At 39.5% G+C, this 123,963-nt stretch overlaps 12 protein-coding genes, 2 long non-coding RNA genes and 1 other non-coding gene across 29 annotated transcripts; 13 read left to right on the forward strand and 2 right to left on the reverse strand.

Moving 5' to 3' along the window:
- The first annotated feature begins 13,397 nt into the window (after window positions 1-13,397).
- Window positions 13,398-15,152, forward strand: LOC145233294 (mitochondrial coenzyme A transporter SLC25A16-like). The gene has a single exon (XM_080098000.1). The coding sequence runs from the start codon at window positions 13,714-13,716 to the stop codon at window positions 14,602-14,604; it is 891 nt and encodes a 296-aa protein (XP_079954126.1). The 5' UTR covers window positions 13,398-13,713; the 3' UTR covers window positions 14,605-15,152.
- A 4,201-nt stretch (window positions 15,153-19,353) lies between these two features.
- Window positions 19,354-26,115, forward strand: LOC145233290 (lamin-B1-like). 3 transcript variants are annotated; one of them, XM_080097992.1, is made up of 11 exons: window positions 19,355-19,443; window positions 19,576-19,753; window positions 20,143-20,279; window positions 21,587-21,717; window positions 21,942-22,093; window positions 22,406-22,576; window positions 23,110-23,235; window positions 24,289-24,509; window positions 24,745-24,865; window positions 24,993-25,091; window positions 25,428-26,115. In XM_080097992.1, the coding sequence occupies exons 1-11, from the start codon at window positions 19,415-19,417 to the stop codon at window positions 25,470-25,472; spliced, it is 1,410 nt and encodes a 469-aa protein (XP_079954118.1). In that variant the 5' UTR covers window positions 19,355-19,414; the 3' UTR covers window positions 25,473-26,115. The 3 variants fall into 3 exon arrangements, with proteins under 3 accessions (XP_079954120.1, XP_079954118.1, XP_079954119.1); XM_080097993.1 differs by having other exon boundaries at window positions 24,993-25,061; XM_080097994.1 differs by lacking the exon at window positions 24,993-25,091 and having other exon boundaries at window positions 19,354-19,443.
- A 92-nt stretch (window positions 26,116-26,207) lies between these two features.
- Trnaw-cca (transfer RNA tryptophan (anticodon CCA)) lies at window positions 26,208-26,279 on the forward strand. Its single transcript has one exon. It is a non-coding gene; the product is annotated as a tRNA-Trp (tRNA).
- A 1,098-nt stretch (window positions 26,280-27,377) lies between these two features.
- On the reverse strand, window positions 27,378-31,279 carry LOC145233288 (uncharacterized). 2 transcript variants are annotated; one of them, XM_080097988.1, is made up of 13 exons: window positions 30,988-31,279; window positions 30,532-30,725; window positions 29,833-29,971; window positions 29,470-29,644; window positions 29,345-29,398; window positions 29,132-29,277; window positions 28,767-28,956; window positions 28,464-28,639; window positions 28,228-28,401; window positions 28,033-28,169; window positions 27,869-27,975; window positions 27,553-27,689; window positions 27,378-27,493 (listed from the first exon to the last, which is right to left on the reverse strand). In XM_080097988.1, the coding sequence occupies exons 1-13, from the start codon at window positions 31,083-31,085 to the stop codon at window positions 27,469-27,471; spliced, it is 1,752 nt and encodes a 583-aa protein (XP_079954114.1). In that variant the 5' UTR covers window positions 31,086-31,279; the 3' UTR covers window positions 27,378-27,468. The 2 variants fall into 2 exon arrangements, with proteins under 2 accessions (XP_079954114.1, XP_079954115.1); XM_080097989.1 differs by lacking the exons at window positions 30,532-30,725; window positions 30,988-31,279 and adding an exon at window positions 30,200-30,399.
- A 1,354-nt stretch (window positions 31,280-32,633) lies between these two features.
- LOC145233295 (uncharacterized) lies at window positions 32,634-35,077 on the forward strand. Its single transcript, XM_080098001.1, has 5 exons — window positions 32,634-32,884; window positions 32,942-33,095; window positions 33,334-33,498; window positions 33,562-33,751; window positions 34,205-35,077. Exons 1-5 carry the CDS (start codon window positions 32,753-32,755, stop codon window positions 34,380-34,382), a joined length of 819 nt encoding a protein of 272 aa, XP_079954127.1. The 5' UTR covers window positions 32,634-32,752; the 3' UTR covers window positions 34,383-35,077.
- Window positions 35,078-35,318: 241 nt separating this feature from the next.
- LOC145233281 (uncharacterized) lies at window positions 35,319-57,133 on the forward strand. 6 transcript variants are annotated; one of them, XM_080097975.1, is made up of 31 exons: window positions 35,420-35,483; window positions 41,075-41,226; window positions 45,158-45,230; window positions 45,299-45,417; window positions 45,477-45,573; window positions 45,638-45,696; window positions 45,767-45,994; window positions 46,352-46,502; window positions 46,562-46,689; window positions 46,749-47,013; window positions 47,334-47,427; window positions 50,733-50,834; window positions 51,083-51,159; window positions 51,267-51,377; window positions 51,464-51,632; window positions 51,693-51,812; window positions 52,075-52,186; window positions 52,248-52,357; window positions 52,448-52,593; window positions 52,667-52,769; window positions 52,953-53,044; window positions 53,143-53,217; window positions 53,333-53,395; window positions 53,599-53,714; window positions 53,784-53,836; window positions 54,050-54,206; window positions 54,491-54,794; window positions 55,192-55,317; window positions 55,655-55,738; window positions 55,801-55,969; window positions 56,607-57,133. In XM_080097975.1, the coding sequence occupies exons 2-31, from the start codon at window positions 41,112-41,114 to the stop codon at window positions 56,772-56,774; spliced, it is 3,786 nt and encodes a 1,261-aa protein (XP_079954101.1). In that variant the 5' UTR covers window positions 35,420-35,483; window positions 41,075-41,111; the 3' UTR covers window positions 56,775-57,133. The 6 variants fall into 6 exon arrangements, with proteins under 6 accessions (XP_079954102.1, XP_079954107.1, XP_079954101.1 ...); XM_080097976.1 differs by lacking the exon at window positions 41,075-41,226 and having other exon boundaries at window positions 35,319-35,483; XM_080097979.1 differs by lacking the exon at window positions 53,333-53,395.
- A 300-nt stretch (window positions 57,134-57,433) lies between these two features.
- LOC145233305 (NADH dehydrogenase [ubiquinone] 1 alpha subcomplex assembly factor 4-like) lies at window positions 57,434-58,695 on the forward strand. 2 transcript variants are annotated; one of them, XM_080098015.1, is made up of 3 exons: window positions 57,441-57,888; window positions 57,990-58,091; window positions 58,183-58,695. In XM_080098015.1, exons 1-3 carry the CDS (start codon window positions 57,708-57,710, stop codon window positions 58,437-58,439), a joined length of 540 nt encoding a protein of 179 aa, XP_079954141.1. In that variant the 5' UTR covers window positions 57,441-57,707; the 3' UTR covers window positions 58,440-58,695. The 2 variants fall into 2 exon arrangements, with proteins under 2 accessions (XP_079954143.1, XP_079954141.1); XM_080098017.1 differs by lacking the exon at window positions 57,990-58,091 and having other exon boundaries at window positions 57,434-57,888.
- LOC145233282 (vacuolar protein sorting-associated protein 54-like) lies at window positions 58,696-68,524 on the forward strand. 2 transcript variants are annotated; one of them, XM_080097983.1, is made up of 19 exons: window positions 58,696-58,945; window positions 59,035-59,209; window positions 59,554-59,733; window positions 59,793-59,961; window positions 61,744-61,833; window positions 61,961-62,154; window positions 62,435-62,629; window positions 62,696-62,908; window positions 63,571-64,057; window positions 64,389-64,507; window positions 64,736-64,884; window positions 64,943-65,088; window positions 65,169-65,266; window positions 65,475-65,561; window positions 65,736-65,910; window positions 66,002-66,160; window positions 67,410-67,577; window positions 67,640-67,789; window positions 68,167-68,524. In XM_080097983.1, the coding sequence occupies exons 1-19, from the start codon at window positions 58,768-58,770 to the stop codon at window positions 68,218-68,220; spliced, it is 3,186 nt and encodes a 1,061-aa protein (XP_079954109.1). In that variant the 5' UTR covers window positions 58,696-58,767; the 3' UTR covers window positions 68,221-68,524. The 2 variants fall into 2 exon arrangements, with proteins under 2 accessions (XP_079954109.1, XP_079954108.1); XM_080097982.1 differs by having other exon boundaries at window positions 58,697-58,945; window positions 65,472-65,561.
- Window positions 68,525-68,990: 466 nt separating this feature from the next.
- On the forward strand, window positions 68,991-78,114 carry LOC145233285 (uncharacterized). Its single transcript, XM_080097986.1, has 17 exons — window positions 68,991-69,145; window positions 69,278-69,316; window positions 69,375-69,542; window positions 69,607-69,767; window positions 70,949-71,114; window positions 71,255-71,412; window positions 71,476-71,530; window positions 71,768-71,884; window positions 72,378-72,428; window positions 72,662-72,829; window positions 74,163-74,326; window positions 74,623-74,794; window positions 74,973-75,130; window positions 75,854-75,947; window positions 76,781-76,873; window positions 77,202-77,336; window positions 77,762-78,114. The coding sequence occupies exons 1-17, from the start codon at window positions 69,103-69,105 to the stop codon at window positions 77,788-77,790; spliced, it is 1,971 nt and encodes a 656-aa protein (XP_079954112.1). The 5' UTR covers window positions 68,991-69,102; the 3' UTR covers window positions 77,791-78,114.
- Window positions 78,115-78,201: 87 nt separating this feature from the next.
- On the reverse strand, window positions 78,202-81,902 carry LOC145233308 (astacin-like metalloendopeptidase). Its single transcript, XM_080098020.1, has 14 exons — window positions 81,749-81,902; window positions 81,656-81,683; window positions 81,487-81,598; window positions 81,270-81,428; window positions 80,738-80,863; window positions 80,583-80,670; window positions 80,207-80,384; window positions 80,003-80,149; window positions 79,321-79,520; window positions 79,105-79,261; window positions 78,891-79,052; window positions 78,494-78,676; window positions 78,363-78,442; window positions 78,202-78,309 (listed from the first exon to the last, which is right to left on the reverse strand). The coding sequence occupies exons 1-14, from the start codon at window positions 81,824-81,826 to the stop codon at window positions 78,202-78,204; spliced, it is 1,806 nt and encodes a 601-aa protein (XP_079954146.1). The 5' UTR covers window positions 81,827-81,902.
- Window positions 81,903-82,907: 1,005 nt separating this feature from the next.
- LOC145233284 (ATP-dependent clpX-like chaperone, mitochondrial) lies at window positions 82,908-88,878 on the forward strand. The gene is made up of 12 exons (XM_080097985.1): window positions 82,908-83,140; window positions 83,268-83,672; window positions 83,735-83,871; window positions 83,927-84,098; window positions 85,370-85,546; window positions 85,605-85,769; window positions 86,113-86,201; window positions 86,932-87,096; window positions 87,166-87,317; window positions 87,377-87,512; window positions 87,861-87,974; window positions 88,504-88,878. The coding sequence occupies exons 1-12, from the start codon at window positions 83,059-83,061 to the stop codon at window positions 88,693-88,695; spliced, it is 1,986 nt and encodes a 661-aa protein (XP_079954111.1). The 5' UTR covers window positions 82,908-83,058; the 3' UTR covers window positions 88,696-88,878.
- Window positions 88,879-91,700: 2,822 nt separating this feature from the next.
- Window positions 91,701-94,983, forward strand: LOC145233291 (galactosylceramide sulfotransferase-like). 2 transcript variants are annotated; one of them, XM_080097996.1, is made up of 7 exons: window positions 91,701-92,153; window positions 92,855-93,043; window positions 93,302-93,453; window positions 93,582-93,776; window positions 93,949-94,096; window positions 94,270-94,392; window positions 94,606-94,983. In XM_080097996.1, the coding sequence occupies exons 1-7, from the start codon at window positions 92,004-92,006 to the stop codon at window positions 94,858-94,860; spliced, it is 1,212 nt and encodes a 403-aa protein (XP_079954122.1). In that variant the 5' UTR covers window positions 91,701-92,003; the 3' UTR covers window positions 94,861-94,983. The 2 variants fall into 2 exon arrangements, with proteins under 2 accessions (XP_079954122.1, XP_079954121.1); XM_080097995.1 differs by having other exon boundaries at window positions 91,702-92,153; window positions 92,852-93,043.
- Window positions 94,984-96,957: 1,974 nt separating this feature from the next.
- On the forward strand, window positions 96,958-99,148 carry LOC145233307 (uncharacterized). 3 transcript variants are annotated; one of them, XR_013861060.1, is made up of 4 exons: window positions 96,958-97,022; window positions 97,793-97,909; window positions 98,670-98,811; window positions 98,891-99,148. It is a non-coding gene; the product is annotated as an uncharacterized LOC145233307 (long non-coding RNA). The 3 variants fall into 3 exon arrangements; XR_013861059.1 differs by having other exon boundaries at window positions 96,962-97,676; XR_013861061.1 differs by lacking the exon at window positions 98,670-98,811 and having other exon boundaries at window positions 96,962-97,676.
- A 3,260-nt stretch (window positions 99,149-102,408) lies between these two features.
- Window positions 102,409-117,233, forward strand: LOC145234579 (uncharacterized). Its single transcript, XM_080099291.1, has 16 exons — window positions 102,409-102,431; window positions 102,550-102,620; window positions 102,804-102,939; window positions 103,420-103,761; window positions 103,985-104,173; window positions 104,328-104,714; window positions 104,783-104,959; window positions 106,520-106,592; window positions 114,532-114,879; window positions 114,974-115,105; window positions 115,169-115,333; window positions 115,433-115,729; window positions 115,791-115,971; window positions 116,032-116,212; window positions 116,274-116,485; window positions 116,542-117,233. The coding sequence occupies exons 1-16, from the start codon at window positions 102,409-102,411 to the stop codon at window positions 116,832-116,834; spliced, it is 3,207 nt and encodes a 1,068-aa protein (XP_079955417.1). The 3' UTR covers window positions 116,835-117,233.
- Window positions 117,234-117,621: 388 nt separating this feature from the next.
- Window positions 117,622-121,673, forward strand: LOC145233309 (uncharacterized). Of its 2 annotated transcripts, XR_013861063.1 has the most exons (7): window positions 117,622-117,824; window positions 118,216-118,454; window positions 118,688-118,852; window positions 119,275-119,343; window positions 119,770-119,936; window positions 120,354-120,510; window positions 121,060-121,673. It is a non-coding gene; the product is annotated as an uncharacterized LOC145233309 (long non-coding RNA). The 2 variants fall into 2 exon arrangements; XR_013861062.1 differs by lacking the exon at window positions 117,622-117,824 and having other exon boundaries at window positions 118,139-118,454.
- The last annotated feature ends 2,290 nt before the right edge of the window (window positions 121,674-123,963 follow it).

A 123,963-nucleotide genomic window follows, 5' to 3' on the forward strand; every position in this document is an offset into this window, starting at 1 on the left:
GCTCACGTCCTTGGGAGGGCAAAGTGAGGGGGTGCAAGGTCGAGAGGAGGGATAGACCTTTCCAACGGTACCCGGATTGTCGCTCTGCGCGTTCTACTTTTTGCGTAGTGGGCTCGCGAATTCTGGTCAAGAAAGTACACTTGGTGCAAGCATAGGCCTTTTACGTTGTTGAAGTCCGCGATTGCGTCACTTCGAGGTGCCCCCCTTGGGGCAGTTTTAACGACACACCTTTTGAGGTATCAATTCGAAATTTTGTACGAACTATCAAGAAGTATTACTCTTTCCATCGAGCGCGGTCCCATAATTTTACCATAATCCGTTGTGACGTCACAATGCGACGAAAATCACCTTTGTTTAAACAATCGCTGGGTGGCTCACGTCCTTGGGAGGGCAAAGTGAGGGGGTGCAAGGTCGAGAGGAGGGATAGACCTTTCCAACGGTACCCGGATTGTCGCTCTGCGCGTTCTACTTTTTGCGTAGTGGGCTCGCGAATTCTGGTCAAGAAAGTACACTTGGTGCAAGCATAGGCCTTTTACGTTGTTGAAGTCCGCGATTGCGTCACTTCGAGGTGCCCCCCTTGGGGCAGTTTTAACGACACACCTTTTGAGGTATCAATTCGAAATTTTGTACGAACTATCAAGAAGTATTACTCTTTCCATCGAGCGCGGTCCCATAATTTTACCATAATCCGTTGTGACGTCACAATGCGACGAAAATCACCTTTGTTTAAACAATCGCTGGGTGGCTCACGTCCTTGGGAGGGCAAAGTGAGGGGGTGCAAGGTCGAGAGGAGGGATAGACCTTTCCAACGGTACCCGGATTGTCGCTCTGCGCGTTCTACTTTTTGCGTAGTGGGCTCGCGAATTCTGGTCAAGAAAGTACACTTGGTGCAAGCATAGGCCTTTTACGTTGTTGAAGTCCGCGATTGCGTCACTTCGAGGTGCCCCCCTTGGGGCAGTTTTAACGACACACCTTTTGAGGTATCAATTCGAAATTTTGTACGAACTATCAAGAAGTATTACTCTTTCCATCGAGCGCGGTCCCATAATTTTACCATAATCCGTTGTGACGTCACAATGCGACGAAAATCACCTTTGTTTAAACAATCGCTGGGTGGCTCACGTCCTTGGGAGGGCAAAGTGAGGGGGTGCAAGGTCGAGAGGAGGGATAGACCTTTCCAACGGTACCCGGATTGTCGCTCTGCGCGTTCTACTTTTTGCGTAGTGGGCTCGCGAATTCTGGTCAAGAAAGTACACTTGGTGCAAGCATAGGCCTTTTACGTTGTTGAAGTCCGCGATTGCGTCACTTCGAGGTGCCCCCCTTGGGGCAGTTTTAACGACACACCTTTTGAGGTATCAATTCGAAATTTTGTACGAACTATCAAGAAGTATTACTCTTTCCATCGAGCGCGGTCCCATAATTTTACCATAATCCGTTGTGACGTCACAATGCGACGAAAATCACCTTTGTTTAAACAATCGCTGGGTGGCTCACGTCCTTGGGAGGGCAAAGTGAGGGGGTGCAAGGTCGAGAGGAGGGATAGACCTTTCCAACGGTACCCGGATTGTCGCTCTGCGCGTTCTACTTTTTGCGTAGTGGGCTCGCGAATTCTGGTCAAGAAAGTACACTTGGTGCAAGCATAGGCCTTTTACGTTGTTGAAGTCCGCGATTGCGTCACTTCGAGGTGCCCCCCTTGGGGCAGTTTTAACGACACACCTTTTGAGGTATCAATTCGAAATTTTGTACGAACTATCAAGAAGTATTACTCTTTCCATCGAGCGCGGTCCCATAATTTTACCATAATCCGTTGTGACGTCACAATGCGACGAAAATCACCTTTGTTTAAACAATCGCTGGGTGGCTCACGTCCTTGGGAGGGCAAAGTGAGGGGGTGCAAGGTCGAGAGGAGGGATAGACCTTTCCAACGGTACCCGGATTGTCGCTCTGCGCGTTCTACTTTTTGCGTAGTGGGCTCGCGAATTCTGGTCAAGAAAGTACACTTGGTGCAAGCATAGGCCTTTTACGTTGTTGAAGTCCGCGATTGCGTCACTTCGAGGTGCCCCCCTTGGGGCAGTTTTAACGACACACCTTTTGAGGTATCAATTCGAAATTTTGTACGAACTATCAAGAAGTATTACTCTTTCCATCGAGCGCGGTCCCATAATTTTACCATAATCCGTTGTGACGTCACAATGCGACGAAAATCACCTTTGTTTAAACAATCGCTGGGTGGCTCACGTCCTTGGGAGGGCAAAGTGAGGGGGTGCAAGGTCGAGAGGAGGGATAGACCTTTCCAACGGTACCCGGATTGTCGCTCTGCGCGTTCTACTTTTTGCGTAGTGGGCTCGCGAATTCTGGTCAAGAAAGTACACTTGGTGCAAGCATAGGCCTTTTACGTTGTTGAAGTCCGCGATTGCGTCACTTCGAGGTGCCCCCCTTGGGGCAGTTTTAACGACACACCTTTTGAGGTATCAATTCGAAATTTTGTACGAACTATCAAGAAGTATTACTCTTTCCATCGAGCGCGGTCCCATAATTTTACCATAATCCGTTGTGACGTCACAATGCGACGAAAATCACCTTTGTTTAAACAATCGCTGGGTGGCTCACGTCCTTGGGAGGGCAAAGTGAGGGGGTGCAAGGTCGAGAGGAGGGATAGACCTTTCCAACGGTACCCGGATTGTCGCTCTGCGCGTTCTACTTTTTGCGTAGTGGGCTCGCGAATTCTGGTCAAGAAAGTACACTTGGTGCAAGCATAGGCCTTTTACGTTGTTGAAGTCCGCGATTGCGTCACTTCGAGGTGCCCCCCTTGGGGCAGTTTTAACGACACACCTTTTGAGGTATCAATTCGAAATTTTGTACGAACTATCAAGAAGTATTACTCTTTCCATCGAGCGCGGTCCCATAATTTTACCATAATCCGTTGTGACGTCACAATGCGACGAAAATCACCTTTGTTTAAACAATCGCTGGGTGGCTCACGTCCTTGGGAGGGCAAAGTGAGGGGGTGCAAGGTCGAGAGGAGGGATAGACCTTTCCAACGGTACCCGGATTGTCGCTCTGCGCGTTCTACTTTTTGCGTAGTGGGCTCGCGAATTCTGGTCAAGAAAGTACACTTGGTGCAAGCATAGGCCTTTTACGTTGTTGAAGTCCGCGATTGCGTCACTTCGAGGTGCCCCCCTTGGGGCAGTTTTAACGACACACCTTTTGAGGTATCAATTCGAAATTTTGTACGAACTATCAAGAAGTATTACTCTTTCCATCGAGCGCGGTCCCATAATTTTACCATAATCCGTTGTGACGTCACAATGCGACGAAAATCACCTTTGTTTAAACAATCGCTGGGTGGCTCACGTCCTTGGGAGGGCAAAGTGAGGGGGTGCAAGGTCGAGAGGAGGGATAGACCTTTCCAACGGTACCCGGATTGTCGCTCTGCGCGTTCTACTTTTTGCGTAGTGGGCTCGCGAATTCTGGTCAAGAAAGTACACTTGGTGCAAGCATAGGCCTTTTACGTTGTTGAAGTCCGCGATTGCGTCACTTCGAGGTGCCCCCCTTGGGGCAGTTTTAACGACACACCTTTTGAGGTATCAATTCGAAATTTTGTACGAACTATCAAGAAGTATTACTCTTTCCATCGAGCGCGGTCCCATAATTTTACCATAATCCGTTGTGACGTCACAATGCGACGAAAATCACCTTTGTTTAAACAATCGCTGGGTGGCTCACGTCCTTGGGAGGGCAAAGTGAGGGGGTGCAAGGTCGAGAGGAGGGATAGACCTTTCCAACGGTACCCGGATTGTCGCTCTGCGCGTTCTACTTTTTGCGTAGTGGGCTCGCGAATTCTGGTCAAGAAAGTACACTTGGTGCAAGCATAGGCCTTTTACGTTGTTGAAGTCCGCGATTGCGTCACTTCGAGGTGCCCCCCTTGGGGCAGTTTTAACGACACACCTTTTGAGGTATCAATTCGAAATTTTGTACGAACTATCAAGAAGTATTACTCTTTCCATCGAGCGCGGTCCCATAATTTTACCATAATCCGTTGTGACGTCACAATGCGACGAAAATCACCTTTGTTTAAACAATCGCTGGGTGGCTCACGTCCTTGGGAGGGCAAAGTGAGGGGGTGCAAGGTCGAGAGGAGGGATAGACCTTTCCAACGGTACCCGGATTGTCGCTCTGCGCGTTCTACTTTTTGCGTAGTGGGCTCGCGAATTCTGGTCAAGAAAGTACACTTGGTGCAAGCATAGGCCTTTTACGTTGTTGAAGTCCGCGATTGCGTCACTTCGAGGTGCCCCCCTTGGGGCAGTTTTAACGACACACCTTTTGAGGTATCAATTCGAAATTTTGTACGAACTATCAAGAAGTATTACTCTTTCCATCGAGCGCGGTCCCATAATTTTACCATAATCCGTTGTGACGTCACAATGCGACGAAAATCACCTTTGTTTAAACAATCGCTGGGTGGCTCACGTCCTTGGGAGGGCAAAGTGAGGGGGTGCAAGGTCGAGAGGAGGGATAGACCTTTCCAACGGTACCCGGATTGTCGCTCTGCGCGTTCTACTTTTTGCGTAGTGGGCTCGCGAATTCTGGTCAAGAAAGTACACTTGGTGCAAGCATAGGCCTTTTACGTTGTTGAAGTCCGCGATTGCGTCACTTCGAGGTGCCCCCCTTGGGGCAGTTTTAACGACACACCTTTTGAGGTATCAATTCGAAATTTTGTACGAACTATCAAGAAGTATTACTCTTTCCATCGAGCGCGGTCCCATAATTTTACCATAATCCGTTGTGACGTCACAATGCGACGAAAATCACCTTTGTTTAAACAATCGCTGGGTGGCTCACGTCCTTGGGAGGGCAAAGTGAGGGGGTGCAAGGTCGAGAGGAGGGATAGACCTTTCCAACGGTACCCGGATTGTCGCTCTGCGCGTTCTACTTTTTGCGTAGTGGGCTCGCGAATTCTGGTCAAGAAAGTACACTTGGTGCAAGCATAGGCCTTTTACGTTGTTGAAGTCCGCGATTGCGTCACTTCGAGGTGCCCCCCTTGGGGCAGTTTTAACGACACACCTTTTGAGGTATCAATTCGAAATTTTGTACGAACTATCAAGAAGTATTACTCTTTCCATCGAGCGCGGTCCCATAATTTTACCATAATCCGTTGTGACGTCACAATGCGACGAAAATCACCTTTGTTTAAACAATCGCTGGGTGGCTCACGTCCTTGGGAGGGCAAAGTGAGGGGGTGCAAGGTCGAGAGGAGGGATAGACCTTTCCAACGGTACCCGGATTGTCGCTCTGCGCGTTCTACTTTTTGCGTAGTGGGCTCGCGAATTCTGGTCAAGAAAGTACACTTGGTGCAAGCATAGGCCTTTTACGTTGTTGAAGTCCGCGATTGCGTCACTTCGAGGTGCCCCCCTTGGGGCAGTTTTAACGACACACCTTTTGAGGTATCAATTCGAAATTTTGTACGAACTATCAAGAAGTATTACTCTTTCCATCGAGCGCGGTCCCATAATTTTACCATAATCCGTTGTGACGTCACAATGCGACGAAAATCACCTTTGTTTAAACAATCGCTGGGTGGCTCACGTCCTTGGGAGGGCAAAGTGAGGGGGTGCAAGGTCGAGAGGAGGGATAGACCTTTCCAACGGTACCCGGATTGTCGCTCTGCGCGTTCTACTTTTTGCGTAGTGGGCTCGCGAATTCTGGTCAAGAAAGTACACTTGGTGCAAGCATAGGCCTTTTACGTTGTTGAAGTCCGCGATTGCGTCACTTCGAGGTGCCCCCCTTGGGGCAGTTTTAACGACACACCTTTTGAGGTATCAATTCGAAATTTTGTACGAACTATCAAGAAGTATTACTCTTTCCATCGAGCGCGGTCCCATAATTTTACCATAATCCGTTGTGACGTCACAATGCGACGAAAATCACCTTTGTTTAAACAATCGCTGGGTGGCTCACGTCCTTGGGAGGGCAAAGTGAGGGGGTGCAAGGTCGAGAGGAGGGATAGACCTTTCCAACGGTACCCGGATTGTCGCTCTGCGCGTTCTACTTTTTGCGTAGTGGGCTCGCGAATTCTGGTCAAGAAAGTACACTTGGTGCAAGCATAGGCCTTTTACGTTGTTGAAGTCCGCGATTGCGTCACTTCGAGGTGCCCCCCTTGGGGCAGTTTTAACGACACACCTTTTGAGGTATCAATTCGAAATTTTGTACGAACTATCAAGAAGTATTACTCTTTCCATCGAGCGCGGTCCCATAATTTTACCATAATCCGTTGTGACGTCACAATGCGACGAAAATCACCTTTGTTTAAACAATCGCTGGGTGGCTCACGTCCTTGGGAGGGCAAAGTGAGGGGGTGCAAGGTCGAGAGGAGGGATAGACCTTTCCAACGGTACCCGGATTGTCGCTCTGCGCGTTCTACTTTTTGCGTAGTGGGCTCGCGAATTCTGGTCAAGAAAGTACACTTGGTGCAAGCATAGGCCTTTTACGTTGTTGAAGTCCGCGATTGCGTCACTTCGAGGTGCCCCCCTTGGGGCAGTTTTAACGACACACCTTTTGAGGTATCAATTCGAAATTTTGTACGAACTATCAAGAAGTATTACTCTTTCCATCGAGCGCGGTCCCATAATTTTACCATAATCCGTTGTGACGTCACAATGCGACGAAAATCACCTTTGTTTAAACAATCGCTGGGTGGCTCACGTCCTTGGGAGGGCAAAGTGAGGGGGTGCAAGGTCGAGAGGAGGGATAGACCTTTCCAACGGTACCCGGATTGTCGCTCTGCGCGTTCTACTTTTTGCGTAGTGGGCTCGCGAATTCTGGTCAAGAAAGTACACTTGGTGCAAGCATAGGCCTTTTACGTTGTTGAAGTCCGCGATTGCGTCACTTCGAGGTGCCCCCCTTGGGGCAGTTTTAACGACACACCTTTTGAGGTATCAATTCGAAATTTTGTACGAACTATCAAGAAGTATTACTCTTTCCATCGAGCGCGGTCCCATAATTTTACCATAATCCGTTGTGACGTCACAATGCGACGAAAATCACCTTTGTTTAAACAATCGCTGGGTGGCTCACGTCCTTGGGAGGGCAAAGTGAGGGGGTGCAAGGTCGAGAGGAGGGATAGACCTTTCCAACGGTACCCGGATTGTCGCTCTGCGCGTTCTACTTTTTGCGTAGTGGGCTCGCGAATTCTGGTCAAGAAAGTACACTTGGTGCAAGCATAGGCCTTTTACGTTGTTGAAGTCCGCGATTGCGTCACTTCGAGGTGCCCCCCTTGGGGCAGTTTTAACGACACACCTTTTGAGGTATCAATTCGAAATTTTGTACGAACTATCAAGAAGTATTACTCTTTCCATCGAGCGCGGTCCCATAATTTTACCATAATCCGTTGTGACGTCACAATGCGACGAAAATCACCTTTGTTTAAACAATCGCTGGGTGGCTCACGTCCTTGGGAGGGCAAAGTGAGGGGGTGCAAGGTCGAGAGGAGGGATAGACCTTTCCAACGGTACCCGGATTGTCGCTCTGCGCGTTCTACTTTTTGCGTAGTGGGCTCGCGAATTCTGGTCAAGAAAGTACACTTGGTGCAAGCATAGGCCTTTTACGTTGTTGAAGTCCGCGATTGCGTCACTTCGAGGTGCCCCCCTTGGGGCAGTTTTAACGACACACCTTTTGAGGTATCAATTCGAAATTTTGTACGAACTATCAAGAAGTATTACTCTTTCCATCGAGCGCGGTCCCATAATTTTACCATAATCCGTTGTGACGTCACAATGCGACGAAAATCACCTTTGTTTAAACAATCGCTGGGTGGCTCACGTCCTTGGGAGGGCAAAGTGAGGGGGTGCAAGGTCGAGAGGAGGGATAGACCTTTCCAACGGTACCCGGATTGTCGCTCTGCGCGTTCTACTTTTTGCGTAGTGGGCTCGCGAATTCTGGTCAAGAAAGTACACTTGGTGCAAGCATAGGCCTTTTACGTTGTTGAAGTCCGCGATTGCGTCACTTCGAGGTGCCCCCCTTGGGGCAGTTTTAACGACACACCTTTTGAGGTATCAATTCGAAATTTTGTACGAACTATCAAGAAGTATTACTCTTTCCATCGAGCGCGGTCCCATAATTTTACCATAATCCGTTGTGACGTCACAATGCGACGAAAATCACCTTTGTTTAAACAATCGCTGGGTGGCTCACGTCCTTGGGAGGGCAAAGTGAGGGGGTGCAAGGTCGAGAGGAGGGATAGACCTTTCCAACGGTACCCGGATTGTCGCTCTGCGCGTTCTACTTTTTGCGTAGTGGGCTCGCGAATTCTGGTCAAGAAAGTACACTTGGTGCAAGCATAGGCCTTTTACGTTGTTGAAGTCCGCGATTGCGTCACTTCGAGGTGCCCCCCTTGGGGCAGTTTTAACGACACACCTTTTGAGGTATCAATTCGAAATTTTGTACGAACTATCAAGAAGTATTACTCTTTCCATCGAGCGCGGTCCCATAATTTTACCATAATCCGTTGTGACGTCACAATGCGACGAAAATCACCTTTGTTTAAACAATCGCTGGGTGGCTCACGTCCTTGGGAGGGCAAAGTGAGGGGGTGCAAGGTCGAGAGGAGGGATAGACCTTTCCAACGGTACCCGGATTGTCGCTCTGCGCGTTCTACTTTTTGCGTAGTGGGCTCGCGAATTCTGGTCAAGAAAGTACACTTGGTGCAAGCATAGGCCTTTTACGTTGTTGAAGTCCGCGATTGCGTCACTTCGAGGTGCCCCCCTTGGGGCAGTTTTAACGACACACCTTTTGAGGTATCAATTCGAAATTTTGTACGAACTATCAAGAAGTATTACTCTTTCCATCGAGCGCGGTCCCATAATTTTACCATAATCCGTTGTGACGTCACAATGCGACGAAAATCACCTTTGTTTAAACAATCGCTGGGTGGCTCACGTCCTTGGGAGGGCAAAGTGAGGGGGTGCAAGGTCGAGAGGAGGGATAGACCTTTCCAACGGTACCCGGATTGTCGCTCTGCGCGTTCTACTTTTTGCGTAGTGGGCTCGCGAATTCTGGTCAAGAAAGTACACTTGGTGCAAGCATAGGCCTTTTACGTTGTTGAAGTCCGCGATTGCGTCACTTCGAGGTGCCCCCCTTGGGGCAGTTTTAACGACACACCTTTTGAGGTATCAATTCGAAATTTTGTACGAACTATCAAGAAGTATTACTCTTTCCATCGAGCGCGGTCCCATAATTTTACCATAATCCGTTGTGACGTCACAATGCGACGAAAATCACCTTTGTTTAAACAATCGCTGGGTGGCTCACGTCCTTGGGAGGGCAAAGTGAGGGGGTGCAAGGTCGAGAGGAGGGATAGACCTTTCCAACGGTACCCGGATTGTCGCTCTGCGCGTTCTACTTTTTGCGTAGTGGGCTCGCGAATTCTGGTCAAGAAAGTACACTTGGTGCAAGCATAGGCCTTTTACGTTGTTGAAGTCCGCGATTGCGTCACTTCGAGGTGCCCCCCTTGGGGCAGTTTTAACGACACACCTTTTGAGGTATCAATTCGAAATTTTGTACGAACTATCAAGAAGTATTACTCTTTCCATCGAGCGCGGTCCCATAATTTTACCATAATCCGTTGTGACGTCACAATGCGACGAAAATCACCTTTGTTTAAACAATCGCTGGGTGGCTCACGTCCTTGGGAGGGCAAAGTGAGGGGGTGCAAGGTCGAGAGGAGGGATAGACCTTTCCAACGGTACCCGGATTGTCGCTCTGCGCGTTCTACTTTTTGCGTAGTGGGCTCGCGAATTCTGGTCAAGAAAGTACACTTGGTGCAAGCATAGGCCTTTTACGTTGTTGAAGTCCGCGATTGCGTCACTTCGAGGTGCCCCCCTTGGGGCAGTTTTAACGACACACCTTTTGAGGTATCAATTCGAAATTTTGTACGAACTATCAAGAAGTATTACTCTTTCCATCGAGCGCGGTCCCATAATTTTACCATAATCCGTTGTGACGTCACAATGCGACGAAAATCACCTTTGTTTAAACAATCGCTGGGTGGCTCACGTCCTTGGGAGGGCAAAGTGAGGGGGTGCAAGGTCGAGAGGAGGGATAGACCTTTCCAACGGTACCCGGATTGTCGCTCTGCGCGTTCTACTTTTTGCGTAGTGGGCTCGCGAATTCTGGTCAAGAAAGTACACTTGGTGCAAGCATAGGCCTTTTACGTTGTTGAAGTCCGCGATTGCGTCACTTCGAGGTGCCCCCCTTGGGGCAGTTTTAACGACACACCTTTTGAGGTATCAATTCGAAATTTTGTACGAACTATCAAGAAGTATTACTCTTTCCATCGAGCGCGGTCCCATAATTTTACCATAATCCGTTGTGACGTCACAATGCGACGAAAATCACCTTTGTTTAAACAATCGCTGGGTGGCTCACGTCCTTGGGAGGGCAAAGTGAGGGGGTGCAAGGTCGAGAGGAGGGATAGACCTTTCCAACGGTACCCGGATTGTCGCTCTGCGCGTTCTACTTTTTGCGTAGTGGGCTCGCGAATTCTGGTCAAGAAAGTACACTTGGTGCAAGCATAGGCCTTTTACGTTGTTGAAGTCCGCGATTGCGTCACTTCGAGGTGCCCCCCTTGGGGCAGTTTTAACGACACACCTTTTGAGGTATCAATTCGAAATTTTGTACGAACTATCAAGAAGTATTACTCTTTCCATCGAGCGCGGTCCCATAATTTTACCATAATCCGTTGTGACGTCACAATGCGACGAAAATCACCTTTGTTTAAACAATCGCTGGGTGGCTCACGTCCTTGGGAGGGCAAAGTGAGGGGGTGCAAGGTCGAGAGGAGGGATAGACCTTTCCAACGGTACCCGGATTGTCGCTCTGCGCGTTCTACTTTTTGCGTAGTGGGCTCGCGAATTCTGGTCAAGAAAGTACACTTGGTGCAAGCATAGGCCTTTTACGTTGTTGAAGTCCGCGATTGCGTCACTTCGAGGTGCCCCCCTTGGGGCAGTTTTAACGACACACCTTTTGAGGTATCAATTCGAAATTTTGTACGAACTATCAAGAAGTATTACTCTTTCCATCGAGCGCGGTCCCATAATTTTACCATAATCCGTTGTGACGTCACAATGCGACGAAAATCACCTTTGTTTAAACAATCGCTGGGTGGCTCACGTCCTTGGGAGGGCAAAGTGAGGGGGTGCAAGGTCGAGAGGAGGGATAGACCTTTCCAACGGTACCCGGATTGTCGCTCTGCGCGTTCTACTTTTTGCGTAGTGGGCTCGCGAATTCTGGTCAAGAAAGTACACTTGGTGCAAGCATAGGCCTTTTACGTTGTTGAAGTCCGCGATTGCGTCACTTCGAGGTGCCCCCCTTGGGGCAGTTTTAACGACACACCTTTTGAGGTATCAATTCGAAATTTTGTACGAACTATCAAGAAGTATTACTCTTTCCATCGAGCGCGGTCCCATAATTTTACCATAATCCGTTGTGACGTCACAATGCGACGAAAATCACCTTTGTTTAAACAATCGCTGGGTGGCTCACGTCCTTGGGAGGGCAAAGTGAGGGGGTGCAAGGTCGAGAGGAGGGATAGACCTTTCCAACGGTACCCGGATTGTCGCTCTGCGCGTTCTACTTTTTGCGTAGTGGGCTCGCGAATTCTGGTCAAGAAAGTACACTTGGTGCAAGCATAGGCCTTTTACGTTGTTGAAGTCCGCGATTGCGTCACTTCGAGGTGCCCCCCTTGGGGCAGTTTTAACGACACACCTTTTGAGGTATCAATTCGAAATTTTGTACGAACTATCAAGAAGTATTACTCTTTCCATCGAGCGCGGTCCCATAATTTTACCATAATCCGTTGTGACGTCACAATGCGACGAAAATCACCTTTGTTTAAACAATCGCTGGGTGGCTCACGTCCTTGGGAGGGCAAAGTGAGGGGGTGCAAGGTCGAGAGGAGGGATAGACCTTTCCAACGGTACCCGGATTGTCGCTCTGCGCGTTCTACTTTTTGCGTAGTGGGCTCGCGAATTCTGGTCAAGAAAGTACACTTGGTGCAAGCATAGGCCTTTTACGTTGTTGAAGTCCGCGATTGCGTCACTTCGAGGTGCCCCCCTTGGGGCAGTTTTAACGACACACCTTTTGAGGTATCAATTCGAAATTTTGTACGAACTATCAAGAAGTATTACTCTTTCCATCGAGCGCGGTCCCATAATTTTACCATAATCCGTTGTGACGTCACAATGCGACGAAAATCACCTTTGTTTAAACAATCGCTGGGTGGCTCACGTCCTTGGGAGGGCAAAGTGAGGGGGTGCAAGGTCGAGAGGAGGGATAGACCTTTCCAACGGTACCCGGATTGTCGCTCTGCGCGTTCTACTTTTTGCGTAGTGGGCTCGCGAATTCTGGTCAAGAAAGTACACTTGGTGCAAGCATAGGCCTTTTACGTTGTTGAAGTCCGCGATTGCGTCACTTCGAGGTGCCCCCCTTGGGGCAGTTTTAACGACACACCTTTTGAGGTATCAATTCGAAATTTTGTACGAACTATCAAGAAGTATTACTCTTTCCATCGAGCGCGGTCCCATAATTTTACCATAATCCGTTGTGACGTCACAATGCGACGAAAATCACCTTTGTTTAAACAATCGCTGGGTGGCTCACGTCCTTGGGAGGGCAAAGTGAGGGGGTGCAAGGTCGAGAGGAGGGATAGACCTTTCCAACGGTACCCGGATTGTCGCTCTGCGCGCTCTACCTTTTGCCCAGTAGGCTCATATACTGCGGTGTTGGATTCAGTGTATACCTCTTTCGTACTTTGCTCGTATGGGATATAAGAGATAAAAGGAACCCAATATCGTCATAATTCGCGGATTCATGGAAATCATATACCTAATTGCAAAATGAAGCGTTTTTGATGATTTATTTTGTATTAATAATATTTGTCAATGTCAGAAGAAGAAGAAAGGGCGAGAAAACTGCTTTTGTTGTGACGCTTTTGGGCAAAAGGATGCTGTTTTGTCGTAAAATTTGTGTTGAATGGTACCTTACTCCTATTTTACGGCATAGACGCGACTGTTGTGCTTGCGCTGGTCGCGTCACAGGGTTAACTTAGTTTAAGGTGTAAAAAATTGTGTTAATGATGAGCGATTGACGTCATTTTTTGCATGACGTCATTAGAAGGTGTGATGACGTCATGTATAAAGTTTGGGCTCGCTACGATCAGTATTTCACAAAAAGGTGTTTTTTAGAAGGCCTGTAAAATTTTATGATGACGTCATAGTGACGTCATTATGTGTGTGACGTATCCGGGTTATGACGTAGTTCATTATATATCAATATCGTAAGGTTACGTCATAGGGTTCGGAAGTTATTGCGTTTGGTCAAGAAAGTACACCAGACCCGTAACGTTGTTCCTGTACGTACATATGCTGAATATGCTCGTGTTTTGATGAGCTAGCAAGTACGTATTGGTTTAAATCTTGGTGCCAAGGCATAAAACAGAATGTATTAGATTTGTTTATCAAAACCCGGCAGACGTATACTGCCAGTAACAGGATAGCAAATGTAGAGTGGAGAAATAACTATATGGTTTGTGATACTTGCTGTTTTTATATAACGTTCCTTTTTGTTGTACTTTTTTTAATTTTAAAGTGTTGTAAGCTGTACAAAAGTTTAAGTTGTGCATGGAAACAATAATTTGGCACCATAAACTTGTGAGGTGTGATGGGAGAAGATATAAAGAAACTTTTGGCTGGAGGGGTATCAGGTTGTTGTGCAAAAACCTGCATCGCACCTCTTGACAGAACAAAAATCCTGCTTCAAGCCAAAAATCCCTACTACAAAGATTTTGGTGTGTTTTCGTGTATGCGAGAAATATGTCGGAGAGAAGGAATAGTTTCACTGTGGAAAGGAAACACGATGATGATGATTAGAATATTTCCTTACTCAGCTATTCAATTTTATTCATTTGAAAAGTATTTAGGATTTTTTAACAAAGTTTTTGGAAATAACCAGTTAAACAAAGGTTTGGCTGGCTCATGTGCTGGTGTGTCATCGGTGCTAGCAACTTACCCATTAGACATGGTACGAGCAAGGTTGGCTTTCCAAATAACTGGAGAGCACAGATATAATGGAATTTATTCAGCATTTTCCCAAATATTTCGACATGAAGGAGGAATTGTTGCATTTTATCGAGGCATTTCTCCAACTGTTGCAGGGATGATTCCTTATGCTGGATCATCGTGGCTTGTCTACAAAACACTGGAGGAAATAACATCTTCAATGATGCCAACAAAAACTGATGAAAATAATGTGCAATTACTTGTCATAAAAATGACAACCTCGTTTCTCAGTGGTGGAGTGGCTGGTGCCATTTCACAAACTGCTTCATATCCATTGGATGTTGCTCGACGACGAATGCAACTCGCAAATGTTCTACCCAACTCACACCATTATAAAGGAATGTGGTCTACACTCTCTGCTGTGTATAGACATGATGGAATAGTTAAAGGACTTTATCGCGGGCTTTCAATCAATTACATAAGAGTGATTCCACAACAAGCTATAGCTTATACAACATTTAAAGCAATGAAAGAAATTTTAGACTTAAATTGATATGCAACATGCTTTATAACAGTTCCAGTGTTCTATTGTTTGTTTAACTTATTGCCTCTGTTTAATCAGCATATAATTTTGTGTACAACTGCAGCGATCAATTTCAACATGTATTATGTTTTGTTAGCTTTTCGCTGCAGTTCATACATTGCTGTGTAACATGCTAAGGAGTGTTTATTTTTGTAACCATCAGTAATAAAACCATCTTTGCTAATATTTTACATGTTTTTGTTCGTTACATGGCCCGTTTGTGTTGCAACCAAATATCAGTCCACATGTAAAAGTCAGAACTTGACTGGATATTGCAAACTTATTGGATATTTTATTATTATTTTAATTTATATGTTACAAAATAATCCATTAATTTGTTGCTTGCATGATGCTGCGGACAATAATTTGTCATAGAATCATTTGCTTCAAGTGGTGTGTACACAGACCATTATGGGCATTGTACTTTGCCCTGTGTGCCCTAATTTGTTTGTTTGCTGGTCGCTTTTGGTACAAAGCTGTGATTAAACCAATCCTCAGGATATAAAACAATTACAAAACTCGTGTGACTTTGTTCAGTCGATTGCGGCATTGATACCAAAGAATATCATTTGTCATCATCGGTAAGAAATATTACGTCATTGGTTATTACAAACAGCGCCAGAGCCACAGACAGCTGTGACAGTTTGTTGTGTCACAATTGTAAACAATGCAAATTATTCTGCATCACAATGTTTTTATGTCCCAATAAACAAGTGATCGAAATAACATCACTTAACAGATCGCAGTGGATCGGTTATAGTTTCTGTCAACATGAAGTTTAACACGATGGAAAGTTTCCAGTCTGAAATATCTTGGGCTATTGTGGCATCTGAGGTTAAAATCTGGCAGTCGAAACGCTTGTCATGTGGGTTTCGGTTCGACTCCCTGGTTTAAAAGTTTAAACAACATTGCAAGTTTAAATAATAGTTAACAAAAACAACACACGTACGGTTCTCAATCAGGAAAACAAAATTCAGGACGCGTTTGAAAGATGAATAACCGCTTATATATTTGGATTTAATCAGTTTGTCGAAAGAAAACCGGCTTTTTTGCGTGACTTGTAGACTGCGTCGTTGTCTGTAACACAATTCCAATCTTCAAAATTTGGCCTCGTCGAACGCTTCACAGATATCATCTTGTGAAATAATTTGGTATTTCGTGCCCATGATGCGATAGTTGGGAAATTAGTACCAAGAGAATACGTAGATGACATTCATAGATTTTTTGGAAACCAAATAACGTACCTTAGCCCACCCATTGGGCTTTTACCTCCATCGTATTGGTGTGCGTTGGAACCGACCTCTTAATAGATCGTGTTTTTGAGAACTATGTTTGTGCACGAATACGTCCGTAGTTTGTTTGTAAGTTGGTTTGAATTGTGTGAAGGTGTGTGTAAAGACTATGGTTAGATATCGTATACGCATCAACATGTAGGCTATATATACGCACGTACAACTGTCAACGACAAATAATCAACAAAAGGTGACAACAATACGGTAACCTTTACAGCTGTGATGAATTAAATGCTCGAGGTGTTGATTGGTTCACTTGTTAATACGTTTATACGAATTAAAATTGCAACCCCACCCTGGTAAGATGATCATCAAACATTAAACGGGTAACCTCGTTTTTTAGGGGGGCGGCACACAATGAGTAGATATTGTTGTACATGCAGCGGACAGAGCCATATGACCATTTGCCTGATTTTACAACAGTTTCTTTGCAAAAATATATTTATTTAGACCAGTGGTTCTCAACCTTTTTTCTTTCGTGGCCCATTTTCATTGCTCAAAAATACTGTGGCCCAGTAAATTTGTATGACAGAAAAAAACAACTATAAAATAGGTTCAGAAAAAAAAGCAGAACATATTTCAAACAGATTATAAGTTCAAAATAACTTAATGCAAAAAAATCATAAAACAGCACTTTCCCTTCTTTATTCAAGCACTTTCAGTTATGACCGCGTAATTGGACAATGGATATGCTGCTATCTGGCTTTATTGTAATCCCAAATTAGTTTATTACATCATAAAAATAAAGTGTTGCAGAAACTCAAAGTAACTTTATACCGTAAATAGTTTAATTCAAATTAATTTACATCCCTTCTCAATTTCTCCCCAAGCCATTATTTTTGTAAAACTGAGTGTAGCGACACAAATGAAAGTAAATTCTTAAAAACAGCTTTGTATTGGATTGGTCTGTGGCCCAATCAAAATTCTTCCATGGCCCACCAATGGACCACGGCCCACTGGCTGAGAACCGCTGATTAGACTGATCATTACATTGAAATTACAACAGCGCTTATAAAAACTTAGCAACCCTTTTTGTTGACATTTTTGTTGACTTAGCAACCTTTTTTATTTTGGCAATTCCAATTGAATTTTACACTATTTTACATTTTTGCAAGAAACGATTATTTCGCAACTTTAAATACGGTATTGTTCTGAATTTCATCGGCGGCGAACCGAAGTCAGTCATGCGAATCGCGGGTCGCCGAAAATTTTGGTTTTGCAGAAAGACGAAGTTATGAAGTCGCGCAGTTTGTGCCGCTACAAGTTGTAATAAGGTTTTTGTAACACTGCAGAAAAATGCATTTCGTTAATAAAATACATAATGTCACTTTGGTACAAAATATAGAAAGATTTCTACGCAGTTACGAGTAAATATGTGCAAGTTTTGTGAAAAGACTGCTTTCGGTCGCCTTGCTTGATGTGCGGTTTGCGTATTTAAAGAATTTACAAACGTGTATTATTTTAGGATAGATATATTACTTGTTTTTATTTTTTCGTTTTGTAGAAAAACCTCAAACTGCAACAATACTTGTTTGATTGAATTTTCAAAACTTGGTAATTTAGTATTTTAAGTGTTCACTTCAAATGTTGTTAATGGTATGTTATTTTCACTTTATGTTTTGTCATAAATACATATCTAGCTTAATAATTTTGTTTTTGCTGAAAGTTGCAGCTGTCTGTTGATGCAATTTTTAGTTAAATTTGTGGAAAAAATGATTTGTTTTAATTAAAACAAGTCAATGTTGTTCAGATCTAATTTTTGTTTTAAATTGTGTCACAGTTGACTGCCAGTCTGCGGAGTGTGGCAGCTGCACGCACAAGTTTTTTTTGAGAAAAAAAATTTTGCACGCCAATTTTGGTGGGTTACCCGCGAAAATTTCGCACGAAAGTCATTTAATTGTACTGCCTTGACCTCTTTTACTTGTTTTGCGCCTGCTGAAATTGGCCTTGCTTGCGAACTTATGGGCCATACACGCACGCACGCGGGACATGTAGGTCTTGCATGCGCGAGATCTCATCGCAAACTGCCATGTTTTGCAGACTGGGTTGACTGATTTGTTTGGAATGATCCTTGTTTGCACTAGGGATCCCTTTTCAAATCTTAAAGTTTGGTAATAAGAAATTATGTGAATCCAAACTAAGGTTTATCTGTTTTCTGGAATCTTTTGTTCTGCTTTCCAGAATTTGGAAAATAAAAATATTATTATCTGTGAATCCATGCGAAATAATTCGATTTTTGGGGGCTTGATTAGGTCATTGAGACAAATAAAAATTTTAGTTTTCTGCTTGAAGCTTTTAATTAAGTACAGTTTTGTTGATTAGGAGTTTTGCTAGCCCACAAAGTTTTGTAAATTTTAAAAAATAAATTACTTTTTTCCAGTAAGACAGTGGTTCCCAACCTGTGGTACGGGTACCACTAGTGGTACGCGAAGGTTTTTTAGGTGGTACGCAAGTAGCTCCTGTTTTTTCACAAAAATCTGGATTCACAACTTATATTTTGTTTATCTGGTTTTGTTTACATTTTTTTCCTGAAGCCTATTGTTATTGTTATGTAACTATTCCTGTTGTTTCGTATCATTACGATCTTCAAATTGCAGTTCATGTCAATTGTCAACAAGAAGCAGAGTTGCTTTGAAAAGCCGTGCAACGCTGTGGGACAGTGGGCATTAATTATGTCAAATGATTGCTCTTGATAGATATCATCTACTGTTTTATAGCTTAAGCTACAAATAGCGTTTGATTCGATCAAATTAGTTGTTCTGCAATAAGTGGTACGCGTGACAGTACAGAGCGTCCACATTGTACGAGATCGTAAAAAGGTTGGGAACCCTGCAGTAAGGTAACACATTTCTGACAAAAACGATTTTGTCTGTCCTTTAAAGATGCAGACTTACTTGATTTAACTTAATTGTGTTTTATCACAAAATTGAAAAACATAAACATGAATTTCTTGGTTGCTTTTTTTCCCCAGAAATTTAAAACAAATTTCTTGGGGGGATTGGAGATCCCGGGAATTTCCTGTGGAAATGTTTGTGATAGGGAATCCCAACCAAATATTTTTTGTGTTACTGTGTCATTACAATGACTAGATTAGTTACAAACATCTAATTCAGGAAATTGTAGTCAACTAACATTATATACTTATTTAATTTAATCGACAAAACTTTTCATTAAAGTGAGAAAATAATTTCAAATTTAGCACTACATACTTCATTGAATCTGTTAGATTAAACAGGTCATTTACCATTCGACATTTCCTACTACTAGATTTAATGGATGTATGTGTTTTTAATAACATCACTTTTTTTATGACAAGTTAGTGCACAAACATCTTGTTTTAATGAAACAAATCTATGTTGTGGAATATACGGATCCTTTCATAAGTTTGTAAAAAGCGACATGCTGTTTGATCTGTTATTTTCACCTTTAAATCTATGTTTTAATTTTAGAATATAGCTTTAGAAATAGAACTAGCTGACTGAATAAAAATGGCAACTCCAAAACAACAGCAAAAGACGTAAGTTTCATGTTATAAGTTTACATACTTTTCATTTCTAACGATAAACACTGGACAAAGCATGCAACAAAACTTTTGTTTTCCTGTTCGTTATATGTTCGACATATTACACAATTTATGCTTTTTATTTAGTTCTGAGCCTTCGACTCCGCTGAGTCCAGCTCTGGCGAACCGCCGAGATGAGAAAGCTCAGATGGTGAACCTCAATAATCGGCTTGCTGTTTATGTGGAAAAAGTTCGATCACTGGAAACAGAAAACTCGAGATTGCACATCCAGATTTCAAGCTATGAGAGTTCCTCATCTAGTGAGGTAAATAAATATTTAGTTAAAATTGTTAAGATGTACATGGTTTAAAGTTGTAGCACATTTACATTTGTTATATATGTATAATCTCAGTTGTTGGAATTGAACAACCACATAGTTTTGGTTCGCATTGTTCCATGTTGGACGCTGGTTGTTGAATAGTTAGAAACGCACGCGTTGATATTAAATTACAAACGCTATAATGCTGCACAAACTCATTCCTTCCTTTTATTCTTCGAGTTCTGACAAAAGTAGTTAATATTGACGCCAGCAAAGTTTTGTTTAGGTATAATTTGGACCCACATAAAACTAGGGATTTCAACATAATCAGTTATATTATTATGTGTTGTATAAAATCTTCATTTAAGTTGGTGCAACGTGAGACTTTTATTCAGGTCAGCAACATGAAGGCAATTTATGAGAGTGAATTGAATGAGGCCCGAAGACTGCTCGATGAATTGTCGAAAGAAAAAGCTCAACTTCAACTTGAAGCTGGTTCGTACAAGGAAAAAGCAGAGAGTGAGAAAAACAGGTAAAGTTGTGCTGTGTTACAAACTTAACAACCACGTGCTTGAGCAAATGTCCATCTGCTCAGTATAAGCACCTGTTGTCTGCCTAGGGGAATAACTTACAGTCAGCGTTGTGTCTAGTGTTTTAACGTAGCCTCTTGGGGGTTTTTGTACAATCACATAAAGCACAAAGTGGGACAACAGGTTTGGTTGATAAAAATATTTTTGTAATGCTAATCTGAATGGAAACATTTTGTGGAAAAAAATGTACAAGAATGTAAAAGTAAACAAGGGTTTTGTATTTCAAACAGATGATTTGAGGACAGGACTGAAATTTAAGCCTAAAATTACAAAAACAATTTGTCACAAATTAAAGTCGTTTACTTTACATTTACCTGAACACCTCTGGGTAGAGTGTAGATCTTTTCAATTGTAAAACCGCTTCAACTTTGCGTGTGTGGGTTTTGGCGGGAAGCCTGTCACGTGTTTAGTCGTCATAAGGTTGGAATGTGATGCGTGGTTGGTACAGAGTTTATCTGTCACACGGAAACGCAAGTTATTCTGCCGTTTGTGATGAAACAACACCCTATGTTTAGTCATAAACGCGAATCGCTTATATGTTAATTGTGACGATCGCGTAGCCCATTGTTCATCATAATTACCCGTAAATTGACCGGAACTGCAAAAATAACAATTGCCATGCGCATAACCAGTTAATTAAGTCACCGTTTTGTGATGAAACAGTTGAAACCGGTCAGTTTGTGTGTGACATAACAATCTAACAATCTGCGTCATGTGGTTGTAGTTTTCAGGTTAAAATTTTGAACGTAGAAATTGACGATCTGCTAACTCGTCGTTTTAAACCGCGGGTGAGTGAGACAGATATTATAGTTGTGGGATTTGTTCACCGACAAGCAGCAGTGCATAAAAAGCCGGCGCCCAAAATAATTCACATCGCACGAATGAAAATGTCAAACACCACCCGCCGTTTCCACGCTTCGCCACATCTCCACTTAACCTCTCCAGCTTTGTTTCTTTCTTTCTCCTCACAATTGTATGCAGAGCAATAGTAGTTCTATGATGTAGCAGTGAGCCTTTGTTGCGTTTCCCGCCATTATTTTTTGCCGGCTTGATTCCGCCATTGTTGGTATTAATGCACACTATATAATTACACGCAGTATTGTTGACAGTTCTTGCCATTGTTTCCATTTTATTGTGCATCAATAAGGAATTTCCAAATACCTGCCACTTAACCTATTTTTTTTAACTCAAATTTATATTGTGAGCTCAAAAACTACATGTCCATATCATTTGCTAATTTGACTTTCAGGGCTAATGGTTTGGAACATGACAATTCGGTTTTGGAAGGAAAATTGAAGGAGGTTTCTGCAAGGTTGTCTCACAAAGACAGCCAACTTTCGATTGTTCTTAGGGAGAGAGATTCCTACAAGGATGAATTGGGTAAATATTAAAATCTGTTTGTAAAAACTCATTGTTTGATCACCAAGTTTTTTGTTTGATCATTCCAGTCTAATGTTATCATTAAATATTTCAGCTCCATTGAATTTTCTGAAATGTGTGAAGTGTCCTAATTGTGTAAAAATTTCTGACCATGATTGTACTAGCGATGAATTATTTGAATCTCAAAGGTGAATTTTAATATTTTTAAAATCATCTGTTCCCAGAGAGTTTAAAATCAAAACTGGCCGACTTGCAAAATGAATTGGAAAATACTCAACGGCTTTTGGAAGCTGAAACTTTGCAGAGAGTTGATTTTGAAAACAAACTTCAATCTGTTAGGGAGGAGCTTTTGTTCAAAGAAAGACTTTATCAAGAGGTTTGGAGATAGTTTCACTTACACTAAATGATTTCCAAGTAAAAACATAAATAATGGTGTTTTGTAAAACTAAGTGTCATGCATGATTGTACTTCACCTAAGTCACCAGTGGTGTCAGCCGGTTCGCACCGGTTCTATAGACCCGTCTTACGAAATTTTATGCGATCAGTGAACCGGTTAGCATTACTGGTAACTGTCAATGGACTTTTTGTAACAGAACCGGCTGAAAAACATGACTAGTAATAGAACCGGATGATAAAAATTGGAATCCCACCACTGACCTTCGCATAATATTATGTTTTTTACAATTAGGAGGTGAGTGAGGTTCGCAAGCGACACACAGTCAGCTTGACGGAGATCGATGCTCGTGCAAAAGGTGAATATGAAAGCAAACTTGAATACGTTATGTTGGATCTACGTGAGCAACAAGCTGCAGATCTCGAGCAGATGAAGGAGGATTTGGAAATGCAGTATTGTGCAAAGGTGATGATGGGTGCTAATAAAAACTGGAGGGGCTTCAGTATTTTGGGAAATTCATTTTATTTTTTTATACCTTAAACTAAGTATCTGTTATCTGTGCCAGAGATTTTTAATAATAAAATCTGAATAATATATGCTGGTAAAAAACACCAATCTTTTTTGCACATTCAAGCAACACTGTAACACTATATACTGACGTATAAGCTATTGCTGCCAGGCATAATATCAAGTTTGTAGAGCTCTTCTGGCAAATGTAATTTTATTCCGACGTTTCGACGTCCTATACAGCGCCTTCATCAGGGTAAATAACACTGAATGCGACTAGAACAGTGCATGATAAACAAAGGAAAAAAAAGAATGAAACGCACATTTGCCAGAAGAGCTCTACAAACTTACTATATACTGACCTGTGCATAAGTTTAATGGTAAAAATGACGGCCCAAATAGACGTAAAAAGCAACACTGTCTTTTAAAACTTGCTATATGACAATATCGAAAAGTTTTTGTTCAGTTGAACTTATGTGTTTTTGTTACAGATTGAGAAATTGCAAAGCCAACTGGATTACACTCGAAAGTCTCAACTGAAATCCGGCGAATCGAGCAAGTCGTATGAGATGAAAGTTGAACGACTTCAATCCACAATTAAAACTCTGCAAAACCAGGTAATGAAATCATTGAGTTTGTCTGTGTAAGGTGGCAATAGCACACAGTGCCTTGCATATGTTGAATTCATGATAATTATGTTGTTGCTGTATGTTGATACAAAGTTCTTCCATAGTCTTGTTGTGTAGTTGCGGCAGTTTTTCCACTCATCCTTTAATGTAGACCTGTTTTACATGAGCTTGTGACAGTGTTTAGTTCAGGATATTATATCTTGTACAACATACAATAATAATGTCACAACAACTCCACTATAATTTATCCCCCATAATTGTCTGCCACAATAAGTTCAATTTTTGTAATAGTTAGGGAGTGAATGTTTTTTTTTTTTATTGTATTTTTCGACAATCAGGTGGCAGTCCGAGAACTGAAAATTGCCCTTTGTCGTTCACGGGATTCGAACCCAGGATACTCCAGGGGACGAAACCCGATCAGGTGTTGTATATGGGTCAGGCGCGCCAGGCCATTCGGCCAAGTTCCTGAGTGAATGTGTTTGTGGCCCATTAAGTTAATGTTTATTTTAGCAAATAGTTTTTGCAACACATTTATTTCCTCACCATCCACAGTTCAGACAATTTAAAAATTACCAGTTCAGGCAAATAAATTGCAAACTTGTCACTTAATCATTGTGACCCTTATTAAAAACACAAACCGTGACAAAGTATCAGGAAAGATGTTGATGATATTGTGTGTGTAATGGCAGGTTTTAGAAGATGAAAAGAAACAGATTGAAAAAGTGCAACAGCTTTTGGAGGAGGTTTGAAAAGTTTAGATTATTTAAAGTCAGTTAAAGGAAACACGAGAAATATATTTAAGTGCCAGTGTAGATTCACCAAGTACAATCAGATTGTCAGTCATTTTGTGAGATATTTCAGTTTTTGGTTGTTTTAAACTTGTCATAAATCCGTTTGGAAACCTTTGATTAAACTGTATGCAGAAAATAACTTTCTTTCCACTTATGACCATTAAACTTATGAACATATCTGCACATAGTGTCTCAAGACCCTATTTACTTGTTGAAACAAACTGATAACATTCTTGTTTTCCTATTTTAGAACAACAGTTTCAGCAACAAGCTGCAAGATCTTGAAGGTCAAATTGAGACGGAGCGTGAACTCCGCATTACTGCAGTTATTGCTGTTGAAAAACAACGGGATGAAATTCGAGGACAGTTGGCAATCATGGAGAAGGAGTACACTGACTTGCTGGAAATGAAAATTAAACTCGATCATGAAATTGCTGTTTACCGAAAGTTACTTGAGGAAGAGGAACAAAGGTCAGTTTTATTTGGTAACTTTTTTATCGTCTTAGCTTGTTTTTGTGATCCAAACTTCCCCCAAAAAATAAATTAATTTGATATCCTGATGCTTGTCTAGCAAGATATGCATTATCCTGATAAATGCATCCTGTATGGGACGTCGAAACAGCGATTATTTATAATAAAACTGCTGGAAGAGCAATACTCATTTATACATTATGCCTGGCAGCAATAACTTATTCAAAAATTTCAGGTTGAATCTGAGTCCAAGCCCAATGGTGGAAGGGTCAAGCTCCAAGACACGAACTCGTCAGCGCAGAAAACGCAAGCGTGTCATCGTTCACCAGGAAATTGAGTCAAAAACTCGACGACAGGTCAGTCCATGTGAAAATGTTGGTTTATACGAATTTGAGTTTAAGTTTGTTTAAGTTTGTTTCCCAATCAAATGAACTTGTTGATTTGAGTGATTTTTGTGTGTTTGCATGTTGATGTTTGCTGTAGGATGCGAGCAGCTGTGAAACTGTGGAGAAACAAGCAAGCAGCAGCAGTGCAGGTGGAAGTTCTATGAAGGTAGGGATGCAGGATTTATTACATGAGCAGGTATAACTTGCCTTGATTGTCCACGAGCATATCGGTGCCAATATGTGGCTGCTTGCTTTTTTCGGTGTTTACTTGACAAGATAGAAATTTCCTTGGCAAAGCAAAGTTTTGTTGTAAAGCTGTTTCAGAAATGTTTATCATTTCAGTTATGATGTAAACATATTTATTTTTGGAACATTTTTTGGTTTGTTTTAACTGTTCCTGAGTTTTTTTATTCTGCATGACCTTTTTTGTTGTCAGAAATAGCAGGCGTATGACTTCTGTAATGAGGATTAAGTTTAATTTGTTGGCTGAAGTTTAAACTTTCAAACAAGTAAACAAATTCCAAAATTGCAGGAGGGCCAACGTCAAGATGGAGATAATACATGTTTGATTATGTAAACACTTGGAGGCAGCAGAGAGATTTATTGATGTTTTGACCAAAGATTGTCAATTGATGAAAAAATTGTAAAGATCTGGCCACTGTCTGCACAACATTATGAATTGTAGCATTGTTATGCAACATACTGCATTGTCATCATGCAGTGACGGAATTGTGTAGGTTATCGAAACATGGTTTTGCTGTCTATGCTTTTGTAATTGTGTAAAATTTAGGTTTTTTACTCGACTGCCTAGGTGTGTTTTTTGTGGTACGACCAACCAAGCAATTGTGGCATATTTTGCCGATATTTTTCTGGTGCAGAGTGTTGAAGCAAATTGGCATTACAGCAAATCTGGTTGACCAGTGAAAATGACTTTGAGTTACCTTTTTTTTATGTGTTGGTCGAATACACTGTATATATGCCATCGCTGTCGCACTGCAATTGTACATAAACATTTGATACGCTTCATTGCACACGTTCTTTCAACATAAACTTTGCGAAACAACATTCGAATTTTTCGGCAAATTCCAATTAATCCATTTTTTACCCAGTTAATTTTGTACAGTTATGTTATCCGACATATCGTAGCACCACGTGTATTTTGGTGCCTTTTACTCACAATGCCTCGAATAAACCATCACCGATGTGATGTCATAATATCAGTGGTGACGTCAGTTAATGCTTCCAGCCGTGAGGAGAGTTAGCTGCCTATCAAGTTGCGATTATAAGCACGATTACGCGAAGTTCTAACGTAGACTCCGTGGCGCAACGGTAGCGCGTCTGACTCCAGATCAGAAGGTTGCGTGTTCAAATCACGTCGGGGTCATTTCTCTTTTGCAAATTACTTGATTGTTAAATATATTTTTTTACTTAAAGATTCGAAAGACTCATCCAGGGAACAGCCCGTTCAGCTGAAAATAATCGTCTTTTCATTTGTGTCAATGAAATTTCCAATATTTTCGTCGAACACTTCACTGCCGCGTTTTAGGATTTGAAAGCTCTTCGCCTTACCTCTATCCAATACATGATGTACTTGAAATTACAGTTACACTTATCACTTCACTTGGGTTGTTCAAAAAATATGTCACAATAACAGACACATTCGGACAATATTAACAGTCACACCAAAAGTTTGATAACCATTTGCTGTCCACAAACACAATTTGTAACGTTTCCAAATGTTGCATAAAGCCACGCAGTGTTTTTTTTTACCGAAACGGTCCCCCAAATTTCTTCAGCGGTTTCCCAAAATTTGGACTTGCAACTAGCCTACTGTAGAAAAGTAATGGTTGTTTCTCGCTATGTCTTAATTGTATTTAAATGAAACACTTGCGGTCTCTTAAAACTACTTAGCGGTCACCCAAACCAAACCTTAAAAAAAAAACCTGAAGCCACGTACCATTAATCGTAGAACTGGTTACATAGAAATCTGCTTCATTCGTATTTATGTTTTTGGAGCCAAAACGTAATTGGAATAACAAGGAAAAATCCTCTGCTTCAGAACAGTCATATAATCATAATTACAATTAACTTTATTCCGGTTGCAATCCAACCAACTCTGTCCCTTGGCCAGTATCCCTCACAGCTAAACGATCAAGAACGCACTCCAATTTAGTTTTGTGACGTTAATGAGTTTACTTAGGACCAAAACCTCTAATAAGCCTGTATTGGTCAAAACCCCAGGAAAACAATGTGCTAATGCGAGACTTTATCTGATTTTCTTTGAACATTAGCCAAATCTAAATTCCCACTTTCGTTAAGAAATGCTGTACTCGACAATCAACTACAATGTGTATTTCAGCTACAAAGCAACAACAAGAATGCAAGCGTGACTTAAACTTTGACTGACAGAGTTTTGTTGCTGCAACCCCCTATCGTGGGACCTGGTTAACCTAACTAAATAACAACTCCACTTTTAGTCCAGGATATCAACAAAACTCACAAACTGTTCATGCTAACTTTTATTTCATCTAAATCACCGACAATAGATCGGGTCGTCGACTTCAATCATTTCATTACCGTGTTGCTACCTCGGGAAGTCTGCAACAAAACACACGAGCTGTTGGCTGTTACTCACTGCAAACAAACGAATTTTCTACCGATTGTCGTCAGTGGAAGAAGATCCAGAAACACTGCAACTCGCGGCCCGGTTCGACTTTTTGTTCTTTGCTGACACCTTGTGGGTTTTGTCATTTGAAATCGCAAGATGGCGTCGTTGAAGTGTCGGAAGAGCAATCTACAAAAATATATTGTTAAAGGGCAGGAACTTGGCCGAATGGTCTAGCGCGCCTGACCCACATACAGACATAAAAAACTGATCGAGATTCGTCCCCGGGTGTGTCCTGGGTTTGAACCCCGTGAAAAAAAAAATCTCGTTCAAACTTCTGAATATTAGCCTCATTTTTTGTTCCCCACCTTTCTGTTGATTACACAAAGCACATCTTGTAAAGGGAGAAACAATCCGTGCTTTTCTGCGCAGAAAAAATATCTCTTCCCGTATAAATACCCATCATGTCTGCCCTCTGCGAAACACCTGGGATAGTGAAGTGTTATTTTGCAAACACACATAGAAATCTTACCTGAAGAATCCAGTTCAACTCCCACATACACGACACTGGGTGTCCCCACCGAGTCGAGGTGTCCAACATACCTCACTGTACCGACCTTGTTATTTCGCACAAGCACCTGATCATGCGGCTGCAGTTGAAGCTTTGAACTACAACACATACGTCATTAGTGATTACGTCACGACCGGTGTAACCATGGAGACTTACTTTTGCAGGGAGATTAGTTTACGGAGGTCGCGAAGCACAGGGTTTCTGCCAGAACTGTCAGTGACGTAGGGGCTAGATGCAAATCCAAGGAGACCGCTGCTTTTGAAGAACGCTTTGCACATCTGACATTTACATCCAAGGATCGGACCGGGGAAAATGGATGACCGGAACGCCCTGTGCACGGAAACGTTTTGTTGGTTGTACACCACTTTATGTCGGGCAAACACACACTCTACCTGTCGCTATTGGCCGCTTGCAACAAAACTGCGTTGTCATGGCTTCTGGACAAGATGACGTCAGCTATATGACGTGTTTCGTCATTACTTACATCATCGTCGGTTTGAACTTCGACACTGAACTTGTCTTCGGCTTTCAACCTTTCCTCCTCCTGAATTCGATCGTATTCTTTCGCCTGGAACAATCGGGTGATTATAGGTTCGGCCAAATTTAATTGTTTTCAGGGAAGCGATTAACTTGTGATGAACATTTATAATCTTCCCTGGGCAAATTGCTCAGTTTGAAATTTATTATCCACAAACCTGAATATCCTGGATCGATTTTTGAAGCGAAATTATTTCAACTTTTGCCGCCTCAAGATTACAACTGAGTGTTTCGTTACGCTTGATTGCTTCTTCAGTTTTATTCTTTAGCTCTTTGTGGTTGTTTTGCAGCACTTTGTGGCAATGTTCCAACTTTTGATGATCAAAATATCCCAAATCTGAAACCCACCTGAAACAAAACACAAAATTACAAACTTGAAATTAATGGTCGATGATTTGGCAGAACACCATGACAAAATATTTGAACTTTTCCACATTTTTGCATTTAATCTTTATTGAAATTGTTACATGTATAGTTTAAGCGGCATCGAGCAACGGCAAATAACACCGACATCAGAACTAACCTGTTTTCGTCAGCGGTATTGCTGGCAGTCGAAGACTTTTGCGGGTTTTGTGTGGAAACTGTTGAACTCCTTGGACACGAACAAGCAATTTTGTATTTACTTCCACAATCGAACTTAACCCCGGGAAGCGAGATTTCGAAAAATCCCTGAAATGTTTGAAATATCGTTAAACTGCGACGGTGGCTGCAGCAATCACTTTGACGTATCACTTACAAGTTCGTCGTCACCGGTAGGGTTTGACCTCCGGTTGCAAGGAAGGATTACCGGCTACAAAAACGAAAAAACAAACAATTTGATCAAATCCTGTTCGTTTACACCAACTTTAAATGAAGCCTTACTTCTGTTTGAATTTCCCGATCGTCAGTTGAGGTCGTTTGCGAAAACATTTCCTGAACAGTTTGCAGGGAAAAATCCCTCGTTTCCCGGGGAGGAGGGCTAGGACTTCGCGGGAGAGCTTGGTTCTTCCGCAATTCGACAATTTGTTCCCGTTGTTCCTCAATCAATGTTTCCAAACTACACAAAACATCGTCAGGAAACAAATCTTAATGCAAAAAAGGTTGAAGCCTCGTAAAACAAATACAAAAAATACCAGTGGCCAAAATTGTAAAAATACCTACAATAAAAAGTAAAGAAACAAATTTCAAAAATTCGAAGCATCGTCGAAACTTTTTGTTGTGCTGAAACGCCCAACTTCATCTCACCTGTTTTTCTCTTTCAACAAATCCGCAACCTCAGCGCATAGGGGAACCACCCCCCGACGTGACGCTCTGATGACGAAAGCAACCGCTTGTGACGCAGTAGACTTGTCCATGTTGACGTCAGACATCGGAAATTCCCCATCTGTTAAAAAATGGCAATTTTGTTTCTATTGCATTGCGCCTCTTTGCAACAAAACCCCAAACGAGGTGGGGTTAAAACACCCCTCAATGGGTTAAACGGGGTAAACCGGTGGTTTGATTTAAACCCAAGGCATAGCGTGGGTGTGTCGGTCCCAGTGGTTATCACAGGGAATCTGAAAATCCTGTAATTTCACATAAATACCCCCCTCCCCATCAAATGAGCGCTTACTTTCTGCGCTCCACTCAAAGTTGAGAGCTTCATCTATCGCTTCTTGAAACGGTTCAAGGATTTCTACTGTGTCCTCATCCGACTTTTGTCGTCCCAATTTACCCGACTTTCTGTGCTTTGAAAACTTCCCACTAAACATTTTTATGCTGTCGCTTGAGTTTAACTTTGCAAATGAATTGCTGCCCTGAAACTGCTGCTCCCAACTGTGAGAAACTGCACTGAAATATTTATGATCTATTCGTCGTTTTTTATTTATTAATGATATCATTATTTATTAATGATATCTCTATGACAACCGTTCATACGCAAATTCCGTTTAACTGTTACGTCACCTTTCAGTTTTCGTCTTATACTGCGTCCGATGTTTGATGTATTATGACGTCGGTCATCGAATCGAACAATTCTTTGTCCATTATCCGCCACGTCCAAATCTACATTGTGACGTAATAATCCATGTTTTGTAGAAACAGTTGTTTCTAGTGACGTAAGTGATGACGTAGACGACGAACGGCATTGTGACGAAATTCTTGTAATAAAAACAAAGATTAATGATGAAATATCGGCCCAAATAGACGTAAATAGCGACATGCTTTATTGTTCAAACGTTTCGGCAAATGCTTAAGTCATCATCAGTGACATGAAGGCCACGATCAGTTATAGCATTTGCCGAAACGTTTGAAAAATAAATTATCTCACTTTTTTACGTCTATATACATAGGCCACTATTTTTATCATTGAAAGAAAGTAGACATCGCTTTTACAAAACTTCGATCACAATTTTGTCGTACTTAGGAAACCTGCATGACGTAACGCTTTCGTCATCACTTCCCCTGCAGCTGTCAGTCGATTTTATGCTGAAAATACTTCTTCTGTGGTTTCTGTGCATTGTTTTGTTGAACTAACTTCTCAGCAGCACAGGTTTCCACATGCACTGATGGGAATCACAACACATAAGCCTTCAAATTTCAAGTAGTTATCATTGCACCGCTATTACACCCACTTATATACTAGGTGTGTCATTTACACGTCATAATTGACTTTATTGGCTCACTATCACACGGCTACCAGTTATCTCGCCACAATGGTTTTTAACCCAGCATTTTTTCAATATATGGCGGTCTCAGGTACACCCGTATATGTTACTATAGTGTGGTCCAACTATATTTTGTTCCGGGCCATTCAAAATCGTTAACTTACTGCGCGGGCCAACAAAATTATCTCGCGGGACACAATTGGCCCGCGTGCCTGCAGTCGGACCACGCTGTGTTACTACTTGCATGTTTCTTATCACCGCTTTGTTACCGGTATTTACAACTTGTGTCGCCCTTATTCTGTTGTGTTACCAAGTTACATCCCATTTTTGCTGATTCTATTTCTCTGAAACGTTGACATGTTTTAAACACAAATATTGGTTGATATTTAATTGCTGAGAGTTTTATTTTTTTACAAGTTATAATTGGTTTTGAAATCGCACACTTTTAAAATAAGCATCTGCGCATGGACAAAAGCGGGATGGTTTCATATTTCTGTCGTTTTCTCACGAGCAAGAGTGTATGAAGGTTTGTATTCGCGTCGTGAGCTTCTATTTCGTGGTAAAAACACATTTGGTAAAAGCCGATAATTAGTGAGTGAATTTGCAGAACATTCTTTTCCAGTCCACCAGCTGTTTCCTGTTTCCACCTAAATGCTCGTAACGCCAGAATAACCAACGCATTGCACAAGTTGCAGATATTAAGCTTGGTTTGTGTGTTGTTGAAGCCACTTCGATTTGCTCCAAGTCAGTGTAAATTTACTTTGTCCCATAGATATTAGCGCTTGCAAATAAACTGAGGAGAAACGATTCTGGTCAAACTGTTTGAATTATCAACTTTACTTCGATATTTTTGTTAGCGCAATGTATTTCGCCTTCTGTGGGCATCAACTGCAAGATACAGTGTACAGACTAGAACGTTGTGATCAGCCTTACATTAATTAGGTCATAGTTCACCTGTGTTTGGATATCACAAACACCAACAGAGGCAGACTTGCACCTGAGCAGTTTCCTGAGGCAGTCGGCAATGCTGAAGCGTCACTTTGTTAAAGTTTGTGTGCTTTTATGTTGACTCGCTGTGTCATGAAACCTTGTTTGACCACAAAACATATTTATCGCTACCACGTTGTACAGCACAGTAGGTTTTCCATACATTGCTAGGGTGGCTGCAGGTAGATTACTTGACATGTGTTACTCATGTATCCAGTGGTGGGATCCAGCCGGTTCGCGCCGGTTCTATAAAACCATCTCACGAAATTTTATGAGATTAGCGAACCGGTTAGCATTACTGGTTACTGTCAATGGACTTTTTGCAACAGAACCGGCTGAAAAACTATGACTTCTGTGACAGAACCGGCTGACAAAAAAATTTAAATCACACCACTGCATATATCAAAGTGCTAAGTTGCAATTTACAGGGCAAGGATATCAAGTTTATTCTGTTGAATTTTGACGCAGTATTTTAGTCAAACTGATTGGACTTTCAGTTTCCCTGGTAACTTAACCACTTGTGACATCACAAAATGTGGAAAGTTTCCCGCCAAATCGGAAAACCCGGCAGTGACGTGGGAGAGTTTGATTACGCAAGAGGACTGAGAGTATCACGTGACACAGGTAACGTCATCATTGCTGACGTCAACAATAAACGCGTCCAGGTAATAAAAGCATTTATGACGTCATATTGCGGATATTTATTGAAATGTTGTTGGTAGATTTTTGATGGAAATGAAAAATATTTGTATCATTGGTCGGTTGAGGTGAAAGGGATGAAACTTTGTCCACTAGATGTCCACAGGATGACCTCTGACCTCGTAATAGGGGCGATTGAAGGTCAAGCGGTTATTTGGAGTTGTCCTGACGTCACAGGTTGGTTATGTTGTGTTTCTATGTTGTTGTTAATTTAAAGTGGGTTTTGTGTATTGTTACACACGTATGTGGGTTTTGTGTATTGTTACACACGTATGCTTTAACATCAAAATGTGCAAGATCTGACTCTCCAAGAAAGATTTCTGTTTTATTTAAAAGAAAATAGCTAAATATTTACACGAAACAAAATCGGCCGAATTTAAAACAAAATACATTATTGAAACAAATTTTCCTGCAGATTACAGCGGAGTCGAGACGCGGATTCTTAAGACTTTCGGGAACGAATATTTCGTTTTTCCTCGGAGTGTTGTATCCAATGAGCGCAAGCAACTATTCGTCAGTGACGTCGGAAAACACGTGGTTGTGTCACATGACTGGGAAGGAAACGTCATCAGATCGATCGGTGACGTCGTAATGCATGTATGTGATACAGTGCAGCATTGTGACGTTGTTGTTATGTGTGTAGGAGGTCTCGGTAGCGGGGACAGTCAGTTTAATTGGCCTTACTACATGTGCCAGGATGACAAGGGTCGGTTGGTTGTGTCTGATTCCCACAACAGATGCGTGAAGTTGTTTGACCGGGATCTCAAGTTCATCTCATCGTTCGGGCATGGCTACTTTGCATGTGCCTGTGGAGTTGCACAAGAAGACGGAGGGTAGGTGTGACCGCTGGGTGGCAGCAGTGAGTATGTCGCTAGGTGACAGCAATGAGTGTGTCGCTGGGTGGCAGCAGTTGGTGTGTCGCTAGGTGGCAGCATCAACAAATCAATGATTCCGAGTTGTAAGTCGGGCCGGACTTTTCGGGCAGGGTTCGGGCTTAGGTTCTTCAATGAAACGGGCTTGATTCCGGTCTAACTTTCAGAATTATTTTGAATAAATTTAACTAGCTAAGTAGCCAGTTGCTGGATCTGACCTAAAGTCAAACAGCCCTAAAACACCTTTTTCAAGACAAATTGTCTATTGTGCTTGTTGTCTTTGTCTTTCCTGGGGCTTTAATCTATAGGCATGTCAATCAAACTTTCGGGCCTAAAAGGGCTTCTCAAAAACGATTCGGGTTCGGGCTCCAATTTCAGGCCCGTTTACAACTCTGAAATGATTTATTTTGGTAGGAACTTCGTGGTTGGAGATTATGACAAGCAATCCATTCTGAGATTTTCAGCAGACGGGAAATTCATGGAATATCTCGACCAAGACATGGAACTTCCCAGTTCGTCGGTTGCTACGGGCAACAACAACGAAATATTCGCGGCGTTTCAGGACGGCGTTAAAGTTTACACCAGATCTTAACTCACTCTCACTAACCTTGCAATTATGCGCAGCTGTTGTGTTAACGTGAATTGTTGGTTGTTCATTCCAGCTTACATCTTGTTCTGAGATTCCTGAAAACATCAACAACATGTTTGTTGAAATAAACATGAGAGTTTCTCGTAAGAAGGCTCCACGACTATGGATGCCATTTTTATGCAGGTTAAAAACATAGTTCTGTAGCGCCAATTAGTGTTTGACATTTATTAGGTGTGCGCAACCACATGGTGGCGTCGTTTGTATGATTTAGGTTTTCCGGTTAAACGGCCACAACTTCTAGGTAATGACGTCACTCAGTTACATAAAAAGTTCTTCTAAAGATTTTCTTTCATTAACTTAAGGTTCAATATTTTTCTTTCGTTCAAAAATACATTTTTATCCACCATGCACCAAGCACTTACAGAATCAGATCCGGTTTCTCGATATAATCTGGGATGTAATTGAAACTCAGCAGTTAGTTTGAATAAATGTTCACGTTGCGGAGTTGTGGTTCGCTTCCAAAGTTGTGTGACGCATAAAGCCGATGTTTTGCGATGACCAGCGAAGCAGTTTGCCCCAGGCGGAATACAGAGCAGGGAAGGTCTACAATTAAAAGCGCTCAGCACAAGTCAGGCGCCACTCTGTACTTCATGCATTGCAGCCTTTGTTTCCACGATCACATTCAAGGCGGAAAATTATCTGAGGTTCGCGTTTTGTTCGTTTGTTTGTTTGATTGTTTGTTTAGGGTAGATTAAGAAAGATTCAGGCTAGTGTTGAGACTGTGGGAAATATAAACATTATGTTAGTTAGAAACGGTTTTATGAACAAGACTTTGGTAGCATTGTTACATTGTTTAATTCAGATTGTGAGATAAATAAACCAAGTTAGATTCAGAGAAAGATTGAGTTTTGTTGTAAACAGTTTTGTGTTTCACTACAAGCTATTAATGTGGTTTCGTTTTACAGGATTTACGTTTGTTTCCTCGAAATGATTGTTTACCAGTAAAAGTAGTAGATGTGAAGAAGTGAAAAATGGCGACCCACGAAATTTCTGTGCCTGGAAGTTTCAACTTCACCAACTCAAGCAGAGATCTATTCTTCGGTGGTAAGTTGAAATGTTAAAGTTCTTGTGTTGGTGTTTTTCACAGTAACGTGGCAGTCAATAAGTTGGGCTTGGTGTAAAAACAAAACGATAATCAACACATCGGTTATTAGGCCCACTTAGTGGCGGAATTAATTTTTTTTTTGTTAGCCGGTTCTATCACAAAACTCATATTTTTCAGCCGGTTTTGTTACTAAAACTCCATTGACAGTAACCAGTAATGCTAACCGGTTCGCTGATCTCATAAAATTTCGTGAGACGGTTCTAAAGCACCGGTGCAAACCGGCTGAATCCCACCACTGGACCCACTGTATGGTGCTTGCTGTGAAACAGTTTGTTGTTTGTGACCTAGGCATTATGCTATCAGAATTTTTCGTGTGTTTGGTTATAATTTTGAATCATGTTTAATTTTCGGGTTTGTTGCGTTATTAAAAAGAAATCATAAAGTAAAAATGGGAAAGAAAAAAATCGGAAGGTGGAACTTTTTTGTGCTTGTTTGCATTTCAGTTGTGTTTATAAACTTTACCTTTGAAAAATATGCATCGGAAATTTACCATAATATGACAAATACCAAAAACCCAGATATATGTGGCTCAGTGGTGCAGTTATGATGTTAAACAAATGAATCAGCTCAAAATTGTTACGGTCACTTTATTTGCATCTTAACTTTAAACCGGTCTTCACGCAGATTGAAAGTTTGTCAAAAAAGATAAATTCATATTTACAAGTTTTTGAAAATGCTGTTTTCCATCAAACACAATTCCACGTGTTTGTATTTTTTGTTTCGTTGATTTTTTCATTTATTATTCGATGCAAGTTATTTTTTGCGGAGACGATTGTAGCGCAGTAAATTGATAAGTGAAGTGAATTAAGTTGGAGCTCGTCTGCTGCATTCTGATCTTATCATCACTTCATCCCCACAATCCCTGCTTCTTGTTTAATGTTCCCGAGCCGAAAACCCTCGAGCTATTACCAACGCACAAACTCGCAAGGCTTAATACCTTGCTGTTGTATTTGGTGATGGCGTTTTTAGATACTTCAACAGTTTCATCCAATGTTTGACTAGTTGAAAGTGTGAAGAAAATATGGTAGAAACCGATGAATAAATTCATACCCTAGTTGTCCGTGTGTAACGTTTCATCGAGTTAAGTTTGTCCAGCATTTCGACACAAAACTTGTCATTATAATGAATGTGCGTGGCCCGAGGGCTTGATTCCGCCCAGTCATTTCGACTCTTTCATTTTGATAACAATAGCCTTGGCCGCCGAACGCGCATTAATCCACCAACACTTCTCGCCACAAAACCAACTTATGATGTTTTACAGCAAGTGGGCAACCAACTTTATGCGACGGTTGTAAATATTTAACACATGTTTCTTAAAACCAACTAGTATTTTGTTTAGCATTACATCAGTTGAACGACAAATTTGTTAAATATGCAACCTGGTGGAAGAAACGCCTGTTTGGTATTTTACATGTTTCGGTGTTGTTGTTTATTCTTGTACTTCAGAAAGTACAAATTCTTGTATTTTTCCTTGCCTGGGTAAAAAACACGAGGAAATTTCTGACTAGGTGGTTTGTTTATTTTTGTAATACGATGATGATATTATTTTCGGTTCTTTTTTTACAAAATTTTGTCGGAAATCCCGTTTTCATGACAACAGACAAAATGATGACAATCTTTCCGATATTGACACGTGGCACGATTTCCTTGGTTAATCGCTTGATCAGAATCGACATGGGAAACTGGCATTCTAGAACGTGAAATGTTTTCGTGGTAATGCCGTATATTTAGATTTCGCGCGCCCTTATTCGGCAACAAAGAACACATGTGTGACGTAACAAACGCAACCTTCCCAAATAATCCCATTGGGCTTAAATTATTTCTTTGTCTTGAATCCCTTTTGTTGAAAATCGCAAACGGGATTTATTTAGCAATGTCTATTTCAGCTATCAACAGAAACAAAATCACCATCAACTTTATTTGCGTTTGTTACTTTAGGTGTTTTCGTTGTGTTGTGACGTGCTTGCGTTCCATTCTTTTTCCTTTGTTTATCGTGCACTGTACTACGCGCATTCAATGTTATTTACCCTGATGAAGGCGACCTGTATAGGACGTCGAAACGTCGGAATAAACTTACATTTGCCATAAGAGCTCTATAAACTTGATACTATGCCTGGCAGCAACAGCTTATATATATGTTGCTTTAAGTCCGTAATGATAAACCTGTTTATGACGTAATAGTTTTTTTGTGGTCATGAAGTAATGAACTTTAAACAATGTACATTGTCGTGTTAATTAACATTTGAAAAAATCGTTCCACTAACTACATTGTGACACAACAATCTACAACTGTTGGGTTTCGCGAATCGTGTCAACACGATTGTCTTGTAACAACAGAACAGCGCGATTGTTGTAATGTGCACTGAAGCTCGACGATCGGTCGACCGAATCTACTTTGTAACCAAACTGCACAAAAGTAAAACACCAAATATCTCCTGGAACAAAATTTCTTGGACACTTGAATATGTTTTCATGTCTTAAAGATTATTTTCAAAACCTCCGGTAGATGTCGCAGTGGCGCAGCACGTCACAATATCGCGTTTCCACGTCACGACGCGATTTTGGTGTTTTCCGTGCAATTAACATTTTGTTGTTTTTGAACATCTGTTGAGAATTTCTCTTGTGTCGTATTTTTAGCTGACGTTTGTGATGGTACGGATTGGAACAAAATCCAAAATCCAAGGTCAAGTTAAGGTTGCGGTCCAGGGTTGGGAATAAACACCTGCGCGAAAAAATCTTTATTAAGCTCAGGTTATAAGTGGGAACGTTTATATTTTGGGTTGCGAAATCGCCCGAAACAATCATTTCGAAACTTTTGCATTCATTATATCATTCATTGCTCTGAAGAAGCCATACCGTTCTGGTGGGCGAAACGTTAGCAGAAATGCGAGTTCTTGAAACAACAACTAGTATTTTGTTTAGCATTACACCAGTTGAACGACAAATTTGCATTCATTGTTATCCCCAACATTGTTGTCGGTTGTTTGAAGTGGAGCCATAAATTTTGCTGGTTGTTGACGCGCAGCAAAGTTTGAAGTTGAAACTTTGAACTGCAGCAGCAGCTTCAGGTTGTGCAGGTTATGCAGTAAACAAACACAAGTTCGGCGACGTCCCGGCCCGGCACGGACACGTTGCCCTCCAGCAGCCTCCCTGTCTTTCCCCACAGACTGTTACGCGATTACTCCGAATCTTAATTGGAGCTTATTATCACACTTTCGCGCACTACCATGCACGTGGTTTTGTGGGCGAATAGAAATGTCGATTTTTCCCGCGAAATTCCAGTGCTAAATATGCGTCATCGTGAAAGGCTATATAAGTGGAATGTATATTTCCCGCCAAAACACAGAACCTGTCATTTCAGCCCGAAGAGTTTCTTAACCAACAAGTTTTTTCGCGCCACAAATTCCGTATTTGTCGAATTGAATAATCCTATCGGAATTTGAGTGCATGAAAAAATGTGGCCAAGTTTCAAAGTTGCTTAAATTGAGGGTGTGTCTGTGGCGAGCACTCATATCCAATTGAGCAACTGATCAATTACAAGGCGAAGCACTGACCAATCCCAATCACTTTACTTCGAATTTACAACCGGGAGGGGTGCATTACGTCACTACCTGTCCCCGCTAGAGGGAGGGGGAATTTCATGTAACCCACAATGTAATGCTTAACTCCCACAATGCAACGGTTACTTCAGCGCGTTTTGACTGTCTGCTGTTACAAAGTACTTGCAATCGACACATCGAGTGTTTCGGCGCCAACATTGTTGATAAAATTCGAAAACTTCTTGAAGCGGCGCGATCCTGACATTACTTTGCTTTATGACATCATAAATGGATTGATTGTCACGTGATATGGTGACAATGGGGCTTGTCGCGTCGTAATCTATTAACTTTGTTGTGCCAGTAGCCGATTGTGTTTCGAATGTCGCATTATGACAAACAAACTATTGCGCGAGACCCTGATATAAATGCACGGGACGTTTCCTCTTCAACTAGTTCGCATTTCGTTGTTTAAAGTTGAAGTTTTTCGCTTAAACTTGACAAAATATTTCAGCCTTGATTTATGATTCAAGATTTTTTTTAGTTTGAAAACTGAACGTGAGTTATTTTGACATTATTACGGTTTTTACTTATTGTTGTAGTTTTGTCAGTTTGTTATTTGAAATAGATTAGTATTTCTGTTACCATAAGTTGGCGAAGACGTATCCACGTGATCCAATAATAATTACCGCAATTAACGCTCGGAGGAAATCGAACCTCACATTAGCTTGGGCAGGGTTTAAGGGTCGGCAAATCAAAACGCGATTAAACTTGTTCAAATCGATTCAAATTGTTCTTAGTTGCAGTGCAAGAAAATACATAGGGTGGAAAATTGAGATGAAGTGGAAAGTTTAGGTAAATCTGCGGTCTGTTCAGTCTTTTTCCTAATTTTTTGTTTCAATTTTATCCTCTTAAATGACTTTTGATCTCGGAAAGGATGTGTTCCACCATCTGCGGTAAAAGTAGAAATAATTTTGCTCTAACTCAATTGCTCGTTTGGCCGATCGCGATTCGTTTGTGACGTCACAAACAAACGTTCTAGTACCGGAGGCAATGCCGTTTCGGTTGGAGACGCGCGCGGGAGGTGATTTATAGAAATCTGATTCGATAATGCGAAAACATTTACTCGCTCTGGTTGCTGGCTTGGTGGGTTAGTGTCGTTGAGGGTGAAACGGGAAAGTTGAAAGTTTTTGACGAACAGATGATGCAGTGAAGGAAAGTTGGTTAATTGTCAGCCGATGATTGGATAAATATTTGTCGTAGCTGCAGAATTTAAATTAAAGAGATCGCCTGAAAATATTGTTGTTTTGCTCGCGAAGTGCCAAAGGTCAAACTAATACATTCATGACAACACAATGACGAAAGTGATCTGACAATTAAATAATTCGACTTTTATTGTCTCGCATTGTCATCGATTGTGGTGATTGGCACGCAACAATATTTTCTGCTTCTCTCGTTGAAAGTTCCCGTAACTTACTTTGGGCGGAAGTAATCCAACTCATTACCGTCGTGAGCCAATCACAACTCGCCATGTACATCACGTGATGTTTGTGGCATGTGATTTCCGGAACTCAGATTTCAGGCAAATTTTTGTTGCTTTGTTCAAAGTAGGGAAAGCAGTCTAATTCAGCTGCAGGGGGTTTGACGGAAATTTTCAGATAAATATAGACAACTTGGTGCACGCTGTGCCTATAACAGGGTCCTGTACGTTATTTCAAGCTCGTTAGGGAAGTATTAGTTATCTGAAACATCCTTTGCAGAACTTGCTGGGATTTTTTGCGAAGTTTCTGGAATGTACATTACAAACAAATCGGAGATAAGCAGAGCAATAAACAATCGACGCGCGAGCTGCAGACTTCCAAATATTTGTGTAAACTAAGCTGATTATATTTGCCTTTTTTCTTTGCTTGAAACAATGAAAATCCATTTTCGCAAAACAATCTCCGCATTCGTCGGAATGAACTCTTTTGTAAAACTTGTCATTTTATTCAAAGATATTTCTATATTGTTGTGTCATAACTGCTGTTAGTTATGACGGAGTACCTACGTAACAAACCTAGGGTTGATACGTTCAATTCCCTGCATGCCGAAACTGAAGGAATATTATTTCCCAAAGAAGAGATCGACCACCACATGCTGAACAACGGTAAGCGAACGGTTGTGGTTTCGAACCCGGGGTGTGACGGGGAAGGGCGGTATTTTTATTTCCTGTGGTTTTGAGCCGAAACTCTGTATTTTAAACTTTCAACGTTGAGAGCTTAGCGTATGTTAATATTTATCTCACTATTATTTGTGTAACCCTCCCTGTGTATACTTTCAAACAGTTTTCTTTTATGTTTAAACAACGAACAATTTGATTGGGTCAATGTTGAGAGCGCAAAACCATGTGATGACGTCACACATTCCTAGGGGCGGTTTGCCGAGTGACGTCACTACGGTATTCGGAAAACCCAAATTCATTTTCATGCAGAAAATTTGTCTGCGCCTTTTTGCCTTTAAGTCGCCCTCAACTTTGTAAATATGCGAGACGCGTAGAAATTTGACTTCAAACTTGGGAAGTTATTATCATAAATTTATAACTGGTGCATTCCTAGTCTCGTCTGACTGTTTAATTAAAATTTATTGATTTGAATAAAATTGACTAAAAGTTTAAAAAACGACTTGCGCATTCCCACTGGCATGATAGCTTCAAGTTTTAATTCTGCGAAACATTTAAGTCTCTTGTCGAATTCTTTGTGTGATATCAGCACCCTGAGGGCAAGACAAGGAGGTTTGGATAAGATTTCATTCCTTGATCGCATCACAGGTCCAGAGTTCCTCGGTAAAAGTTTTAAAGTTCCCCAAAAACCCTGGAGGTAAACACAACCACCAGAGAGCGTCGTTGACACACCTTCCGGAAAAAAAAGATTGTGACCTAATAATAATGTAACCCTTAGATGAACTTTAACCGAACAATGCCCATTGTTGCGCAATCGATGAACAATGCAACTTCATTAAATTCGAAACAAAATCGTTCGAGCGTGAAGCGTCTCGTGTTCTGGTCACGTGGTCTCGATTATTTTTGTGCAAACAAATTTCGAGATCACCCGGTTATCACGGGAATAACTCGTCTGTGACGTATGGCTCATTGTACGTCATAGAAGCGCGACGCGTGGCAACAATCCAAGTTTATTAATTTATTGACAAAGAAATCGAACGAGTTCGCGCGAATTCATGCGAAAGAAACAAAAATAAACAAAATAAATTTTACCTTTCACCTCATTCGAGTTTCGCTTCGTCATTGTTGCATTGTTACATCACGATCCTACAGCTGGAAGTTCGAGCTTAATAGAAAATGACGTCAGTATACTGTTGTAGCCCGGGGGTGAAGGGTTTAAACATTTTTGCACCAGCAGACGCATTTGCCTGTATGTTTGCTTCGTGCGAAGTTTATTCCGACCGTTGCTAGGCAAGAACTGTTGCGCGCATTACAAAGGGCGGTTGTGACGTTGCAGGGTTGCTAAGCAACAGTGAGCCGGTGTTTCCCGGCCAAATTCGCGTTTGGAAGGAAGTAGTTGGGAGGTTGTTACATCACAAAGCAGTTTCCACGTGATTCCCAAGGCATTATGACGCGACAAGCAGTTTCCCGCACTTTTGCGGTTAGTTTGAGAAATAAAATTCGGTGATTCTATTGTGTTGTGCAAGCATGGAACAAATGTAAAGGTTCGACGGCCCCTGCATGAAAAACCGCTATTAAACACATTAAATGTTAACAGCGGCGGTGCAGGCTATTACTGCAAACATTCGCGATAATTGCATTTTACGATTGCTATTGTAACGAGGTGACTTGCAAAGATGAAAAACTGCCGGAGCGTTTTCTCCACAAATCCTCAACTTTACGGTTCCGCGTTGCAGGATCGTTAAATTGACGACCTCTTTTCATTGATCAATTAGTGCTGTAGTTAAAATGCATAGATATGCACAATTCGCCGAATAGGAATGCTTTGAATGCACCCCAGCAAATTTGATCAATTCCTACCGAAGAACAAACAGGTTTTACAGCCCAACGCCGGCTTTTGTGACGCAACAAAGTTTTTTTGCGAAAAAATAATTCGCTAAAGTTTGTCATGTTGGTGGCTGGCTGTAAATTATCCTCGCTGTTATTGGCCCAATCAAATATTTGTTCATCTGCATAAGGTTGGATGCTTGCAATGCGTTAAGTTGACGAGGCCAGCAGTGGCAGGGGATCCATGCAGGGCGCGCTGCCTGGGCTTGTTTGTTAATGCTTGGCTTGATTAAGTGCCTGACCAAAGTTCGCGAAAACTTTGAGTCGATCCGAAACTTTGGCGATTTTTCAGCCGAATTTACTCGACTAAATGAATTGAAAATCAGTCGCCAGATTAAATAGCCAGGAAGCTAAGAGAAATATTCAACTAGTGCCGCATTTACTTTGCCGTTCTTGAATCGATTTGTTGGTATACCTAACAAATTAGATATAAGGTCACATTTGATTTCGATTTAAAGAGAGAATTTTCTGCGAGGAAACAAATACTTTTGTTACGTGATAAACGTTTTGTGACGTGATACATGCAACGTAACAATATTGACACAATGTAATCGTTCGTTTTGTCGCTAAAGCGCTTTATGTGCAAACAATGAATTATGATAATCGCATTGTTTGTTCGTCGCATTATTATCTGATAAGAGTTTCTCCCTGAAGGACTGACCAAAAAATTACGAAACTATGCTAATTATTTTATCCTAGTTGCTATTTTTAGACGCGGATTTGTTAAAATTGGAAAAGAAATTTCAAAATTGTCAAACATGAATTTAAAAACTAACGAGAAGTTGCTAAAGTGACGTTGCCATGGTGACAAAATAAAACCTGTGACGCAGTTGATTACGTAGTGTCCATCCGGTTAGTTGTCATAGTAACATGTGAAGAAGTTTCATCGGACATTTGAATTTATTGCATTTAGAGGTTGTGTGTTGTATCCAGCCCCCCACGCTGATAACTGATGGTGTTTACTTAACGCTGCAGGCCGAACCCATGCAGTCAACTGTTTGTGGTGGCAAGTCGCAGCCGGTTGAGCTGTTCAGCTGCTTGTCGTGTTGTCCCGAAGCTCAATACATCGCAAGAAATGTTTTTTTTTTTTTAATTTTAAGCCATCATCGCATAGGCGCTATATAGTTATCTGGAATTGTTAAGGATGGATGACTTGATGTTTTAATAAATTTGAATCAATAAGCATAAGGTTCATTGTAGTCTTATCCACCAAGCAAAGAACTGAGAGATTTTAGTTTAAAGTTTATCAGTACAAATGTTTTAAGTGATGTAGGCAGTTTATGTCAGTGGAAGTTTCGAATTTTATTCTGACGCGATTCAACAATTGCCATGTTTAGTTTATAACGTCAGCGCAGTTCTGAAACAGAGCTCCTTAAATTTCCGAACAACTCATCTGGGAATCGAAGCCGGAATTAGTTTGCAACATAAATAACCGTTGCACGTTTCGTTGAGTTTAGAACTAGGAAGGGTTGTTGGTTACTTTGTTATGGAAGACCAACAAGTTGATTCAAAGGATCTCGAAAGTTTATCGCAAGAACAACTCTTTCCGTTTGGTGAGTGGTACTTTGTGGCAGTTTGTGGCTGTTTTGATTCAATGTAGAGAACCTTGGATTTTGATTTTCTAAATCTTATGTGGCCTGCTTCAGTCTGTCTTATATCTTTGTATTATTTGTCGTAAATTTTGTTTAAAATGTGGTAGATTTTGTTGTTTGTTTTCTGTTTCCTTTTGGGGGAGTAACTTCGAGGACTCCTCCCCCTTTTTGGGGGAGTAACTTCGATTCCGGGGCTGTCCGCCCTTCAGTAGGTGTCAATCACCCGATAAAGCGTGTTCTAGTGTTTGTCCAAGACAGATATGTGATTATGAGCAAACAATCTTATCACGTGTTTCGCACAATCATCCACCGCTGTTGTGTAACAAAGACCCATTATGGCTTCCGAACAATCTGATTCACGACTTTATTTTTGCAAAATATTTTTCGGACCTTGGACTGTAAATAATTTGTCAATCAAGTAACAACAATTTCATGTTTAGATGGAGAAAACATCCACTTCGAATCTGAAATTGCTGACCTTGCAGAATTGATCACAAAAGGCGACACCGACCTGTAAGTCGTGTGTGATGTCATTTTAACGTCACAATTGTTGCTTATGTGACGTAACAAATATATTACAGGCCGGTTGATATCACGAACATTCACCCCCTTGAAAGCTCGTCCCAAAATATCTGCGACATCTACCAACTTCACGGCGATCAGCAACAAGAGCAACACCAGAAACGCGTCAAAGTGACAGGTGGGTCACGCTAGTCACGTGCGACAAGCAGTGGTTGTCATAGCAACTTGTATTTGCAGGTAACTACCAGCAACAGAGGCTGCCTCACGAACAGAACGCGATCCACATTCGAAAGTTCGGCGGAATTCAGCAAGAAGATCCCAGGTTTCAAACAAGGTTAGAGTTTGAAAAAACTTCGACTGCAACAATCAGGCTATAACTTGTTTTGTTTTGTGTTTAGCTGTTTGCCGGATTCGCCTCCAGATTCGGGATCAGAACCGTATTCACCTCCCCAGGAAGGTTAGTGTGCACTCATCCATTCTACATTCATCATTCGTATAAATTACTTACCAATCATCTTACATCGCAGCTCACAACAGCAAGTTCAATCTCTCACATCGCGTCTTTCAAACAACCAATCAGATTCAACCATCCCCGTCACGTGATTATCGGCACGACCAATACCGTGGCAGTGGGACGATCAGCTCGCCGACTGGAAGCAACAGCAGTTACGAGCATTCACCAACTCACCAGTTCGACAGCAGGTCGAGTATGGAGGGAGTACACCACGGAGCACCGATGATCGAGTACAACGCGGGTATGTGACGTAACAATAAAAGTGATTGTAAGATCACTAAGACAAGGCGACATCGTGCATTTTTGGGCTCGAACGACTTTGCAAACTCCGTCAACCACGTTTTGAAGGTTTATTGCAACCTTTCCCTTAGTGGGATCAGTCCATAAATTATCTGCGACAATACGAGAGTAAAAACAAGTTTTACGAACGTTTTTGCAGCTCTCTCGTGAAACTAGTTAATGATTAATCCCAAAAACGCATTAAGTTGCATTAAACCCACACGTGATGCGTGCATTGATCCCTCCCTCAGTTAAATGTTTGTTGTTTGCCTGAAACGGCATTGTCAATCTTTTACCAAATTCCATCTCTTGTTTTCAGGAACGAACGAGTCCCAATACATTTCAGGTGGACAGCGCGGTTTGTACGCGGACGATGGCATGAAAAGTATGACCAGCAGTTTGAGTCCGGGTTCGTCCAGCTCTGACGGTTCAGTGCATAGCGGAATACAAGTGGTCGGATACACACAAGGGTATGTTGCTTGATTCGACTAATCACAGAGCGACACGTCATTGCCTTTTATCCAATCAGAGCCCCGGCAACAAAGAAACGCAAGCATTCATCGTCACCTCCGTCTTCTTCGATGGAACCACTCAACGCGACACTTCTGAACCAGCAGTACCAGCACATGATTCAGCACCAGATAAAACAAGAACCAGGTTTGTTACGTCATAGTGCTGTTTGTGGACCGAATTTCCTCAACGACTATTCCGCGCAGACTTGCTTCCGTCACCTGGCAACGAGAACGACAGGCGCGGTTATTATAACAACGCGTACGAAATGACCGAGACCCAACCGGCCCCGGCCCCAGTCAGGGGAAACCACCCTTTGACGATACCCCATCCCTCCCCGGAAATTCACAATGAACGACCCCTCGCACAATCGCAATTCAGCGACAACAATGGGACTTATCAGGTCATAAAGTGGTCGCCCTTCATCCGGGACACTTGGAGTCCGGTTTTCGACGGAAGCGGGAACGAACTGTGAGCTTACGATTTCTATGTTTGTTGACATTTAGTGTTTACTACAGGATCTTTCCCGCAAATAGTAGGCATCTTATGTCGGCGATCACTGATTATATGTGGAATTATCTGTAAGAATAATTGACTGAGCAAAGTGCTTCCTAATCAGAATCAGGAATTGCTTTTATTGCTTGGTTTGTTTTACTCGTTGTTTCGCAGAACGACTGATGATGTCCTCATGGGTGAAATATATATCGTTAAACAATATTTGTTGACTGATTCTGATTGGAAAGCGATTATTCTATGTTTGTTGCAATTTTTTAACGTCCACATTTTTTCAGGCAAACAATGTCATATCGCGTCGACGCCGATAAAGGCTTCAACTTCGCAGTTTCCGATGACACCTTTGTCTGTCAGAAGAAAAACCACTTCCAGGTAAGAATTGCTTCGACGAACAACAATCGCCCGCCCGCGCTTATCCATTGTGACATCAACAAACGAAACACGAGACGCTGTAGTCGTTTAATTAAAGTCGCCCATATTAGGAAGTAATCCGTGAACATGGCAGTGAGATTAGATTTGAACTCCAACTATTTACAATCTGATATCGATAATGACTTATTGCTGCTCGATGTTAGAGCTATTAACACAGGAACTCACAGCACACACGGTTTGCTAAATACCGATGGAGGGCGTAAAGAGCGCGGTTATTTAAAAAACATTAAAACTGGGATAGGGTTTGGGATTAAATTTAACACAAAAAACAGTTTTTTTAGGTTGATTTGATTGTTATTATTATTATTATGAAACCTCAGACTAATCCTAATAGCCCTAACCGTCAGCATATTTCCAAAATGTTTCCGAATTCGAACCACAGGGCTTTTTCAGCCAATCACAGCAGCGGAAATCTGCGGGTTGTCGATACGTCACGTCCAGGTTGCTAAGCGGTTACTTTGACTTCAGTATTGTCGACGTTGCAAGTTTTATGTCAGTTTTGAATGAAAAAAACATTTTTACAAGTCGGAACATAGTAAAGACTGATGCATTTTGGATGTTTAAACTGAAGGTAATGTTTATTAGGTTAAGTATAGCAGTAAATTATACACACATAATTTTTATTGGGTGTAAAATCACTTTTGTGCAATATATGCTCCATTAATGTTAGATTATACACTGATACTTTTTATTAAGTCAGAAATAGCTTTTGTGCAAAATATTTTCTATTATTAATGCTATGTGTTTGTTTAGGATAGCAACGCAACCCCTTCAATCCATCAATGTCAAAATTTTACTTTGTATATGATGAGCACTGCATGCAGGAAAGTTTGCATGGCATAAAAACAGTGTATTATGCCTCATTGTCTCTAGTGCAAGCACCTATGATCAACGCAATTTAACACATGCATAGCATGCCATACCTTGGGATCAACAAACTGTTCCTAACCTACGGAGATGAATGGTTTATAATTGTACACAGTGCAGTTCTAACATAAGTGTACACTAGGCATGCCATTTGCATAGTTGTTCCAATTACTCCCCGTATTTTCAGTTTTGAATGTTGTTCTGTGCCACCAATGTATATGTTATTTTGATTGTGCATGCTAATTTTGTCATAAGTTTACAATAAAACAGAAGCGATTTTAAATAGCAAATTGAAGTAGTGTGCTTGAGAACAAATGCAGGATTAAGAAAAACTACTACAGTATAAAGTAAGTTATGAGAAGATTTACTTGTGCTAGCAAATTTATTGTTTTTCTTGTGACATTGAAATGATAATAGTCCCAAAAAATGTTGTACAGAATAGCTGCCATCTAAAACTATGCAGCAGTGTCAGAAATTTATTTTCCTTATCTCACCTCATGTGAGCAGCTTTTTCTCAGATATTTTATTTTTCTTGTTTACACCAGTTTTTTTTTATTCATTTATAATCACATGTATAATACAAAACACCATTTTACTTACAATACTCTAAATTAGGGTAAGCAAGCTTGGGTAGTATTGACAGCACTCTATATTACCAGTCATATTTGTCAGCAAGTTAAATTAGTTTGTCTTGACCTTGCTACACAGGCTATTTATTTTCCTTCATGGTTTACATTAGTTTATTTAATTGCAACTCTTTTTTGGAACAAAACAGTTGTACCTAAATTAAAACACTATATCACTCATTTCAACAGTCATCCAAAAGTTTGTTTATTATTCATGCAGTAACCACAGTCAAAAATAATCAGTCAACAGTTCTATAAAGTAGATCCAATGATAATCTATTGGTATAATGCAGGTTCTGGAATAGCAAATAGGTAATAACACAAAAATACACGGAAAAGCTGCAGGAAAAGAGTAAAACACAAAAGGAAATGAATTTTTGTACCAACCATACCAAAAAAAAAGAAAATATATCATTTTAATGTCAATACCAGAAATACAATGTATTTTGCTATTAAGCATTGCGGTTGCCAATTGAGTTTCTTCCAAATGAATGAAGTGCTGATCTTATTTGTGCAACAAAATGAGCAGAAGAGATAAAGTTCTTAAACCTTTCTACTGCTTCATTAGTTTTCTTTTAATGAAAGTCACTAGAGTGCTTGTAAGCTCAGAACGCTATCAAATTTAAGAAAAGTTCTCTGCAGTGTAGTCTGGACATTCAGTCACTGGTTTATGTTTATGAGGGTCCCGCAATGCCATCAGACAATGAAGTGGGTGGATTGATTTCCATGGCATTTGAACAGCCACCATGATCTTGTGTAGATGTGTGGTGGCCAAATCACTAATGAATTCCACAGATGGTGCCTGCTACTGACCAAAAGCAACTACTACATACATATGCTTCTGAGGTGCTGATCCCTGATACATCCCCAATTGGACTACCACATAACAGGACTGTAAGTGAGGCATTAGTCCGGTCCAGATTGGTTGTAGAAGCCACAAACACCATCTCAGAAGATTGTAACATCATTTTGTCGATTCTTTCCATGATCGGACTTACAATGGCACGAACATAAAATCCTTTAAACTGCTAAAGGCAGATCCTAGCCTCAGATTTATCGGCATACTTCTGTATAGCACAAAACAAATTTATACCACTTGATGCCCCAAAGTTATATTTACGCCACTGATCCCAGAGATAGTACATAGAGCAGGGTTTTGGATTATGGCAGTTGTTAGTGACTGCTGCACTTATTCCATCTGTAACAAGCAACTTGGTCTCATGGGTTTGAACTTTTTCATGCTTGAGACACTAACAATCATTGCCAAAAATTTTTTGTAGATTCACTGATCTTTAGCTAACCAAGGTTTCCGGCAGCTTTAAGCAAGTGATTGTCGTTAACTGGCATACACGGATGAGTAGAAACCAACTTATCTGATGTTTAGTTGACTTGGTGTAAAGTTTGATTTTAACATCCATAGACACAGGACACAAAGTGTTGAATTTGATGCACCAATTTTATGTTGGCAAAACTGATTAAGATGGCATTTAAAGGTTTCCCCAAAATACTTTAGGGTTGAAAAATATTATAAAACCACGCACAACCTTAACTTTCAAATATAGTAACTCAAGGCAGATTGACTGGTTACTACGCAAGCTGTCTTCTGATTGGTTCAATGAGTCGACTACGCTGATTTGTTAAAAAGTCACATGACCCGGGAAAACCCGCCTTTGTGATTGGCTTAAAAAGCCCTGTGGTTCGAATTCGGAAACATTTTGGAAATATGCTAACCGTCAGCATTTTTACTTTCAGGTGACGGTTCACATCGGAGTCGTAGGTCATCCTTGCTTCATTAAAACTGACGGGAGACTTCAGCAGATCGAGGCTTTCTACATCAACTTGTACGGCGTGAAGGTTGGTTTGAAACGTGTTTGAATCACTGACGCATTTCATGGCCCGCCCTATTCGCGTTGTTAGTTGATCATTAAATCGCGTCCAAACCAAATAACGCGATGCGAATGTTTATATCGCTTATTTCCCCCTACACCACAAAACAACACACTACACATGACTCACATACTTGTTTCCCCCTACACCACAAAACAACACACTACACATGACTCACATACTTGTAGAACTAACACGGGAGGTTTTTTGTTTAGTATGAAAGTCAAAACCAGACAATAGCAATCGAACAATCGCAATCGGATAGAAGCAAGAAAGCATTTCACCCAGTCAAGTAAGTTGTACAAATTCTTTGTGTGTGAAAAGTATACAAACATATCTTATTGTTTCACATTTTAATGCTTTGAACTGAACTTAGTGAAAAACGTTGTTGCTTTGCAGAGTTGATCTTCCTGGAGATCAGGTTACCAAGGTAACGATCGGGAGGTTGCACTTCAGTGAGACGACGACAAATAACATGAGGAAGAAGGGAAGACCCAATCCCGATCAGAGGTAAGCAAACTTGCTGCTTTATTCCCATAGAAGGCAGTAACAATGAATGTCAAGCAAACAGAAAAGTAATTCGGTTTCCTACCCAGGTACTTCATGTGCATCGTGGCTTTGTACGCTCAATGTGGAAACAAGAGTTACACAGTGGCAGCCGCAGGGACGGAAAAGATCATTGTGAGAGCTTCCAACCCAGGCCAGTTCGATCAGGACGACATCCAGTGGCAGAGAGCTCAACTACCGGATGCTATCTATCATCACGTGAGTTACACTTTGTTTTAAAGTTTGATTGACGTTTAAACGACCGAAACATGATTGCAGGGGCGAGTTGGCATCAACTATGATCACCCGGATGAGGCTCTGGTTGTCCATGGCAACATAAAACTCACCGGTCATCTTATGCAGCCTTCAGACAAACGAGCAAAGGAAGGAATTCAAGAGGTTTGTGTCTTCTGATACACTAAAATCAATGGATTATAAAAAACCTTGGTAAAACAGAATCAGTCGGTTTTAAATAAAGGAAAATGTATTTCGCCTATGTGGCATCATCAGTTCCTGGAAATCGAAATACAAATCGATATAAAAATAAGTGCTAAAACAAACACACTAAAATAAATAAAAAATAAAAATAAAAGCGGTAAAATAGTTTCTTGTGATGAGATTCGCTTCTATTTCACGATTTAAACTTTAAACAACTTTTCAGGTTGACACGGAGACTCAGCTCAAAAACGTTTCCAACATCAGAATTTGCAAATATCAATATTCCCCGGAATATGCAATGCACGCCGGGATCGACAGTAACCGGGTAGAAACAGGTACGACGTCACAATATAGTTGAAGACATTAATGGTGTAACTGTGACGTAACATTGCGCAGGCGTAATCGCACAGGAGTTGGCTTGTGTCATGCCGGAAGCTGTCCGCGAGACTGGGGATGTTCAGCTCGAAAACGGGGAAACTATCCCGAACTTTCTTGTCGTGGACAAGGTATGATGAAATAATGATCAGTTTCGCGTTGTGTTGCAAACCTTCGATAAAAGGGTTTAAACAATATTGATGAACTTGTTTGTTGCAAAGGATCGCCTCTACATGGAAAATGTTGGCGCTGTGAAACAAATTTACAAACTGACGACAAACTTTGAAGAGAGAATTGATGAACTTGAGAGATGGAATAAAAAGTTGAAACGCACACGAAAATACGACAGCTTTAGATCCAACATTAGGTTGGTTGCGGGGAAATGTTCTGGTATGAAACATGTCTGACTCGATCTTAACTTCAATGTTGAAATGTTGCAGTGGTTTAACGACACCTAGTGTCAGCCGCGAGGGAAGTGTTCGGGAGCCAAGCAAGGCTCGGAGCAGCCGTACGAGCTCAAACAGCAGCAGCAGAGCAAGAAAGGTGAGTTTTGTTCATTTCCACTGTTTGTAGTTTTATTTATTGATGTTTCTTTTTTGACTTTTTTTAGTTAGTTTTTAACATTTTTTTCACTTTTTTAAATTTAGTAATGTTTCATTTTAACTTTTTTTAAGTGCTATTAAATTTTTCACTTTTTCTTTTTTTTACTTTATTGATTATTCGCAGCCTCCATCATCGAGACAGAGTGGAACTGGATGCATGAGCAACAGATTCGTGCAGGCCATGGTCATCGCGTTGGTTGTTATCATGGCTTTCAGGTGAGGACTACAAGGCAATAAGCCACAACAGATGAAGTTTACAAACAACTAAAACCAATGGGAGAATAGTTAAAGCATTATGTTTTTAATATTGTTAGTGTGGTTGCCATGTCAACGCTCTACATCGTTTCAATGTCACACAAGGACAAATGCACCGACAACTGTTCGAATGGGTAAATAACGGGGGCATCGAAAAAAATAATCCCGCCTGTGTTTTTGTTTTAACCCGACTAACCAAGTTTTATTTTTTTTGCATGTTTTTGCACGATCTTGTTACTAACCATACAGTGTCATTGCTATGGCAACACTGTATATTCTCGAATTGAAGTCAGAACAATCGGATAGCGGCAGGTGACAATGCATGATTGTTGCATGTTTATTGTTTTTGTTTTATATATTTTTTGATAATCAGGCGACTGTCCGAAAACTGAAAATTGCCCTTTGTGTTTTCGTTTTTCGGACTGTCTGATTATCGAAAAAATGTTGCATGTTTATTGCATGATTGTATATTGCGCCATGAGTGATTTGTAGTGACCTATATGTGACCTTTACAGTAAGGACACTGTGAGCAGTGACTCCTCAACAAATACGTCATACAAACCAGTGAACAGTACGTCATCAGTGATGATGTCATCGACAACTTTAGCACCGTCACCGAACAACAAATCTCGTAGGTTGACCGGGAATCGAACCCAGAACCCTCTGTTTGATATTTTATCTTGTTGTTTTTCAATTTCAGCTCCACCCATCAAGTTTTGCCCAATCACGTTCGATCCTTGCACCGAACAACTGGTACGTTGTATGACATCATTATATAAGCTATTGCTGTCAGGCATATCCTTTGTTTATCGTGCACTGTACTAATCGCATTCAGTGTCGTTTACCCTGATAAAGGCGACCTGTATAGGACGTCGAAACGTCGGTTTAAAAAATACATTTGCCAGAAGAGCTTTATAAACTTGGTGACATCACTATGTTGATTGTTTGCTTTTGTTTTGTTTGCAGAAGTTTTGTTGCACGGACGCTCCGGCCGGTCAACCGATGTCAGCTATCTGCCTCAGAGCTTTACCAGTTGCACGAAGCGAACTGAAATATCTCATCCCGAACACGAACGCTCCAAGGACCACTGTGACCACGGAAAGGAGGCGACCACAGCCACGAGGTTCGCAACCAAACAATGGCTATTGCAGTGGTTCCCAACCTTTTTTTGTCCTTTGCACCCTTTTAGTCGATATTCAAATCTAATTCCCCCTACAAATTTAGTTGGCTAAAATATCGTGCAGCAATGACACAAAGCACAGACCACCAGTAAGAGTTTAATATTGTGACACAAATTCCCCCCTACAAATCACAAAATTCCCCCTAGTGGGGAATTCCCCACTGGTTGGGAACCACTCGGCTATTGTGATGTGTTTATGACGTCACTAACAAGTGATTGCGTTGTAGAATTTCCTGGTTCACACAAGCACAAGAACAAGAACCCGGGTGTTGGCGATGGATATTACGACACGGGTGATATGCCGAACATCAACCCGATCATTTCAATGGAGAACAACTCACCAGGAGGCAAGGAGATGGACGGGTCTTCCCCGCTTGTGAGACCGCATCTCGTCAAGGTCGAACCCCAACAAACAGGGGGTAAGATGATCCCCAGCAAAGTCGCTGCAGCGAAAAAGAAGAGGAAGAAAGCAAGGATTGATGACGTCACAGATTTGGAAGCCGATCGTCATCAAGTCCACAACATAAACAGGTTAGGGGGTGCAGCAATGTGTAGGGGGGAGTGTGTAGGGCCGACCAGCGGTTGGTCGATCTCGGACTGATATCAAGTCGATCGCCAGGGTCCAGAAAATAATATAAAATAGTTGTTTTGTAACACGTTTTTGAGAAATGTCGCTGTCCATAGATGACTTTATAATAATTATTAGGCCATGTTGACATGTTTACACCACTCAGCAGGCGCTTTGTTAAGTCACAAAAGGCAGTTGCAGTTGATATACTTTGTACCGGTAATCGTTCTGTTTTTGTTTTTTTTAAATAAATCGCTGTTTAGTTAGACCTTAGCGATAGTTCAACTACTTTAAAAGTTGAAAGTGCCTGGTGTAGGGAGTGCAAGAACCGAAGTGGTATTAACATGTTGTGTTTTGCAGACGTGCAGTTTCTCATAACATTCCCGAAGTGGGTTTATTTGTTGCTGACATTGTTAGTTTGGAAATCGTCGAACCCAATATTACTTTGCACGACGCCAGCGGTGGAGAAACAAGCTATGCTTTATGGTAAAAAACATTGGTTGAATAAACAATAATCTGTTGGTTTGAGGCAGTGGTCGGCAACCGCCGGTCCGCGACGAGTTCGTTACCGGTCGTATATGTTTTCAGGTTAAGTGATTTAAAACATTTTGCCCATGTATCCCGGGGATGATAAACTAATTTAAGCGTTTTCTTGCTAAATATTTGAAGTTTTTTAAAGTCCGGTCTGCGATAAAATTTCAGTTTCAAAAACGGCCCGCAGTCGAAAAAAGGTTGCCGACCCCTGCTTCAAGGCATAAAGTAAAATAAATATTACTCTTTCAGCAGTTTTGATTGGTTTTATACGATTTTTTGACATTTACAGTGAAACCCACCTGACCAACTATACTTACTCTGTCCCTGTCGCCCCAGAAACACCACAAGGTCTCCCATTCACTCTGAAATTCTCGTAAGTTTCATCGCTTATGTTTTTGTTTTCGTGTGAATTAATTTCTCTGTTTGTGACGTCAGATTGCGTGACAATGCTAACATTGTTCGCTGTAAGAATACCGGAAAAGATCTTTGTCCGAACACAGAAGCGAGCGATGAAGAAGTGATCACTAGGAGCGGTAAAGATGTCGACTTCACCTTGAATTTTTCGGATTACATCACTACTGATTACATGTTTCGCGTCACTACTGTAAGTTTGTCAGAAAAATATACTTTGCGAGTTCCTACAAATATCAACTTTTTATAGAGCTCTTCTGGCAATTGTATTTTTGAAAATAAAATTGTAATTTTTTTTTATTTAAAATACAATTGCCCAAAGAGCTTTATAAAGTTGACATTACGCCTGACACCAACATCTTGTATATTCTTTAAAATAATTTGCACACGTGACAAGCAGTATAAGATGACTTTTAGGTACAGTACCTTTATTTTACTGCTAGTTTCAATCAAATGCATCACTAGGTTTGTTACAGAAACGGCTTTGAATTCAATTCTTGTTTAATTCATGGTTTTACAGAAACTGACGATGCCAATAGGCGAAGTATATATTCTTAACCTTTATCGACTGATTCTGTTTCTTTGGAAACGAAACCTGTTTCCATATTTAGAGTAATTCTTCATAGTACGCCAGGCCTATTCTTGGCGCTGTACCGAATGGTATTGCTTGGGAAACCGGCTTGATTCGGTATGACGCCTTTAATAGGCCTGGCGTATGCTGTTAATTATTATCGATGAGTGTGCCGTGATCGCTGGTCTGCATGGACGCTTCAGGGCTGATCCCAGTATGAATATATTCATCTTAGAGTAATTTTTGTTTGTTTCTCCAGCTCGTTGATTTGGACGGAATCTGTCAGTACGAGACATCAGATGCGGGAACAAGTTACACTGAGTTCAACCTTCATTTCTACAGAACATGCTCGACTGCACCAACAACTGCGCCCCCAGCGGAAGATGTGGGGTTCTATTACGGCGAATACGCTCAACTCCCGTCTTGAACGAGCGCCACCTAGCGAGAACACACTGTTTTGAGGTCAATTACGTCAACGCGAATTGTAATGTTCATTTGCACTTATGAAAAAGCCATCAGTGAAGCCATTGCAAAGCGCTGAACAAACAGGTGCAATAAAAAAACAAAACAAAGCCATGAGCCAAACAAATATTGGGTTTTGTAGAAACAGCCAAGTTCCTGTTTGTGTAAATATTTAACGCCTTTTTACTGCAAGTTCTTTTTGTTTTCACGCGCATTTTTTTATCATTTTTTGTGCAAAATTTTCCCCTCTATTTATCGCCTACTTGCTGCCGCTAGAGGGCGCAGTGTGCCTGTATTTTTGTCAATAAAATATACTGTACAGTATTTGGTAGTAAAGCTTCAAATTAAATTGGAAAAAAAAGCTTTGCATAGTTGGATGTAGGTTGTTGTGCAGTGACGTATACACAAGGATAACACCCTCCCTTACAATCTACTAAACAACCATTTGTCCACCGGATTGCATATTAAGTAAAATACTTGTAGAACGTTTTGGTGACGCTTCGCCTCCAGCACATTTGGCATCTTAAGAGCAATAAAGCTAAATAGTTGACAGCGCAAAATAGTTTGGTAAAAAGCGAGACACAAAACTGATTGAGTAGCCTACCAAAGACGCGAAACAAAGATGCACGAAAAACATCAAACTTGCGTATGTTTAGGTCTAGATTTATGTAAAACACCACAACAATAACTTTTCTGCAAAAAAAGAACAGAAAAATGAAACACAACAAACAAATACAAATGTCAGCGTCTAGTGAAAGCGGATGAGTCAAAAGTAAAACTACGAAATGCGCATGAGGTAACGTTGTTTACAGTGGTATAGGCATTGACTTTTATTTTCATACTGTTTACGTGTTATTGTGATTTACTCTCACGGTTTATTGAATATTTTGGAAAGAACATGGGTTTTTTCAAATCTCTCGTCAAGACCGGTAACACAGTGCAAAATTTCATCCGTAGCAGAATCAAAAAAGAGTTACAAGGCTACATGGCATTGGAACGAGCCGAAAAAGTTATTGAGAAACAGAAAGAAATTCCAAAACGTGCACCTTTGAATGTTCCTAAGCATGAATTCACTAAAGGTACAAATTGAAGTGTCCTAATTTTACTGCTTGGAGATTATTTACATTAAATTTAATCCAACTACAAAAACCTGCTGACAGTAAGAGGTATTTTTTTGCAGAGCAAATAGTTTCAGCAAAAGACGTAGTCGAAAAACTGCGACAGAAAAATGCAACATTAACTGCAAATATGAATCAAATAAAAATAACCTCAATTGATCCAGGTATTACAACTTTTTAGGATATATTAGAAACTTTGTATTTTATTGCTAAGATAGAACTGCAACTTGTGTTTTTTCTTTACTTTGTTTTTAGATGCAAACTTTGAGCAGAAAGTGGATGGTGCTGATTCAAAGAAACTTCCCAAACAACGATATTTTGAACCTCAAGTTTCTTCTGTACCTAAAGGGCTTGCGTCTTTATCTGTTATTATTAATGTTCTCCACAATCACACACTGGCTCCTGATGATTGGAACGCTTCTCTTCTTTCACAAAAATCAAACTTGCGTGAAAGTGACATTAAAAATTTAGTAAAACATTTTTTTCTTTTATCAGTGGTAGATGAAAAATAGCGTTTCAGACATCTGTAGGTTTGCAAATTCCATGCGCAACCTTTCACATGATGAGACTTTTTGTACTTGTATTTTCAGCAGTTACTTGTTTCATTGAGTTTTGAAATGTTGATGAATTAAAACTACACCTGTGTGTTCGTAATTGAAGATAGAAATATGCTTGTTATTGAAAGTTTATGGTTGCCACTAATAATGTTTTTGGTTAATGGTCATCATGAAATTTGTTTGTCCTAAATTTGTTCTACTTTTATTTCTAGATACAACTTAAAAAGTAGGTGCAACTGTATTTGCTCAAAGGTTGTGGTCTATGCAAATGAAAATGAACTGAATGTTTGTAATGGAAAGAAAACATGACAATGAAGAACCAGATTCAACTCTTCGAGTGTGGAAGGTCCATGATGCGAAGGTTAATCTTGCTGCTCTACTAAACGACCCAAGGAAAGCAAGACGGGATTATGACCTTTTCACTAAAACATGGGGAGAATCTTTTAAAGACATATCACCAGGTGAAGACTATGTTAAGATTGAATGTTGCTGGCACACGTATGTTCCTATATAGCTTTGCAGCAAGGTTAACTGTTCATGATTATTTCAGGATCACTTCAGAGATCCAAATGGGTTCCTAATGTTGTGAGAGGCCACTTTGAGAGTTACCTTGACACAACCAGTGACCGAGTGCTGAGACATGACAGCCAATCTTTGAAAAGCATCAAAACATCATCAAATGTCGACCATGCAGGCAATATTTCTGCAACATATAATGGCAGCAGGTTTGGTTGCTTAACATTGAGGGTTTCATTTCAAAATTTTTGGTCTTGCATAAACTTTGTAGACTGCCTTTTATAAATAGAAAAACATTTAAAGATTCAATGTAAAAGCATAGAGCCAATAAATGATAAGCTGCAGGCTACACTAGCCAATGCGGCCGATCTCTCGTCACCAGCTGCACTGATGAGACCTTATAGGTCGAAACAGTGTGCACTGTCTGCAGCTTATCATTTAAAGATTCTGTGTTGAGAAATGATGCATGAACCAATTGTAGTATATAGTGGTGAATAATCTATAGTCAGCATAATGTTTTGCTGAAAAAATGCAAATGAAATATTTGATGCAGAAAAAAGAGCGCGATAAAATCTGCAATTACGGCGCAACATGAAAGAGAAGCTATCCTGAAAACCAGAGCCGCCCTGGATGCTCTTCCTAGGATATTTCTAAGGTCAGATTTTGCAATGGAATCTCCACAAATATTTGGAGCTGTGCTCAACTCCACTGAAACACCTGAACCAAAAAATGAGTAAGTTTGCAGTAATTTACCAATGGTTTGTTGTATTTCATTTTGTCCATGTTTGTCAGAACGTCAAACAATGATAAAAGTTATTTGAAACGGGAGGTTTCCTCATCAAAACTTTTACAAGAGAAGTTGAGTCATTACCTTGACATGGTGGAAATGGCGATAGTCCGACAAATTTCACTACGATCTGATGCGTTTTTTAAAGCCATGTCATCTCATGACCAGCTGCATGTAAGTGGAACTGTATAATTAGACATAATTTATCATAGTAGGCAGGCCTACTTAAGGTGTGATACCAAATCAAGGCGGTCTCCCAAGCATCCACATAATGCTAGGCACAGACTAAATTCCCTTATGGGACTTGTGCTCTACCAACTGAGCTACACAAGCTCAGTGGTAAACCCGCCAAAAGTTGAATCACAAGAACCATTGCCTGCCTTGTATGCTGCACATGTCAGCTTCATGGTAAGCAATCCCCATGGCTAGATTTTTCCAGTCTGTGCCTTGCCATGTGGAATGCTTGGAAGACTGGCTTGATTCGGCGTAACTCCTTCATTGGGTCTGGTGTGAAATAATTATGGGTCCCCTTCCCTGAAGGGGACACATTGTTTTTGTCAATATATATATATATTTTTCTCTTTTTCCGTCTAATGCGGATTTGTTCCCACGTTTTGAGCAAGAAAGAAATGGTTCAAACTTTTAAATTTACACACATTATAGATATTGGTCTAAAGATGGTCCATGTGAATTTTGACCTTGTTTGATCCCTCGGTTCACCCATAGCCCCCCAAAACGTGAAGTTTTTAAAACGCCTATACTTGCTAAAGCAGATGATTCTGGAGTTTTATACTTTTTTGATTGGTACATTGCAGCGTATTTTAAAGTATTTTGTAACTTAAAGTTGTATATATCCATTTTCGCCCCTTTACCCTAAAACATTTGTTTGTTTGTTCACATGTTAACGAGGTCAGAAATACAAGACTTAACCTGCTGAAATTTTAAACAGCTGTGGATAGGGTGCTCCTTGTTGGCTGTTAAAAATTTCAGTGCAATCAGCTCAGTAATTACTCTTACAGCCCCAAATATGTTTTTACATGCTGTCTTTTGTCAAATTTGTGCTCGCTCAGTGCACAGCTGGCGCAATGGGAGTGATTGACGATAGTGGCGCATGGAAAAAATGCCTCTGCTTCACACATGAACGCAGTCGCCACTTGACCATTTTCTCACTGGTTGGAATTAAGATGTTACCATGTTAGTTATATTGAGCTGTAAACGTTAATGTAGGTCAACTTATTCGTGTTTCAAAACACAGAGCTACAACGCAGCACAATTTGTTACACCTGTGAAACGTGACTTCTCAAACTGAAAGCGTTAATAAAACTGTTTCAGGACAAGGTTTGGACATAAAAAGCTCAGCTAAGCAATCATATTGTTGGTATGTAGAAACTTAACGGCGACAGGGAACACTATGTACGGATTAAAAATCATAATTCAACAAGCAAAGGGCTATTAAAGAAAAAAAATGTTGAAACTTTGTTAAAAGTTTAAATAGTTGGACTCATCCATTTTCCACCTTGTGAAGACAAGGCGCAACACTATTCCAGTTTAACAATGACTGTGCCCTATTTTTACTGTTACCAAATCGCATGTGCACATGTGTGGGAACTTATTAGATTATGCTTGCAGAAAAAATTATATATGTTATAAAGTGCCAGGAAAAAGATCCAATGAAATGGACCCAATGAAATGTAGGTGCCAAATATATATCCATTATAAATATACTAAGTGGTATATGTGATACATCAGTAAATATGATGTAGTATATATAAACTGGCAAGAAGTAGGAAAACCACTATTCTAGTTTATAAATGAGGGTATGCATGAACGCTTCAGGATTGATTCCGGTATAAGTGTTTTCATCTTAGTAGATATAACTCAGTTTAGCAATCAAACAATAGGATTCAGTGCTAAATCTGTAAATGCCACATTTCCTTAAACTTATTTTGGTTTCAGGAATATTTGACGTCAACACAGAATTGTGTGAAAAATCTGTTGACGAAAGTAAAGGAGGTTGACAGAAATATTGTCCAGAACTCATTGCAGGTGTGGTTGAATTTAATCGCATTTCAACATTCCACATATAAAAACTTTCTAAATTTAAATAAAATTTGTTGTTAATTGAACAATAATATTACTTAAATTGCAACATGTGTTGGGTGTTTTATCGAAGGTTGTTAATTTGCATCACACACTTCGTAATTCCGAAGTTCTGCTTGAGCGATTGCACATGGTGGTCACGGTCCACCAAACGCAGCCCACCATCCAACTGTTACTTTCTACGAGTGAGTACGCGGGATCCCTTGACCTGATCAGGACAACACAAGAGGTTTTACATCAGGAACTGGCAGGATTGCACTGTTTCAGGTTTTGTCTGCTGTGATAAAAACATTTTGTTCATATAACTCTGTACCACACCCTCAATTGAATCATAAACCAATATGGAAGGTGATTTTGAAAAAAACCTCAACTGAGTAGAAAGGTTGTTATTTGATGATTTGAGACATTGCAGAAAAATAGTTATAAAAGAACTTTCCACTGTTGAAGTCAAATCCAGACTTTAAAATTAGATAAGCAATGAAAGCACAACCAACAAACGTTAGTGAGTTCCTGCCAACTTCTTTAAATTTTCAAAAATTTTCTTTAGACATTTAAGCAGTCAGCTGACTGAAATGGAGCGTGTGATTGGTCACATGATGCAGCAAGAAATTGCCGAGTGTTTGACCTTTGAGATTCAGAGACCAATAGATGAAGGTCACTTGTGTTCTGAACCTCACAGAATTTCTGCTGTGACTCTCGGATTGTTGAGACAAGGTCGATTTGATTTTCTTGAAGGTTTTCGGTAAATCAAGTGTTGAAATTTTTGCATTGTTGATTTTGTTTTTCAACAAACATTTTTGTTCCGCAGTGGAGAGATTGAGCAAGCTGTCAAGTATTTGATCAAAGAAGCCGTGACCGATTCAGTGAAATCTCTTCCGTCGCGATGTGATGATCCAACAGGATTGCTGGATGACAGGGAGGAGAAACAGGAGACTCTCGCATCCAGGATGAGAATGCTTATCTTCGCAGATTGGATTATTTTACTCGACAAAATATTCCTTCAACTTCTAACTTTGCTCAGGTGAAATCATTTAATTTAATAAAAAAGTTATGGTTATATTGAAGTTAAAACCATGGACCATTTGAACCCACGTTACATTTTAAATCAGTTGCATAAAAAACCTAACCATCATCTATAGCAGTAAAATTTTACTTCTAAGTTTTTATTTTCTCTGTATAAGTTGGGCTGATTTTGCTTGTAGTTTTTTATTAAGCTGGTACTTTATATGGCAGTAAATAACAATTATAATATCAATAACAGTAGTAATATTTTTGGAAGATGTCCTCAGTTATAGACTTTTTGATTTTTTTTCTTGACATAAAACCGCCATTCTAGAATAAACAGTTGTTTTCAGAAACAGATTGTAGGAATTGTATTTAGCACATTTGCTTAACTCAAATTAGGTCTTAATTTAAAGTTAAACGTAGGAACAAACAGAATAGACGGACTGACAAAAGAAACATAAATATATATGTAAAAAGTTGTGGCCATATTTAATGACAACACAGGAAAAGTGGCACTTAGTGATGTAACAATTACAATTGCTGATGGCAGAAATGTCTCAACAGCTTTCTCGATTACAACATTGCATCTTTTTCAAACTAAAATTGGTCTGTGAGCTTGCAGTATATTGTCAGCAAACTTAACATTTGTTTTTTGTATTTCTTTGTGTTTTTTTGCAGGCGAGTGAAGACAATTCTTGGGATTATTGGAAATGTTGCCAGCGAAGCATTGTCACACGGAGACATTATTTGTGTTCAACACCACAAACTTAAAAGAAAAATAGATAAATCTACAAACTTGCATAAAGAAGCAAGCAGCAATAAAACAAATCCCTTTGATGACTCCACCTCAGAATCGGAGCAAACGAACCCTTTCCTCAACTCGGCGGACGAGGAAAGTTCGAACCCATTCCTGGTTGAATCCCCCGTTAAAGTTTCGAGCAGATTAAAACGAGGAAGATTGGAAAGTCGCAACGCTGAAAGTTCAAACCCGTTTGTGGACGACGTGGATGATATGTACGGGCTTGCAAGTTACGAGGACGAACTTCTCACGTCTGCCGCTGATTCATATCTTGCTCCTCCAACTCCTCTCCCTGAAGGAAACCTACAAAATGGTTTCCAGTCTGACGACAACCCATCTGGTTGCCAAGGCGATCTAGATAAAGAGGTAGAACTTTTACTCCACCGTGTATATTGTTAAGCTGCAGGCAGTGCACATTGTTTCGGCCTATAAGGTCTCATCAATGCAGCTGGCGACAAGAGATAGGCCGTATTGGTTAGTGTAACCATCCAAGGCACTCCAGTTTGTGCGATGCCACAACAGGGCATATACGACAGAGGCAACTTGCGATCTCTTGTCACCAGCTGCACTGATGAGACCTTATAGGTTGAAACAATGTGCACTGTCTGCAGCTTGTATTTTATTGGCTCGATGCTCTACCTTGTATATTGTTCTTGTTGCACTTCCACTTTGCAATGGAAATGAGTTTATTGAACAGACCGAATCAGACGTTACATCGTCATATCTTGGTGAAGTAATGACACAAGAGGAGCAGGACAACTTCACACGAATGCTGAGAGATATGTTATGCTGGACTTGTGATTTTCAACAGGATAGGTGACTTAAGTGAAGTTTTTACTCGGCATTATTTTTACATTACTCTTCATTATTTAGGAACACGGACTTGAAGTGTGATTTATTCAAAAACATAACTGCCAGAGAACTTGCGTGTATAGAATAGATTATACATACGTGCATTACGCAGACGATCACTGTTGTGACGACATCAGTTCTTTGGCATTATTTTTATATCACTTGGCATTATTTTTACATTAAAACTTTCAGGTGTGTGAAAGTTCTCATTGCTAAAGGGAAGGACAGCTCACTTGACAAACTGAGTTCAAGCGATTTTCTTTTACTTGCAAAGTCTGTGAAACATTTCACGACAGAATCTGAATCGATTGTTCAGCGAGACAGCGGGGGAAAAACGAATGGTACAAGATTTGTTGGTTATCAAACATCCACGTTATATGAAATATTTGGTTATTGTAGATTGCCTCACGGATGAACGGCACCTGTCGTTAAACGGAGCTTTGAAGGGAGCGCTCAAGACACAAGCGTCAAGATTTGTCTCAAGATTTCACGAAGAAAGAAGAAACAAACTTTCGCTGATTCTTGACAATGAAGTTTGGAAACAGGTTGGTGCCGAAAACCCTGATGTGTGTGGTTTCCAGCAGGTTTGTAATTTTGTGTTTATGTTGAAAAATATTTTCTGTAGGCTGAAGTCCCGACAGAGTTGTCGCAACTCGTGCAAAATCTCGTTGACGGAAAAATTAATCAACCGGAACGACAAGAGTCTGAGGAACAGGAGAACAGGTCTGGATTAAACGACGCTAATCCTGCATGTGATGCGAGGAATGTGTTTTATCCCTTTCATAAGCTGGGTATTAGTAACTGATCGCTGTGGAGCTCATGGCAAAAGTGTGGTGGCATTTTTATGAATTTGATTTTGGTTGAGAAGCATCTTACAAACACTATGTTACCAAATCATAATTCTGCTCAAAATCAAACTTATTTTCAGAAGCAGTGAGTTTCTGCAACTCGACGGTGAGCAATATATTGTTGTGGGAACAGTTCTCATTCTGCTCAAGATGGTTTCTGAGTATTGCAAGTATGTTTTTGATAGAAAGTTCCAGTTTGTGTAAGACACCGCATGTTAAGTTTTTGTAAACAAGTTCTTGCAAATTTATAAACGTTTTTTCTGCTTGAAAGTTGAAATCTAATTTATTAAATTTTTAGGCAATCTGTACAATAGAGAAAACAAAATGAGCTCATTTGTTTGTAGATGTTCGGATGACCTTCCCTCCTCAACATCCGACCTTGTCCATCGATTGCGTGACCTTTTAACCTTGTTTAATTCGAGAACATGTCAGCTTGTGTTAGGAGCCGGTGCTCTACAGTTGGTCGGACTTAAAACAATCACCACAAAAAACTTGGCTTTAGCTTCCAGATGTCTACAGGTTTGCTACACAATGAATTACAAGCAGCTGAAGTACACTGTTGTGAAAGTTGGTTCATGTTGAAAATAATTTGTCATTGTTATCTTTGCAGTTAATACTTCATTGTTTGCCTTCAATACGATCTCACTTTGAAGTGAAAATTATGAAACAAAGCAACTTACAATCAAGTAGCGCAACTGGGAACGGAAACTTGCCACCAAAACATAAATCTGTGTTGCGACATTTTGATCATGTCACCAAAGATTACCAGGTATGTGTGAGAATTTCTGTTTGTTATAAACATAATGCTTAACTGGAAAAACTTTTGTTTGTTCCAAAATATAAGAAAATATGATGCATGTATATAACTGTGTGTAGTATGATACTGATGATGCATATTACTTAGGTGAAATGAATATACCTATACATAAAAACAGTAGATGACTTCAGACTTTTGAAGTTTTCAGTCTGTTGCATATAACCTATAAAAACTAGCTTTAGTCACTGGGGCAAAAGTTGAAAATTGCATGGTATGGTTAATTATGGGTCCCCTTCCCTGAAGGGGACACATATTGATTTCACTCGACTTTTTTTTTCTTCCCAAAGTTTGTCCGACTCGTTTTTCCATCAAATGTTTGATGAATTTGGCTGAAATTTACACAGATGGTAGATATAGTTATGTAGATGTGCATCCCACTTTGTTTTTGTTGGTAACCCCAGTATTTACCCCGCTAGCCCCCTAAAATGGGTGAGTTTTTAAACAGTGTCAGAATTGGCTGAAATTTGGATTTCTTGTATAGTATGCTATTTATAGGTGTTGATTGTTGTGTTCAACCCTGCAGTCCTAACATTTACCCCACAAGCCCCCAAAGTGTAAAACGTATTTGTATGTTACTGGGCACCACAAACGAAAGATTTCTTTGGCGCAATAGTGTTACAAGGGCGGGCTTGTTAACAGCCCTATGGTGTCAGAAACATTAACGGTTGTTGCTCAAAACACCTCTAGTGGTCGAAATTTTAAACGTTGGCGGATTTGGGCTGAAATTTTGCAGTACTAGAGTCATTGTGGTTTTTATATATTTTTTAATTTGTGTGTCGAACCCAATTAGTTACCCTACTAGCCACCTAAAATGGGTCAGTTTTTTAAAACATTAAATAGGACATACTTCAAACAATATCTGGGGTGAATCTAATTTTATAGTTTGTATTCTACATAGCATTATTATTTAAGCCCAGTGCCGGTCACTGTGTTTTACCTTACAACACCCGCCTTTCTCATGGTTATCTCTTGAATTGCATTATTTTCAACTTTGCATGTGTGGGGACCCATGAGTTTTTGCCTGCAGAAACGACTAAGGTTACAAAAGACGGTGACTAATATGGGACCCAATACAAACTAAGCATAGGAAATATATTTATGTTTTAAAATAGGTTATAGTGTATATGCAAGGGCAATATGTGCTAAGCCACCCTTCTAGTTTATGGCTAAAATATCAACAGCATTGAAAATAAAATTTCAGGATCACGTCACTGAGATAGAGAAGAAGTTTGTTTCGATCGTCAGCGGAGTTTTTGATCGACAACTTGCAAAGTGGGAAGTGAAAGCTCCTGTGCCCTCATCCAGTTTCAGGGGAATTTGTAAACAACTCACAAAATTTCACGACACCGTCAGTGCTCTTCTACCACAGGTAACATACAGTTTAAGCTGGAGTATATTGTTGTGGTTTTATAAACTGATTTTGTGGGGTAGGACCAAATCCGAAACATTGTGTTGACTCTAAACGATGAGCTGAAATTTCGAGTGCGAAAAGTTCTTCAGCGTTTGAATGTTCGTTGTGATGGAGGTCCTCAACATGGATTGGTTACATCTGATCTAAACTTTTATGAAACCAATGTTAAGGTACAAAATGTGAAGTGGGTGTAAGTTTGTATAATTTGTAAACAATGCTACCAAATACTGCATGTTATCACAAGGTAGGAAGTTGTAGAGGGCTTCAACATACTTTATGCAAAAAGTATAATTTTTACACACTTTTGAAAGTGCTGACTGGATAGAGCTATTTGGGTTGGGTGAGGGTTTGTAATTGAAATAATAATAGAATGTGGCCTAATTTACCCTTGTTGGGGCTTGTTTTCTCACAATTTACACATCATGCAGTATTTGGTACCACCCCTTTGTAAGCACCATCATAATTACAGTTTTTATTTATTTGTAATTAAAGCTAATTGCTGTGGAAATATTAAAATAATTTTTGTAATGCCTCCATTTTTTTACAGAATCTTGTCGGTATCGGAAAAATCGATTTAAAATTATCATCCGTTTGGAGTTGATTTCGATTTTCCAGGAAACGAGCACTGTGATGTCACAATCCGTGCCTTTATTTATGTTTACGTTCAAATGGTGCTTTGTTCAACGCGATTTAGCAATTACAACGCGTCCCATTGTTACCGTTCAAGTGCGCCACCTGGCGGCTGTAATGCTGTCTAAACCTTTTTAAAATTTTAAATGTTTATAGAAAAAACATTTGGTATCACATGGATTTTGTTACAAATGTGCACTTGCTTCACTTTAAAATCATTTCTTTACACATTGGCTGCTGTGCAATACGCCATAATAAAAAAGGTGTCGAAATCATCCTGATTTTTATTCAAATTATGACAGCAGACAGTACATCAGGTCTGCTGGTTCTGCCTGGTTGAAATCTTGTTATTTTTGGGTGAGATTTAAGTTAAAGCATGAGGATTTTCTACAACAACAAAGTTTCAGCATATGACATGAAGAGAAGGAATTACAGGCTTGAAATGTATGCAGCCTGACACTAATTGCTCTACCTTGTTGTATTTGCAAATGTTGATTAAAACAGCCCGCAGCGTTTGCGTCTGGATGTTTTCCCGCTTTACCACTAAACGGCCCAGACGCATATTTGACGGGGTTCTGACCTTCCTTTAAGCTCTTTTTTTCGTCTTGTTGACAGACATAACAGAGATTATCCAACGAACAAATCGGCGAACAATTCAACACGCTTTCCGTCTCATTGAAAGTCGTTCAGCCACGCGATTTGGTTTTGCGCGTGTTTTGGTCAGTATTTATCAGTAAAGCAAAGTTATTAGTTGTGGCGAAAAACATTGGTTTATGTAAACAATATTTATAAGTTTTGGTGTATTGTGAAACGCTGTTTATTGAGCATGTTGTTTTTTAGTTTGTTTTAAAGCATGTTGAAAAGAATTTTGTTGCTGATTTTTGTTTTTCTTACTGGTAAGTACGGTGATTTTGTTATTAGGGTTGTTTTTGTTCTTACCAGTAAGTTTATTTTTTCATTATGTTTGTTGCACATTTGTACAATAATAATAACATACATCTGCATTAAAAATGTCCTATGTTTTGCAGTGATTGAGGGTAGTGAATGGAAATACAAAGGGACTAATGGTTAGTGGCTGACATACTTAGTAGTAATTGATAACTTAATTAGTAATTTATCTGTCAGGTCCTCAAGACTGGGATGCGATAGCACCAGCATGTGGGAGCACGGCGCAATCACCTATCGACATTGACACCGGAGAAGTTGTCCCTGATGAAGCATTACATTTCCTGGAATATACTGGTTACGATCAATCACTTGCTGGGGGAAAGATATTCAACAATGGCCACACTGGTAATGCTTATACTTTGTCAGTTTTTGTAATATCCTTAACCTTAACATCCCAACATTTTTTCAGTTCAATTAAACTTTCCCGGAGGCAAAGAGTTTAAGTTGAGCGGAATGGGTTTTAATGGAACTTACACCGCATTACAACTCCACTTCCATTGGAGGGCAGCAAACTCAACAATTGATGGTGGATCAGAACATTCTGTCAATGAAAAATATTATGATGCTGAGGTGAAGTATGATAAATTGTTGTTTTAACAACCCCAACAGTATTCCACTTCTGTGAGCCAATAACATGTTTCGAACAGTTTTGTTTGTTTCTTTCTGCTGTTCTACATAACTTTTTTAATGTATCTCATATTTTATGCAATGTTTAATCCTTATTTGATTTTTGCCATTGTATTGTTTTGCTTTAAAAGTGTTTTGATGTGGACTCTTATTGCTAAAATACCGCAATGAGATTACAAACTAATATTTAGCAGTTTTTGTGATTAACAAATTCTATCCAAGCCCAAGATTTTCATCTAAATTGATAGTGGCCCATTGTCACTATGGTTTAACAGATTATCATGTGTGCTGTATAAAACTTTCACATTGTTTCTTTGCAAGGTTGTTGCTAAGTGCTGAAGATCATTCCGTGAAAGAAGTTAATTTTCAACCTAGCAACGATTTATGTGAAAGTAAACTCGCAATTCCAAAAATTTTCCATGACCTCTTTAATACTTTGTCCTTAGTTTTGAAAAGGTTAAATTGAATGATGCTGTTTGTTTTTATTGGTTATTTAATGTGGTAGCACTGCTTAGGTTGTCAGATAAGCTGTAATTCATAGTTTGTCCTAAATAATGTTTGCTGTCAATAATCCGACGTGTGTATGATCAGAGAAACAAACACGTACAACATCTTAATAGCACTTGAATAAATAAAGCAGTGTGTCTCATAAATCTCTACAGAGCAAAGCTTTGTTCTGCTCATTTTCATGTTTCAACCTTTATTACTTCACCTGACTTTGAAGGTGGAAATTAATTTCTGAAACTTACTTAATGGAATTTTTTGTGAAAAACTAAAATTGTTTATTTCTTGTTGTCGACCACAAAAGGCAGGCGGTTGCATTAAGTATGGTACACTACCTAAAGATAACACATCTATATGCACATCTTTTATGTGATTTTTTTGCATTTTTTTAAACATTAGATGAATAACCTTGTCATAGCAGTATTGGTGTCAAATGTTTCATTTAATTTTCCCAGTGATTGATTACTTCTGGTAAAAGAGTATAATTTTCTTTTAATTTTTTTTTGGTCTTCACCCAAACAAAAGTTTCTGTTTATGGAAACAATTGTGTTTTTTGTTAACATTGCAAATGTGAAATAGTAGCATGATGAAACCCACCAATAATTAAACTTTTTGTTCAGATGCACATTGTACATATCAAAGACCCGTACACAAGTACTGATGAAATAAAGAACATGTCAAACGGTCTGGCTGTTATCGGTGTTTTCCTGGAAGTGTCTGACAGTAAAGGAGACAATCCATTTTATGAAAACTTGTTGGATGCCGCTGCACAATGCAAAGCCAAAGGTGTGATACACCTCGTTTAGCTCATCACAAACCAACAAACAATGCATTGGAATACAGTAGTTTGTTTAAGCAGCCCTGTACAGCAAGCAAGTTTTTTATCATTTGATATTTCTGCTGCAAGTTTATAATCTATTTGGCAGGAGACGAGTTCACTCTCGAAAAAGATGTTTTCCCAATTTCATTGCTGCCATCATGTGGCAGTTACTACCGATATTTTGGTTCACTTACGACGCCCCCATGTTACGAGGCTGTACAATGGACACTTTACAAAAATCCAGTTACTATTTCCAACAGACAGGTAAAAACATTCCATTTATGATTTGACACAAGTTCAACTATGTGTGTGCAATTTAAATTTCAGCTCAAACTTCTTCAAAGTCTCAGAGTTAACCAGGCCTCAAGCACCACTACTACAGGTTAAACCCTTGCTTTTATTAACAACAATTATTACAAAACAGACAAAAATTTGTTGCTACATTGATTTGTTTCTTTTGTATTTTTTTTTTAAATTACTTTTACACACAAAGAAATTTTGCTTCCTTTTGTTACATAAACTTGCCATTTGTGGTTTTTCTGTGACAATGTTTTGGTGTTAAATTTTTTATTCTGAAAAACAAGCCAACTGTGTTTTATCAGTTATTCTGTTAACACAGGTAGTGAAGCACCTCTGGATGGGAGACAACATGGAAATGACGATGATGATTTGAGCGACAACTTTCGTCCAACCCAACCACTCAATGGGAGAGTGGTAACAGCTTTCTATGACATTGGTAAGCAGGAAGTTGTCAAAACAAAAATTTGACGAGCATTATTTATTTTGGAATCCCTTTTTAGAAAACAACATTATGTTTTTTTGTCTTGTGATTTGTCTGGAATTTGTTCTTTTTAAATTTACACACATATGCGATGGGTTTTTGAGTTTTTCGCTGTAAAATCTTGGTTCAGTTGTCAAATGATAGTTCTCTGTTGTCAAGCAAAGGTTGTGGTTTACCAAGTTTCATTACAATGGAATTGTGGATTAAGTTGTGTGTATTTCCTTGAATGCAGAACCAATTAAAGGTTACTCCATGTGGCTCCATTTATTTCTGCTTAAAGTAGAAACAATTTTGTTGTAAAGTGCCATTATAAGGTTTAAAATTAAGTAACAAATGTATATCTGTTATAACTGATACAAATGGTTTATGTTGTGTATCTTTGAATAAGGGGACATAATATGTACAGATTGCAATAGTTTGTAAATGTCGCCCTTCTATATTTTAACAGATGTTGCAGAAAACACTGGTGGAGGAGAATGGCATTACCAAGGAAGTCACGGTAACGATTTTACTTAGTAATACGATAAGGTTGTGGTTTGTTTGGTAAAGGTTGACCTAGACTGGCTTAGACAAACAACTGATCGGCTATTCTTAGTGTCAGCAGCTACTCCTTATGTTCTGGGTAGATCTTTTATTTCTTCTCATCTTGTTATTTTCCTTCCAATGGTCCACTTGTCCGATTCCACTTTATTGTCCAGAGCATTAGTTTCATGTTACAACTTATTGTTACAGGCCCTGACAACTGGTCTGACAATGATGAAGAGTGCAGCAAAAATAAACAATCACCTGTGAATTTCAAAACAGACGCAATTCAACCTGCCGACAGTTACAACAAACTCGAGTTTTCATCTTCGTATTCGAGTGAAACGACCGGTAGTTTGGTCAACAATGGACATAGTGGTTAGTTGTGTTATTTAAGGTTCACACAGTTAATTTGTACCTTGGTTAAATTTGTTCCACAGTGTGTGAGTGTTTTTCAACTTGCTAGGTGTATCTGGTTGTTAATTTCTCGGTTATAAAACAAATTAGGGAGGTAAGGAGATTAAGTGAATGTTTGAAACTGGTTAATGGTACCAAAAATACAGTATTTGATATAAATCATAAAATATTGAGGTATCTTATTCACAGAAAGATGCACTATACTTAAAAGCCATGTTAAAATGTTTGCATTTCGAATGTTAATATCTCCATGCAGGGGCGTATCCAGAAATTTTTAAAGGGGGGGGTCCAACAATTTTTTTGGGGGAAATCCCTAATGACGTCACACGTCGTTCAAAACGACGCATTATGCGGCAAAGCACTTTTTCCAAAATTGGCGGTTTCTCTACCCATCTAATTGACAGGAAGAACAGGTAATTTTAGCGAAAGCTTTGTAGTTTTCTGATTTCGCCGCTGCTATCTAGCTTACTCAGCCAAACTGCAGCTGCAAAATAAGCGTGACTGTCAAGTTATCAAAATCGTTGCTTAAAAAAACAGGGTCCAATTTCTAAAAAACTAAGTCTCTTGCTGCAGCGGTATCCTACTGTTAAGTTGCGCAAAGTCACGAATGCACTAAAGGTGGTAACTGCAGAAGGCATAAATTGTGCCTGGCAAGTAACAAATTACCCTGATAACATAACTCGATTTACATCGATCTAATGTTTTTGACAAACTATTACGTGTTTGGCGGATCAAAGCAACACAACATTACACGTTTTTAACACTTTTACATTGTTCAAATGCAAAAACAGTTTGATATGTTGCACTTAGTGCAGTTACCACTTAGCAAGAAACTGCTACCAGCGTCCTAGCCGGAACGTAACCTTCCGATTGTTAGCGCATAAACCTCCTAATTAAACCCTTGTTCCGTCACAATTGGCGATTAGATAACAAGCGAATACAAGAGATTGAAGGCTCGCGTCTTTGAGATAACGACTCCCTGTTATCACGCAGTGGTAAACGGAACGATTTTGGCCTATTTAATTTACGCACAACTTTTTGAAAAGGGGGGGGTCCGGACCCCCAAAACCCCCCCCTTGGATACGCCACTGTCTCCATGGTATTGTTCAGCTGACCCTGCACAGCCCAAACAACATTTTTCTTAAATATTAGCGCAGTTAAATTGTATTTGGTTTAGCAAAATACCATTGTTAGCAAATAACATTTTGAACAATTTTACAATATGCCCCGCATAAGTTCACAATTCGGTGAGCAGAATTTTAATTTTTTAGACAAACCATATTTTGTGTCGCAGTGATGTTTGCAATTCACAATGAAATGGAATTTGAGGACGGAGAGAAGAAGTTTGTGGCTCAACAGCTCCACTTTCACTGGGGGAGTGCAAAGATCGAAGGGAGTGATGTTGTTTGGAACGAAGGGTCAGAACACACGGTCAACGGGTTTCATTATCCAATTGAGGTTTGTGTTTAGGCTTGAGAGTTTTCTAGATGGAAAAGTTCTGGGTTGTTATAAAATTGTACTGTTCCTTCTTTTAGTGTTTGGGCTGAAAAAGATTATGTGCTCTATTAATGGTTTTAGTTTTGCATCCAGCAAAAATTACAGCTACGCAAAAGTTAACCTTAAACTACAAACCCTTGGATTTAAAAAAATAAGACCCAACTGATGATATTTTAATTAAATGATCAGATGCACACTGATGATATTTTAATCATATGATCAGATGCACCCTGATGATATTTTAATCATATGATCAGATGCACATTGTTCACGGGAAGGATGATGCAGAAGGTGATGATGATCACTCAGATGATCTCGCTGTTTTGGGAGTGTTTTTTTACATCACAAAGGATAAAAACTTGGTATCGGAAAAAGCTGATGAACAACTTGAAAAACTGACATCTTATTTTCCACAGACTCAATACAAAGGTTTGTTAATGTACTTTTCCTGCTTTTAGTTCTTTTTCTGGTTGACATTATTGCAAACTTTTATTGAAACTAAACTTTTTTGCAAAACATGCCAAAACTGAAACAAATTCCATTAACAGCTAGAGAAATATAAGTTATATACATTGCGACATATTATGTGAAATTTATATTACTGCAGATGAAAATGTTGATGTCGATGTTGACCTCACTTTAATGGATTTGCTGCCGACGAACAAGTCATACTATCGATACAGTGGTTCGCTCACAACTCCTCCGTGTAGCGAGTCAGTTGTATGGAGTGTGTTCTCGAACCCTGTCTATGTTTCATATGAAAGGGTGAGATAATCAACATTGTTGTACGATTTTTTTTTGCATTACAATCAGGATTGCCATCGACATGGACCCGAATAAGGACAACCGAAAATTTAATTTTCATTCCAAAGAAACAAACGTTTTGGAACAAATCTTTTTATTTATACGAGGCATAACATATTACATGCCATATTTTTTGCTCGAAACAATCTGTTCCAGCAGCCCCGTGTTGGTAGAAAATACTTCGTGCATCTCACCCTTACGTTTAAGTTTACTTTTGGATTTTTCATTTCACTAAGTTGGTTTCTTGTAATTGTTGAAAATAAGACCAAATGAGGACTCATGTACAACAACATGGACAAATCTTAGAAATATGGATGGTATGGCAACCCTGGTTATAAGGTTTATTGCAGCAAGTGGACTTGTGTTTTTTTGCATGCTTCATTGACTGGCATTTTAATTGTGGTCCAGGTTTTGAGAGGAACACATTTTACCACCAAAGGCTTTTTTTCTTGACAAATCTTTAAATTTTATCCTATTACCCCTTGTACCTTTCAAATGGGTCATATAACAAACAATGTCTAAAAAACGCATGGTTAACTAATAATAAAAAAAACTCTGGGTATGGTTACCTATAAAGTAACATTGTTGTTTGTTAATGCATATCTGTCTACAAACAAGGCATAGATTGTATAAAACAGAGAAAATGGTGAAAGCATCCCCTTCTAATCCTTATTTTTTGTAAAGTTTTTAGCTTTCCAAACTTTGTATAAAGTGGAACGCCATGAAATCAAAGATGGTAATGGGACAATGTCTGTGCAGCCCAGTGATGTCACAATGGGTAAGTCAGCAAACAAATAAAACAGAACATTTTTATTGTTAAGCTGCAGACAGTGCACATCACTTTGGTTCCCAAACGGTTGCTTGGCCATTGTGGGCCAGTTTCATCTGTGGTTTGTGCCCAGTTGTGCCATCGAACAGAATAGGTGATGTATGGGTTTTTAGTAAAAATGTACCGAATATTCGGTTTGCCGAATTTATTCGGCCGAATCGATCATTTTTGCCAAGATTCGGTTTCGGCAGAATAATTTGTTGCGATTCGGCCGAAACCGAATCTTTTACGAACACAAATTTAAAGCGTTAAACGTGTCTTTTCTGCTTAGTAAGGTCCACGCAATCTTTCAAAAGCCCAAACATAACGAAAATTGCGACAATGTTTATCTTTTTCAACACATTATCGTTTTCCACAAGGTAGTCAAAAAAATTAGTAATCATTGGCAGGTTGCCAATCATGCTTAAGGCAATTTTAAACCCCACAGAACTGAAATTACGAAACACAACTATTTTGCACTGGCAGCCTGGTAGATAAACATTTTTTCACGTCAAACGCGTAGCGTACGACTTCGCGTGACGTCATAAATGATTCGGTTGATTCGGCCGAATTTATTCGGCAAAACCGCCGAATATTCGGTTTCGGCCGAATCGAAATTTAGCCGATTCGGTACATCCCTAGTTTTTACCCTATTACTCCCAAGCCCAACAAACTGGTGTGCAGTGGATGGCTACACTAGCCAATAGGGTTTATGTCTTGTAAACAGCTGCACTGAAGAGACCTTATATGTCGATTTTGGCACGATGCTTTTACATTTTTATTATTGTTTCCCATTTGAACAGATGACCGCATGAAATCAGTGTTATTGGTGAACAACTATCGGCCTGTGCAAGATTTGGGAAGCAGAGTAGTGGTCATTAACATACAGCCTCCAGGTAAACGTTGGATTCAGTTATATTGTAAACTACACAACAACCAAACCATATACTACAACTCAAGAATTTTTTTCAATAATAAAATTTTCATTTAACCAAGGAATACAATTTACTCTCACAAGAAACAAACAAGCCATTCATGACCAGTTTTTACTGGTTTTACGCGCTGCTTAGTTTTTACATTTATTTCATTTAAGAATGACACAAGTTCCTTATGAAACGTCATGTTGTATACAAATATATCGACTTGTTTCTTGTTAAAGTTTCGATTGAAGTAATATTTAGGATTTGTTTTTTAAGTTTAATTTTGAGGTTTGATTGTTTCTAGCATCGAGCGATTTGGATGTAGCAGCGATTGTTTTGTGGACTTTACTTGGGGCAGCTGTGTTTGTTGCTTTGCTGGCTGTCATGCTTTTCTGTCGCAACAAACGATCGTCACATAAACAAGCAAAATATTCGGAAGGTATTCTTCACATTTAATCTGTTGTATTGTTTTGGCCAGAGTTGTAAGTCGGGCCGGCATTTCCGGGTCAGGTTCGGGCCTGACTTTGCACTCTGCGTCAGTAATTTAATTTTGAATAAATTTAACTAGCTAAGTAGCCAGTTGCTGGACCTGACCTAATGTCAAACAGCCCTGAAACGCTTTTTTAAGACCAATTGTCTATTGTGTTTGTTGTCTTGGTCTTTCCTGGGGCTTTAATCTATTCTATAGGCATGTCAATCAAACTTTCGGGCCTAAACGGGCTTCTCAAAAACGATTCGGGTTCGGGTCGGGTTTCGGGCTTGTACCTTCGCGGTCGGGTTCCAATTTCAGGCCCGTTTGCACCTCTGGTTTCGGCCAAAAAGTTCATCGTAACATGGAGTTGGACATGGTTTATTTTTTTGCAGGAAAATTAACTGAAGAATCAAAAGCATGAACAAGTGTGAAAACTAGGTGCTATAGTTTTTTTATGCAAGGAAGACTCAAACATTTCCGTCCAGCAAAGTTACGAATACATCGTCATCATATTTATTCCACGCAAAGTTTCGTTGCAGATTCAACCAGATTCCGAAGTTCACGATCAATAGCAGCTGTATTGTGTTGCAACTGTAGTTCTTTAGCTGATGTTAACACTAATGTGCTCCAACTTTTAATTCATGCCGTTTTGGTGGCTTTGCATGTTTAATTTTTATTCTCTAACCTATGCACTGTATATTAGCAAGCAAATCGTGATGCCTCGAATTTAATTCACACAAAATCACTTGTTTTGCTTCATCTTTTTGTGGTCGACCTACGTCAGAACATTGAGTTAATATTTGCATACGTCACCACACAATGACGTCACCTGTTACGCAATCCCGCTTCCTCCTTCGTCACATTCCCCGCTTAGCACTATGACGTCATCAATAGCTATGTCACCAGTGTAACCGTTGCCACGACGACCCTCGAACGCGAGCTGCAAAGTTGTGATGTAAATAAGCTGATTTGTTACGTCATAGCGGGACGCACCTGATAATCGTCATTTCCGTATATCGTCACTTCCGCCTCGATCCAATTGTTGCCATGGTTACCACTCACCGAAAAAATTGCTGGATATTGAAGTTTCTCGCTAATTACCTAGATACAGAGGTGTTTGTGACGTAATAATTGTAATCGCGATAGTTTTACCTGATAGATTGACAAGTCGTCGACCGTTGCCCCGAACATGTTGTAGGCGAATGTGAGGCAGTTACCCCCATCAGGCCGGGGAAGTACCGGGGTAAGGAGCCGAGCTTTCATCCCGTTTGTTTGCGGCGAAGAAGTTTCGATGAACATGTAATAACCTGAAAAGTTGGACAAAACAAAAATTGTAGATCTGCTTGGAACCGACTTTCATGCATTAAGTGGCGCTAAAACCACGACACTTGGCCGAATGTTCTGGCGCGTGATCCGTACACAGACATCGAGATGCTTAATCGGGATTCGTCCCTGGGAGCGTTCTGGCCTGGGTTCGAACCCAGTGAAAAATGACATGTTACCACCGCTAGGTGACGCTACCTTCGCTCTGCATCGTCGTGTGGTCGTAAGTTGGACCCGTGTCATAACTCGGCGTTGTCCCTTTATTTCTGCTCCATTTGAAATCTGCTGAGTCATCGTTTGTCCAGCCACAATTGCTGATGTCACCCTCGAAACGACACACGTGGAGCGGGTTTGACGAACCTGACACAACATTAACTGTGTTCCGGCAAAAAAATTCAAATTAACAACTTACTTGTGGAATAATCAGCCAAATATCCTCGCATTGTGACCGAATAATCGGAGTAAAAGAGAACTGTCAGTGCGTTTCCGGATGAGCGGATTGTATTAGGCACGGCGCGTCCACAAAAAGTTGCAATGAGCGGAGACAGAGCGTCGGGCCCATCGTACACCTGCGTGTTGAAAGTTCATGGTTACAAATCCGGTTTTAAATCAAACCCGCTTGAAATACCTTGACCCAATCATAATAACAAACTCCGTAATAATCCTCCACGTCGATCGTTTCAAACGACAGGGCAACCTGCTCACCACTAGGTGCCACTATTGTCTGCAGACATTCAACTTCCGCCTTGTAGTTGTACGGATACAATGGTGACGTAACAAAGCCGTATGACGTAGCAACACGTGACTTGCAGTCGGTGTCGTGTCCAGCTACACTCAAATGAGGAAGATAGATTGTGGATTGTGTAAATCAGTGGTTCTTAAACTTTTTCATGTTTTTTCAAAACGGTCCCGTTGCTATTATATCGAGGGCTCGCGGTCCTTAAGCCTGAATGTGTGTTTCAGAAATACGAAAGTTATTTGTTGGATTTAAGCTAGTTATGCAAAATTGCGCATAACAATGATCCAAAGACGCAGCATCTGACATCACAGACAAGACAAAAAAACATTACGATTGTGCGCGAACAATAGCATTTTTATTAGTTGGCATGAAATAACGCTTATTGGTTAGCAATGAAGACAGTCGATCCCAAATTTTACTTTGATTTAAACTTATTCAGTGGCACAAACTGACGCCAAATAAGATTATAGAATTACTTCAACCCTTTCGCGGTCCCCCCAAAATTGCCACACGGACCCCTGAAGGACCGCGGACCCCAGTTTGAGAACCGCTGTGTAAATGATATTCTCACCAACACAGAAATGGTCGCAGTCGGTAGATTCGGTTTCGCTCGAAGTTTCGCAAAATTCGTCCTCACAAAATCTCTTGCGATGACGTTTGCAGTTTACGTCACAGCCGCTCCATGACGTCCAATCGCTCCAGCCACTGACGTCAACATCTGATGACGTAATGTAATTATGACGTCAAAGTCGATGTAGTCATCGCCATCACTTACCGCAGTTGTATAGTTTCCTCAGTTTGTTTAAATCAATTTGTGAGAAATCGTTTCTCTGTCCCATATTTTCCCCGCCCGAGTATAGAGCGACAATCGTAGGTTCCCCGTTTGAACTGAAAGCTGTAGGTCCGTAATGCATTACTGATGAATAATCGTACTCCTCGTCTAAAGTTTGGATCTGTTGGAAAATATATTAGCCTACTGTGGTTTTGTCGGTTCAGCTGCATCAATATAGTAGGCTATATTTAAACAGTTACACCTATTGATACTCTTGTGCTTGCCTTTAGGCACAGCATGGGCGAAATATATGTATCTCAATTCTTAAGGATGCATGCGACTTATTGATTTAATAGATTTGTGCTGCATCATTTTTTACCTGATCTTCAGAGTACTTGTCGAAATTGTATTCCATTCCACTTTGAATGTTTTCCCAGACAATCTCTACGTAGTCATCTCTGTCGTATCTGTGACAAAATTGAGGTAATTAATACATGTTTGCATCAGTACGAAGGACGCGGGTTCAATTCCCACCTTGACTGTTCGTGCCAGAAGCCGAGCGCATGCATTGTTTCGTGTTTGATCACCCCCCTTCCCTCACACCCCAAGCCGATTGAGACAACCTGCATTCCTCCCATTTGTCCAACAGATGAATAACAGCTGTAAAAATCACACACAAAACTATTGGTGTTGTTATGGTTGTGTTTCTGGGCGTGTTTAGTTGCAATTATCGCTTTAAAAGTTGTCTTGTAAGATATGCCATTATCCTGGTGAAGGTGTCCGTATGGGACGTCGAAATGTCGGCTATTTATATAAAAAAAGCTGCTGGAAGACCGACATACGTCATTCTTCAGAATAACGCAACCCACGTGTGACCTTGAAACGCAAGGACAAGGTCAAACAACCTAGCGCAGAACGAATACTTGGAATACGGATGAATAACAGCTGTAAAATTTTTATACAAATAGATCAGAAAGTTGGAAGCTGTCTGTGGTGAATGTGCAGACTAAATATAAATATGTGTTATGTAAACATTCGTTTAAATTAGTAGATTTCTACGTCATACCCGTCTCCTCTGGTGTACATAAGGTAGCTGCCTTCGTTCCCACGCGGGACAAATTCGACGCACATCCGAACACTTATTTCGCGCAACACGTCTTCGATCAGACTGCGGGTGTTGGAATCGTACTGAGAGTGAATCTCGTAAGGGATGACACTTGACCACCTTAATATCGACAAAACCGTAATAAAACATAAACTTTGCTTTGAAAAGTTCGACTAACTTCAAAGTCTCATCTATTATCGCGTTTTTCTCTCCTTGTTTTTTTGCCAGGACGATATCTCCTTCGAAGTAATCGTGGTGTTTGTTAACATACAGAATTTTTTCCATCGGACCTGCAACGAACAATTAGCTTAGTGTGAAAACCGTTAGATAAATTCGCGTTTACAAACCTTGAATCTTTGCTTGGAGCAAATCGTTCTGGAATAAATAAAGTAGTTTTGCTGAAAACATTAAGTTTTTTAATTGAAACTTGGTTTCCTTACTTTTGAAATCGGCAAAGACTTGACTCCTGGAACCAACACAAACGTCAGAATCAAAGTGATAAACAGCATTGCTTTCATCGTCGCCCGCCTACATTTAACAATCAGAATATCCGTATAACGGCTTCTTATAACTCGTATAAAAAGTAAAAGTATAAAATAAGTGTATTAATAAATTCCATAGAAAACAATAAAAATATAAACCTAGTACAAAAGTAGCTAAGATGAACATAAATTCATAACTGGGATCAGCCCGGAAGCATCTATGCAGACCAGCGATTATATCACAGTACGCCAGGCCTATTGAGGCCCATAGTACAAAATTTTTTAATAAGCTTTTTTTTACAAAAGACATGTAGAATTTATCCCAATACAGCAATTATTTCACTTTGCCCGCATATCTCGATTTGGCCCTGCAACTTTTCAACGACTAATGGCGTGCAACCCTGCATCAGGCTTTCTCTAACTGACGCATAAATCTTTGTTTGCAGTATTTATTAGATTCAAAGTCCTTGCAGTAACATTTACGTTGATGTCAAACGGTAAATCATATGTTTGCACTCACATAGCTCAACAACAGCTTGTCAACGTCAAAACAACCCGGTTTTGGAAAATACTCAACATGGGAGATTATACAGCTCACTTGAAATGCTTTAACTGTATTATTTTTCCTTTATCAAAAGCAATATATCATTGTGGCATCTTTAAGGGAAAATGTGTAACATGAGAAAAAGGGGCTTGTCAATCGCCATTAATACCCTAATGCCCGGGATTACATTACGCTGTGTCTTACGATTTCTGTGGCGTACATGACGTAACAAATTTAAAGACAACAAAAAATTTTTGTGTTAAATTAGCAATGCGATTGGCGATTGTAAATTATCTTTATAATGATGATAAATCTTAAGATTAGGAAAACAAACATTGCGTTTATTTTTCTCCTTAGCATTAATGCTTAAACATCCCATATCCCAACCTGACTGTGTGCTTGATGTGTAAACAAAAAGGTCGCAATGGTAAACAATTATTGTGCAGCAGGAACCCTGTTCAATGATTTTCTTTGTTTCCATACCTACTCTTACTTACGCTGGAAGTGGAACGATCCCCTGCTCTCATGCGTTTGTAAACAAATTCAGTTGCACAAAATTAACTGACAGCTTTTACAATTTTATCTATTTTTGTTGCAGTGTAATGCATTACTGTAGTTATTGTACATATATACATGTATTTATTTGAGTGGTCGTGTTAACCATAGTTTTAAGTGATTTTCGTTGGTGAGAAATTAGCCCTGCAACTGCAGAGAAGAAACAAAAATGGCCACGTCAGTTCGTTTTACAACTTGTGGGTTCCAGTCTTGCTATAAATTTGTTTCGGCCGCTTCATCTCGTGCTACAGGTATGGATTTTAGTGTTTAAGCAAAAATATGTAGGTTTTACTTGTTTGTTTAGTGGTTGTAAATTGCAGTTCTCAGTTTGGAATTTGTTGGATATTATAGTGATTTGAACAAATGCTATTTTTGCAGGCATTTTACTTTCACCTGATTCAACTTTGGAGTCACATTCAAAATTTCATTCACTTCATGCATTTACAAAAATTCCATTTAAAGACTCAAACAGAAGTAGAACATTCCCTAGTCAGAGAGAGAGTCGGACTGTCGTTTCTGTTCATAAAGTATCTTTGGCAAATTTTTCAAATAAAAAAGATGGCAGTGGGCAAGACTCAGATCCTGAAAATTCTGCTGAGGGTAAAAGTGACAATGCCATTACCATGGTAACCTCCAATTCTGATAACAACGGGACCGTGAACTCCGACAACAAATCTACAGAACCTCAGCATACTAAAGGAAAAAGAAGACGCAATAATTCTGATAAAAATGGAAATATATGCACAAAGTGTGGAGGACCATGTATTATAACAGATACCAAAAGTAATAATTTTATAGAGTGTTTTAATGGTAGTGCTTTTATTTATTGTTGGCGTTAATTCCAGCACCATCCAACTTTCGTGAATGTTCACAATGCCGTGCCCTGTACATGAGCACTGCAGAGGCGGCAGAACAACATGCACCACCGCTGGACGAGGAAGAGTCAATATGGGATCAAAAACCTCCACCTCCACCTAAGAAGGTTCGGGAATAAATTGTGATTTAGTCATTTCACTAAGTTTAAACAATATTTTTAGATTTGTGAATACTTGGACAAGTATGTTGTGGGGCAGAAACATGCAAAAAAAGTGCTTTCGGTGGCTGTTTACAACCACTACAAGCGGATCTTTAACAACCAACCGGTTCATAACATGCCTCCTCAATCAGCTGCGGATGTTGAAAGATCTCAACAGATTTATTCATCAAGAGGTTTGGGTCTGTTTGTAGGAATTCAATTACTAAGATTGCTCACTGGTTGTCTGTCCGGGACCATGACAACATTGTTCATGTTATGGTTTGTTACATAACAACACTACTGTGTTTGTTTAACGATTGAAAGATAGTCTAGAAAAAAGTGGTTAGGGTGAATTTAGTGCAAGAGAATATCCTTACTTAATGTTCCTTAATTTAAAATATGAAAAGTTAACTTAGAATCCAATGTAGGCTAACAGCAAGGCACACACACGTGAGAAAGATGCAGACAAGCAGTTATAAGTAGCACCATATATTTAGTGAAGCAATATAATTTGTTTTTTCCACGAACTGTTTATATGGGTTCCAATTTTAGTATCAGACAATACAGATGATTTTCATGTATATTTGAACTAAAGTAGGTTTGTTTGTTGAAAGATTTTTACTACAACCAGCTCAATAAGTTGACTGAAGAGAGTATATTACAATCAAAGCACAAAAAAGGTAATTTGATCTCAGTATGTGTAGAACATATAAAATTAGAAATGTGGTTAGCAGTCACTGCAGTAATGAGACAAGTGTTGTAAACAGTTTTAAGAAATGTTTGTAGTGGAGTCTTGGAAATGAGAATACACTGATATTTATATTAACATGAGTTTGTTATGAGCTATAACCGGAACCCTAATTTGCATCTTTCAAACATCCACTTGTATTAATGACTGCCAGAGTAAATTAAAACAATCATTACTTTCTATGTTTGTAAGGTTGTAAGTATATTGTTGCACAAACATTTTTATCCACATTATCAAAGCTGGGTTGGATCTATTGTTTTAGACATCTGTGGTCAGCCTTGTCTCCTGATAGTCATCAACTTTTACAGCCTAAATCAGTGATTCTGAACCGCGACTCTCAGGGCCGCATGTGGCTCCCAACTACTTATTCTGGGCTCCCACCAAAACTCAGAAAACCACCAAAGATTGCTATTTTAGCTTTCAAGGAAATAATTTTTAGTGATTTTTTGAGGTCTTGTTTTTTTGCGGCTCCTTACACACTTAAAAAACTACCGTTTGTCGTGGACAATAAAAAAGTTTGAGAACCACTGGCCTAAATCATTACTGCCTATCTTAACTGATGTAAATTCAATTTGAAAACTTTAGTAACAGCCGTAAATAATAATTACGTAATGACTGTTTTGCACCAGATAACTCTCTGGTTTGCAAATTAAGACCCAGAAAGTAGAATTACACTATTTTAATGGCGTCATTTCTGTTTTTATTAAACAAAATTAGATGTTCTTCACATTGTTGGTTTGCCAACCCAGCCTGATGCAAAGAGTCGTCAGCCTCAGTTCAAAGCAAATGCGGGTATTATGGATAAATTTGGAATGGAGAAAAGTATTCGGGAGGATTTGAACAGTATCATGTTGGAAAAGAGCAACATTCTCATGTTGGGACCAACTGGTTCAGGTATGAAGTTCCGGTAATCATGAATACAGAATAATCAGCAGTTTTGTTTCGTTGGAAGGTAAAACCTTACTTGCGCAAACACTTGCTCGCTGCCTCTCTGTCCCGTTTGCAATATGCGACTGCACAACACTGACACAAGCTGGGTATGTTGGTGAGGACATCGAGTCTGTGATCGCCAAACTACTTCAAGATGCCAATGGAAATGTGGAGAAAGCTCAACAAGGTATTTCCAGTGCTTCTTAACCTTTTATAGTTTGTGGCCCTTCAAAGTAATTCTCAAAATGTGGCCCAATGCTTATTATTTATTGGTTAATGAATGCACAACCACTTGTGATTAAACCAATTGTTTTCATCTAGTTTAGCATTTGTTGTCATATCATTTTGTCTGTTCAAAGTGTGCTGGCTTTAGTTTTGTTTGTAATTAAACCATTGAGTTTTGATGTTTCGCTGCAGGTATTGTTTTTGTTTTTTTATCTGGTTAATGTCTTTTGTCTTGATCTGTACAAATGTTTTCCTTGGTTTTGTTTGTAATTAAATCTTTAACAAGTTTTGATATTTCACTGCAGGTATTGTATTTCTTGACGAAGTTGACAAGATCAGCAGCGTTCCTGGAATCCACCAACTACGAGATGTTGGTGGGGAAGGAGTGCAACAGGTGGGAAAGTTGTTTGTTTGTTGAGATACATAACTGTAGTGCAACAGGTGGGTAGTTGTTTGTTTGTTGTAGTGCAATTTTGGGGGTGTAGTGCAAAGGGTTTGTTTTTTTGTTATGTGTCTAAGACAGTGGTTCTTAACCGGTGGGAAATTTCCCACTAGTGGGAAATTTAATGGTTTTTGGAGGGAAATTATGTGAATCAGAAGTCACCAAACTCGGGCCCGTGGGTTGAAATCAACCATTGAAAGTTAATTTAATACAATATTTTCCGCAACAACATGTAAGATTAGACTACATCTAGTTTTGCAAGGCGCATAAAAATCCAAACATCGTTTGTTACATCACAGACATTACTAAAGGTATCAATGACTTTGTCATTGTTCGCGAATAAATGCATTTGATCTGTTGATTGTGATGCAATAAATGACTAATGCAAGTACTTGAGATTTTTCAAAATTCCACACGATATTACTTTCTCAAGAAATCACTATTCAAATTAAATAAAATCGCAATATACCTTTAAGGTCCCGACCAAATCGCTTTACAAAATTATTTCGATTAAAGAATATTTTTTTGTTAATGTTGAGCACAAAACATCACCATAAAAATAACAGAGGGGGAAATTTGAACTTGGTGATTTACTTTAATGGGAAACCGCACCAAAAAGGTTAAGAACCACTGGTCTAAGGTGTGAGTATAATTATTAGGTAAACATTTCTTTGTGTCAAAGGGTTTGCTGAAAATGCTTGAAGGAACGGTTGTAAATGTTCCAGAACGAAATTCTCGCAAACTCCGCGGTGAATCAGTTCCTCTCGACACAACAAACATTCTCTTTATCGCATCCGGAGCTTTTAATGGTTTGGAAAAATCTGTGGCGCGCAGAAAAAACGAGAAGGTTGGTTTGTCTGTGGATGAACACTGCACAAACTATTTCACACAATAAACATGTATTTACTTCTAACAGACCCTCGGGTTTATCAATCAAGGTCAGTCTGATGGAAGTGAGCAAGCTAAAATGAATTGTTCTGGATCAATAGGATTTTCTCCGTCGGAACTAACTTCAGCTCTCGATGAAAATAAAGAAAGAGACGAACTGTTGAAGGCGACAGAAGCTCAGTCAGTCATTATCTTGTTTGGTTGTGTAAAAATATTTTGTACAATTCGATTTAATGCAGGGATTTGATTGAGTTTGGGATGATCCCTGAGTTTGTTGGTCGTCTACCGATATCCGTTCCACTTCACAGCTTGACATGCGAACATCTGGTGCAAATTCTCACCGAGCCTCGTAATGCTGTTGTGCCGCAATTCACTGTGAGTTACTGTTAATCTGTTTCATTTGGCAAATTGTGTTTCTCCGATTTGCTTAACTATTTCCAACTGGCACTGGGAGATATTGTTTTACCGATAGATTTGTTTGTACCCAGCCTCAAGTAATATCACAGGTAGTGATATGACATTTTAATTTAAACAAAATATAAAGTTCCATGTGAATGCAAATACTTAGTTGGCAATGTAAGTCTTACAAAGCAATCCAAAAAAACTTTGTTCAAATATATTGTTGTAACACATTTGATGTAAAAGTTTCAAACCTGCCACCTTTACACAAGATGTAAAAGTTACCACCACATGTTATTGATTGTAAACATGTAAATTGTGCAGACCCTGTTTAACATGGACAAAGCCGACTTGGCTATTACTCCGGGAGCACTGAAAGCAATTGCAGAGTTGGCTTTGGAGCGAAAGACTGGGGCCAGAGGACTCCGATCGATCATGGTAGGGTCTGCATGTTGTAAGCGACGGTGTTTCACCTGGTGAAGTGTTGATCAGCTGTTTGCCTTAATGCTAGGGATGCTTACATTATTTATCTCCAGTGGTGGGATTCAGCCGGTTCGCGCCGGTTCTATAGAACCGTCTCACAAAATTTTATGAGATCAGCGAACCGGTTAGCATTACTGGTTACTGTCAATGGACTTTTTGTAACAGAACCAGCTGACAAACAACATACATGGCACTTTTAGGACAAACAAATAGTTTGTTCCAAACATTCCTTATTTGTGGCTGTCATTGACTTTTGATCCAAATAAAGGTGCGGCTGCTGCGTCTCATAATATTATGTCATATTTATGTGAAAAAAAATTGCATTGGCATATTTTCAACCGCGAAGTTTTTGCAGCCGTTTCCCGATTCTATGGCACTGAGGTACTGTTTCCGTACCGTTATGCACCATTTTCATGCCCTGTTTTCTTGGCACATTTTTGAAACGTCAACCATTAGAAAATTTCACCACTGTTTTCAACCACAGGAAGAACTGCTCCTTGATCCAATGTATGAAGTCCCAGGGAGCGACATAATTGGAGTCTGCATCGATGAAGAAGTTGTCCGCGGCAAAAAACTTCCAGATTACGTTCGAAAACCGGCAACAAAGGATTATGACGTCACTACCGCTACGGATGACGCAGTTTCCTTTTCGGCAAGGGCTGGTTCGGAATTTTAATGCAATAGAGATCATAGTTTAATATTGCCCATGTTTATGTTGTTTGTGTGGCCGCAATCCCGGACTGCCAGAGTTCGGTTGAAATATTGTTGTTTGTGCGTCCCATGATACTCGTCTTATTTAGCAATATTCCAGCCTGTTTTATGGGGCGCTGTTTCGGGAATAAAATGGGTTTGTATTTCGTTTTGTCGGTTTTTTGTTTTCGGGTTTCCAGCATAGATTTCAAGTCAGGTCGGACCAACCTGTAACACGCTGCATTGAAGGTGGTTAACTGTATCTGGCCTGTGCAACAAAAACATTATTAACAGAAAAAAATACAACCACTTCATAGCGGTATTGAGGAAAAAATAAATGTATTTAAAGATGTACGTTAGAAATTCCCGTCCAGGTTTTTAAATCATTTATGCGTCCGAAGTTTTCTGTTGTGCACAAATGCCGTTTTTGTCCACTACCCAAGGTTGTGTCACTACAACTGTTTGGCATAAGGCTCCACTCCACTATACTTTGTCTGTTGTGGCTTTCCCATGAACGTCAACTGGAGACAGACTCATAGAATCAATGCTTAAACGCAGTGTTTTGTGACGATATTTACAAAGTCATCTTGCTTAAAATACAAAGAGTTTTCAACGATTGATGAGTGCAAGGCCGCTTTAAATTCCGCTGCGAGCTGACCCCCACGTGACATGTTATTGTATATGTGTTGCCACAAGTTACAGTACAGCAGCAAATTTGGCCGCGCAACATTCCTTCTGACAACTACAGGTTGCGAATATTAACATAGTCGCATCCGAATGCAAGGGAACATATTTTTATTAGGTTAAATTAGTATTTGTTTGTTCTGCGGCGATAAGGTTACACAAGTCGGCTTTCGTCGATTATTATTTTGCTTTTTCCTGGTTTACTTTTTTAGCCGATATCACACAATCGACGCACCACATTAATGCACAATAGCACAGAGTTACAACTTTCTGTTTCAATTTCCTGCGAACGTTTCGCAATTACGTAGTACTTTCTTCTTTTTTGTTAGTTTGATTAAAACTGGGGGTCAAATACATGTTTTTGTTTTTTTGCAAATTTTGTTAACAGTAACTGCTGGGAACTGGCATTTGCCGTTGGCAACCCGGGAAATCCCGGTTGTATTTCATGAAATGCCGGGATTGGAGGCAGATGCTTACTTCCAATGGGGGTACACGTTGTTTAATTTTCCGAATAACGCAATATAAAATTTTCAATATAAAAACGAATTAATTCCGTCCTAGTCATGTTTATGCGACATCGCCTGACACAAGCCACTTCTTTTCACTATTTGTAAACCAAGAGTTGTTTCGTCCCTGAGGGAGCGATTGTTCGGTCAAAACGCGCGGTAAAGTGATTAAGTAATCGTTGCCCGAAAATCCACAGGCAGAAAAATTGGGGCTCCAACTGTTTGTCCCTATAATTGCCAACTGGTGTGTGGACACCGGATAGAATTGTTCTGTGCATTCATGCGAATCACAGATCCAACGTTCGCAGTTTAATGACGCTGCTTTGATGTGTGTTTATTATATACTTGTGTCTTTCATATTATCGAGAGTCAGTAGTCAGTTCAGTTTTGCTTGGGCTTCAGCCTAGACAATTTTTTGTATTCGAACCGGCTTTGCGCAGAATCGCTCTACATGGTTGTTGGTGTCTACAGCACAAAAAAGTCTAGTATATTGCTACTAGCGGAAGGAACAATTTGCATAAGACGGCCGCCATTGGATTTCAGTTAGCATGTAGTTATAATTTCTGCATGAATTGCCACTATAGTTTATATGCTTATCAGTTAACACAATTAGAAACATTACCACTTATTCATAATTGACAATTTAGACGCAAGAAACCTGGAAATGAATTCAAACTCAGGCCAATCTGACGTTCCCGCGCATACATACGTGACGAAACAGTCAAACGATTATTGTGCAATGCGCAATTAAGCGTTTAACAGGTTGCAAGGGCTAAGAAATTCTTACTATAGGAATGTAACAAACTACACACTGTGCTTCGGTATGTTCAGTTAATTAATAAGGCAGCACCGACACCAGCAAACGACGAACACAATATAAGTCTGAACCAATCTGTCATATACATGTCTGGATTTTATATTATGAAATATTCACGGTTTTACAGCCCAGCTATTAACATGTCAGCGCTTATTGTTGTGTATTGTGTCAGCGCATCACCAATCAGCTACAACTATTTCAAATTTAAGGCCCCGGCCAGTCGACATAATTTAAGTAGCATACACACTAAAAACAAGTTAACTTTACGCAGTTGGGCTACACCCAAATTTAAGAGTTGAAACGTTGCGTTTTACTTTGTATGCTGTTTGTTTAATTTTTTTTTACCGCATGTTGTTTCCACTCGTTATATTTTTTTCATAACCACATCATCAAAAATATCCCCGCTGCTTTACCCTGTCGTTGTGAAATGGTCCGACCCTTTTCGGAGTTTGTAAACTGGACATCTCGTTCCAGTCCAGCTAAAACGGAACATATGTTATATTTTAGTTTAAATTTAGATGCAAGAGAAAGATCTACTTGTTTCGATTAAGCTATATCCGAATGCGAAATATTCAGCTTTATAACAACAGAAAAACATATTTTTTAAAAAAATATGTCTTGATAAAAACGTTTCTATGCTGTTGCATGTTTTGCGACAACTGTTTCAACGATCCAACTAAATATTGTACGGTCAATTCACATCAATACAAATAATGCATGCTCACATACTATACGGTAGGGTCGTTGATACGTTTTGGTAAAAGAACAATTTGGAACACCCGAAACAATCGTAAAATCCAAGACTGATTGTGACAGGCTGGTTCCGGCTTATATTGTTTGCTCGTTGTGGCGTTGCCTTGCCTGTACATACTGCAGCTACAATATGATGAATATCTGCATTTGTAATGTTGCAGCAGGTGTCGAACTAAAGCAAGCAGGTTTATGTCATTGCGTGCTGTATGAATAAAAATTCAAAAATATTTGACTAATCATTGCACATAAGTGATGATTACGAAAACATGCATTAGTTTAACTCTTTTCGTAAGTTGGTGTCTCATAGGCTGCACAGGTTGTGCTATAATTTGCGGTAAACTTATGAAAGCGTTGTTGTTTGTCAATTCTAGGTTAGATGGCTGTTACCGAATTGACTTTTTCTAATGAGATAACTTGCTACCGAAGGTGACCAAAAACTGCCCAAAGCAATTTAAATCGCTTCATTGCTGGGGTAACGGTTAAAAAATAATTGGTTTATTAGTTGCAGTGGGTTGTACAGACAACAAGAAACAAATGCATATGCAGTACCGAACCTGTTTAGGCTTGTCTGTTTTTCTGCTATGGATCGCAATGTGCATGTGGAACTTTTCGCCTTTCATATCCAACATTGCACCAAAACAGGCAAATAACAATGATGTTGCTAGGAAACGTAACGATTCAAAGGTAAGAAGAATTTTTAATTGTAGCGACAGATATTTTGACGCTAAAGTACATGCGAAAGATTTTTACACTTACTGATTTATTATGAGAAATGACAATGGAACGTAAATGTTATTCTGTATTTGACGAAAAATGAGTTTTCGTTTCCATAACCTACTAGGCAAGGGATTCTCAACCTGTGGTACGCTTAACGCTAGCGTAACCAAGCAGCTTTCTGCAATTCTGCCAAACAACTAAACATCTGAATTTCATCCGATGCAAAATTGTAACAAATGTTAGTAAGATTTAAAATTAGACGCTTTCTTGTTCTTCCTTCTAACTGAACGGCATTGATAAAATCACCATAACTGTTATGTTTGAGCGAACTCATGGATCTAGTTTTCGATAAAACAAACTTCCCAAATGGTTTCCATTCTCAACTGAACGGTCCTACCATGGTACTGAGCAAACTTGTGTCACGATTTAATATATTTCTGGTTGCATAAACATGCCAAACTAGTGACGAAGAATTTGCCTTTCTTCATACCCCACTCCTATTCAAGTAAAATTGTACGCTGCCACGGGAAAAGTGGTCGGGTGGAATAAAAACAGCAAAATGCTGAATTTTCGGCGTACAGTTTTTAAAGAGTAAATTGATTTATTACTTCCACGCTTTTCTGGTAGTTTTTCGTTTAATCAAGCTTAAACTTATTGCTTTATAGCAGCGAGTTTTCCCACCTGTCTCTGAGCCGATGCTGAAAAAAATTACCAACATTACTCAAATGTTGAGAAAAAAGGAAAACAAATGTGGAAAGCCTGTTTTCAAGTTTGTGTTTTTGAAGACTCACAAAACTGGTTCAACCACCATGCATGCTTTACTTTCTAAGTTTGTAAGGAAACATAGTCTAACGGAGGTAAGACTCTAGATTCCATAAAAAGTTAGCTTCAAGGGACATTTATCGTTGTTTCAAAATATTTCTTTTTTTTTAAGTTTGTTCGATACAATGTTTATTTATTGATGTTACCACACGTAATAAATCGTGTAACAGCAGACTCGCAGTGCATTTGTTTTAATAAAAAGCAAACAAATTCTGACAGGAAAATAAAATAAGATCGATGTATATAAACTTAAGGAATTTCTTTGAACGCCTACTTTCATGCACTTTCTACAGTTTACGACCAAGATGTACCCTTTCGGCTTCGTTGGAGGATATCCTGGTCGATTTAAATGCAAGTTTCGGTTTCCAAAAGACGCTTCAATTAATATTCAAAATATAAGATTTGATGCAGAAGAAATGAAGAAATGTTTTCATCCAGAGACGAGGTACTAGGTTTCAAAATAGTGTAATATTCTTAGAGAGTATGGTAGTAGACTTTAGATCCATAAAGCGGATTTACTCCTGGTAATGCCGTAACTTTGTCAACAATTTTGGCTTGATTTGATGATTGCAGATATTTTACAATCATTCGCAAACCGTGGGAGCACTTTCTTTCGTCATTCTACTTTTTTCCTGACCGGATAAAGCCGACGCATAGGTGCACTGGAATGCCGTCTGTATACATTAAACAAGGTGAAAAAATTGGTCCTCAAGAATTTCTGTCAAGAGCTGCAGTTTTGCTGAATTCGTCAGTTCCATTTTATTTCAGGTATGTAAGTTTGTCTAATTACTTTTTTGCCCAGTTAGTTTGGACGAAATTGCGAACCTTTTCTCCACAGTTTCGTATGCATGTCAACTTAAAATGTAGAATGAAAAGTAAATCATTACATATTTTCTAAAACACATTAACTCTAAAAAGCTACTGAAGTAATGTTTGGCAGATTTCGAAATTATCTATCCTTCGATTTGGGATTGGATGCAATGTTGGAAGACGTCGATGAGATTAAAAGTCAAATAAAGGAATTGGATAGAAACATAGATCTTGTAATGCTACTGGAATATTTCGATGAATCTTTAATACTGCTGAAGGTTCGTTATGAACAAATGATCTTCAGTATGTTTACTCGTAACAAACTTGAGTGCGGTATACTGTCCTGGCGAAACTTTACGACCTTCGCTTATCGATAGGTCTGCAAACTTTGGTATATTATGGATTAAAGGCAATTTTAAAACTAAAGTATATAATACATGCTCTATTTTAGGATTTGCTTTGCTTCGATTGGGATGTATTGAATCAAGTGATACATTTTAACAAACGTTCCTACAATCGAACCACGTTAGAAACTGAAGAGGATAAGAGAAACTTAAAACAATTATACAACATTGTACGTATATATGTATATTCAAACAGTTTTATTATGCTGACTGTACGTTTGTTTTTCTTGATGCTCGTTTGAGATCATACATGAAGAAATTCAAAAAAAGGTTTTGCATTTTCTGCTCTGAAAAGCGGGAGTCGTTTATGTTTGTAACCACATTAGAAATACATTAGAAGACATTTATCCGTAATGTTTGAAGAACAAATATTATTTTTGCAGGACATTGCACTGTACGACCACTTTAACAGAACCTTCTGGCAACGAGTAGACGTCTACGGACGGGACAGGATGGCTAAAGATCTGGAAATACTTCGTGAAGTACGAAAAAAACCAACAACTATCCTAAAAGTTAGTCGACCAAATTATGTGGAAAAGATGGATTCCAAAACAAAAGCAGACATGCAAAGTTATATGTTTGACAATGATGGAAAATGCGTCTACCCAGGTTGGAAAGAGCCGATGTACATTCCCTAGAAGCATTTGTTTCTTGTTCGTAATACTTAGAATCGTGTCAATTTACCGTTTTTTATGCAAATTTATTTAATCAGTTGTTTAACTTATATCTGACCAAAAATTGTTCACTACACGCCTAACCTACGAACCGAATGAGCCGCTTGATCAGTCAAAGTTAAGAACATAAATGTCCTGATATGGTTTTGGAAAGCACTACTCTTTTCAGTTTGTTACTTGTTTGAAAACAAAAGATAAATGAAATCGTAGTAATTTATACGAAATCGTAGCCAACACCCTGTTCGTGTTTTTGTATTTAATGTTGACTTGAGTTTTAGCAGTGAAAAGACTTAACTTGACCTTGTATACCAACAAACACAAAAAATTTGTCACCAGATAAACGGTTCAGTTGCAGCTGCAACTAAACAACAGCAGAGCTTTACCATGCGATTCGTAACGAGGCGATTTTCATGGCCTCTTTGAAGTCTGGTAATACGACTTTTAAAAGTTGTAGAGTAAGTCCCATGTTACCAGCAATGCTTCTAAGTTACGTCACAAGTAACAAATGAAGGCAATTGTTCGCTCACAATTAACACTTCAAAAAGCGTTGTGATCCTATGGAACTATCTAACATATTAATTGTATATGTCAGTGCAGAAAAACTTTAATAAGGAGTAAACTAACTTTTGAATGTCACAAAGTTATCGATACGATTTGGCCAGAAAAAGTGGTCGCGGGCCGGATGAAATGACTTCGAGGGCCGGATCCGAACCCACGGGCAATAGTTTGGTGACCCCTGGTTTTAGCGAACGCAGAACGTGCCAAGACCAAGTATGCCTTTAAGTGTTTACTTAGCAGTACAAACGCTCTAGCGCATGCAGTAAAATATAGGAATTTTAGGTTTTTAAACTCCTAAAGGTTTGACGCTCTTGTCAAAGCTTTTCAATGAGTGTGAATTACCATTGGCAAACATGATTTTGTTTGTTCTGATTGACGAATGAACATAAACTATATTGCAAATAAACAAACTATTCTAGAAATTATCATAGTATTCAAGGTGGGCTAGAAATTGACTTGCACCAGCATATTTTTCTTCTCCCCAGGGCCCTGATTATAAGTGCACGTGTAACGCGCCTTTTCAATTCGATATGGACCTGCAGTTAACAGTTGTTGCAATCTTTATTGGCAATCTAAAATAAAATAAAAAATTCTTTATTGGCAATCTAAAAACCGGCATATAAAATCCAGACAGGAAAATCACATTTATCTTGCACAACGACCAAATCACGACTACCACGTGCATTCATGCCACGTTTGTAGGAATTGAATTACTAAGATTGCTCACTGGTTGTCTGTCAGGACCTGAGTGAAGCTAGACAGCAATCGCTATTGCGCTAAAACTAAAAAAGATACGGTATTGAAATTTTGACACAATATTGTTCATGTTATGGTTTGTTACATAACAACATTACAGTGTTTGTTTGAGGATAGAAAGACAGTCTAGAAAAAAGTGGTTGGGGTGAATTTAGTGCAAGAGAATATCTTTACTTAATGTTGCTTAATTTTAAAATATGAAAAGTTAACTTAGAATCCAATGTAGGCTAACAGCAAGGCACACACTCGAGAAAGATGTTGGCAACCCGGGAAATCCCGATTATATTTCATGAAATGCCGGGATTGGAGGCAGGTGTTTACATTCAATGGGGGTACACGTTGTTTAATTTTCCGAATAACGCAATATACAATTTTTAGAAACATTTCAGATTAACGAATTAATTCCGTCCTAGTCATGTTTATGCGACATCGCCTGACACAAGCCACTTCTTTCCACTGTTTGTAAACCAAGAGTTGTTTCGTCCCTGAGGGGGCGATTGTTCGGTCAAAACGCGCGGTAAAGTGATTAAGTAATCGTTGCCCGAAAACTCCGGAGGCAGAAAAATTGGGCCTCCAACTGTTTGTAGGATTGTTTTTCTAAGGCGGTGATTGGTCGGTCAAAACACGTGACTTCTTCGTTGGGCAATTAAGACCCGAAAACTCTACAGGCAATTTGCGCATAGATTTGGGGATTTGGGGACTCCAAAGCTGACTTGCAGTGGCGCTGAGGTTGATATAAAAGGCAAACAGCTGATTTGTAGCGTTAAAAGCACGTGTTGCTGGAAGCGGATGGAGGAAGCCAAGCTATACAGGTTCGTCGTTGTTGCTGGATTTTGTTGTTATAAAAACACGGTTTAAAGTTTAGGGACCCACCCAGAACCTTGTTTTGCTATTTTTATTTACTTCACTTCTCTTTTATTCTTTTTATTTCTATCGTATTTTTTTTCGCCGCACTATACAATATAGAGGGTTTGGCCAGACTCTCTATATTGTTTTTGCGGATTTTACCAAACAAGGTTCTGGGTTTTGCTCATTACATTGTAAATTTTACTCGTATTATGACGTCATCGCCGCAACTATCTCACTGACATGAACACTAATCTGCAGTTTGTTTTGCACGCATGTGACGCAACCAATGATGATGTCATCTATAATGGGAATTGCAACATGATCCAATGGAACCGAAGCACCAGTGAGGGCCAGAACGCGGTCACTATCCGATGACATCACAAGGCGGAGCGCTAGTGATGACGTCATCTTAGGCGAAGCAGTACGACTTCGAAACCCGTATGACACTCGCTATGTTTGTTGCACGATGTGTGTATAAGCATCGTTGGTTTGTCTGCAACTGAATGGAGACGACGGGATAAGGAAGGGACGATGATCGGATCCATGAAGCGGTTGGATTCCTGAAAGTAAGATGACTCGGCAAACCAGCGACACAACAATATCATGACAGGAACGAGGTAACTGTTATTAGTTGTTTAAATAACGTTTTAGCAACTACCGAAGGTTATGTCACTTTATATCACAGTTAAACATTTTAGTAAAGTGTTTTTCAGCATTGCTGATTTGTCTGCAGCTGAGTGGAGACGACGGGATAAGAAGCGACGATGATCGGATCCATGGAGCGGTTAGATTCCAGAAAGTAAGATGACTAGACAAACCGGCGACACAACAAAATTATTAAAGGAACGAGGTAACTGTTTAAGTCAGTGGTTCCCAACATTTTTTGTTACATTCCTCCCTTCGCCCATTTTCGAACTATTCATTCCTCCCCATAAGAAGAAAAACAAATATAACATAAAAAATTATAGCAGTTTATTTCACATTACAACTCAATGCGAAATTTGCTCTTGTTTGCGCTCTGAAAGTAGTTGTGTACGCGGCGCAGTTCGTGACAGTGCAATTAGGCTACAGATAAAATCTACACAAGACAATGATACGTAACTAAGAATCTAGTTTCATTACACATATTGTTTACTAACTGTAAACTGTTCAGTTTTTAAGCAAGCAAGCAACAGCCAGACTGTCAAAAAACTAAAATGTTACCACAATGGACTTTGTTACGACAATAATCGATTAATTTAAGCACCTGAAACGTAGCATGTGGCCGTATATACAAGTACACCTTTACAAATAGGGATGTCTATTTCAGAATCCTTTGCAACCGGTTTTAATGTCAACTCCATACAAATTATAATGGACATCAATGTATACAAAAATATTCTGAAACATTTCCAATGTAATTTTTTTGACAGTTTTATGAAATTCCTCCCCTTAACTCATAAAATTCCTCCCTAGGGAGGAATTCCTCCCCGGTTGGGAATCACTGGTTTAAATGATAATAAATAGTTTGAATAACGTTTTAGTAACCAACTCTTAAGTTAAAAGTACTTTGTATCGCAGTTTTAAACATTTTATTGATGTGTTTTAAAACATTATTGATTTGTCTGCAGCTGAGTGGAGACGACGGGATAAGGAAACGCTGATCATCGGATCCATAGAGCGGTTGGATTCCTGGTTTGTCCGCATTACAATAGCAATGACTAAGGGTGACTCAGCCAACCAGCGGCACAACAATATCTTGAATGGAACGAGGTATCCTTGTTGAAATTGATGCGAGTTGTTTTCAATATAGACTGTGTAGTCTCCTCAAAACAACAATATTTCTTAACAGGAATCCAACCTCCTTCTCTGCGATCCCACCAAACTCCACCTCTCCATCGAACAACAACTTTCCTCCTGATAAGTTTTGTTAGAAGTCTGTCGTGTGATTCACCCAGGTCGTCCAACCAAATCATAATAACTACATATTCAATTTTACTAACTCCGTCAATAGATTTGTAACCAATTAATAATTTATTTTTTTGCATTTCCCGTAACCGGGTTTTGCTTTTTTATATTTGGACGACGAAAATGCACGACAGACTCGCTATATGAATTTTGTAAGCTAGCTTAGTTTGAATAGATAGATATAAATATGGTTAAGCTAGCTGTGTTAGATATTTTTAAGCTAAGTGGAAAATTTAAGGGACGACCACGATGGCGGTCTTACTTAGTTAGTTTGCGAAAACTCGAGATTAACACCAACAATATTATTTCAACGTAATTATGAAATATTTAAACGTCGAATTTCATGACAGGATACATTTAATGTGTTAAAAATATATATTTGTAACGACCAATTTCAATGCTAGTACAAACGAACCCGGTTAATCGCATACCGGTTAATTGCATTACAATTTAAAATCCCAAACCGTCGCCCATCGTTTGTTAAGATAATCGTCCGGTTAATCGATACCGGTTTATCGCATAAACCGGATATTCGCATCAATTTTCAACGAAATATGCGATTAACCGGATTGTTGATCTATAGGGTAAATTTAAACAGATCGAGTTTTCGAATAAAATACGACGATATGGTGGTAAAATCCACCGATCTGTGCGCAGCCTTAACTGAGCGATCCCTTTTAATATCGTGCACGTCTAATTGCTTGCCCCGAAGCAACCGTTTAAAATTCAAATGGAATTTTGTTTGATTATTATCAAATAATCTAAAAGAAAGGCCAATCTTAGCTACGCATCAGGTTTTTAGATAACTATTCCACTAACCGTTAACCCAGAATAGCTGCGCAACGTCCAAACGACTAAGTGTAGTTGCTTTTGAATAAATTACATCCAAATATATTTCCGGAACTCCTCTGAAGGTAATGTACACGAAAAGACGTAGATGCATGTTTTCATTCTAAACCAAATATCAACGTTGAAAATGATACGTCTCGACCATAAATAATTTTTAAAAAGTTATTAGGAGATTAAATCGGCGTTCAGTTTACCGCTGTGCGATGACAAGGCGTCATTATCTCAAAGCAGTGTACATGGATCCATTTTTTGTTGGCTTATCTAATTGGCAATAGTGAACAAGCGTTTAAATAAAAAAACGTGAAGAAGCTGATTGTAATTTCTTACTAAGTGCGAACTGCACCAAACTCGAAGTGTTAAACTGTATTGAAATTTAAACAAGGTTAAATGTAAAACAAATGGGTAAAAATGTTTTCTGTTATATTGTTCATGACCCGCCAAACACGTAAAAAATGTTAGATCTCAAGTAGTCACACTTTTGATTCACGTAATTGGTAACGTGCCAATGATTACCATATTTTATGTCTTCTATTCGTGACTTCGCGCAACGTATCAGGTAAAACACCGATTAAGAAAGGCATTTATTCCTTTAGTATTTGTTGCTGGTTTAAATTTTTGAAGCAACGATCACACGTTGATCACGTGACAGTCACGCTAATCTTGCAGCTGCAGTTTTGCTGAGTAAGCTAGAAAGTAGCGCCACAATCTGAGTTTTTAAAAGTTTTGCTACAATCAATTATTCTTTTTGTCAAGTGGATAACGGGTTATAAAAGAAACTGATGCAGCTCGCCAGGCGCCCCTGCGGTGTAGAATGTGCCGAAGTTGTAAGTTTGACCAGGTTTCGGTCGTGTACTTTCGGGTTTAGACTTCCGTACAAATATGCACCTAGCACTTTGCCGCTTAAGGCGTTGGTTTGAACTAGAAAACGAAATAGTTTAGAAACAACAGGCGATTTTACGTGTATATTAAGCGAGAGGCCTGGCACATTTATAAGAGAAACTACCCAAAACAAGACTAAAACTTCAGAGACCGTCGTCATAGGAAAGTTTTCACATTTAAAACAATCGGCGTGTACTGTTTACATAGCAACCGGATTATCGCTTAATCCGATTAATCGCGTTGTAAAATATATCACATCTTAATGATTTTATAATTTATAATGCGCTTTATCCACCAGTTTTAAATCCCAAGACATTGCTAAAGGTTTTGCAGATTTTTGGAAACTAGGTTTCGGGTACAATAAGTAAAACAGAAATAATATACAAATGAATTTACATGATTTGCTTTTTACGTCCTAATAGGGAAATCGCATAAACGCCCGCCTCTAACACGTTACGTCATAGCAGGGGAAATCCCTATTAGCGCGACCACCGCCACTGATGCGTTACGTCATAGCAGGGAAAGTCCCATAAACGCGAGTTTTTTAATTCATGAAAACACAAGTGATCGATTCTTCCCGATTTGAGGTTTTGTAATCTACCCGTTGGACCTCCATCGTTTACCTTTCAGACGATTGCTTATGAATTTGTTGATATAATTATGTATGTATATGAGATGTTGTAAATCAGTAATGGGGATTTTAAAAATAATTTTTACAACGTAATGTGTTTGTGTGTTTAAAAAGTTTAAAACAGTTTTGTAGTTGTACTGTAATTTTGCAACAATAATGTAAGTTTGTACTGTTTGTTACCATAGTATATTATCAGTTTGTTCACATAAAACACCATGTTTTCAGCTTGCGTGACGCTGTGCAATGGTTGACGCGGTGCAATGACTTTTAAACCTAGATTAACCAAGTAAATTGTAAAACATGCGGTTGTGCTGTATATTTGTGAGTCCAAGTTGTCTTCGAGCAATAAATTGTGTTAAACTGAGCCCTGTGTTAAACCATGTTACCTCGTACAAGCGCGTGTTTGTTAATTGATCAATTGTAACATAATATTTCCGCAGCCATTTTATATCAAATTTCTATTATTAACACATTCGTTTAAATTAAACCTCCGAATGTATTTGGAGAGTTTGGTTTTCAACAACTGCTGAAGAAACGTCAATCAATATCACCACTAGCGGGATTTCTGGGAATTTATTGTTGTGATCAATGTCAGTTCGAGCTCCTTACATTTTTGCTGCGATCAACAATTGGTTTGCAAGCTGTGTTTTTAGTCTAGGCATCCACCACAAAAATACTTTGTTTCGTAATTAAAAACGTCCAGCCATCACTTCTGTGACATTTTGCGTAAATATTTTGTGCACAGAAACTATTTTGTGTAATAATTTCGCACGAGAATGTAAACAGTGGAACAAATATTGAGAACAATTTTATTTTCCGTAACAGGAAGTCTTGCTGACGTGCGGGGCTTGGGAAGTGACAATCATCTGCCTGGTTTGCTAAAAGCGGAAAATACGTTTGGAAACAATTGTGACCGCAGAGGCAGAATTCAGTATTTCGGGTTTAGTAAACAGCCTGCGGTTAATTTTTTACTTTGTTGAGATAGTTCACAGTTTAGAAACAGCCGTTTATTGAGAAAACTTCGCCTGAAAGATTTAGAAATAATGATGCACCACTTCGTGAAAAGGTAAGCGACCAAATCATCTTTAACATAAAGTATATTATGAGATCAAGCTCAGGGAAGACGCAGGTTCAAGTTTGTCACTCATGTATTTCTTTACAAATCCGCTGTTATGTTTTTTCAGAGATCTCATCGTGATGATTATTGCTGCAACCTTGATTTGGTTCATCGCACCGGCTCTGTGCCAAGCAGGGAGTAAGTTTAAATTATGATTTGATCAACAAACTACCGCCTTAAGTAAAATGTATGCTTTATATGTTTTATTATTGATTTAAATTCTGCTGTCTTTTAAAATGGTTCTTTCATAGCGCATAGCCAATCCCTGTAATGCAAATATAAAACGACCCACAATTATATGTTTGTGATTGTTAATTGCAGATTTTACTTGCGATGATGGGGGAGTGGTTGACTCAAGGTACTTTTGCGATTGTTATACTAACTGCAGAGACAGAAGCGACGAGAAACAGGTCACATTTTCCACCTACCCTGCTAACCCATCGTCGAGTTATATCAGGTAAACGTTGTTGGTTATCAAATGCAGTTAATGTTGCTATTGCTGTTATTTGCCGTTTGCTTGCCAGTACAGAAATAAACACTAAACAGAATTTTATAAAATCGTCGTCGTTTTCTAAACCAGCATCTGGCCTCGAAATTCCACAACATGCTTAACCTGTGAAATATAGCAACAGTAAGAGAACGCGACGCGTGTAAACAAGCGAGAATCTAATAATACTTTTTTATTGCAACAACATTTTACTCAAGTTTTATCTATTTAACGCGTGGTGTTGATTTGTCGTTTATTACTTTACTGATTAAACACCCCCCTTATAAACCCGATAGTCCAAATTCTTCACTTTTGATCGTTTACCCTTGAAAATACCGTGATGGGGCGGGGTAAATGCCAGCAACAGTACGAGCATTCGAATTCCAGAATGTTGGATATACTTTAATCTGTGTTTATAAATGTCAAAATATAATGATTTCACTTTCACAGCTGCGACAACACACAAGGCTTTGCATCAACAAATGGTGTGTGTGCGCTACGGAGGCAGGAATATTGCAAGGGAGACATCTCTTGTCGGAATAAAACTCCTTGTGACGTTTGCCCCTCCCACTTTCGCTGTCCGAATTCGACTTGTTTGAAGCGTTCAACTGTGTGTGATGGCGATCCCTGTAATGACTGTCCTGCCTTTCAACACTGGAGTAACGGTTACGGCTTCAAATGTGTCAAGAACAACCGTACGTGCTTACTCCCGCAAATGTTCGTGTGGGACGGCGTACAAGATTGCGATAATGGCTCTGACTTATGCTACACCCCTGAAAATGGCGATGTGAGGTATGTATATGGTTTAGGTCGGTTGTGCTTCATACATCAGCTGAGTTTTGAATACTTTTGCAAGCAAACTTCGATTGGTTATGGCTAAAATAGGAAAAAACACTTACCGCAATCAGTTTTTTTTTGCCGACGTGTTTACAAGACAACCAGTATAAATGATTTTACGTTTGTTTGGTTAATTTGTGGTAATGTGATATTTGAATGACCTTTATTTCGTTTTCAGGGACACCCGTCGTTCCTCCAAAGCCTCGTTCAACAATCAATTGTGCTTCCAGTGCAGAAACGACTCCATGATCATTTCAAGGTCAAGCGTGTGTGATAACGTCATCGATTGTTCTGATATGAGCGACGAATGTAATTGTACTGGGAAAGTCCCCGAAATATGTGACAAAAGTTTTCAAGGTTATCGTCGGTACGTTTACTTGATTGTTTGTAAGCAGACGATTGTTGCATAAACTAATCAATCGTCAACGCGCATCAAGACACCGGTACGCTGTGCCCATTCTATTAAGCTTTTTGTTTAGTTTGTAAAACTAGCAGCGACACGTAACTATTTTTTAACCCAGCTCAGTGGGACGATGCGATTGTTTCGACATTCATGGAGTTTGTCGCAATATAATCGATCCAACCAACGCTTCATGTCCAAAAACAATAGAAGAGGTCTGCAAATCACATGCGCGTTGTGATGGAAATTCCCCGTGCGAACATCTCTGCCCTTCCCACTTCTGGTGTTCGGAATCGGTTTGCTGGGAGCGTTCATCGGTGTGTGATGGCGATCCCTGCAACAACTGCCCTGAGCTGCCCCGACCGAACGGACACGGCTTCAAGTGCATCAGAAACGGTAAAACTTGCACGTTGCCCCAGGAGTTGCTGTTGGACGCCATACAAGACTGCGACGATTCCGCTGATCTCTGCTTCACATCGGTTGATGAAATGATAAAGTGGGATCCCAGGTATGTTATAGCGCTCACAATGCCCGATGTTTCAAAGGTAGTTTTAAAATTAAATATTTCCCCTGCAGGGACATCCGCCGCTTGCCGTCTGTCTCCTTTAATCACTCTTTGTGCTTCCAATGCATGAATGACCCCATGATGATTTCAAGGTCAAGTGTGTGCAATGACGTCATCGATTGTCCTGATATGAGTGATGAGTGTCTTTGTGAGACAAAACAACCAGCAGGTTGCGGAACGGTTTTAATGTAGGTTGAAACACGTATTTTTCGGAATTAGTCTAATGAAACGTCGAACAGTGTACTTATATTGTCACTTTATGTTTCCTTACCTTTATTTCTCCCTTGCTTAACTTTAATTTAACTAAAATAGGAAACTCATAAACATAATACTCTTACATATATTACACTTGACATATATTATTTACACAAAAAAATGATGTTTTGTATAAAAAAGTTTTTGCCTACACGAAACCTGAACATTGCGAGTGCACAGAGCGACCTGCGTAAACCCGAAACGCAGGAAACGCTCGATGGCCAAACGCGCATTTTGGCAATTAAGTCGGTGGTTCTTAACTCGTTATAGGTCATAGACCACCAGTTCAATTAAATGAATATCGTGGACCAGACCGTTGTTAAGTTAGGACAAAGAAAACATCCGCAACAAGTATATGGCTTGAAATGTATTCCTTCAATACAGTGGTTCTCAAACTTTTTCATTATTTTTTCAAAACGGTCCCTTTGCCATTATTGATCCAAATACGGTTTGTGATCACAAACAAGACAAAAAACATAACGATTGTGCGCGAACAATTGCGTTTTTGTTAGTTTTCATTTTATAAAGGCTATTGTTTAGCAATGGAGACAGCGGATCTCTAATTTTACTTTGATTTAAACTTATTCAGTGGCACGAACTGAATAGTGCAGGTAACCTTTTTTGAAACGAGTAAACTCGTAGTTACTGCGACGTAACGTAATAATGCTGTATGTACTGTTTTTAAGGTAGGGTTAGGGTTGGGGTTGGGGTTAGGGTTAGGGTTAGGGTTAGGGTTAGGGTTAGGGTTAGGTTTAGGGTTCAGAGTTTAGGGTTTTGGTTGTGTGTTGGGACGATCGTAACACTTTTCCAGCATTATTTGCGTGTTTTAACGTTAACTGCAGTATTTACGATTTGACGCATAAAAACAGGACAGCTGTAGTATTTTCGACTTACGTCGTACCTATTCTGAGTTTAATCGCACCAAAGAGAGTTACCTGCACTATTTTTAAGTTACGTTGCACGAAAAAAGGTTACCAAGCGAGGTACCAAGCGCACCTAGCGCACCTGTAGTATTCGAAGGCACCCGCTGAGAACCACTAAAGCAGCGCTTCCCAACCGGTGGGCCGCGGCCCACTGGTGGTCCGCGACGTACTTTCTGGTGGGCCGTGAAGCTTTTCAAACCATTACCATACCAATATAGAAGTTAGAAAAAGTTACACAGTTTGTGTGAACGTACTTTCAAATTTAAGCTTTTTTTCGCAAAAGTATAATATTATTCACTATGAAAGCCGCATAAGATTTCACGTCAAACAAAGCTTTATTACACAAACAAACTGCAATTGTCGCGTCACAACAGTTGTATTAGTTGTAAAATCTTGAAGCTATAACTGTCTTTGTAAGCTTTATTTGGTCTTTGCGTAGCTACAAAATGAACAGTTTTGTCGCAATATTAAACGGTGGTCCGCCAAAAAATTTTTTTTTTAAATGGGCCGCGAGCTGGAAAAGGTTGGGACGCACTGCACTAAAGTAAGTGGTCGTGTGATTATTTACAGTGGGAATGTGAGTGCTGAGGTCGACTGTTCCACAACCAGCAATATTACGAAGGGCGGGTGGAAATGTAGAAAGGTGAGTAAAATGGCAATTACGTTCGGGTGAATTTAACTGTTTAACGTTGTTCAATAAATATGTGAGTGGGGTAATTGAAATGCGGTGCTACGTTTAAGTGATATCAACTAACACCATATCTTTCTGATTTGTGCAAAACAGACCTGACATGTGTAATATTTTGTTTAACTAACGCGATATCTTGTTTTGCATGTATCCACAAACTGTACGTGTGAACAACCAACAATAGTACGTAAGTTATTACTATCCATAGAACGAAACAGACCTGACATGTGTGATATTTTGTTTAACTAACGCGATATCTTATTTTGCATGTGTCTGCAAACTGTACGTGTGAACAACCAACAATAGAACGTAAGTTATTACTATCCACAGAACGAAACAGACCTGACATGTGTGATATTTTGTTTAACTAACGCGATATCTTATTTTGCATGTGTCTGCAAACTGTACATGTGAACAACCAACAATAGGAGGTAAGTTGTTACTATCTATAGGACGAAACAGACCTGACATGTGTGATATTTTGTTTAACTTACGCGATATCTTGTTTTGCATGTATCCACAAACTGTACGTGTGAACAACCAACAATAGCTGGTAAGTTATTACTATCCATAGAACGAAACAGACCTGACATGTGTGATATTTTGTTTAACTAACGCGATATCTTATTTTGCATGTGTCTGCAAACTGTACATGTGAACAACCAACAATAGGAGGTAAGTTGTTACTATCTATAGGACGAAACAGACCTGACATGTGTAATATTTTGTTTAACTAACGCGATATCTTGTTTTGCATGTATCCACAAACTGTACGTGTGAACAACCAACAATAGCTGGTAAGTTATTACTATCCATAGAACGAAACAGACCTGACATGTGTGATATTTTGTTTAACTAACGCGATATCTTATTTTGCATGTGTCTGCAAACTGTACGTGTGAACAACCAACAATAGAACGTAAGTTATTACTATCCACAGAACGAAACAGACCTGACATGTGTGATATTTTGTTTAACTAACGCGATATCTTATTTTGCATGTGTCTGCAAACTGTACGTGTGAACAACCAACAATAGCTGGTAAGTTATTACTATCCACAGAACGAAACAGACCTGACATGTGTGATATTTTGTTTAACTAACGCGATATCTTATTTTGCATGTGTCTGCAAACTGTACATGTGAACAACCAACAATAGGAGGTAAGTTGTTACTATCCACAGAACGAAACAGACCTGACATGTGTGATATTTTGTTTAACTAACGCGATATCTTATTTTGCATGTGTCTGCAAACTGTACGTGTGAACAACCAACAATAGCTGGTAAGTTATTACTATCCACAGAACGAAACAGACCTGACATGTGTGATATTTTGTTTAACTAACGCGATATCTTATTTTGCATGTGTCTGCAAACTGTACATGTGAACAACCAACAATAGCGGGTAAGTTGTTACTATCCATAGGACGAAACAGACCTGACATGTGTAATATTTTGTTTAACTAACGCGATATCTTGTTTTGCATGTATCCACAAACTGTACGTGTGAACAACCAACAATAGCTGGTAAGTTATTACTATCCATAGAACGAAACAGACCTGACATGTGTGATATTTTGTTTAACTAACGCGATATCTTATTTTGCATGTGTCTGCAAACTGTACGTGTGAACAACCAACAATAGAACGTAAGTTATTACTATCCATAGAACGAAACAGACCTGACATTTGTGATATTTTGTTTAACTAACGCGATATCTTATTTTGCATGTGTCTGCAAACTGTACGTGTGAACAACCAACAATAGGACGTAAGTTGTTACTATCTATAGGACGAAACAGACCTGACATGTGTGATATTTTGTTTAACTTACGCGATATCTTGTTTTGCATGTGTCGACAAACTGTACATGTGAACAACCAACAATAGCTGGTAAGTTATTACTATCCATAGAACAAAACATACCTGACATTTGGGATATTTTGTTTAACTAACGCGATATCTTATTTTGCATGTGTCTGCAAACTGTACGTGTGAACAACCAACAATAGTACGTAAGTTATTACTATCCACAGAACGAAACAGACCTGACATGTGTGATATTTTGTTTAACTAACGCGATATCTTATTTTGCATGTGTCTGCAAACTGTACATGTGAACAACCAACAATAGGAGGTAAGTTGTTACTATCTATAGAACGAAACAGACCTGACATGTGTGATATTTTGTTTAACTTACGCGATATCTTGTTTTGCATGTGTCTGCAAACTGTACATGTGAACAACCAACAATAGCTGGTAAGTTATTACTATCCACAGAACGAAACAGACCTGACATGTGTGATATTTTGTTTAACTAACGCGATATCTTATTTTGCATGTGTCTGCAAACTGTACATGTGAACAACCAACAATAGGAGGTAAGTTGTTACTATCTATAGGACGAAACAGACCTGACATGTGTGATATTTTGTTTAACTTACGCGATATCTTGTTTTGCATGTGTCTGCAAACTGTACATGTGAACAACCAACAATAGCTGGTAAGTTATTACTATCCACAGAACGAAACAGACCTGACATGTGTGATATTTTGTTTAACTAACGCGATATCTTATTTTGCATGTGTCTGCAAACTGTACATGTGAACAACCAACAATAGGAGGTAAGTTGTTACTATCTATAGGACGAAACAGACCTGACATGTGTGATATTTTGTTTAACTTACGCGATATCTTGTTTTGCATGTGTCGACAAACTGTACATGTGAACAACCAACAATAGCGGGTAAGTTATTACTATCCATAGAACAAAACACACCTGACATTTGGGATATTTTGTTTAACTAACGCAATATCTCGTTTTGCATGTGTCCACAAACTGTACGTGTGAACAACCAACAATAGCGGGTAAGTTATTACTATCCATAGAACGAAACAGACCTGACATGTGTGATATTTTGTTTAACTAACGCGATATCTTGTTTTGCATGTATCCACAAACTGTACATGTGAACAACCAACAATAGCTGGTAAGTTATTACTATCCATAGAACGAAACAGACCTGACATGTGTGATATTTTGTTTAACTAACGCGATATCTTATTTTGCATGTGTCTGCAAACTGTACGTGTGAACAACCAACAATAGAACGTAAGTTATTACTATCCACAGAACGAAACAGACCTGACATGTGTGATATTTTGTTTAACTAACGCGATATCTTATTTTGCATGTGTCTGCAAACTGTACATGTGAACAACCAACAATAGTACGTAAGTTGTTACTATCTATAGGACGAAACAGACCTGACATGTGTGATATTTTGTTTAACTTACGCGATATCTTGTTTTGCATGTGTCGACAAACTGTACATGTGAACAACCAACAATAGCTGGTAAGTTATTACTATCCATAGAACAAAACATACCTGACATTTGGGATATTTTGTTTAACTAACGCAATATCTTGTTTTGCATGTGTCTGCAAACTGTACATGTGAACAACCAACAATAGGAGGTAAGTTGTTACTATCTATAGGACGAAACAGACCTGACATGTGTGATATTTTGTTTAACTTACGCGATATCTTGTTTTGCATGTGTCTGCAAACTGTACATGTGAACAACCAACAATAGCGGGTAAGTTATTACTATCCACAGAACGAAACAGACCTGACATGTGTGATATTTTGTTTAACTAACGCGATATCTTATTTTGCATGTGTCTGCAAACTGTACATGTGAACAACCAACAATAGGAGGTAAGTTGTTACTATCTATAGGACGAAACAGACCTGACATGTGTGATATTTTGTTTAACTAACGCGTTATCTTGTTTTGCATGTGTCGACAAACTGTACATGTGAACAACCAACAATAGAACGTAAGTTATTACTATCCATAGAACGAAACAGACCTGACATGTGTGATATTTTGTTTAACTAACGCGATATCTTGTTTTGCATGTGTCCACAAACTGTACATGTGAACAACCAACAATAGAACGTAAGTTATTACTATCCATAGAACGAAACAGACCTGACATGTGTGATATTTTGTTTAACTAACGCGATATCTTGTTTTGCATGTGTCGACAAACTGTACATGTGAACAACCAACAATAGAACGTAAGTTATTACTATCCATAGAACGAAACAGACCTGACATGTGTGATATTTTGTTTAACTAACGCGATATCTTATTTTGCATGTGTCCTCAAACTGTACGTGTGAACAACCAACAATAGCTGGTAAGTTATTACTATCCATAGAACGAAACAGACCTGACATGTGTGATATTTTGTTTAACTAACGCGATATCTTGTTTTGCATGTGTCTGCAAACTGTACATGTGAACAACCAACAATAGAACGTAAGTTATTACTATCCATAGAACGAAACAGACCTGACATGTGTGATATTTTGTTTAACTAACGCGATATCTTATTTTGCATGTGTCCTCAAACTGTACGTGTGAACAACCAACAATAGCTGGTAAGTTATTACTATCCATAGAACGAAACAGACCTGACATGTGTGATATTTTGTTTAACTAACGCGATATCTTGTTTTGCATGTGTCTGCAAACTGTACATGTGAACAACCAACAATAGAACGTAAGTTATTACTATCCATAGAACGAAACAGACCTGACATGTGTGATATTTTGTTTAACTAATGCGATATCTTGTTTTGCATGTGTCCACAAACTGTACATGTGAACAACCAACAATAGAACGTAAGTTATTACTATCCACAGAACGAAACAGACCTGACATGTGTGATATTTTGTTTAACTAACGCGATATCTTATTTTGCATGTGTCTGCAAACTGTACATGTGAACAACCAACAATAGGAGGTAAGTTGTTACTATCTATAGGACGAAACAGACCTGACATGTGTGATATTTTGTTTAACTAACGCGATATCTTATTTTGCATGTGTCTGCAAACTGTACGTGTGAACAACCAACAATAGAACGTAAGTTATTACTATCCACAGAACGAAACAGACCTGACATGTGATATTTTGTTTAACTAACGCGATATCTTGTTTTGCATGTGTCGACAAACTGTACATGTGAACAACCAACAATAGCTGGTACGTTATTACTATCCACAGAACAAAACATACCTGACATTTGGGATATTTTGTTTAACTAACGCGATATCTTGTTTTGCATGTGTCCACAAACTGTACGTGTGAACAACCAACAATAGCGGGTAAGTTATTACTATCCATAGAACGAAACAGACCTGACATGTGTGATATTTTGTTTAACTAACGCGATATCTTATTTTGCATGTGTCTGCAAACTGTACGTGTGAACAACCAACAATAGCTGGTAAGTTATTACTATCCATAGAACGAAACAGACCTGACATGTGTGATATTTTGTTTAACTAACGCGATATCTTATTTTGCATGTGTCTGCAAACTGTACGTGTGAACAACCAACAATAGCGGGTAAGTTATTACTATCCATAGAACGAAACAGACCTGACATGTGTGATATTTTGTTTAACTAACGCGATATCTTATTTTGCATGTGTCTGCAAACTGTACGTGTGAACAACCAACAATAGCTGGTAAGTTATTACTATCCATAGAACGAAACAGACCTGACATGTGTGATATTTTGTTTAACTAACGCGATATCTTATTTTGCATGTGTCTGCAAACTGTACGTGTGAACAACCAACAATAGAACGTAAGTTATTACTATCCATAGAACGAAACAGACCTGACATGTGTGATATTTTGTTTAACTAACGCGATATCTTGTTTTGCATGTGTCGACAAACTGTACGTGTGTACAACCAACAATAGGACGTAAGTTACTACTATCCATAGACCAAAATAGACTTGACATGTGTAATATTTTGTTTAACTAACGCGATATCTTGTTTTGCATGTGTCCACAAACTGTACATGTGAACAACCAACAATAGTACGTAAGTTATTACTATCCATAGAACAAAACATACCTGACATTTGGGATATTTTGTTTAACTAACGCAATATCTTATTTTGCACGTGTCGACAAACTGTACATGTGAACAACCAACAACAGCTGGTAAGTTATTACTATCCATAGAACAAAACATACCTGACATTTGGGATATTTTGTTTAACTAACGCGATATCTTGTTTTGCATGTGTCCACAAACTGTACGTGTGAACAACCAACAATAGCGGGTAAGTTATTACTATCCATAGAACGAAACAGACCTGACATGTGTGATATTTTGTTTAACTAACGCGATATCTTATTTTGCATGTGTCTGCAAACTGTACGTGTGAACAACCAACAATAGCTGGTAAGTTATTACTATCCATAGAACGAAACAGACCTGACATGTGTGATATTTTGTTTAACTAACGCGATATCTTATTTTGCATGTGTCTGCAAACTGTACGTGTGAACAACCAACAATAGCGGGTAAGTTATTACTATCCATAGAACGAAACAGACCTGACATGTGTGATATTTTGTTTAACTAACGCGATATCTTATTTTGCATGTGTCTGCAAACTGTACGTGTGAACAACCAACAATAGAACGTAAGTTATTACTATCCATAGAACGAAACAGACCTGACATGTGTGATATTTTGTTTAACTAACGCGATATCTTGTTTTGCATGTGTCCACAAACTGTACGTGTGAACAACCAACAATAGTACGTAAGTTATTACTATCCATAGAACAAAACAGACCTGACATGTGTGATATTTTGTTTAACTAACGCAATATCTTATTTTGCACGTGTCGACAAACTGTACATGTGAACAACCAACAACAGCTGGTAAGTTATTACTATCCATAGAACAATACACACCTGACATTTGGGATATTTTGTTTAACTAACGCAATATCTCGTTTTGCATGTGTCCACAAACTGTACATGTGAACAACCAACAATAGCTGGTAAGTTATTACTATCCATAGAACGAAACAGACCTGACATGTGTGATATTTTGTTTAACTAACGCGATATCTTGTTTTGCATGTGTCTGCAAACTGTACGTGTGAACAACCAACAATAGAACGTAAGTTATTACTATCCATAGAACGAAACAGACCTGACATGTGTGATATTTTGTTTAACTAACGCGATATCTTGTTTTGCATGTGTCTGCAAACTGTACGTGTGAACAACCAACAATAGCGGGTAAGTTATTACTATCCATAGAACGAAACAGACCTGACATGTGTGATATTTTGTTTAACTTACGCGATATCTTGTTTTGCATGTGTCTGCAAACTGTACGTGTGAACAACCAACAATAGCGGGTAAGTTATTAATATCCATAGAACGAAACAGACCTGACATGTGTGATATTTTGTTTAACTTACGCGATATCTTGTTTTGCATGTGTCTGCAAACTGTACGTGTGAACAACCAACAATAGCGGGTAAGTTATTACTATCCATAGAACGAAACAGACCTGACATGTGTGATATTTTGTTTAACTAACGCAATATCTTGTTTTGCACGTGTCGACAAACTGTACATGTGAACAACCAACAATAGCTGGTAAGTTATTACTATCCATAGAACAATACACACCTGACATTTGGGATATTTTGTTTAACTAACGCAATATCTCGTTTTGCATGTGTCCACAAACTGTACATGTGAACAACCAACAACAGCTGGTAAGTTATTACTATCCATAGAACAATACACACCTGACATTTGGGATATTTTGTTTAACTAATGCAATATCTCGTTTTGCATGTGTCTGCAAACTGTACGTGTGAACAACCAACAATAGCGGGTAAGTTATTACTATCCATAGAACGAAACAGACCTGACATGTGTGATATTTTGTTTAACTAACGCAATATCTTGTTTTGCACGTGTCCACAAACTGTGCGTGTGAATTACCAACAATCAATTTAACATTTATATTTGTCGTTTAGTGGAAACGTTTCAGCAACGAGCTGTTGTGTGACGGGAAACGGTATTGTCCGTATCAAATTCGCAATGCTGATCAAGGAAGCTTCATCCACGATGAGGATGCTCGACTCTGCGCGCATCGTAAACATTGCCCAACAACAAACGATCGTCTCAACATTCCTCAATCCAAAGTTTGCGATGGCGTTGTGGATTGCAAAGACGGAAGTGACGAAACCGTGGTAGAAATACCTGGAAAGTTTCGTTCAAAAATTTGCAATGGTTTTATTGATTGCATAGACGGAAGTGACGAATATTCGGAAACTTGCACAAAACAAGGAAGGGTCAATTGTTCCGCGTTAAATGGAGCTAAAGTATGTTCGCATCTGTGGATTATAATAACACCCCTACTTTGTTTATCATTGCAAGATAGGCCCATGGGTTCATCTTATATGTTAATGTGTTTAGGTTTCCATAAGTAAATCAGAGATTTGTGATTTTACGATAAACTGTGATGATGAAAGCGACGAAACTAACTGCACGAGTGACGGGAGGTTCTATTGCGAAAACAAACAACCTTTGTTTGTGAAGAAGGAAAAGGTTTTTAATTATTTTAAATAATTATCTTATTATAGCAGTTTTAATACAATATGCCACTGACAGAAATTCAATGGATTTGGCGACTGTTCAGACTGGAGCGACGAATGTCCAACGAAGTCAAACAGAGCAAATGAAAACGTTTTCTCCTCGCGATACGAACTGATCGCTAACCCGGTGTTACGAACTGTTGTGTGGATAATGGCGTTTCTCGCAATCTTTGGAAACCTGGTAAATTTGTAATGCTTAGCTGAAACAAAGTTCGGCGTTCTAAGTTCCTGATAAACTAGGTGGTTTTGTATATAACGTTTTGGTTTCCTTTATTTTCAGGTGGTCATGGTTACTGAGATTAAGCTGTTGGTGACGACAGAATCACAATCGGCCTCATTTCAAACCAACCATTTTCTTGTCTTGAATCTGTCGATTTCCGACCTGCTCATGGGAGTTTATCTGCTCATGCTCGGCGGTGCTGGTGTTCAATATTCTGGAAACTACTGTGCCAACGACCTTGTTTGGAGATCAAGCCGGGCGTGCAATTCAATGGGCATTTTGGTTTTGCTTTCCAGCGAAACATCAGTAATTACAATGGTCCTACTGACAGCGTTTCGACTTTATGCTGTGAAAAACGTGAGTATTTTTTAATATATGTGTGCTCTGGTGTTTGCAGAAAGCAACTTATGTTTTGCAGCCGTTTAATGCGCCATATTTCCCCAAACTGAAGATCATTATCCTTGCTATCATCTTATCTTGGACAATTTCATTCACACTGGCTTTTATTCCTCTCACGTCCCAATTTCAACATTTGTTTGAAACCAAAGCGTGGATGAAAGAAAATCCGTTCTTCAAGAGTCATGTCGTTGACTTTTCAAGTAAGCGATTATAACACATGTGTCTATTAACCGTTTCTTCCGTCGTGTGTTTTCGTGCAGGCATGGACACTTTCATGAGACGGTTTGTAAAGTTTCGACACAATTTTACCATCAACGACGACTTCCAGGCACTCGATGGCGCACTTCTAAGGGCACAAAATATTTATTCTTGGGCGGATTTTGTGGATATTCTTGAAGATTATAACTACACTGAACTGTTTGACATTACAGGATATTTAGGGTATGTAGTTACAAGCAAATTGGATTATAATAGTTGTTGCTGTATTGAATGTTTTTCTCAGGTACTACAGCACCAACAGTGTTTGCATCAGTAAACTTTACGTGACACCGACCGACAAGGCTTGGCCATTTTCACTTGCCATCATCACTCTAAACTTCGTGGCTTTTATGTTTGTTGCTGTGGCGTACATTTGGATTTACAAGAGGTCGGCTGCCAGTGGCAGGCAAGTGAATGAGAGGGCCCGAAATGCGAGAGCTGAAAAGCAGAACCAAGGTAAATCCGATAAGCGCAACTTAAATTTTGCTCCTAACTTCTGGTGTTTGTTGCAGAAATGCAAAAGAAAATCATCCGGCTGGTCTTTACTGATTTCTTCTGCTGGGTGCCAATCTCAATCATGGCTTTCCTGAACTTCGGTGGAACAACTGTACCTCCAGTGATTTACGCAGTGTCAGCAATAATCCTGCTTCCCATCAACAGCTCTCTCAACCCTCTCATCTACTCCAACGCCCCGAAAATGTTGTACGATCGAGTTCGGAAGCGTTTACATGACGTCCGACGACGTCAACAGCCACATGACAACCGACGAGTTAACGTGGCAGTTGTGGCTGAAGCCGCCCTCTGACAATTAAACGACAAGCGACAAACATGATTGACAAGCCAAACGGCTAAACCGCACAAACCATTTATTGTGCGGCATGTACATATTTGTTGTAATTTTTAGTTGTTTGCGAATATTTCGCAATTACGGGGTTCTTTGATCCTTTTTGCTATTTTTTGTAAAACTGGGGGTCAAATACATGGTATTGTTTTTTTGCAAAATTTTGTTACAATGTGACTGCTGGGAACTGGCATTTACTGTTACTGTTCATTTACCAAATCCCGGATTAGAGGCAGGTGTTTAAACCCGTTGTTTAATTTTCAGAATATCATTATTTTGAAACAATCATACAATGCTGTAAAGCACACCGCGGCAGAGTTTGGCGCAGTAAACCCGAAAGATATTAAAATCAAAACGCTAGTTTATCATTGTACGGCGAGCCGGACTATTAGTGATTGGGTTTTTAAAACCAGCCTAGAAGTTTGAACTCTGCCGTGTTTAGGTCGAAATTTAACTTTTTGTTCTGCAACAAAATGATAAGCTTAAAAAGTATTAAGCAAACTGGAATGTACAAACAGTTGTGACACTAAAACGCTGATGTTTATCAGAATCTCAGGAAAGTTGTGACCGTTTGGTCGAATGAATTCAAGTGATTGACCGAAATTGAGTTTTTTTTTAACTTTTAGATTTGAATTCCGCGCAAACGTAACAAGCAAAACGTTTCACGAAAAAATACCCTTCAAAGTTGTCTGACTGTTTGTATGAAGTGTTGTAAATCACGTGGGATAGATTAGCACGTGATCATGGCGGACCGCGGTCCCCAAAGGGCAACTTGATCAAAGCCAACTGATCAATTAGTTTCGCCCTAACACCATTTCTTTGTTTCTTATGAACACCAGAAATTGTAGCTGTAATGCTTGCGGAAGGCAACGACAGGAGAAGGAATGAAAACAGAGTTTGATGCGCGAACGTGAACACAAAGTGCCAGGGAAAAATACTTCAAAGTACATAAAGGTATAACAATGGCGAATAGAAGATAAACAAATCAAAAACAAAACGTAAACGTGGAAAGAAACAGAGAAATTGCTCTAAAAACATGTTTTTATAAGTTACTAAAAACAAGCTTGTAACGGTTGGGAAGCACTGTTATGGTAAATACATTTTACTGAGCTATAAACAAACTCACAACGACAATTGCTAAAACAGATTTTGAAGTGCGTCACACGAATCAAGTCTGTGCTAATCATGTTTATGCGAAATCATCTGACACAAGTCAGTGTTTGATTCTGTTGTCATTTCTTTCCACTGTTAGTAAACCAAGAGTTGTTTCGTCCCTGAGGGGGCGATTGTTCGGTCAAAACGCGCGGTAAAGTGATTAAGTAAATGTTGCCCGAAAACTCCACAGGCAGAAAGATTGGGACTACAGGTGTTTGAAGGATCTTTTTCCGAGGCGATGATTGGTCGGTCAAACCACGTGACATTAAGCAATCAAGGCCCGATAACTCCACAGGCAATTTGCGCGCAGAATTGTGGACTCCAAACCTGACTTGCAGGGGCGCTGAGGTTGATATAAAAGGCAAACAGCTGATTTGTAGCGTTAAAAGCACGTTTTGCTGGAAGCGGATGGAGGAAGCCAAGCTACAGGTTCGTCGTTGTTACTGGATTTTGTGATTACAAAAACACGCCTTAAGTTTAGGGACCAGAACCATGTTTTGCTATTTTGTTTTTCTTTGTTGCATTTCTCTTTTACGTATTTACTCCCAACTTTTTTCACACGACGGCGCGCCAATGACGTCATTTTCTGAAAAGCAACCCAACTTCGAAACCCGTATGCATTGTTGCACGATGCGTTTTAAGCATTGTTGATTTGTGTGCAGCTGAGTGGAGACGACGGGATAAGGAAGCGACGATGATCGGATCCATGGAGCGGTTGGATTCCTGGCTTGTCCGCAATACAATCGTGATGACGTAAGATGACTCGGCAAACCAGCGACACCATAATATGGATTTGTCCTGAGTGGAACCGACATTTCAACTTTAAGGTAATTGCACTATATATATATAACGACCATTTTCATTATATATATATATAACGACCATTTTTATTATATATTTATAACGACCATTTTTAATACTTATAGTTGTAAAATATACGACGTGTTGAGGATTTTTATAATTTATATTTCGCTTTATCCACCAGTTTTAAATCCTTCAAAGACATTAGAAAGAGGTATTAAACTCGTTTATTTGCGAATTTCTTTTTCTGACTTCAATTATAAAACTAGCTTTTCAACTAACTGCATAAAATCGTACTTAATTATTTTCACTTTTTTCACTTTTTTAAACGTAGTTTTTGGTGGTGTACAGTTTCTTTACGATATCAGAAATTTTTAAGGCCGTAATTTTTTAAATAGAATGTTTGTATAAAAAACATTAGTTATTGACATTATCGCTTTGTTTTCAGATTGTGTTTTTAGTGCGTCAGTACATTTTCTTCGTTTCAAGACTGGGATCAAAATGTCATCGTACAAAAGTGAGTGTTTTTCAAATAATATTTTGCAGCAATTTTAGATCAATTTTCTATTATTAACACAACCGTTTAAATTAAACCACCAATGTTGGATTGGAAATTTTCGTTGCGCAATAACTGCCGAGGAAACGTCCATCAATATTAACACCAGTGGGATTTCCTGGGAATTTATTGTAGTGACAAATGTCAGTTCGAGCTGCAAACATGCGATCTGCAATTGGTTTGCCGAGAAAGAAAATCGGTTCTTCAACACCTATTCCGTATTTTGCCTCGATTTAATCACGTGACGTTCGGCTGGTAAAACCTATTAGCATAAAAACATGTTGATATTTTGTAAGCAGTTGGTTCCTTAAATTGAATAAACGTTGTAAAAACATTAGCTTACTAATGTGCTGTAGTTTGTTAAAATACTTCTTTTTCTAATTTTAGAAATCGTGAAATGTGTTTTGTCTGTGCACCTGGCCCGCGTATGAGTGTCTCCTGTCGCGAACGTACTTGAGCTACATGCGAAATGCGACGTATCTTCCACCGTCACGCTTTCTGACCACATCCACCCGTTGTTGCTGCCACGATGGCGTCGACGATTACGTCATCACGTGAGTGACGTGAAACCGATGTTATGACGTGTTTGTAAGGGTTTTAACCGGAGTTTCTATACATGGGAAGGATTGTTAATAAAGTCACGAAAATATTGGTGACTATTTTACGGCACAAAACATCGCACGTCGTTTAGTCCTTGTTTGGACGTACGTGATTTAAAAGTAATTGTGACGCAACAGAGTCGATCTTAGTAAAAAAAAAATATTGCAAAATTTGGAGCTGAAATACTTTTTAAACACTTTAAGGCAAAACCGAGTTTCCTAAACTAAAAGCGAAAAATGTCAGTTATACCGTTTAACTTTCCTGTTAACCATTGAAAATTTTAAAAATTGTCGCATTCTAAAAGTTCCTTATATGTTCGCAATAAGATCCTCAGTACACAGTATTACGAGCTGTGGTTTTAATGTTTTCAGGTTGAACTGATTTGTGCAGCGATGGAACGCGACCCAGTGACGCAAAGGGATCTGAAACTTCTGCAATTTATCACCTCTCTTTCTGTCCTCTTGGAGGCGCTAAGGCGTCGGTTGATAAAAATCCCTGATGTGGAAGGATTGCTCACTCCACTATCAGGTGATGGTTGATTAAGAGAGAGAGTTGAGTTTATTTCGCGTGGTGAACAGAGCGACAATATTTGCACTAAAACAATCGCCAAGCCGGAAATAACTGCGCAACGTTAAGACGTTATGGAGCGCAATACAGTGAAGGGAACAATTGGTGGGTCATGATTAATCCAGCTGCAGGTACACTGTATCGTGGAGCGTTATGTGACAGGGACTCACAAGAAAGTGAGTTTGGTGCATTGTGGTAAACACGACCGGGGGAAGACTTCCTTATTTTACCAAATGTTAATGTAAACATTTGTGGCCTCGTCAGTTCATGCAGAGAAATATAAACCGGTTATAAAGCGATTAACGACTGGATTGTGCGGTTATAATAAAGCGTTACTTACAATCAACTTTGTTGTTTGTTGTTTTATTTTCATGCTCTGGGCGGGCAAAGTCTGAATGCGTCATGCTCGCAATAAGTCCGCCGTCAAACTGCCTGTTTTTATTGTAAGTCGGAATTGACAACAGCTGCCGATAACAACGTTGCCAAAACGCTCGGATATGTTTACAACAGGGGTCGGCAACATTTGGCACGCGAGTAGTAGGAAGATGGTCCGTAGATTCTCCAGTTCCGTGCAAGACATCCGGTTACCTTGACCTTGACCTTGAAGACGTCTTAAGACTTCCGCAGGAAGTCTTGGCTACACGTCTTGGTTTCCGACTTCCCCATCTTGAAGACGTCTTGAAGATGCGGATTTCCCCATTCTTGAAGATGAGGACTTTTCCTGACTTCCGAAGGAAGTCTTACCTTGGTGAAAGTATCCGGTGACGTTGCAGGTGTTTCTTGGAATTTCAAAGGCTGTGTAAGACTTGCGCAAGACCTGTTTATTACCTGGAATTTCAAAGGATGTGTAAGACTTGCGCAAGTTTTTGACGTACTGGAATTTCAAAGGAATTGCGCACGTTTTTGACGTAGTCAAAAAGATGTATTTGTTTGTTTGTTTGTTTGTTGCAAGAAAGTGGGTCATGACTTTCATAAAAAAAAAAAACAACCGAGTTAGTAAACCCGCCAATAGTTACGTCATAGGCTTTTTACTCTGCGTTTCTAGTGTCAGCTGTCGTGTTTCACCGGATGAGCGAGCGCGCTCGCGCTCGTTAAATTATAATACAGGTATTGTTCGTTTTTTACGTGGAAAGGAAGTGTCTTTTTTTAAAGACTTGCGCGCAGGTCCGTTTGTGACCAGCACAGCGCCCCGAGAAAACTTATGATAACATTTGGAGTTTCTATGGCTGAGTTAAAAACGCGTCGTCTACCAGCTGTGGTAAATCGCACGGATGAGCGAACGCGCGTCGCGCTCGATTGCGTATCGGATGAGCGGCGCGTCTCGTGTGCGTCGCGGGCTCGCGCGCGGCGTTTCGAATGCGTAATCCCGGCAGAGATTGTTTTTTTCGTTTCGATCTTTTTTATTTCTCTCTCACACACACACACACACACACACACACACACACACACACATAGGTAAGCACAGTTGAAGCAGTTTTTGAAATAGTTGTTGCACGAAGCGATCGTTTGCCCGGTAATTACTTGAAAAACAGTCTACAAATGCGTCAAGCGATATGTCACGCGCCATGGCCATAAGAAACAGGATCACGTAATGGCCGCACACCGTTGAATGAAAGCCTTGCAGTCTGACAGTGTTATAACACCAACGGTCGACGGCGTTCTCGGTCATGAATAAGTAAAAATCAGGATAGAGCATCAAGCCATAGCTGTCGAAATAGATATCCTCTCCATCTTGATTGAAATAAGCTGCCACCCAATGTTCACCTTCTTCGTTTGAGTTGTCTGTGTTAAAAACGAAACCGCAAGGAACTGACTCGGTAATAATGTCTTCTAGTTGATCTTTGGCAAAAACGCCTCGAAAAATTCTTCTGGCTTGAGCATCACCGTTCAGTATTGTCGATATCGTAACAGTGTCCATTGTTAAGCGGCGTAGTCAAACAGAACGTTGCGATCACGGTCAATTTCCAGAACGTTGTCGAACTCGGTGTAAATAATTACGTTAACGGTTTCTGTCAAGGCAGACGCAAACTGTAACTGCAAGCGGATATTACCTTGCTGTTTTAAAGCAAAAGTAGGTGTTTGAGATAAGTCAGGTGTCAAATCGAAAGCGTATAAGCAAAAACCCGATTTGTAATCCTTGCGCGAAATATCTAAGCCTTCATCATTAAAATATTTTCCAGTCGCGGTAAACAGTGACGTATAACAACGCATAAACTGATCGTTTTCATAATTGGGTCTTAACACTTTAGAGGGAAAAGATTTTGCACCCTTAAGCAATGCAATGTAGTTTACATTAAAGTGTTTAAAATTAAACGGGTTTTTGGAATATTTCCCGTTAAAAGCACTGTTCTCCACCAATCCAATTACAACTCTCCGAGGTGTTTGGCCCATAAACAAATTCTGTTGGTTGAGATCCAGATTGCCACTTCCGACACTTAATATTTTGACGTTGCTTCGTCGTATTGGATAGAGTGCGTTTGATTTTAGTAGCGCTTTGACATGGGCGAGCTGTACTGTTGGATTGATTTTTAATTTTCGAACAAACAGACTCATATCGAGTATAACGATTTTAAATGTTGCAGTGTCGACACACATTAAAGAAAATTTGTTTGAATTGCGTATGAACCGAAATTTGAGACCTACGCCGTCCAATAAAACAGACATGAACTTTGAAACGATGCCAAACTGTCCTTATCAGTCGTATTACCTGAATCAAGCCGGCTCGGGATTTCCAGTTTTTCAAGGGAGTGCAAATCAGAGGGGTCACGGTTTGGGTAATGTTTTGGCCGGTCTCGCTAGGTCTGTTGTTCCTTTGCTTAAAAGCGGAGCAAAAACCGTCGGACGCCAGTTACTGAAGTCCGGTGTTAATTTTGCCAGTGACGTCATAGATGGAGCAAATCCAAAAACTGCAGCTGTGCAACGAAGCAAGGAGGCGGGAAAAAACGTTTTTGGTATATTTACACAAAATCTTCGAAAACCAAGGAAACGCACAAGAGCAAAAACGACTGCTTCGAAAAAGAATAAAACAGACAATACCCCAGTTCGACGAATCAGTCGCCAAAGTCCGGCAAAGAGAACGAAACGTGACGACATTTTCAGTTAGATCGGTTATGTCGTGTCACCCTAAATCTCAAGAGGGAATAAAAAGCGAACTAGACTTATTTTGTGTGCCAGCGTTTCAAAACAGTTGTCAGGACGGTTATTTTACCGAATATCTACCGATAAGTACCATCGGTCAAACGTCGCCAATCGAATTCCACATTGCAGCGGCCAGTGACGAATATATCGACTTGTTCCATACCTACTTTCAAATAAGGTTAAAGGTAACCAAAGCCGATGGAAGCGATTTGGACGCCGGCGCTGAGGTGTCTACGATTAATTCTTTCGCAAACAGCATATTTTCTCAATTGGATC

This window comes from Phallusia mammillata, chromosome 6 (assembly GCF_965637545.1).
Source record: "Phallusia mammillata chromosome 6, kaPhaMamm4.hap1.1, whole genome shotgun sequence".
Classification (NCBI taxonomy): Eukaryota; Metazoa; Chordata; class Ascidiacea; order Phlebobranchia; family Ascidiidae; genus Phallusia; species Phallusia mammillata.

Excerpts from the sequence above, each read along its gene's own strand:
- LOC145233305 (XM_080098015.1), top strand. The coding sequence starts at position 57,708 with ATGGGTTTTTTCAAATCTCTCGTCAAGACCGGTAACACAGTGCAAAAT. Across the intron at positions 57,889-57,989 it reads TAAGCATGAATTCACTAAAG|AGCAAATAGTTTCAGCAAAA; the intron begins GTACAAATTGAA and ends ATTTTTTTGCAG. Across the intron at positions 58,092-58,182 it reads AATAACCTCAATTGATCCAG|ATGCAAACTTTGAGCAGAAA; the intron begins GTATTACAACTT and ends CTTTGTTTTTAG.
- LOC145233291 (XM_080097995.1), top strand. The coding sequence starts at position 92,004 with ATGCATATGCAGTACCGAACCTGTTTAGGCTTGTCTGTTTTTCTGCTA. Across the intron at positions 93,454-93,581 it reads TGTTTTCATCCAGAGACGAG|ATATTTTACAATCATTCGCA; the intron begins GTACTAGGTTTC and ends TGATGATTGCAG. Across the intron at positions 94,393-94,605 it reads TAAAACAATTATACAACATT|GACATTGCACTGTACGACCA; the intron begins GTACGTATATAT and ends TTATTTTTGCAG.
- LOC145233308 (XM_080098020.1), bottom strand. The coding sequence starts at position 81,826 with ATGAAAGCAATGCTGTTTATCACTTTGATTCTGACGTTTGTGTTGGTT. Across the intron at positions 81,684-81,748 it reads AGTCTTTGCCGATTTCAAAA|AACGATTTGCTCCAAGCAAA; the intron begins GTAAGGAAACCA and ends TATTTATTCCAG. Across the intron at positions 78,310-78,362 it reads ACGGAAATGACGATTATCAG|CTCGCGTTCGAGGGTCGTCG; the intron begins GTGCGTCCCGCT and ends ACAACTTTGCAG.
- LOC145233282 (XM_080097982.1), top strand. The coding sequence starts at position 58,768 with ATGTTTGTAATGGAAAGAAAACATGACAATGAAGAACCAGATTCAACT. Across the intron at positions 62,909-63,570 it reads CAACTTCTAACTTTGCTCAG|GCGAGTGAAGACAATTCTTG; the intron begins GTGAAATCATTT and ends GTTTTTTTGCAG. Across the intron at positions 67,790-68,166 it reads TTTATGAAACCAATGTTAAG|AATCTTGTCGGTATCGGAAA; the intron begins GTACAAAATGTG and ends ATTTTTTTACAG.
- LOC145233294 (XM_080098000.1), top strand. The coding sequence starts at position 13,714 with ATGGGAGAAGATATAAAGAAACTTTTGGCTGGAGGGGTATCAGGTTGT.
- LOC145233290 (XM_080097992.1), top strand. The coding sequence starts at position 19,415 with ATGGCAACTCCAAAACAACAGCAAAAGAC. Across the intron at positions 19,444-19,575 it reads CCAAAACAACAGCAAAAGAC|TTCTGAGCCTTCGACTCCGC; the intron begins GTAAGTTTCATG and ends CTTTTTATTTAG. Across the intron at positions 23,236-24,288 it reads TTAAAACTCTGCAAAACCAG|AACAACAGTTTCAGCAACAA; the intron begins GTAATGAAATCA and ends TTCCTATTTTAG.
- LOC145233285 (XM_080097986.1), top strand. The coding sequence starts at position 69,103 with ATGTTGAAAAGAATTTTGTTGCTGATTTTTGTTTTTCTTACTG. Across the intron at positions 69,317-69,374 it reads GAAATACAAAGGGACTAATG|GTCCTCAAGACTGGGATGCG; the intron begins GTTAGTGGCTGA and ends TTTATCTGTCAG. Across the intron at positions 74,327-74,622 it reads GGTTTCATTATCCAATTGAG|ATGCACATTGTTCACGGGAA; the intron begins GTTTGTGTTTAG and ends TCATATGATCAG.
- LOC145234579 (XM_080099291.1), top strand. The coding sequence starts at position 102,409 with ATGATGCACCACTTCGTGAAAAG. Across the intron at positions 102,621-102,803 it reads GGCTCTGTGCCAAGCAGGGA|ATTTTACTTGCGATGATGGG; the intron begins GTAAGTTTAAAT and ends TGTTAATTGCAG. Across the intron at positions 115,334-115,432 it reads TCGCAATCTTTGGAAACCTG|GTGGTCATGGTTACTGAGAT; the intron begins GTAAATTTGTAA and ends CTTTATTTTCAG.
- LOC145233281 (XM_080097975.1), top strand. The coding sequence starts at position 41,112 with ATGACGGAGTACCTACGTAACAAACCTAGGGTTGATACGTTCAATTCC. Across the intron at positions 51,813-52,074 it reads CAAAGGAAGGAATTCAAGAG|GTTGACACGGAGACTCAGCT; the intron begins GTTTGTGTCTTC and ends ACAACTTTTCAG. Across the intron at positions 54,795-55,191 it reads CAAGTCCACAACATAAACAG|ACGTGCAGTTTCTCATAACA; the intron begins GTTAGGGGGTGC and ends TGTGTTTTGCAG.
- LOC145233288 (XM_080097988.1), bottom strand. The coding sequence starts at position 31,085 with ATGCACAGAAACCACAGAAGAAGTATTTTCAGCATAAAATCGACTGAC. Across the intron at positions 29,972-30,531 it reads TATAAGACGAAAACTGAAAG|ATGGGGAATTTCCGATGTCT; the intron begins GTGACGTAACAG and ends ATTTTTTAACAG. Across the intron at positions 27,690-27,868 it reads TTTGTGTAATCAACAGAAAG|ATTGCTCTTCCGACACTTCA; the intron begins GTGGGGAACAAA and ends ATATTTTTGTAG.
- LOC145233284 (XM_080097985.1), top strand. The coding sequence starts at position 83,059 with ATGGCCACGTCAGTTCGTTTTACAACTTGTGGGTTCCAGTCTTGCTAT. Across the intron at positions 87,318-87,376 it reads TTGAAGGCGACAGAAGCTCA|GGATTTGATTGAGTTTGGGA; the intron begins GTCAGTCATTAT and ends GATTTAATGCAG. Across the intron at positions 87,975-88,503 it reads GAGGACTCCGATCGATCATG|GAAGAACTGCTCCTTGATCC; the intron begins GTAGGGTCTGCA and ends TTTCAACCACAG.
- LOC145233295 (XM_080098001.1), top strand. The coding sequence starts at position 32,753 with ATGTGGAAAGTTTCCCGCCAAATCGGAAAACCCGGCAGTGACGTGGGA. Across the intron at positions 33,096-33,333 it reads GAGTTGTCCTGACGTCACAG|ATTACAGCGGAGTCGAGACG; the intron begins GTTGGTTATGTT and ends ATTTTCCTGCAG. Across the intron at positions 33,752-34,204 it reads GTTGCACAAGAAGACGGAGG|GAACTTCGTGGTTGGAGATT; the intron begins GTAGGTGTGACC and ends TTATTTTGGTAG.